Genomic DNA, 144179 nt, shown 5'->3' with positions numbered 1-144179 from the left:
TATATCAACTTACTGTATTCTTAAGTTGTTGATCTATGAACTTTTTATCACAGTTCTGTAATGATTAATAGATTAAACTTCCAAGTAATTCATCTGAATTGTTACATATATTATATAACTGTTAATGGCATGAGTATGTAAAAATCTATCTATATGATTCTGTAATTTGTAGACATGATGCATGCATTGTGAATTATTTTTTTAATTATACCTAGCTAACGCATTCACCGATGTACAATTACCAAAAAAAAAACAAATAGTGTTTATAAGATAAACTTTGATCATCATGACATATAAGTCTCAGTATGTTAGAAAATAAACATAGTAGCAGCTTATAAAGATTAAAAACGATTTCTACAGGTCAACGTCCCATCGATTCGTCAATACCCTTCCTGAACAAGTGTTAACGCCACATGCCTCAACAAGTTATTTGCTCGTGCAGAAAACAATTATTACAAAATAAGATTGATTAAGCACAAAGAATGCAATTCATCAATACATTTACATCTTGTATACATATCAATGTATTATTTCTGTAAAAAAGTAACGTATCGGAAATGTAACATATTCTACGTATGTGTCGATTTAGTGATGCAGAGATGTACATGTAACTGATTTCAATCTTCTAGCTCAATGTTGGCTGCGTAATTTTTTTTTCTCCCTGCTAAATACAATAGAATGTATGTAAACAGTACAAAATCACTTTAACAAGGTGAAGACGACATCATTTAAAACAACATTTTTTAAACACAAATAATAATACTAATAATAATAATACTAATAATAATAATAACTATAATTATAATAAAAGGGCGAAATGGTGATTTCTATTAAAACCATCTTTGTTTTTAAATGTACTGCATCCTGGTTCTTTGTAGCTTCAAAGCAACATAACTCTGTGTGGCATTACATCAACAATGATTGTCTCTATTAGAACGCCATCTTTATTTCCTTGCTCTTACCCTTAAATTCTATATCGTTCATGTATCGTTCATGTACAAAGTGACATCCAGTACAAAGATTTCATTTAAGTTAAGATGTATTAATTAAAACAAGAATTTAAAGAGCACATGTTTCTTATATACCGGAAGGATCTAACGAACAAGAAGTTTAAATGCATGTACGAGCCTTAAAATATCCTTAAAGAAACTGAAAACGATTAAGTTATTGATATGCAACAAAAGTTCAAAAATAGAAAATGGTATCTAATTTCAAATGATTTTCGTTCACAATGTGTTAAAAATTAATGTCTAAAAACGAGATATTAGCGATGCTTTTAAAAAGGCATACAAACATCCTCAAAGGATTTTCATATACTTGCATATTGATTTTTAGAACAATTAAACTACATTGTATATATTACCGGTGAGTTTGCTGAAGATAAAGCGTGGTTCTATATATCAAGATTATGTTTCAGTGAAGTTTATATTTGTCGGTTCAGGTGTAATATGAAGAAATCTCCGAGAGATCATGTTTACTAGTTGCTCCATGTGCACGTGTCTGTTCTTCATTGTTTCATCTGTTTAACAAACAAAAAGTAAAATTATTAAAGACTCTGATTTTCTCTTAAACATTGCTAATAATGCTTGTAATGTACTCTTAATGTATCCAACACACTATAACTATTTTGTTTTGTCTTATTTTTTTATATTTATATTGACTGTTTTTTAAAAAACAGACAAAAGGTTTTGTCATGTTGCTCGATTATGTTGCTTGTAACACAAACGTTTTTGCATTGATGCAACAGAGTGCACTGGTACTTCTAACAATTATGTTTAAAGTGTGACTTGTTTACAGGTGTTATTACCTACTGTGGTAAAGAATATAGACCAATAAACAAATCTATATTAAACACCAAGGCTACGTGATGAAATAAACATAATCTTTTGAAGATAAGTCATGTCTAAATTTAATATTGGAAGAAAACATAATCTTTATGTTTTCAATTAGGATACTCACTGGTAAGTCTGATAAAAATAGAAAACATATCTTGAAAAAGAACAGAGCACTTTTCTTTACTGAGTAACTCTATGTGGGGGCATACTTTTTGCAATCATAAGAGTTAATATAGTTATGCTTTATTCTAAATATCAACTTTGAAATGATATCGAAACACTAAAACTTAGATTAACGAGTGATAAAGCTACACGCTTGAATATAGTAACAATTAGATTACATGTATATCGCTTAAAACAAACTTAAAACAATTATATTTATATATAAAAAAAATGCGTGTAGTAAACAGTTCTTGTCATATAATTATACCTACAAATTTCGTTTGAACAATACAGTGTATCCAAAGACAAACGTATATAATGTTTGGAATGAACGCATTAATATTATGTCTAATTAAAAACATACGATCATGATTTATTTTACTATTGTGTGTCGTAAACAGTTGGATTTTGTTGTCATAGCATCGATGTTTGTACAGTCTGGCGACTAACAAAGATTTCTTTGTACATCAAATCTCAAACGTTATATTTCCAAAACTTTAAATCGTATATTATTTCGTAGTTTCTTTTATTATCATTCTTTTCTCTACAGGAGATTCCAGTTTTTTGTACTCGAAACCATGAGTCTGAACAACCCTTACATGAAAACATACTATACCACTTCGAAATATGTCTATTTCATGGCTAACTACGGCATGCTTCATAAATATCGGTAAATAATATATGCCCAATTCAACGCCTTAACGAACCAAAAAAAGCAAAAATACTTTGAACATTAATATAATACACCACCATCTGTATGCCACAAAGCAACCACTTTTTGAATGACGTCCTATGCTGTTTTAAATCTAGCGTATATAACATACGATACCGGTAATCTGTTTTAATCTATTTCATATACATATCATGTGTTAAGGGATTAATATAATACCATAAAAAGAGCAATGTTAAGTGTTTCCTCAGAATGATTTCTCAAAATAATGAAGGGATTTATTAAGGGATTTATAACATACCTCGTAGAAATAATACATTGTATTAGTTTCTTGCTTTTTTGTCCTCCTGTGAAATAATCCAAACCTCTTATAAGTGAAAACCATATATATAACATAGCGTGTTCGATTTGACTATCATATGCGTTCTTTTTTCCCCATCTTAATTTTGTTTCAACAATAAGAGTCTGGCGTTGGTAGTTTATAACAATTTTTCAAGCTTAATAAAAACACCGACTTCCAAGTGAAATATACTGGATCACAATATGTGTCAAAATTATAACGCACAAAGTAGAGGGCATTGTAAAAGTTGATACCTAAATTTAAGGTAACAGATAATAAGATGTTGCCTTATGGTACGTCTGATTCTTTGGGTATCTCTCGTTTCGTATTCCAATGCAGTTAAAACCTCCGTCACACTAGGGTAGCATTCTCACAACGGTTAAAGATTTAAAAAAAAACAAACTCTGAGGTGAGCGCATTACGGAGCATCCTTAAAACAAACGGCACCGGCTTTCTCATACGAGCATATAATCGAATTAGTGACGCAGTATTTCAACGCAATATGAGCTTCGAAAATGCGCCAAAAGATCGTATGGCCGCTGTTCTTATCCGTGGCTCTTGAGCGTGATTTCACGGCGTTCACGGAGATATCGCTTTGTGTTAGCCCTGAAATTTTTGAAAGCCAGTGGATACGCCGTGCGAGTGCTGACACAACCATTCAAATCAACAAAATAATACGACATGGACGATCTGTAACATTGGACTCCTTGACGACACAGTGAAATTTATATGTTCATGAAAAATGCCAGATTATTCTTACGATATAATTGTGCTATTTAAAACAGAACACAATCATTCTAATACATTTGAAACGCGGTTTCGTGTGAGGTGGGCAAATAAAAAAACAGAAAGTATAATGATGTACAAATTGACTTGCAACATTCCATATCACTCGATGACAACGTGTGTGGTAGCTAAAACAACTCATGTATTTTCGAAAAACTTTCAACTAAATGAAAATTGCTTTGAATAATTTGAAAAGACTTCTTTACTTGTTCTATAATCATTATTTAGTCTAGTATAAGTATGATTATTATATACAATACTTAAAAACACTTTCGCTGGTAAAACAGAAAAGAATTAATGCGACAGTTGTAAAATGCTTGAACAATTAAAAAACAACAACAACAACAACAACAAACATGAATTGCCTAAACTGAGATTAGAACTCTCGCTTCTTAAACGAGCGTGTAACCCCTCGACCACGAGAAGTAAACAAATAATCAGAAGTCTTAAAAAGTCTTAAAATTCCTGTGAGTATACGTTGCTAGGGTAGTTTTAACCATGTCTTCTATTTGGTTCTCGTGCATAAAAGCCTTCATTATAAATTAAGTGCCATAAAAATAAGGTTATAGTTACATTTATTACGCGTATGAGGTCAAATAATGCATTTTGATTTGAAATGATAGATGCGACAAAAACAGAATCATCATGCATGCCGTTTGCATCATAATCTTCAATTTCACAAGAACAAATGTTCAATAAAAAGCCATAACATAGTTCATACATTGTTAATGGTTCAAGAGTGATGTTAAATCATGTTTTGCCTCAACCCGAAAATAGAAAAAACATGCCACACTAATTTGTATGTTATAGTAAATATCAAATCGTATCCAAGAGAAATATTTGTCTTGACAATGCCTGAACGTTCTCTAAATTTTAATCAACAAATTAAGGAAATTAAATTAAATTTAATTAATGAAAGTTTGCTCCAAATTTGTTTTACACTTAAATGACAATAATTTGATATTCACCACAAATAATAATTACATATCCTTTAATCTATTTTTTTTTAAATTTAATTACATTTTTACTTTTATTGGCAAAAAAAATGTTTCACTTGAACCCAGCATTTCCTTAACTTTCTTGCATATTCTTTTCTTCAGCTGGTGCTAGCATGTTTTACATGGCGAATGCGTGATTACGTCATTCTACCATCGATGACCAAGCTCAATCAAGAATGGCTTATACCATTTTATGGATAAAATTTATTCTGCTTCAGCTGGTGCTATCTTTTTTACCACTATCGTCCAAACCAGGTTGCCGTTTTTTTATGGACATTCTTTTTTTTTTTCTTTATTTTGTATGTAATACGCATAAAAAAGAATCAAACAATGCCTGTCGTCACGGACCGGAATATTTAGTACTCGGGTTAAGCAGAAATTTGAAAGAGGTTAATCTTGAGTTAGATATTCTGGTCTGTTCTGACAGCCAGTAAAAAATTCGTTTAAACTTGATTCAAATAGCTAGTATACATAATCCTGTGAAAATCATTTTTAGTATGTTAAGTGTAGAACAATTTCAAAAATTCCTTGGGTAAGCAATAACGTTTAACTTAACTTTTATAGGAAATCAAATATAAAATGCATTTAAAATCAAAAGTGCTTGAAAGAGAAAAAACTACTTCTTTACACCCGATAACCTGTAAAGTTTCTGCTTCTAGAAGTTCTTTTGATAATATAAATCAAACCATTAGATTTGTATTAAATAAAAAATGTCTGTACTATTATATAATCTATGTTGTTATCAATCGCCAAAAGGACTATATTCAAAAAAGTTCTGAATTAAAACGTTGAACAATTTTGTTTCAGATGAAAATGATTAAAACTTTAACATCTATGTTTAATATCTACGAATGTTCTTACATAAATCTGCTGACAGTCAATGCCAAAAATTGGTCACTTGTCAATAGCAGGCACATTCTAATATAAAACGGCCGGGAACAAGAGTAACATGTTGTTTTTCTACGTTCATGGACTACAGAGGCTACTCTGTAATGCGCCCTTTCGGAAAAATTGTCAAATATTGGAAATATTGAAGAACGCCGATAACGGAAATATTTATTTATTTACTTATTTATTTATTCATTCATTCAATTTTTCAATTTAATAATTGAAATCGTTCATTTGTGATTAATATTACTTTTGGGCCGAATCTCTCTGCTCAAAAGCAAACATTATAAATAAATTGCATCATATACATGTATTGGTCAGCTGATAATTGAGATCAAGTGAAACCTTTTATATTAGATGTAAGCTATTTTTCGTCTTGCGTACGTGCTAATGATTTCTCTTTACGTTGCATTTAATTTTTACTTTGCAAGGAAAATTCAAGCTTTACATTGCTATTAACTGCAACGTAATTATACATGACTTATACATATAATTATACATGAACAGGCTCAATCAAACCGAGCTGCAACATTTTCAATTATGTTGTGTTGAACTCTCTTCAGGGATTCTTATTTTCTCTATTTACTCAATTTCCATTATCAACAACATGGTAGATACTTCCATCATTACATCATTACAAGTTATTGAAGGATTTTCAAGAAGCTGTGACGAATGCCAAGCATTAAACGTTTTCAATATTTTACTCACAGCAATTCTCGTAAAAGGGAAAAACAATTTTGTCAATGCGCCTTGGAAACCAATCTAAAAATTATTAAAAAGGGAATGAAAATACAATGTTTTGTTACAAATAAAGCACTTAACAATAACGGTTTACAAAGGAAAGACTTGAAACGACAATAGAGTACGTATACTACCCGTGCCCGGGGGTAGGTTATTTTCCTTTTAATTTATTGCCTTTGTATCCTCAACAATCTCTGTTAAAGACCTGTTTCGCGATAATACAATTTATTCTTTAATGTAAATTTAATACTAAGGACGACGAAAATTGATTCAAAATAATTATGTTACTTGCAAAAAACGTGACTACAAAGTTTGGTTATAATAATGAAAACATAAATCATTTTTATTTTTCACTTAGATTTTCATTTGTAATATTTTAGGATTGTTTTTATATGAGAGTTTATTTAAGTAAATTCTAGAGTGTATTTGACACACAAGGACAATATGTATACAAAAAGCAATATATATACAATAAAAGCATACATTTATTAAGATATAAAGAGATCAGAAATTTTGTACACAATAAATATCTTTAACACTATTATCCGTCATAATTCATCCGAAGTCCTATTTTTGTATAATTTAAAGAGCAATAAAACAAGAGGCTATCTGATTTGTACGAGAGTAACTCCTAGGTTTTGTTTATTATACTGAACTGTTGTCAAACATTAAGTAAACATTTAAAGTTGACAGAGGTCTGCTCTAAAGATTAACCATTAATGCTGAATAAATTTTGGTATTCGTATATATTATATTATATATATTATATAAATTATATATTATCTAGCAGTACAAGAATTATTGTACCGTGGTTTGTTTATGTGTCTGTTAGGTTTTACGGCGCACCAACGCAGTAAAGGTCATATGGCGTCGAAAGGCGAACTATGATTTTGGCTAACTGCCGGTGTTACAAACTTCAAAGCAACACCAAGATTCAAAACCACCTCACATACTGCAGCTTAGAGATGCGTAGACTCCAGTTTTGATCACGCAAAATACTCGGTTGCAGCAATCGTTATGCCTTAACCAGTAACGAAAACTCTTACACATTCAGCAAATAATAAAACACATACAATTTGTATTAAACTCTCGTTCGAACCATCCATAAACGTTATTTTGCATCCAATATACATGTATCTCGTGTCAATATTCAATATCCATCAACTACTACTTGTATTACTTGTCTTTGAATATGCAAATACGTTTCATGAAAGCATCAGTTAGGATGAATAAAAATACATTACAAATATCATTACGAGACATAAATCTTTTCTTTTAGACTACTGAAACATATATTTTTCTGGTATGATTTGTATTATGTCAGTTTATTGGCATTTGAATACAATATATATTATAATTCTCTGTTATGTAATAAACGTTTGAGTTATGTACGACCTTTATGTGGTGTAAAATAGTCCAGATTGTTGTCTTTTTCGACAGATTATATACACTAAGTGTAGAATGCAGAGAAAATAAATAACATTTACTAATAATTAATGCCTTCAACCTTTAATAAAACACGTGATGTAATAATTGTGCTAAACACTGTCGCTTGTACGTACTATATCATTCGATCTATCAAACCAGTTGTATTATCATAAAGCTGGATTTATCTATAGTTTAGTGTTAATATGTAAGCATTTACAAAATTAAATTGGTTAAGAACTGCGCGGTATGTGAGATTATTTTATAAACGAGAATGATTAATTGTTAGTCGATTTATAAAAGTAAATATGCTACGATAAATGTGAAATACTGCGATCCTTTTTTTTAAAAAATCTAAAGTTGGTTAAATTATATGAACTATAAATAAATTGGTTTATCTTAGATTTTTTTCTTAATGAATTACTTGAATAAAAATGTATTTGTATATTATGTTCATACACAAAGAGCGACCGATCAACAATTTAGTAAATTGATAAAATAAGTTATTTACTTCTACTTCCCGTGGATAATTATCACGAAATCCTTATAATATGTTAAAGACACCTTTTATTAGGTTATAAATTTGTGTGAATATCATTCTCGTGGACTTTTGGACTGTATTATAAAGAAATTACAAATATCAATCACATTCTTTCTTGACAAAGATGCATTGAAATTATATGACCTATTTTACTCTTATCAAAATAATATCACAAAATATGTTTGTCAAAATGTTTTTTTTTTTAATTATTATCCTTAAACAAAAACTGTAGGAAATTTTAAAGAAGTTTAAAAGGTAGCGTCCATTTACCGCTACCGTTCAAGAACTGGCTTTGTCAAACGAAGCCTGCAATATTTTCAAATTTAGATTTTTTAAATTCATTTAACTTTTTACGTTTTTGTATTTCAAGATTGTTTATAGTTTATCACTTAATTTAGCACGTGTCGAACATTTCTAACATTTCTAAAGTTCAAAAGAAAAACGTACCCCATGAAAAGGTTCTATTATAATTTTTGCTTTAAAAAATCAATCCATTTACTTTTATTTCAAACAAGCTGTTTAAATGTCAGATGATTTTTAAGTTGTACGAGATAAGACATATTTTGTATTGGCAAACGTCCAATATTTAATTCGTTATGAATTGATTAAGATATTTTATCAGTACGATGTAAGATATGTAATCATTTCAGCATAAATATCTGATAAATCTATGTCAGGGTCCTACTCTCATGTCTCAACTAATGAAATACATTTCAAACAAATCATTTGGATGCATGCAGAAATATTTGTGACCAACTTAATAGCCGACAGATACTCTATTTAGCACAATAGGTTAATACGTTAATATAGAGTAATAGTTTGTGAATGCCGAGTGAATACCATGTAAAGAAGGCATATACGTATATTGTATAATTTTAATTTTAATAATTTTAAGAAGGGATGTTAATAAGTTTTTTTTATGTTACTCACTGTAAAACAGGTGAGTATTTAAAATTCCAATATTTATATTTCTTGTATCAACTCCAGCATATCTGCTTTACAATATCAATATCCATTTCATTATTTTCAAACAAAGTATAGAAAAGAAAGATAAAAATAAATAAGTTCGGCAATTATGATAAGATCAGGTTGAGAACACCTGTTTCCACTATTAAAGTAAATCTGTACATAGCTTAATTTATGTAATATAACTCCCGTTAATGTTATATTCTAAAAAAATCAGCCTTATCTCTTATCTCCGCTTTTGAAGATTTCACAATTGAAGATAAAGATGGGATTGAGCGTTTGTATATTTAAAAAAGGGGATTAGGACAGGTTTCATCATTTTTAGAATATTTGTATTTTGTCTTTACTTGGTGAGAAGGGAAAACACAAAGAGTATTTATTTGTAACTGTATTTATGTTAAGATAATAATTGTATATAAATGTTAGAAGGGTATTGAACTTGAGTCCATGTGAATAGTGTAAATCTGTTACACATAAAGAAGTGTTCGAAGTAGCTGTACCAGTGTCTTTCTCAAACAAATAGTCTTGCCAGTTGTCCGGTATTCTCTATGATTTCATTTTGGAATGATTTTGCATCTGAATGATTATCTCTTTAATATAATATATATTATATATCACTACTTACTTGATTTACATATGTGTACAGTTCCGATTACAAGAAACTTTTTTTTGACAGTTATAAATCATTTCATATAGTAAGGGTAACACAAAATGCGGCCTTTACTCATCTGTAAGGTATCAGAGTTCTATAGTATGTACTATGTAAAGCATGTAAACGAGTTTCAGTCTCATGTGAATGAAAACAATTTGAGTTAGAATTTTGGAAGGTCGGACACATTACCGTCAGACTTGAATTAATCTTTAATAGAAACTAGCAATGAAATAAAGATATAGCTTCAAATCTATGACAAGAACTGTTACAGAGATTAAGAACTACTACACGTAATGTTTATATCATATGCTCTTATGTTTGTATAATAATATAAAATATCTGCATGCATTTGCGAATCACCTCGTGATCATGATACACTCAGGCCAACTACTAATGATTTATGTAAAACAGGCCCTGCATGTATCTATGGCTATTACATGGGATGAAAAGAACCAATGGGGCTATTCAAATTAAATGAGGACTGGTTCCCGATTCCTGTTATCTAAAGCTTGCTAAAATTTACAGAAACCTGGCGAACATCTCGAAGAGGGTGTGGCAGTACCAGATATTAGATAGAAGACCTGATATTGCTCCTTTATAATATATAAATATAATATATGATATAACATATATAATGAGATAATACCACACGTCCCCATATATTATAATATAGGTAATGAGTTTGAAATATAATCCATTATCTATATAAATTCTTCTATACACTAGACTCGTGATATTGAAAAAAATATAAATGTATAGATCCATAATAACTTATCACACTATGATATGCTACTCATATCTACACAAGCTCTGATATTGTGTCTCCAATTTATATCTTTGTATTGAAAGGATGTCCCGTAGTAACTCTAGAGTTTCTGTTTCGTATACATAATCTCCCCCTATATATGAGCTGATATATACATAATCTACACACAGTGTAATATCCTATAACAGAGACAAGCAAGAAAAAAATTAACAAAGAATATTTTAACATTGCAATGCTGCAGTAATAAAATGTTTTCAGTGTTGATTAACGTCGGATGTAATTTCTCTAGGATGTTCTCTGTTTAGATATAACAAAGACATAAAAGGTAAAGAATGAATATCAGCCAGGAAAAAATCATTTCCCTCTTCGAAAAAGGAAAACATGCGTACAATTTATATACAGAAACAAAATATAAAATACATCACTTGAAATTATAGCACTCAGGTTACATTTCAATGAATTACCGTATTATAACTATAAATTTGCGACAGAAAGTCATATTTACTGATCCCCGTGAATAATCATTTGATCATTGTACGTCTGTGGACATGTTTTCAATTGTATGATTAATAAATGATTTCAAATAATTAATTTTCAGCAGTCTACATGTACAAAATTATGTACTGAAACTCTGTACAATTAACTCTGTCCATTGTTCAGCAGTAAAACTGCTTCAAAGTGGATTTGAAATTATTTACCTTAAAATACAATGATTTAAACGAGCAATATTCCGAATCACAACATTGGTGTCATATCTTGTGTGCGTTTGAATGACTAAAATAGCTCACCAGTCTATGTAAGATTACATTGAGCAACATTCCGGAAAAATCCCTTGAGAGCAATGAAGATAGAAATCGCTTTTACCTGTATTATTAAATTTGGACGTTTTGTGAGATTAATTAAATGTACAAATCCCTCTTATCCACAAGCAACGGTTTAAATGGTTTAAACAGTTTGCAATTGTCACCAATAGAAAAATATAAAGGACACTATTAACAGCTAAAACACATCACTGACACCATGTCGGGGTAAGGTAAAACTTAGTAAAAAGAAAAGGTTCCAGGACAGTACTTAACCATATATGATCTGATTTAGATTTATAATAGAGCTTACTCCGTTTGCATCCTTTCAAAATGTAATTGTTTTAGAATAAACAGAAGAAGAGAAATCGTAAATTAGGTATGCTTTATAGACCTTAAGTTGATAGTATATTTGACAACTTTGTACAATTTTGTATCTTTACAGCCTGTAAGATCTCGTTTAAAGAAACATCCTGTTTATATACGCTCAATGATATGGAGAAGCTGCAAAACCAAAATAAATAATACAGTAATACGATAACTGCATCTTCAGCTATTTTATCATATAAAATAGAAAAAAGAACGCCTGGAGATGTTCAGTTGAGCAAGTCATGATCGGTACTGGAAAGTGCAAGTTACCGTCCACGCCTCATGGCACCAGTCAATTCAACATTTTAACATAAAAATAAAATATATTTAAAAGGAGTAACGGGAGTAAATTTAAAACCGTTACATGCACGAGTCCAATTAAACAGGAGTTAACGCCCATGGGCTGGTTCCTGAGGGACGAATATTCAAATCTAAACAGATATATTTACTTGTATATTCTACCATATTGCATTATATTTTAAATGTTGTACCTTAATAAAACAATTTTCCAAGAAAATATATGTCATAACACCTGTAACGATTTTCTTACACGACTTAATTCATAACGGTAAAATTACGTCATCTTAAGCAGCACGCGACTCATCTGGCATATACATAGCATATACATAGCTTAAGTATCAATTTGTAAATATTTATTCTTTCGTACAATGTATATCGCAAAAACACATAAATATAAAATGATTTCATTATATTAAGATTCAATTTTCTTTATCGTTTTTTTTTTAAATTTTAACTAACTTTTTTTTACCAATTGCGTGTTGTAAATTCAACACATAGAAAAACTTACTACTAACCTTTTTCCGAATTTATGTTACATAGTACAAAATGTTTATTTAACCAAATTATTTTGATTTTTAACAAGATTTAACGTTTCTGAAGAGATAACATAAATCAGATTAACTCAACCTTATTTCCAATAACTAACATAACTAACAACTATCAGCAAATGCAATATAACTGTCAGTTTGATAACACAGGTTAGCTGTAAAATGTTTTATTACAATTTTACAGGTAACAAACTCAAAAAGGAGGCAATAAATTTCAAAGCCTTCAGAAATGTTGACCGAGTTTTGAAAAATTATTCGTCAGAAGGTTATACAGTACAACAATGAACTGTAAATCAAAGCAGATGATTCCTTAAAAGATTGAATGATAAATTTTTGCGGGTTTTTTTTATGAAATTTGTTATAGTTTTAATGATGCTTTCAATTTTTAAAAACATTCTGAAAATTTAAGAATATAGTTATCAAAACGCACTTATGAAAGGCAATTTATTTCTCATTGCTATCGGATCATATAATCCGTTGAGAATTGGTTTGAGTTTTCATCGTAATTTAGATGATGGGAAGCTTTGTCTGATCAAAGATAATGTTATCCCTTTATTGTCCATAAAAGCTCTATATTCGAAAATACGAATAAGTTACTTTTGTTTTCTTGTGTTGATACGGCCTAAAAATTCTGTGTTTTGACTATCCCGAAGCTACTTATCGTAACACCTAAAATCTTTAGTGATATTCTTGTAAAAAATATATATATATGGTGACATTTTTCGCGGTTGTGAAAGAAAATATGATTTACTTTTCATATCGTCTATGATATTGCTTTCAATTAAATATCTGGGATTTTTTTCTTTTCATATACGTAAGTTCTATGTTTCGCAAATGGATAATAAAAATAGAGTTTTACCCATAACCTGCTGAATGTCGTAAATGGACATATTCCGCTTCCATTGATGGAACTGTTCATAATCATTTTGGGTAAATTAAGATTAAAATCTAGATTAAATTATGATAAACAAGATCAACAAGGAAAGGCAGCGTTCAATGAAAATATGGATGCTGATCAGACTGTACAAACTTGCTTTTCTGACTATAATTGTTGCATTACGTATCAGAAGGGTAAAAGTTAAAAACAACATAATATGTAACAGATATATCTTTATCACATTCCCGTGCCGATTTTGCGACTCCGTAAAAATGGTATTGCTCGGCTGTGCATATATTTTGACGTGACGTCATTTGCGTTATAAAAACAAAGCGTTAAGACGCGTTAAGACGCGCTAAATGTTAGCGTTATACTAAAGGCGCGTCAATGAAAAATGTTTCTTTATCACTTTAGAATAATATTATGGTCGCCAGAGGATCGCTTAATGTAATTTTATTCAACTCGTTCAATTAATTAAGTATTAAACTTACACTCATTCAATATCCCCTATGTCATAAATAGTCTCAGTCAAACTGAATACAATTTTGTAGTTTTCATTGCTATCGAGTGACCTTCCCTTTTCAAGATTTTTATACATTATTTTAAAGCGGTGCTCTAAGTTCATTGTTTACAACGGTAATTGGAATTGTTGTAATTTTCCAATATGAGGACAATAGTAATTTTCTGTAATAAAAACTGCAGTCATTTTCTGTTATATAAACTGTAGAAAGTTTAAGTGATAAGAACTTTCCAGACAGTTGTCCATGTTTGGGTAGGTTTCACACTTTTAAACTCCTAATTTAAACTAAATAAACTTCGTGTAACTTGAAACTAAAATTTGGTAGTAGAAGCTTTATTCATTGGTCTGTTTATAGGTCAAAACTTCGAAACTGCTTAATTTCCCCCTGGAAATGGCGTTGAATTTTCAAAGAAGGCAATTGCAGAACAATAAGACGTTCTTAATCAGTATATATCACAAATATCTGAAAATGATAATACCCATCCCTTAGGGATCGCACTCCAATCTAAATGACAATAATAAATAGCCTTCATAAGGATTTGATAGTATATTGGTAAATTGGATGAATGGTACGTTTGGAGATTACTAATTTGGCACATCTTGAATATTGTTTCCTGTCCAATATCAAATTAATGGGAACTCAAAACCGTATGACCGACAAATCTACTGTTATTGTTGCTCTATACATTTTTATACAGTGTGTATATGTAATAAAACATGAAAAACGAAGTACCAAGTAACTAAAGAACACGATAAACAAAGTCATAGTTTAAATTAAAATTTTGCATTTCATTGAAACCTTTTAAACAAAAATACAAATTTTGATAATTTTAACATTAAAGATAGACAATTTTTAAACTGCTATTATTTTTGTGTGCAATAAATTCATTCTAAAAACATTAAAAGATAAAAAGAACTCTTCACTGGGAACGACATGTTAACATACTTTCCTGTTTGAGTTCTATTGTAAAAGAGCTTTTGCCCGTATTAGAGTTATGTCGTATAGCTGCTGAGGTCACCTGAAATATAAAGAAATGTTTTGATATAAAACCGATAAAAGTAATCCGATTACAGTAATTCTACTTTCATTTGTATAACAGAATTTTACAATTATTCTATCATTCTTGATTTCCTATAATAACTACTACAATCATCGGATGTGAAAAACATGCTTATCATACAATATCTTTTTGACTCTTACTGTATCAATTGTAATCCCTTCTGGTTTATGATAATAGTACGGAAGAGCATTAGTGCCAAGTGTGTGCTTTTTTTTACTCGAAATTTCGAGTAAGTATGTCGAAATTTCGATATACTTACTCGAAATTTCGAGTAACCTATCTCGAAATTTCGACTTACTAACTCGAAATTTCGACATATTAACTCGAAATTTCGAGTTACTTATCTCGAAATTTCTACTAAGTAACTCGAAATTTCGACTTAGTTACTCGAAATGTCGACTTATGTACTCGAAATTTTGACTTAGTTACATTACAAGAATGACCAAAGTTATGAGTGACCAAAAGTTTAGATGATATAAGATATAGTAGGGAGTGCGGTTGAATAAATATACAAACATATTTCTAAATACACTGACCAAATGTAAATGCAATGGATTGTAAGTTATCATATTCGCTAAATAATGGGGGTTTTTAAAATTGGGTTAACAAGATATTAAATTGACTATATGCAGGAAAATCTACAAGACATGAATAACTCAATTATATAATTTTAAAGTGGAATATAAGACGACAGTGTCATTGAAAGGACAAATAAATACACAAACAACCATTAGTATTTGCTGACCTAAGATACTGCCAGTTTTTTGCGAGGTTGAGTTTTTTTTCTTTCATAGTGTCATAAAATAATATGTTTCGTGATTAATCAACAGTCCATTTAAGCATAAATATTCAAAAACAAAATGGTAGAATTATGTTAGTGCTAATGGTATGGCATTATAAATAAACTTGATCTTTGTATATTTAAAATTTTTCATTAAAGTATATCACTCACAAGAGCGCTCACATATTTTCAAACAAACCAATCCCAGCATTCAATCGCTAATGAGGTCAGAAAAGTACGTTAGATTCAGGTCAAGATAAGACGGAATAAATAGATTTGTAGGGCATGTTTTTTTTTCTTTTTTTTTTTTTTTTTTTGCCAAAGTGACACATACTACAGTCTTTTCAGTACAACTTTTCCTTTTCAAGTTAGTAATTTGTTGCTCATATTTAATTGCATCTTTATCTATAATATCAATTCAAAGAGACATTACGTTCAATGTGTCTGATTAATTTGATTTATTTTTGCATAAGGTATATACATGTATGATGAGATAATTAGATTTTGATAATTTTTTTTAATAGATGTGTTGCTTTCTTCCATTTTTAGTAATATTGTTTCAGCTGTAATTTTACCAGTATTAAACTAAAACTAATATTTTTTTAATGAATAATTTTGTAAATTTGTATAACAGTGTCTATTCTAGGAGGAGGGATGGGGGATTCATTCATATTTTTGAAAAATATCCTCTATTTTTCAGAGACGGGGGATTTTTACATAGAGAAAGAAGGAAAAAAATAACTACATTTATAAATTCTTACTTTTCAATAAAGATCTCCCCATTTTCGAATCCTAGAATAGACACTGTATAATTTTTTTGTATTTCTTTGTAATGAATTTTTACATTGACTAAAGTGGTCATTAATTTTTTTTTTACAGACAAAACAGCGAAAACAACCAATACATATTGTCTTATAGCCATAACACAGAGGTAAAGGCGTGAATACGGTTGGATGGGAGCACCATTGTTTCTTTTTCTTTCTTTTTCTTTTTTTTAATCATAGCACCAGCAGCACCAGCAGTATATAACAGTTCCAATATCAGAAATATCACCATCTACAACGATAATATCCCATAAACCCCTTGTTATCGACTTTACAGAAGATAAACTCTTTGACGATTCTATAAAGGAAAACTTTCTTATAGTTTAAAAGATTTTGCCAAAGTATAAATGTTATAAAGGTGACGTGGGGTTTGTGGCCTGAAGGGCATAGTCAATATAACTTTTTATAACAGGTCTGCTAAACAAGGAATTGTGTGCTATAACAGACTAAGTTTTGAGTTTTGCTGTATAGTTCATTATGTTTACTCCTAACACGTGTCTTTTTTGTTCTGAAGTTTACTTATTTCGGAACCGTTGTAAATATAACATCGATCAGTGCACTTCATAAAAGGTAAATCATGTGTATATGGATAGTATAGTAATACTTACTGGCCGTAGTCTTTGAACTGAGACGTTGTAGTGTAGTGGTTGAACGCTGGTCTTTCAAAAATATTTGTGGGCTCAAATCCCAGCAGTTTGGTTGCATGTTTGGTTGCATTGTGTGTTATGGCGCTGTAACAAGGACGTCGTTACATTGTTGTACTTGAATTCGTAGGAAATATCATAGCAAATGGTGTTTTGAGGTGCGTTATCTATCGCCACGACACTGTGTGCTGGAAGACTGGGGATTAGCTTTTGATCAAGCCACTTGGTGTAAATCTCGCAATTAATTGCTCCGTGATAATCGCCTATTGAGGTACTCGCTCGGCACCAGGGACGAATTCGCCAGCGCGACTGAATTTGCTACAGATGTTGAAGACATTGTTGAATTGAATTGAATTGAATTGTAACTTATCATATATGCTATAGCATTCTCGTAAATAAAATACATGGAAAAAATATCAATAATAAGAATAATAAAGAATGAATGAATGAATGAATGAATGAATGAATGAATGAATGAATGAATGAATGAATGAATGAATGTTAATTATGTTTGGCACAAGGAAGCCTTATGATAACCTCGTTAAATCATTATCGTAAAGGGTAGTAAGTCTTTTTATGTGCATGTTCAAGAATAAAGTTTAAAAGTGACAAATATACTTATAAAATCTATTAAATAACATTCTAAAGATTCATTAGTTTGAATTATAAAGAATTATGTAACAGCAATAGTATTTGTTTCAGCTTGTTTATTTTCTTTTGTATCTTTGAAAAGAAATGAATAAGGTCATTATCGTAAATATCAGTATATCAGTATAACTTTATTTATTCTTAATATCATTACAAATAGAAAAATAGACATTTTTTTAATTGTGGATTTGGAAATTGCAAGAACCTAAACAAAATGTACTGTTGTCCGTTGTAAACATTGCTTTTTTGAAATTTAAGACAGTTATAAAAATATTTAGATATATCAATTATATCACAACACATTGTTAATGTCTATTTGCAGTACACACCAAACGAGTATCTATATTAACAGTTTTAATAGTAAGAAATCACATTATTTTACAATTTATCGTTAGGCTAACCTTTTGTTAAGTGGAAGTGAATTTTAATTACAACTGTTCGAAAATATGAACTAAATATGATAAATACGTTTTGTGCAAGTCAAATGTGAATGTAACAACCATCTGCAAGATATATTAACAGTGTAAAACACGAACATTTTATTGACTTATGTTAGTTGTAATAAAACATTTCATGGCATAATAATTGACATACAGCTGTTGTTAAATGTGAATTTCATATTAATAAATATCCCATCTGCATTTACATGTTAAACATAAATGAAATGAAGTAATTGGTAATGAATAAGCTAAAGTAATTAAGTGACATGATTGAAAAATGATTAGAAACTTGGCTAGGGATCTTTTAAAGTCAACAACATATCAAAAATGACTAATCAGAAAATAATTGTGTTTATGTTACTATTTCTGGATTATTTTATTAGTCTGTCCCCTTGCCCTACGTTCGAGGCATGGAGCGATGGCATCCGGCAATGTTAAGGTGCACTTTATAACATATAAAAAACAATATCATCAAAGAAGGGCGGCGTTCAATAAACACAAGCACCGCACAACCCAGCAACATCGACAAGGAGTCAAGCACGACACCAAAGAAAAGCAAAACAGGGCACAAGGCAAAGCAACGAACGGGGCGATTACCCCGTCCCGCCTTAAGAGTGTATTAAATGGAGCACACTGACGAGGGCAAGGATTTATTAGCCGCCTTTTTGACTATGATGGACTTAGGGTTTGATTTTTTCGTGTTTAAATGTTGAATTCTGCTGAAACCGGTGCTAGGGGGCGTGGACGGTAACTTACACATTCCAGTAACGTCCATGAACAGGCTCAATCAAACCGAGTCGGCAACATTTCAATTTTGTCGTGTCGGGCTTTCTTTAGGGATTCTGTATTTCTCTATTTTATTGTCACATCCGTGTTATTTGTACCGTGTGGCGGCTGTTAAAAGTCTCCCCGTACATTTAATCAATTATGTAATATTTTCGATCCTTGAAGATCGTTCAGCACGACATTATTGTTGCGTATACATGTTATGTGGTACTTATAGTTTCTAATGTTTGGCCTTTTTCAAGTTGGGTGCTTCCAGTATTCCTTATTGAATACTGTATAATCACCCTCAGGATATGTCGTCTGTTTTTTTTTTAATTTGTCTTTTGACATCTTGTCTGTGATACGCAGGCTTCATAACCTCAGATCCCCTTTCTAAAGTCCATTTTATTTAGATGCGCCCATTGTTTTCTCGTTTAGGACACGCGCATTTTTGTACATCTTTTTATGGAATGGCACTGCTGTGTCGCATTGAATGTTCCATGATAGTCGTCGTATGAACACATCTGCGGATGTCTCTCAATTCTAAATTCCACCATATTTCGTGTTAAAATGTTGAATTCTGCTTAAGCCGGTGCTAAGGGGCGTGGACGGTAACTTGCACTTTCCAGTACCGTCCATGAACAAGCTCAATCAAATTGAGCCTGCAACATTTTCAATTTTGTCGTGACGGGCTTTCTTTAGGGATTCTGTATTTCTCTTTTTTGAGACAAAATTGTCTTTAGCTAGACGGCCTGCTTAGGTGCTAAGTCGCAATATGTCCGTTCAGTTTGCTTTGAATGTTTGTTTTTCCATTTTATTTTGTTCCGCCCATTGTTTTCTTGTTAAGAGCACACGCAATCTTTTACTTGGGCGATTTGATAAGGCATTATAGGGACCATACTTGCCTTTATCCCAGTTGCACCAAATTCCTTCTGCTACTCGTACGCTATGCGTGAGGTGTTGCATGGTCTGCCACTCGGGGAAGTGCCATGATGGCCAAGCACAACAAAAGGTGTGTCGCCATTGGAAATTTTGATTTTACATATCAAACAAACGTTAAGGAGCGCTGAGTACTCTGGTTAAGTTAGTGGCAGGTCTATGGGACAAAGGGAACCGGTCTTGTGGTCACTGATGCAACTTGAGACTTGCTGTGCTCAATAACACGAGTGAATTCCTCGACTTCCTTTAAAGTCAAATTGGCAATAGCTCCTACACGAGTTTCGGAATGCAGAACCAGAGAAGCAATCAGATACTGTGTTAAATGGTAATTATGTTGGATGACACCGGCTGCGTTTTGCATTTGTTCACGTTTTTTTTCTGATTGATATATGTTTCCTGAAGTCCGCGATCCTTTGGGAAAACCCCTCCTCTTGTGCTGATGTCACCAAAACACGAGGAAACAAACAAAAATGAGAATGAATATCAACAACGCAAAGGCAAGGTACACAAGACGCAAACCCCTGACACATACCATATCAGGGTGTTTTGCTTCTGTGACTGGAGGAATTAAAAAAGGCAATTTAATTTTATGACACTTTTGCACTGTAAATGGCACGTATTGCATAATATGCTTTTATTCAATTGAGATTTTGATAATGCTTTACGATGCACCACATACTGGAATTTTCAAGGTCTGCCAAGTAAATACGATGGTATAAACATGGAATATATATATATATATATATATATATATATATATATATATATATATATATATATATATATATATATATATATATATATATATATATATATATGCACCTTCCATACAATAAAACTATTTCAATAATAAATGAGCAAATGACTGGTTGTCGGTTAAAGTCCTTCTTATCACTCGTAGGTTGAACAAAATATGATAAACAAGATCAACAAGGGAAGGCGGCGTTCAATGGACGTAGCAACCCCATACGACCCAGCAACAAGTGGCAAGGGACCCAGGCGGACCCTAAACAAAAACAGGACAGAACACAAGACATCTCATCCATCATTCCTAAAAAAGAGAATCAGCAAGGCAAAAGCAACGTTCACAGGACATAGATCCCACAAGAATAATGTGCAGATCAAAGAAGTAAAACGTCATGAACACTTGGCATGAACAAGATGAAAACATTAAGGTAAAATATTGGCAGAGAATCATTGATATGAGAGGCCTCAAAATTGTCCTTGATGGAATATTTTAAACACTTTTTTGTTAGACCTTTGCTTAATTATTCGGATGTCATCTGTGGCATTATATCCGATCACAACGAATATTGGCTTGAGAAGATCCAATTTGAAGTTTTTTTTCCGAATTAATGCCGTCTATTATCAGTTTGTATTATACCCGGTTGTACTCAACTCTTTTCTAACCAATATATATAACACGAAACCTGATTTCCAATCACTAACACCGAAAGAAGATGTACGTACTTTTGATAAAACGCATATTATTTATCTCTCATTTTCTTATTTGATTAGTATCAAATCCGGCCGGATTTAACACAAAATACAATTTTAGAAATTGGGATAATCTAATAACATTCAATGATATACGCGTATTGTATTTTCTTCTCCTTTTGTTCCACAAAAATCTCTTAGATAAATTTACGTTGTTTCGTATTTTCGTAACTGACACAAATAAAAAGCAATATTGCAATAAACAATGTGAACACTGGAAAAGACTTCAATAAGCATTAGGTTGCTTCCAGTCTAATCCTTTTCTTGTTTTGAATGTAAATAGCATGTATGTAAATATGCTTATGTGACGAATAAAATATGTTTAAACCAAAAAGCACAAAGTATCAAAACATGATATATTATCTTTCTTTTGCACCTATTTATGAAAATATGGCAAAAAACTGTTGTCACGAAATTGTATCACAACAGACAAAAATAGAGATTAACATGTGTTTTATCGGTGTTATAGGATACTGGTACTTTAAAAGTATTCGTAATGTTATAAACAAATAAATTAAAATGATTTTGCCAGATAAACAAAACAATGGAAAACCTCACTGTAGGAGATCTTACATTTGTCAATTTTTGTAAAGATATTTACTCTTATAGTTAACTTGCCACATAAAACCTGCTAAAAGTCATGTCTGCAAACTTAGAATTGGTCATGAATAGATATATACTTTTATTTTCTCCATATACGGAGAGCAAAACATATTTACAATCACATACATTTTCACATCAACTATACATACATATGTATAAACAACATACATTTAACTTTTATAAATAATGCATAAACAAACATAACTATATAAACTATTCGATTATTAAGCCTTAATTAGGTATTTTAGCATGTAAATAATTCGATCCATATTAATGATAAGTAAAACTATCGTTCACTGTTATAATGACCAGTGGTACAGACTGATCTCCAGTTGAATGATCTTGTCGAAAACGAAATTAAGACTTGTTTATAAGATTTGGTTAACAAAAGCGAGTCTATTATTCGAATCAATTACCTGAATACGTTTCTACAATTACCACATTACACAGTAAGTCATTTTGAAAAGATAGTGAGTTTAATTCACTAGCCGACACACCTACCTATTAAGAAATTTTATCTTTATTAAGAACTTTCAATACCAGTTATACATGTCTTTTTCATTGAATGAAATTACTTTGAAGGATGGTTTTAATATTAATGTTTATAATGAAATCATTACATTTTCTGCAGAAATTGAACATTAAGAAGAAATTAAGCAATTAAAAAATTAAGATTTTTTAAAGATTTATAGAGACATAACAATTGTGTGTAAAATAAAGTAATTCATGGCTTAGAAAAGTATTTATAGCATACGCATATTGATAGTATATACTAGACGAAATATTTAGTACATGTATACCAAATAAAATGATTGCTAATGAGCTCTCTTTACAGTAAATATTCAACTATCTTTATTTGACAATCTTAAATAAGGTTTATCCAAAGTCTTTAGAAACTTAGTTTGCTGAAAATCTATCAATTTGGCACCGTATGAATAGTGATTGTTATGTTATTTACCTTGATAAGTAATCACCCAACCATGTGTTCATGGAAAGAAGCTGTAAAACTGTTTTTCTGCCATTTGATCTGTTACATTCTAAATATGCTTGTATTAGATATCAAAATTGTTCGTGTATAGTTGAAATATTTGTTAGCGAATATTGTACAGCAAAAACAAAACCTAGTCTTCATTACTGTAGAATGGGTAAAGGAAGGGGACAAACTTCCGTTGCAAAGCCAAGACGTAAAACTAAATACGATTTACCGGAACTACTACAATATCCCTCACAATCTAATTTTACAAAACAATCTTTACAGAACTTTCTGCATTAACACTTTAACACATTAAAATTTTGTAAAATCCATATATCTAATTTTTTGTCCGTTCAAGTTCTTCAGAAAGTTACATTGGGAAGTTAGAGATAGAATATCACTTCAGCAAAAAGGTTTCTTATGAAAAGCTAATATTTAAACTGTAGATTAAGTAAGGTGCTAGGATTAATTCTGAACGAATAAACAGAGAAATGGCGTATAATTTGTTTAATTTAAAATCCAAATATAGAAAATCAATGTCTTGAAACTCACGTTGTGTCAGGAAATAAAACCGGATTAAAATTTACAGAATGAATAACGGATTCTTGCAAGATATGTTTGCGACAATTATACAAATGTCCTTATAAAGCAGGTGATGCTAGGGTACAAATTAAGGAGGGATAATTTGATATTTGATAAAACTGACTTGACAGGTTTCTTCTCGCTTATTGGTTATTGCTTCATATGTCGCAGGAAAATCTAAAACATCATGATATCAATAAAAGCTTTAATATTTAAGCATAGAACTATTTCAATTATGCGTTTTATCTACTTTACGTATTATCTACTCTTGCATGGATTACAAGTCAATACATGTATGGCTAAATTAAAACATAATGAGAATACACCATTAATTGAAATACGCCTTCACATCTGTATATATTATGTGTAATGATAAGGAACTGTTATGTTCAAGTCATATTGTATAATAAATGGTGTTCTGCTCAATTGTGTGAATATTTTTGAATCAACATTTAGATATATTGACATGTCTAAGTTCATGTTCCGACACAAGTTTATGATAAGCAGTCTCTCTCTGTTTCTTTCATAATATTCCAACATAATGCAAAGTTTGAAAAACTGTCTCTCAAACAGTTTTGTCAGGCCAAAAGCCGGTGAAAATCAGTTTGACTTCCTGTAAAATGATTAGGAAAAAACTGAATATAAGAAGAGGTTTCATTGGTCATTTCAAAATTACTCAATAAAATATGGAAATAAAATACTATGCGTACCATACGTATGAAAAAGGTCTCATGTCTAACACAAGATGAGTCACTGTGTACTTATAACAGAACAAGTGATGACAGTGTTATTCTCTTTGTTGTTGAGTATAACCCAACTTTACTTAATATTTGTAATATCATTAAAACGTCTTTGAATTTACTTCAACTTTCAACTATATGTTCAGTGCAAAAGCTTCATGACAGTAAACCTTTGGTTGCATTTAAATGACCAAAAAGTCTTAAAGACATTCTTATTTATTATAATGTTAGGCTTAATAATAGAAATGGAAATGTTCATCCAGATGTTATAGAAGTAGATGTACCCATTGCAGCTCCATTAATGAAAGAAATATATATAGTAGTTCTTATATTCCTGGTAAGAATTATCATGTTTATAATAATACTGATTGTTCTACGAAAAACTTTATGTATGTTGTCACATGTGACAAATGTAAAGAGTAGTGTGTTGGTCAAACGAAGCAACAAGTGTCTAAACGCATGAATATCCAAAGGTTTGATATCAACAATGTTTCCGATCCGTTATTTTCTACCAGTGTCTCTACACACTTTAATAAAAGCAATCATTGTATTAAGGATTTTAAATTAATGCGTACAGAGATTGTCTCCGATGATATGGAACGCTTATAACAAGTATCACACTGGATTCATACGCTTAACACATCATCTGCTAATGATATGAATGCAACAGATTTGTACAATTTATAACTTTAGAGAATTTTAGTATCACATGTGCAGATCAATATTCTATGTATTATTTATTGTATATTGGCGTATCTATGTTCATGAAAGTTTCTGTATTTATTTGAAAAAGTTTTATTTCCGCGTTAACGTCACGTTCCGTTTAGCGTATAGTTAAACGGACGTTGCGTCATTTGTTATTTCATAAACGTCACTTTTCTGATAAAGGCTAAACGTCGAAAGCTAAAGAAAAACGTTTGCTTTCATTGTACCGAGTATATAAGATAAAATATTGGAATTTCATTGGCCATTCTAAATAAAATGTAAATGATAGTTCTTTTCATTCTAAGATAGTTCTAAACTAAAAGGACAGGGGTAGTTCTTGCCATAATAGAATAAAATGTAATGGATGTTTCTAAAATCAAATATGAAGGATAGTTCTTTAACTTTCTAGTTAAAATGCTCAGATATTTAAGTTTGGTTTAGGTTAACAATAACACTGCATTCAGATTGCATAACATTTTCTGGTAGTTTCTTTAGCAAGATCTTACTGAGTTTATTTTTAACACAAGATCTAAGTTTAAAATTTTGTCCAAAATATTGAGAATAATATCAGAACTTTTAAGATACCCTAAGTGTATGATGTTCAGTAATTGCTAAAATATAGAAATTGAATTAGTTTACTAAACACGACAAGTTCACGAAACACGACATGAAATATGTAGTAAACGTCCATGAACAGCAAATAAGAAACGCATGTCGGTCTTTTTAGAATGTATTGAAATGCCATATACATGTTACATATTAATTTCATATCAAATACACCTGCAGGTGTGACCAGATAAACATTCATCTTCCTTTGTGTCGTATTTGGCGCCTGTCAATATTGCTGGTTTTTCTTGGTGGTAGTAATCTTGGATCATCTCGAATCATTGACACAAAACCTATTTTCCTATTAACTGTGTAATAAAATAGTAATCACACGGTGTCATAATTTCTTGAATTTTATACCATAAGAAATAATTCTAAACTACCTACACAAAATCGTTTGACAAAATATGACACTAAATTAATTGCGATGGCTCACCGCCTTACCAAAACGTCTTTTTAAAGTAATCTGCAACGTTCTATTTTAAAAGCAATATATTAGATGACTTTATTACTTATAGAGCAATCGGATGAAACTTCAACTTTTTTAATTGTATTTATGTCTACAGGATGGTTACCAATATAATTATAAAATTTAACCGCAACCTTGATAAGCAAGAAAAGAAAAAACATTTTCATGAAGGCATATGCATCCACTGCTTTTCAATAAACTTTAGAAATGTTAACAAAGAATGTTTGCATAACAATGCCAATAATTTCTTTTAGCTTACAATAAAAAACATTTTGTAAACATAGAAATTAAATATAAGCATATTGATATTGATGTCTCTTCAAAGTAGGACAACTTTTTCTTACAGAATTGGTGGTATTATTAGAAAAATCTCATATGAAATATTGCAAATAGGAATAAAAGGATAATGAATAGTATAAAATCAACAAATTGCTTACAAACGTTTTGTCTTTCATTAAATGCAAACAGCTATGATGAAAAGGAAAACTATAAAACACTTTAAACAAATTGTTAACTGACCTTGGTTTCAAAAAGGGTTAGACCTAAAATTGGTTCATAACCCCACCTACCACATTAATTATGTGAAAGTTTGGGGGTCTGACGTAAAAATTAACATACAAATAGAACAATTAATTGTTTACTCAATGGTTTCATTACAGTTCATTTTTACTCTCAATGTTTATTGTTTATTTTTATATACTGACTGTCAATTTAGATTTAAAAAGAATTAATTTAACAAAAAAAGTTTAATTGAAAGAAAGTTTATAAATGAGAAAGTTTTGTAGGAATAATTAATCCACGGATTTGAAACACGTACTGAGTACAATATCGAAAAAGGAAAAAATGGTAAGTAACCTTTCTTATGTAATCAATTGAATTGTTTTGTTACCATTATTATCAGAAAAAGTAAAAGTAAGATTATAAATCTTGAAGAAAAAGAAAAACTATAAGATGTGTTTTACGAAATGAACCCGTCGTTTTCAATAGGGGAACTCAATTTCTATCACCAATATCTAGGCAGTCGGTAGGCAAGTATTTATATAAATACTTGGTTAATATGCAAATATATATGAAAATTATAAACATCATATATATATTGAACACATCAATGATCATATAATGAACTGGAAATTTTGGAAAATCATAAACAGAGGGTATCTGAAAGGTCTTGATTTATTGGTGTGTTTTTCTTTTTATATTTTCATTTGCATGAGTAGACTCACGGGATCGTAAACTTTTATGAAGATCTTGTTGTTTTTGGACAAAAATTATAAGTCAGTTAGTTCTTAAGAAAAATAAAATGTTATCTAGGAAATGAAATAAGATTTAAACGCACTGTAAAATGTTTTGTAGGAGAAAGTATGGTCAAACAGAACTTAAATATCTTAGCAATTTAACTAGTGAGTTAAGGTACTACATTATATATTTAATTTAAGGACTAACCTTTACATTTTACCTAAATATGGCAAGGCAAGAGCTATATCTTTTACATTTGATTTTAAAATGGCCACTAAAATTCCCAGATTTCAGTTTGTAATTTTAAATGACCAATGAAAACTCTTCTTATGTTCAAATCTCCCCTGTACATTTTTTCTTAAAACGGGCTTTGGCCGAAAAAAACTGATCTTTTCAAACCTCATTTTTATCAAATATACGAATTAATAATCAGTGGTACGCAATGTCCATATAAATGACTAAGCGTTTTAAGTAAATATGTAAAGCATCTTTTGTTGATTGCAGGTAGATCATTATCTTTCTGGAACTTCTGTAGCATACAAGTACCTGGTATATATCTCCGCCTAAAGACATTTGTATATATTTTGCGATAAAAATGATATTTTATGTTTGAAAGCAAACTTTGGTTAATCATTAACTATCTATAATTATTTTTTCTTGAGAAACGAAGTTAGCAAATGATCTTATATTTTGTGCCCAAATTATTGAAAAGAATATTTCAAATTCTGTGTGTCAAAAGATCAGTTGAGTCCATTTAATGATTAAGACGCATTTATAACAGTTTGACTCATTTAAAAATGACATATAGTTCCATCGTATATCATTGTTTACAAATCAAGCTACATTTCAATAAGTACAGGGGAGAAAAACAAAGGGTTTTGTACGGAACATTCGTGCGATAAATCGTGTTATTTTGTAACCTGTACTTTACGGATTTTATAAACATTGATTTGATGAAAGTCAATTGATATACCATACAACTTTTATACTCCTCAATCAAGGGTACATCACTGATGTAAATATCAGATATATACGGGAATAAACAAAATTTTACAGTTAAAAACAATCAGAAAAATCCGTTTAAAGCACTACCTATAAACGAAATGCACTTTACAACAATCATAAAATTTAGTTTCTATTACCAGAATTTTTTTCAAAATAAAGAAATATAATAGAGCCAAAAAGTACAGATTAGATTTGATTGAGTAAGTTCTTGCAAAACATAAGCTTAAAAGTGTCAGACATCATTTTTGAAACAAACAAAAAATACTTCAAAGTAACATCAGTCAGTAATAATAAAGTATTCGTACAAACATTTTGCACGACAAAGATCTATGTTCTATATTTTTTCAAGAGTTTTAAGTTTCTACGTAAACGATGACTTCTATCATTTATAAGTATTAACCAAGTTATAAATTACAATTAATTATATGTCTAATAAAGATAACAGCACATTACAAACTTGAATCTTCTCAACTCAGTCTACATGAAAAATTCTAAAAAGCATAAATGTACGTCCAAACGAATGTTTACAGTTCATATAATTTACAGCAATATCAATTACCTCTCCTCACTTACAGGGAAGTACAGAACGTCTTTGTCATCCATCACAAAAAAAATACAATTTAATAAAAACATTACTTCTGTACCCTGGAATTCTATTTGTCCCTGTATGATTTAATTAAAAGCCTCTTTGTCAGCCAGTGTCTACGCTATGAGAAATTTGGATGGTCCAAATTGGCAGTAGCTTGGCGAAAGATAAACAATATACATATTTCTTTGCCCCTTTCATCGGGTTGACAAAGTACTCATTGGGTGTGATCAGTGCCTTATTTCACAATTCATTGACAGTAAATTGGGTTTTTTCTTATAACGAGGAATTATCCATTGTGAAGGCGTCTGTGAAATACATTGTATGTGTTGCTACATGATTAACCGACAAAGCATAAACTAGCTCGATTCTCTCTTCACTTAACAAATTACATATGTACAGTTATCTGTTTTGGACCAACGCATGCCTGTTAGATCTAGAAATATATTAAACGCTTGGAAACGATGGACATTTCTTCTGTTAATACTGTTGTAAATTCGCTATGAATGTTAAAACAATTTCTGGCTCACGTTATAATGTAATAGCACTGCATAAACAACGAGTATATATAAAGAGAATTCTTATAGAAACAAACTTTTAAAAAGTAAAACACGTGAAAGTGCTTAAGTTGATTCTAATTTTAATTCATTCCTTTTTTTGTTTTCTTCAGCTGCTTTAATAACGACGAATACCGAACCAAGAGATTAGATCATGAAAACTTTACATGAGCTGGAAATAAGAACGACAATTATAATGGACCCGTCCGTTAAAATGGTATAAATACCACAGACAAACTGAGTCTTGTTGGTCTTTATTTTCGAATTTTTGTCTGTATATAACCATGAAATACACACGTGATAAACTGCTGGTTAGTTAAACGTATTGTGAAAATTGAAACATACGGAAACATAAATATATTCCACTATTAATCTTTGTTTCATCTTATTGAGAGTGTAAGTTATATCAACGAATAAATTAACTTAGAGCAAAATGGACTACATTATTTGCTCCATAAGATATTGCATGTCATAAGTTTAACATAGAGCGGAAAACTTTCTGAAATATACATTTTCATTGGTCATTATAAAATTACAAGCTTAATTCTGAAAACTCATTAGCCATTCTAAAATACATTGTAAAGGATATTTCTTCTTGCCATTTTTAAATAAATAATCTTAGGAATTGTTCTAAAATAAAATTTAAAGGATAGTTCTTTAGGTTTCGAGTTAAATTGCTTAATTATTTAAGTTATGTTTAACCATACTTTTTCCCACAAAACATTTTACACTGCGGTCAAATCTCATTACATTGTCTGGTGAATTTTTAATTCTACATATTAAGAACTTACTGAATTTATTTTACACATGAACTTACTGAGTTGTTAATTAAGTCCAAAATAACGAGAGCTCCAATACAGTTTATGATCCTGTTAGTTTACTCATGGGCATATAATATTAAAAAAGATCATCAAAAAATTTGAACTAATAAGGTACGCTCAGTTTAAGATGTACAATGAATAGAGGATATTTGTTTGTGTTGGTGTCAGATGAAATAAACTAACTTACACAGAAAAGCAACAAATTTTCTTTTTATTTTATGTTTAATTACAAGTTTAAATGAAACTTCCTCTATATCAACTTGAATATCAAATCTGTTTTCCCAACTGGAAGTCCTCAATTTCAGACATATTTTTCATAAACACATGAAGTCTTGAGCAAGAAAATGAGTCAAAAAATGGCTAAATGGTGATGATTTTATCTATTGTATACAAAATAATAAATGAATGATCGCTTGTTTTAATAATAGATACGAACAATTCTAGAAGACGAAAAAGTTACACCAATCTTATTTCCGTTATTTTTCGCGGATATTCATATAAGACTATCCTTTGAAATGTAATAGACCGCCATTTTTAAAGTTGTGTATTTCACGGGAGGGAAAAAATGTGTTTGATTTAGAATAATTTCATATGAATTTTTTTAATTCTACATACATTCATAAGAAAGGAAACTTATTTGAGGATTGCTAACAATACTTTTTTTAAATGCTGGAGTGTTTACTTATGACTGGCATTGCATTACGGTAATGTCATCAAGAGAAGTTTTGCATGTTGAGGAAAGTGTATCTTCAGACTGTTAAAATTATGATAAAAAAATACAGATGATGTTTGGTGATCGGTAAACTGAATGAATTGAAGTAACTCTTTTTTAGTACATTTGAAATTTTAGTTATTTATCAATCTCAGCTTTGGTTTGACTTGACAATGTCTGGACTGCAAGCAAACAATTCTTTTCATTGAAAAGTGTGAAGTCATATTTTGATAATTGTCAATTATCGAATATAATTTTCACGGATAAATCATTAATCAACTCAAAAGCATCAAATAAAAGCCCAATGTATTATATGATCATTAATGTGCACAATTGATAAAGTGTTTATAATTGCCATGTAGTTGTGCCTTACCTACCGACTGCGTAAATGTTGGTGGTAGAAATCTAGTTCCCTTCCAGAAACAAGCCATGTTTAGTTAGGAAGATATACATCTAACAGTGTTCCAAGATAAGTTACCATTGTGAAATCTTACCATTGATTATTCTGTCAATTGTAACAAAAGTATTCTTACATAAGCAAGGCTAATAACGATTTTATTTTCGGATTTTCAGTGTTTTACAGTATTTCGCTCTGTTTGTGTTGCAAATCCGTGGTTTTATAAAGCCAACAAAACGTTCTCATTTATTAACTCAAAAATAAAATAAAATAAACAATTTACTAATATCATTGAAATATTAGCAATATTATTACAAGAAGCACATATGAAATATTGCAAAAAGGATAATGGATAGTATAAAATCAACAAAGTACATTTATGTCAAATTTAATGCAAACATTTGCGATGAAAAGGAAAATATTAAACACTGTTAAAACTTTGTAAACTGGTCTTGGCTTCAAAATCCATAACAATTGGGAGATTGAGATAGACCTAAAATCAATTAAAAACCCCGCCAACCGCATTAATTATGTGAAAGTTCAAGGGCTTGAAGCCAAATTTAAACTCCAATTACAATCTTACATTTTGTATACAAATTATTGTAACTGACCTAAATCAAATGGTACATAAATCTATACAATCCTGTTATGAATAAAGAAATACCTCAGTAGAGTCCCTTTGATAATTAAGACACCTTTATAACATTTAAACATGAATTTAGTTCCATCTTCTACTACAAAGCAAGCTATTTCCTGAATATATAAGAAAAACAAAGTGTTTGAACCGAACATTTGTTCGATCAATCCTTTTTTAACTATACTTAGAGAATTGAATAGATATTTATGTAGTGAAAGTTAATTGGTATACCATAAAAGCTGTATTATCTTCAATCTATGGTACAGCACTGGTGTATAGTTCAGACATATACGGCAATAAACCAACTTTTACTGATTGTAATGTTAAAAATAATTCGTTTAAAGCACTACTTATTAACAAATGCACTTTACAACGAACCTGATTCAACCTATAAAGAAATGACGCAGAGGCATTTACATATCTTCTACAAAACGCATAGTACCTATCCCTTTAATTTTTTCATTAGGATTTAATCCGCTCGGATGTACATTAGATTAATATTTTAGAAATTTGGATAATCTTATTCCCTTCAATGAAATGCACATATATTTTTTAATTTTTCTTTTACCAAACCATAAACTAGGTGCATTATTTATGTTTTTTTGCATTTTCATTCTGTCAAATAAAAAGCAAATAGGATCGAAATACGATGATATATTATCTTTATCTTCTTCTGCATGTATTCATGAAATGTATGGCTATTGAATGTGGGCACGAATTTGTATCACAACATACAAAAATAGAAGTAAAGCATATGTTTAATCGGTGTAATATGATACTGGAAATTTAAAATACATTTGAATTAAAAGTACAAAACTGTAATTTACAAATTCAAATGGTTTTGTCGAATAAACACAACAATAAAAGCTCATTGTACGAAATAATACGTTAGTACACTTGTTTTAAAGATATTTGAACTTATAGCAAACTTGACCAACAAAACATCCTAAATGTCATGTCTGCGAATTTAGAATGGATCATTCATGTGTGGCAGACTTCTCCATTTATTTTGTTTGTTCTTTTTATATCATAACATATTTGTGAAAAAATACAAATTTCGCTTCGTTTGATTTTTTACAAGATAATTATAATAGTTAACAAAAGCGAGACTGTCATTCAAACAAACTTTCATTAAAATACGTTTCTACAAGTAACATTAAACGCAGTAGGTCATTTTGAATAGATCGTGAGTTTAATTAACTAACCGACACACCTACCTATTTAGACACTTTATCCTCATTTAGAACATTCGATACTAGAAATTCATCTCTATTACCTGGAATGTAATAATGTTTTGAAGGATGGTTTTATTTATTATGATTATAATGAAATACTATACGTTACTGCACAAATGGCGGAAAACTTACAACCGCAATTTGATCATTGCATTCAACATATGTTCAGTGCATTTTTGCTATATGTATCATAGACGCATTGATGGTATTTCGTCAAAATATTGAAAAGACCAAATTTGACGAGGTTGATTAATCGTACAGTGTATGAAGTTTTCGATAAGTGTACATCCATATTCTCATGAAAAGCAGCTGTTTAATTGTTTTTATTCTTTTTGATCTGGCACATTATAATTTTGCTTGAAAATTAAAACTTACCTGTTAATTCATTACTGTACGTATAATACATGTTTACTTTACTATATTTTATATTTTACAGCAAAAAAAAAAACAAGCTAGTCTTTATTACTTTATACTTGTTTAATATAAAATACTATATATAGCACTACTAAATTGCATTCCTTGAAATTTTCTTTGATGTCAATATATACAGGATAAACATTGAATTCTTGCATGTTTTTTTGGCAAATAAGCATAAGTGATTCTTTTCAATGGCACACATTCAGGAGAGATAATTTCGTATTTGATATAACTGAAATGACACGTCTTTTTTGCTTACTGGTTTTTGCTTCTACTTTCTCTGGAAAATATAAATACCTAGACACCAATGTTAGATTTAATATTAAATTTAGGCGGTCATGTACGTAATATTTATAAGTTTTATTTTTAAGAATTATCAGTTTATGGCAATATCAAGTATGTGTTGTATCTACTTCACTTATAAACTACTCCTGCATGGCTTGTTCAGATGTAAAAGAAATAGAATGAAAATACAATCCTCAAAGCAACATGCCGTCTCATCTGTAATTGTGAAGATTTTAAAATTGTAGCATACATAAAACTTGCATAGTAAATTTATACATGTTTCGTATTTGACAAATGTCATGTGTGGTACTTAAATTATTTTAGTGTTTGTTTCCATCATTAATCTACATATTGGCGGTTCAAATATTCTTGGATGAATATATTTTAATCACCATTTAGATATGCTGACATTTCTAAGTTCATCTTTCAACGCCAGTTTATTGCATACAGTCTCTGTTTATGTTATAACATTTTGAGATCATGCAGAATTTCATGAAGTTTTCTAAAACGGTTTCCTTTCTGCTATATGTCTTTATGAAATCTTTAGTAAACGTCCAGATTTACGCAAAAAAAGGTTACTTTGCAAAAGAATAACATTGCTCTTACATGTGTACGAGAGCAAGCTTTCGTTTAGTTAACCCAAAGGTCAGTTTTAAGGTTACCAGTTATTACATATGATACATAATAATTAATCAAAAGTTTAAGTTTAAATCATTAAACAAAGTGTTTTACGTAATATTATATTTGTTCGACTAATCCTTACAGTTTTTACATATAAAAGGTTTTGTTAATTATAGTGTCACCCCTACTTAAAGGGCCAGCCAGTTCTGACGTATGAGGCACCTTTTGCTTTGCATACTATATATCTCCCAACTCCTACAACTTTGCCAGGCGCAATGCAGATAGAAATCAGTAACCATTCATTTTCACTATCTCGCGGCTCACGAAGTGGCCATTTCGGAACGAGTCCCACAAGAAACATTCATCCTTCAAGTAACGCTTCCCGTGGGGCTCGAGCCTTCGACCTCCCGATCCGAAGGCGGACGCCTTAACCACTAGGCAAACGGTACATATATCAAAAGTATTTGTTTGTCATTCCTGTAATAAAATTAATTTGTTATAATATAAAACTGTTAAGTCTTCAATATAAAAAGTTAAAGACAAAAATGCACTGTACAACGTTCCTACAATTTATGGTTTAATTACCAGTTTTTCCAGAATAAAGGAATATGATAAAGCCGACCAGTGCAGACAATGATTGACTGACACTGTCCATGCAGAAACGTATACAATTTTAATACGCTTATTTACTTGACATCAGCTTCAAATTAAAATCCTAAATACAACGGACGAGATAAATGCCGATTAAATATATTGTAGAAAAACTAATAAGTTTACATCCAAATTATGTACAACTCTGTACTTAGTTAACATTAACAATTATTTATCAATAAAGATAAAATAGACGTAAATCTTGAATCCAATCAAAACAATCTAGATGAAACATCCTGTACGTGAATGTCTAGAAAGATAGTGAGTGACAGTTAATGTATATAGATGGTTTACAGCAATATCAATTCACTTCTCACTTATTGGGAAGCACAAGACGTCTTTGCTATGTATCATAAAAAAACAATTTAATAAAAACATTACCTCTGTACACTGGAAATGCGATTTGTCCCTGTATGATTTAATAAATTGCCTCTTTGTCAGCCAGTGTCTAGGCTATGAGAAAATTTGGATGGTCCAAATTGGCAGTAGCTTGACAAAAGATAATACAATATACATATTCCTTTGTCCCATTCATCGGGTTGACAAAGTTTTTATCGTATGTTTTCAGTGCCTTACTTTATTATTCAGTGGCATTTACTTGGGTTTGTACTTACAACAGGAAACTATCTCTAAGGTAGATGTCTGTAAAATATAATGTGTTGCAAACAAACAAAGTAAAGTTATTTCAATTCTCTTTCCTAAAACTTTGAACAAAGCGAATTACAGATGCATAATGTTCTGGACGATTGTATGTCGGTTACCTCAGACATTTGATATCATTACACACTGTGACATAATGGAGATGTCTTCTGTCAATGTTGTTATATATTCGTTATGGAAGTCTCTTCTTGAGCTTTATTCCCAGTAGACAGAATATCTGTCTCATATGTACTTTAATAGCACTGTCTAAACAAGGAGTGAATAATAAATCTTTAACCAACAATTACTTCACAAGAATGCCAGTTAAAAGGTTTTTTATCCTTAAAGTTTTTGATGTTTTGACAATAAGTTAATAAATTAAAGACCGTAAGCTAAGGCCCTTTTTACAAATCACGTGTCATATTCACCTGGACTTTATGCCATACACTATAACGTATTAACAATACAAATTTATGCTTTATTTAAACGACTTGTTTTGTCATTTTCATCCCCGTCAATCATTTATTAAGTTATGTCCCCTTAATTAAAAAGTGACAAACTTCTCTTCCCGCTACGCTCAAATCACTGCCATCACAAACTTCACGTTACCATAGAAATTGGCACGTTACTTCTAAACAGAGGTTTCTAAAACTACGGCAAGGAAAACAGTTTAAGTCGAACAAGCTATTTATGTAACAAAAATTAACATTATTTCTTTAAATGAAGAAACAAAGCGAATTATATTAAACTGATGAATAAACTGTATGCAACTTCAGACAAATGTTTAAATTATTATATATACTCAAAGCATCCTACTTTCACTCTGCTTAGAATAACATTTGTTACGTAAAGGACCGAAAAAATCAACATAATGATATACATATTTTTATTTCATTATTCAATTTAAAAAAGTTATCATTCAATAACATATAAAAGAAAATGTATCACATTCAAAATAATTATTCTGTATTACATTTAATCACAATTTTGATAAAACAAAACAAAAAAATGACGGCAGTGGTCTGTGTAGCGAAGCAAAGGGTTCGGGGCACTGTGAAGGAATTTTGAAATATGGTGCTCTTCAACATATTCTTTTTGCAAATATCAAAGAACGAGAAAGGAATACACGAATATTCGTCCTATCAAATAATATAACAATATAAAATGTTACGACCTTGATGCCTGTTGTGACTACCGTAAAATTGTGTAGATTTTGGCGTGATCTAATTACATGTACTTCATATTTTGGAGTCTGTCTCCCAGTTTTCATTAACACCATTAGGAAAGGAACACAATCATGCTTCTTTTCTCTGCTATAACTCAAATCTAAACGACAGGACAATAAAGTGAATGGCTATCATTTTTTCACGAATTTAAGATCACACTTTTGTTGTACATATATATTAAGTTAAATAGAATAATGTTTTCATCCACATAAAAATGCAAAAACAATTTTTGCTCTAATTAATGTAAGTTTATATCTTCAGATTCCTCCTAGATTAGTTTCTTGACATTTCAATAATACTTGCAATAAGCTGCTTTTGTGCATACTCCTTCATTACTGGAATAAATCATATTCTTTTTCCTAGCTTCGCCATTGCGCACATGTTTTTATATTCTTGTGAAACAAAAAGTAGTCGTCAATGTTTATTCATATCAATCATTTCATTATGAGCAAAACCATTACAATAATTGCAAAAGGAGAGAAAGATAAATCATAGTAAAATATATAATTCATACGTTTTTTTTAGATTAACATCCTTACCAAACACTAAATAAAACAATTAATAAAAAAGGGTGATAATAAGTGCAAGGACGCGCAGTCTAACTTGAGTGAACTGACGACTAATATTCCGTACATGTTAAGATATATTTTGTAGACAAATTAGTATTTTATAGCAATTTCATTTTCGTTGCAATGATATCAGAACAATTTTTCATTAAATAAATCGTAATAGAGAAACGTTACAGTGCAATGCAGTCAGGATAAATCATAATATGATATTAGCAATTTAAATTTTAAAGACTCGGGCGTGCTTACTTGAAATTAGAAGTCTTCGATCGACTTTTTTTTAGTGAAACGTAAACTAAACTCTGAACAAGATAATATAATTGTATTACAACTTATTATGCCATAACTAATTCGATTGACTATTCTTTGTATATAATTTTAATTTTAATGATCAAATCACGTCACAGTTAGGCAAAGTGGAATTAATTTTACAGGATGTATTTAAAAAGTATTGAAAGATAAAGTTATGTCATGAAACTCTTTTGTTGACATAAACTGTATACACCGGCCATGTATGTCATGGAATATGTAATAGATTATTTCCGTTGATATGATGAAATAACTTTATAAACATTTCTCTATCTGCAAAATTCATACTATAGTAGTTAAACCAGAGATTTACAGGCGAAACGAAATAAGATGACTATATGCGGTCAAGTCAACGTAAATTAAAATTGAACTTAAACATGGGAAGAATAAAGATTCCGTCTCTCTCCATTTACAATGAAAGCCAAGAAAAAGGAAGGGACTGGTGCTAATTTGTACGTCTCAAATTGGACGGGGAATAGATCGACCTAAGTTTAAAAAAGGATACTCCACACATCGAGCTCACAGCGGCTAAATATAAATGACGCTTTTATAACAGTGTGACTCATTTAAACATGAGATATAATTCCATCATATAGCATTGTTTACATATCAAGCTACATTTCTAGAAATTCTCCGTTTAAAGCAATGCTTATGAACGTAATGAACTTTACAACAATTTTAAAAATTTAAGTTTCTACTTCCAGTATTCTTAAAATAAAGGAATAAGATAGATTCGAAAATTGCACATTAGGTATGATAAAGTTTGTTCTAGCAAAACCATATGCAATTTTATCACGCTTACTTAGCCATTCAGTCTTAAAATCATTTAAATCTACGTTAACAAGAATTTACTGTTAGACATCATTTTTTAAACAAATAAAGGTAGTACTTTAAAGTTAAATCGATCAGTAATATTTAATTTAAAGTATTCGTTTAAACATTTTGCAAAACAGAAATTAGTGATATTTCTAAGAGTTTAACGCTTCATCGGACATTATAACTTCTGTCATGTATAACTATGAACCCAGTAATGAATAATAATTGATAATAAGACTAATAAAGATAACAAACTTGAATCTTCTCAACTCAGTCTACCACCAGTTCTACCCATCACTGATACGTCCAAAAGGATGTTGACAGTTCATATAGTTAACAGCAATATCAATTAATTCTCCTCACTTACCAGTAAGTACAGAACGTCTTTGTCATCCATCACAAAAAAATACAATTTAATAAAAACATTACTTCTGTACACTGGAAATGCTCTTTGTCCCTGTATAATTTAATGAAAAGCCTCTTTGTCAGCCAGTATCTACGCTATGAGAAAAATTGGATGGTCCAAATTGACAGTAGCTTGACGAAAGATAATACAATATACATATTTCTTTGTCCAATTCATCGGGCCGAAAAAGTACTCATTGGGTGTGATCAGTGCCTTATTTCACTATTCAATGACAGTCACTTGGGTTTGTTCTTATAACGAGGAGTTGTCCATTGTGAAGGCGTCTGTGAAATACAATGTATGTGGTGCTATGTGATTTACCGACAAATTCTAAACTAGTTCGATTATCTCTTCACTTAACGAATTACATATACATGTATATAGTGATTCGTTTTGGACTCCCACATGCCTGTAAGAACTTGAAATAGATATGATTAAACACTGTGAAACGATGGAGATGTCTTCTGTTCATATTGTTGTGAAATGGAGAGAAGCAAGAAATGTCGAACGACACATATGCCCTCCTTTCTAGCCCTAGACTCACACTATACAGAAACTTGCCATAAATGGGTACATGGAAGAAAAAAAGAATAATGAAGACTTTGTGATAAATAGTTTTCAAGATAATGAAAACATTATGGTTAAAAGGTGATGATATTATCTATTGTATACAAAATTATAAATGTATGATCGCTTGTTTTAATAATTAATACAAACAATTCTAGAAGAAGAAAAAGTTACACCATGCCAAGTATATTTTCATTATTCTTTTATATTAGACTGTCTTTTGAAATGTAATCAACCGCCGTTTTTAAAGTTGTGTATTTAACGGGAGGAAAAAATGTGTTTGATTCAGAGTAATTTCATATTGATTTTCTACAGTTTTACATACATTGATAAGAAAGAAAACTTATTTAAGGATTGTTAAAAACTATAAATAATTGTTGACAAATGAGTAAACATTCTAGAAGCCACTTTGACTTTGGAAAACAATGCTGTCTTGCGAACGCTGGCGTGTCTACTTATCCTTTGGGCTGGTGACTGTCATTGCTTTTACACATTGCATTACGGTAATGTCATCAAAAGCAGGGAAGTTGTACATGTGGAGGAAAGTGTACTTTTCAGACTGTTTTAAGGAGATAAAAAAATGAGAGGACGATGTTTAAAGATTGGTAAACTGAATGAATTGAAGTAACTTATTTCTTTTTAGTACGTTTGAAATTTAAGTTATTTATCAATCTTAGCTGTGGTTTGCTCTGAATAGCCATGACAATGTCTGAATTGTAAGCAAAAACATTTTTTTCATTGAAATGTGTGAAGTCATATTTTGATAATTTTCAATAATCAAATATACTTTTCACGAATAAATCAGTAATCAACTCAAAATCATAAAAAAGACCAATTCATTACACGATCATTGATGTGATCAATTGACATAATGTTTATAAGTTTCATGTATTTTTGCCTTGCCTTCCGACTGCGTAGATTTTCGTGTTAGAAAGCGAGTTCCCTTCCCGAAACACGGCAGGTTCAGTTAGGAAAATATGCATCTCATTGTGTTCCATGTTCAAGATTAATTTGAAAGCTTACCATTGATTATTCTATCAATTTTAACGAATGTATTCTTACATATGTAATGCTAAATACGATTTTATTTTCGGATTTTCAGTACTTCGCTCTGTATTGGTTTAATAATGCCAACAAAACGTACTCAGTTTTTAACACAAGAAAGCAAATTTCGCTTTGTTTAAACTTTCATTAATTTAGATCTTAAATGACATTCAGTATATATAAAATAAACAATTTTCAAATATCATTGCAACGTTAGCAATATTATTAAAAGAAGCACATTATGAAATATTGCAAAAAGGATAATAGATAGTATAAAATCAACAAAATACTTATAAACATTTATGTTAAATTTAATGCAAACATTTTCGATGTAAAGGAAAAATATTTAACACTGTTAAAAGTTTGTAAACTGGTCTTGGTTTCAAAACCCATAACAATTGGGAGAAAGAGATAGACCTAAATTAATTCAATACCCCACCAACCATATTAACTGTGAAAGTTCAAGGGTTTGAAGCAAAATTTAAATTCCAAGTACAATCTTACATTTCTTACACAAATGTATTGGTCCTGACCTAAATCAAATGATACATAAATCTATACAATCCGGTTATTTTTAAAGAAAAACATTAGTAGAGTCCCTTTGATAATTAAGATGCCTTTATAACATTAAAACATGAATCCATATCTTCTACTACAAATCAAGCTAAATTTCATGAGGTATATAATAGAGAAGAACCTAAACAAAGTCTTTTGTACGGAACATTTGCTCGGTCAATCATTCTATTTTTTAACTATACTTAGAGATCTGATATCTACGACAATAAACCAAATGTTACAGTTTTGAAATGTTTAGAATGATTCGTTTATAGCACTACTTATAAACAATGCACTTACAACAATCATAAAGTTAAGGTTTCCATTACCAGCATTTCACAAAATAAAGGTATATGATAGAGTCGAAAACTGTAGATAAGGTTTGATTGAGTATCTTCTGTGCGTCGTTTGTGATATTACTTGATATTGTTTAGTATAACGTCTCGGTAATACCGACCTATATTCGCCACCGGTATTTGAAAGGCTATACCATCACAGGAGAAGAATATGCCAAAAAGGATATTCTTTGTGTTCGTGGTGCTTTTGGTAACTACAGGCCTTCAATCATGTTTTGAAAGCCATGTTACGTGACTGCTTCGACATTGTGATGAAATGTTTCCTCACTAGTGAGAATGTTTGCAAATTGTCTTTGATTAAGTTTTGGAAAGATTTTGAGCAATTGTATAGCGGTTTGTACTCGTACCAATTTGGCAGAGAGTTAGTGTCATGAGAGGCCTCAAACTTGTCGTCGATCGAATATCTTATACATTTATTTTGTTACACCTTTGCATAAATGTTCGGGTGTTATCTGTTCCAAATTATACAAGTTATCTGTGCCAAATAATACTATTACAACGAATAAGTGCTTGAATTGAAGCTCTTCATATTATTTCAGGTTGCCGATCTAAAATCTATAATACGAAAACTGATTTCAACCTCTAAAGAAACGATGAAGAAAGCATATACATATTTTCTAGAAAAAGCATATTACCTATCCCTTTATTTTTTTATTTGTAATTAATCCGGTCGGATGTACCTTTGATTACAATTTTAGAAATTTGGATAGTCTTATAACCTACAATGAAATACGCGTTTATTGTTTTAATCTATTTTTTACAAACCACCTGCCAGTCGCATTATTTATGTCTTTTGTATTTCCATACCTGTCACAAATAAAAAGCAAACAGTATCGAATACGATGATATTTGCATGTATTCATGAAATATGTAACTATTGAATGTGGGCAGGAATTTGTATCACAACATACAAAAATAGATGTTAGCATATGTTTAGTCGGTGTAATCTGATACAGGTAATTTAAGATATATTTGAATTAAAAGTACAAAACTTTAATTAACAAATTAAAATGTTTTTGCCGAATAAACACAACAAAAAACTCATTGTAAGAAATCTCACGTTAGTACACCTTTTGTAAAGATATTTGTACTTATAGCAAATTTGCCCAATAAAACATGCTAAATATCATGTCTGCGAACTCAGAATGGATCATTCATATGTGGCAGACTTCTCCATTTTTTGTATGTTCTTTATAGATAATTATATATATGTAACAAATACACATTTGCTTCTTTTGAGATTTTTACACGATATAATACTTAACAAAAAGGGAGATTGTCATTCGAACCAAATACCATTAAAAACGTTTTTACAAGTATCCTTTAATACAGTAGTCATTTTGAATAGATCGTGAAGTTTAAATTAAATAAACCCTGAATTACACCTTACCTATTTAGGGAATTTTATCCTTTTTTAGAAACATTTATATTAGTATTTAATTCTTATAACATTGAAATGATTAAATTTGAAGGATGGTTTAACAATTTATATTGATTATAATGAAAATAACCAACCCGTTTCTGCAGAAATGGCGTAAAGCCTTTACAACTGCATTTGATAAATGGTATTCTTACATATGTTTCTGTGGGATAACAAATGCACATTTTGTTGCTATAATTATCTTAGACGCATTTGATGAATTATTTCGTCACCAAAAATTTGATGATGTTTCATCTATAGGTTGAAGAGGGTATTTGGGTGTAATCGTACAGTGTTTTTTAAAAGGGTTTTTATGTTATTTACCATAGTAAGTGTTCATCCATATGAAAAGCAGCTGTTTAATTGTTTTATTCGTTTTGATCTGTCACATTCTAACTATTCTTGAAAATTAAAACTTACCTGTTAATTGTTTACTATAAGTATATTTCACATACTGTAAGAATTAAAAATATACACTAGTCTTCATTACTTTATGTTTATTTATTTTAAAATGCTATATATAGCACTACTAAATTTATTTTTTTAAAATTCACGTTGCCAAGTAATATTTACAGAATAAACATCAGATTTATGCATGATTTGTTTGTGGCAATTACGCATAAATCGTTCTTTGCTAGGGTACACATTCAGGAGAGATAATTTCGTATTTGATGTAACTGAAATGAAACGTTTCTTTTTACTTATTGGTTTTTGCCTCTTCTTTCTCGTGAAAATACAAAATTCTACGACACCAATGATAGATTAAATATTTAAATTTAGAAGGTCAATGTCATATATCAGTTATGCGTTTGTATCTTTTTCACTTATTATCTACTCTTGCATGGCTAGTTAATATGTAAAAGAAAAAGAAACAGAATGACAGTGCAGTCTTCAATGCAATATGCCATCATATCTGTAATTTTGAAGTTTTTAAAACTTTAGCATACATAAAACTTGATCAAGTAAGGTAATAGATGTATTGTATTAGACAAATGTCATGTGTGGTATTTTTGGTATTTTATTTTTTGTTTCCATCATCACAATCTACATATTGGTGGTTCCAATTTTCTTGGATGAATATATTTTAATCACCATTTAGATAAGCTGACACTTCTAAGTTCATCTTTCAACACCAGTTTATGGCATACAGTCTCTGTTTATATTTTAATATTTTGAGATCAAGCAGAGTTCCAAGAAGTTCTCTAAAACGGTTTCTGCTATATGACTTTATGAAATATGTAGTACACGTGCAGAAGGAGCATGAAATATAGCAAGTTAGGCCGACATATCGCTTTTTATGGAATGTCAGGAAATGTCGCATAAAAAAGTGATATATGTTTCTAACACACAAATGCATTTTTTATTACATTGTATATATAAAAGTGTTTTACGTAATATTTGTTCGATTCATCATTACATTTTTACATATATTAAAAGTATATTTTTAGACATTCCTGTACTAAAATTGAAATGTTATAATTTAAAAATGTTAAGTCTTCAATATCTTAATAATAAGGTAAAAAACACTACTTGAAGACAAAAATGCACTGTACAACATTCATACAATTTATGGTTTAATTACCAGTTTTTCCAGAACAAAGGAATATGATAAAGCCGACCAGTGCAGACAATGATTGACTGACACTGTCCATGCAGAAACGTTTACAATTTTAATACGCTTATTTACTTGGCATCGGCTACAAATTAAAATCCTAAATGCAACGGACGAGATAAATGCCGATTAAATATATTGTAGAAAAACTAATAGGTTTACATTCCTTCGAAAATAGTGACTTAAATTATGTACAACTTTATACTTAGTGAAACAATAACAATTATTAATAAGACCAATAAAGATAAAAATAGACTAAAATCTTGAATTCAATCAAAGCATTCTAGATGAAACATAACTTGTACGTTTAAAAGGATGGTGACAGTTAATGTATATAGATGGCTTACAACAATATCAATTCACTACTCACTTATTGGGAAGTACAAGACGTCTTTTGTCATCCATCACAAAAAATACAATTTAAATAAAAACATTACTTCTGTACACTGGAAATGCTATTTGTCCCTGTATAATTTAATGAAAAGCCTCTTTGTCAGCCAGTGTCTAGGCTATGAGAAAATTTGGATGCTCCAAATTGACAGTAGCTTGACAAAAGATAATACAATATACTCGTATACATTTCTCTGTCCCATTCATCGGGTTGACAAAGTACTTATCGTATGTTTTACATTACATATGGGCATTTACTTGGGTTTGTACTTACAACAAGAAACTATCTACAAGGTTGATGACTGTGAAATATAATGTGTTGCAAACAAACAAAGTAAAATTATTTCAATTCTCTTTCCTAAAACTTTGAACAAAGTGAATTACAGATACATAACGTTCTGGACGATTGTTTGTCTGTTACCTCTGGAATTTGATATCATTACACACTGTGACATGATAGAGATGTCTTCTGTCTATATTGTGATAAAGTCGTAATGGGTGTCTATTCTTGAGCCTTTTTTACAGTAGACAGAATATCTGTCTCATATGCACTGTCTAAACAAGGAGTAAATAATAAATTTTTAACCAAACAGAATACTAGTTAAAAGTTCGATTATCCTTAATGATTTTGTTACTGTGACAATAAGTTAATAAATTCAAGACCGTAAGCTACGGCCCTTTTTACAGATCACATGTCATATTCACCAGATCCATTTGCCATACAATGTAACTTATTATTAACGATACAAAATTATGAGTTATTTAAACGCCTTGTTTTGTCACTTTTATCCCATTTGATCATTTATTTAGTTATGTCCCCTAAATCAAAACAATGTAACAAAGTTCTCTTCCTGCTACGCGCAAATTACTGCCTTCACAAACTTCACGTTACCATAGAAATTGGCACGTTACTTCTGAACGGAGGCTTCTAAAACTACGTCAAGGAAAACAGGAAAAAAGTCGAAAGGAGTATTTTTGTGACAAAAATAAACGTCATTTCTTCCCATTGGAAAGAAAGTAATGAAAACAAACTTATTCAGAAACTGAAAAAAAACTTCAGAAAAGGGTCTTGATTATTAAATAGTTCTCAAGCATCGTACTTTCACTTAACTTAGAGTAATTATGTGTTACGTACAGGACCGAAAGTATCCACATAATAATATACATATGTTGTTATTTATTCAATTTCAGCAATCTTTAAGTGAAACGTTAGCATTCAATAACATGTACAAGTAAATATATCATTATCACAATAAATAATCATTGCACATTACATTTTATCAACATTTTGAAAAGAACAACTTTTGATATAGTGGAGCAAAGGGTGGACGATCTGTAGAACTTTTGAAATATCGTGCTCTTCAACATATCACTTTTGCAAATATAAAATAAAAGACAGACGAATAGACGAATGTTATTAAAGAAATAATATAATCATATGAAATGTTACAACCTAGATATCTGTTGGAACAACTCTACTGTAACAAATTGTGTAGATAATTAACGTGATTTAATTACTTCATATTTTGGACGTCTGCCTCCCAGTTTCCATTAACACCAATTAGGAAAGAAAAACAATAATGCCACCTTTCTCTCTCATTCTCAGTACAAAAGAAAATGGATAATAAAGGTAGCATTTTATTTTTGTCACGCCCTTTTGTTGTACATATATACTTATTTGAATAAAACAATGTTTTCATCAACATAAAAAGAGGCAAAAACACTCATTGCTCTAATCAAAGTACAGTTTATACCTTCAGATTACTCCTAGATTAGTTTCTTGTCATTTCAAAATTTGCAATAAGAATGTGCTTTTGTGCATAACACCTACATAACAGAAATAAATCGTATTCATTTTTCTAGCTTCGTCATTGGGCACATGTGTTTATATTCTTGTGAAACAAAAATAATCGTCAATGTTTATTCATATAAATCATTTCATTATGAGCAAAACCATTTAAATAATTGCAAAATGATAGTAAAATAAATCATACTAAGATATATAATTTAAACGTTTTGCTAGATTAACATCCTAACCAAACACTAAATAAAACAATTAATAAAAAGGGTGATAATAAGTGCAAGGACTCGCAGTCTATCTTGAGAGAACTGACGACTAGTATTCCGTGCATGATATATTTTTGTAGACAAATTAGTATTTTATAGCAATTTCATTTTCTTTGCAATGATATCAGAACAATTTTTCATTAAATAAATCGTAAAAGAGAAACCTTACTATGCAATGCAGTCAGAATTAATCATAAAATGATATTAGCAATTTAAATTTTAAAGACTCGGGCGTGCTTACTTGAAATTAGAAGTCTTTGATCGATTTTGTTTTAGTGTAACGTGAACTAAACTCTAAACAAGATAAAATAATTTTATTACAACTTATTATGCCAAAACTGTTTCGATTGTCCATTCCTTGTATATAATGTGAATTCTAATGATCAAATCACCACACAGTTAGGCATAGTGGAATTAATTTTACAGGATGTATTTAAAAAGTATTGAAAGATAAAGTTATGTCATGAAACTGTTTTGTTGACATAAACTGTATACACCAGCCATGTATGTCATGGAATATGTAATAGATTATTTCCGTTGATATGATGAAATAACTTTATAAAAATTCCTTTTTCTGCAAAAGTCATACTATAGTAGCCAGAGATATTTAAAGGCGATACGAAATAAGATGACTATATGCGGTCAAGTCAACGTAAATTTAAATTGAACTTAAACATGGGAAGAATAAAGATTCCGTCTCTCTCCATTTACAATGAAAACCAAGAAAAAGGAAGGGACTGGTGCTTATCTGTACGTCTCAAATTGGACGGGGAATAGATCGACCTAAGTTTAAAAAGGATACTCCACACACCGAGCTCACAGCGGGTTAAATATAAATGACGCTTTCATACAGAGTGACTCATTTAAATATGAGATATAATTCCATCATATAGCATCGTTTACATATCAAGCTACATTTCTAGAAGTTCTACGTTTAAAGCAATACTTATCAACGAAATGAACTTTACAACAATTTTAAAATTTAAGTTTCTATTACCAGTATTTTTAAAATAAAAGAATAAGGTAGATTCGAAAATTGCACATTAGGTATGATAAAGTTTGTTCTAGCAAAACCATATGCAATTTTATCACGCTTACTTAGCCATTCAGTCTTAAAATCATTTAAATCTACGTTAACAAGAATTTGCTGTTAGACATCATTTTTTAAACAAATAAAGGTAATACTTTAAAGTAAAATCGGTCAGTAATATTTAATTTAAAGTATTCGTTCAAACATTTTGCAAAACAGAAATTAGTGATATTTCTAAGAGTTTAACGCTTCAACGGAAATTATAACTTCTGTCATGTATAACTATGAACCCAGTAATAAATAATAATTGGTAATAAGACTAATTAAGATAACAAACTTGAATCTTCTCAACTCAGTCTACCATCAGTTCTAACCATCACTGATACGTCCAAAAGGATGTTGACAGTTCATATAGTTAACAGCAATATCAACTAATTCTCCTCACTTACAAGGAAGTACAGAACCTCTTTGTCACCCATCACAAAAAATACAATTTAATAAAAACATTACTTCTGTACACTGGAAATGCTATTTGTCCCTGTATAATTTAATGAAAAGCCTCTTTGTCAGCCAGTCTCTACGCTATGAGAAAAATTGGATGGTCCAAATTGACAGTAGCTTGACGAAAGATAATACAATATACACATTTCTTTGTCTAATTCATCGGGCCGACAAAGTACTCATTGGGTTTCACTTTTCAATGACAGTCACTTGGGTTTGTTCTTATAACGAGGAATTATCCATTGTGAAGGCGTCTGTGAAATACAATGTTTGTGTTGCTATGTGATTAACCGACAAAGCATAAATTAGTTCGATGCTCTCTTCACTTAACAAATCACATATGTACAGTTATCTGTTTTGGACTACCACATGCCTGTTAGAGCATGAAATAGATATAATTAAACACCGTGAAACGATGGAGATGTCTTCTGTTCATATTGTTGTGAAATAGAGAGAAACTAGAAATGTCGAACGACACGTATGCCCTCCTTTCTAGCCCTTGACTCACACTATATAGAAACTTGCCGATCGGGAAGTTTTTTTGACCTTTTTTACGTAGTTCAAGAAAAATGGCCGGTGCATAACAGTTTTCAACCCGCTTCAATATGAATATCATACTTAAGTTTAGAAAAGATACATCTAAAATCCTACCGAGTCATTTTCTTTTTAAATGTCTATAATTAAAATAATCTGAGAGTGAACTTAAGTAAAGTTTTTAGATTTTACCAAAAACTAGCCACTTCCCGTTTTGGGAACGTTGCTTCCTGATCAGGTACCTAGCAAAATATTCATCATTAAATGTTTAAGATACACTGCTTCCCAATCTGGAAGTACCTTATATTTTTAGTAGTACCTGTTATATCTGTTATATGTTCTTGTTAGGCGTAATGATACCTATCAAAACATTAGCTATACTTGACGGATAGTACAAAAATCATCATTACAATACAAAAACTTCATACTTTTAAGATTGTATAGCACATATTGAACAACATTGCACAAATTGTAATTTCTCAAAACAATTTCCATGCAGCTCAAATAATTAAGTTAAATGTTGACTAGAGCTCACATAATTTTTTGGGGGCTATAGCTCAAGACGTGTTTGCTTACTACATATGTTTGTAGTGACTGTGTCATATTTCTGTTTTCTGAAACTTAAATTGTATAAAGCTATATATCTGATACAAAATATATTGTTTGAATTTTAAAAAAGTATACTTCCAAAATGATTATATGAAATACATATGGTAATTTATTGCCTTAAACGCGAATGGCGCAAGCACAAACTCATTGCTAAACGGATAACACCCTACTTAAAATAGCAAAACGTATTATGTTCCTGTTTACTTACAATATTCATGTGTTTTAACTAACAGAGACATTCTATGTTTCATTACTTTTTCGGGAATCAACCATATAATAATGGAACCAGCATAATTTTGCTGTTCATAATTTTTTTTTAAATTTTTTTTATAAGATATAGAACATACCCTTTAAACCACAATTTAAAAAATGAATAAAATATAAGATGAAATAAATAAATAAATCAAGAAATATCACAATCACATATATTCCCCCCTTTCTAGCTGAAATTGAATGAAATCTATCATTAGTAAGTTAAACAAAATGGAGAGTAGCTGGAATAAAATATATATTATCATATAAATGTAACTATGAGCATCTACTTTGAACATTCAAGGTTATTGTGACCTTGTCCTCTGACCTAGTGACCTCAAAATCAATAGGGGTCATCTACTAGTTGTGAACAATTGGAATGTGAAACACAAAAACTTGATAACGGGTAGTTTTGAAGATAATGAGTAGAAACCATTCTGACATTTAACATCCTTGTGGCCTTTGACCTAAAGACCTGAAAATCGACAGGTGTCATCTACTTATTATAAGCAATCAATAACTGAAATATAAACGATTTAGTCGCAAATAGTTTTCAATAATGAACGGAAACCATTCTGACATTTCAGGACCCTGTTACCTTTAAACTGGTGAACCCCAACATCAATATCTACCACATATGACTAATCAACATTTGTGCGGAAACCATTTTGACATTCAAGCCACTGTAACCTTGACCTTTGACCTAGTGACTCCAAAATAAAAAGGGCCATCTTCTAGTTATGACCAATCAATATGTGAAATATGAAGACTTTCAGATAAATAGTTTTCAAGATAATGAGCGGAAACCATTCCGAAATTTAAAACACCTGTAACTTTGACCTTTAGGCTAGTAACCTCAAAATAAATATAGGTCATATAATAGTTATGACCAATCAATATATGAAATATGAAGACTTTTTGATAGATAGTTTTTTAAGATAACTAGCAGAAACAATGTGGTCTAACGACGGATAAACAAACATACTTGAGGTCGGTGTGACCATGACCATTGACTTAAAGACCACAAAACGATAGGGTCGACCAATCAATATGTGAAAAATAATGACTTAGTGAAAGATAGTTTTCAAGATAATGAGCTTAAATCATTCTGACATTTAAGACCCCTGTGACCTTGACCTTTGAACTATCGACAACAAATTCATAGGAGTGATCTACTACATATGACTAATTAATTTGGAAATATGAAGACTTTGTGGGAAATAGTTTTTAAGATAATGAGCGGAAACCATTCTGACATTTAGGGTCCCTGTGACCTTGACCTCTGACATAATGACCCTGAAATCAATAGGTGTCATTTATTATAGTTATGTCCAATTAGTTTGTATATTATGAAGACTGTGATAAATAGTTTTTAAGATAATAACTGAGGTCTACCGCGATGGACTGACCGACCAACATTAACATACCATATATTATATCATTTGTATCTGAACTGCTAGACACACCAGACTTCAAAACATTCACTCCATGACTCACATGTTGATTTGTTGCACAAATAATTTTATTTGTTGGTGTTGTCCCAAGCAATCTCAATCAACACGAAAAAATTCCAGAATAAAACGCGCTAACTTAAAGAATAAAACTTCTCAAACAGGAAACATTTAATGATGAATATTATGTTAGATGCCTGATCAGGAAACAGTGTTTCCAAAACGGGAAGCAGCTACTTCTTAGTAAAATCGTAAAACTTCACTCAAATTCACTTTCAGATTATTTCAATTTTAGACATTTTAAAAGAAAATGAATCGGTAGGATTTTAGATGTATCTTTTCTGCACTTAAATCAGCTATTTATATTGAAGTGGGTTGAAAACTATTATGCACCGGCCATTTTTCCTGATCTACGTAAAAAAGGCCAAAAAAACTTCCCGATCGGGAAGGATTTTGACATTTGTTTCCTGATCGGGAAGCCTTGAAGGGGAATCCCCTTGTTTCCCGATCAGGAAGTATGCCCGACTGATAAATTGGTACATGGAAGTGTAAAGTTATGGAAAAGAAGCATTATGAAGACTTTGTGATAAATAGTTTTCAAGATAATGAGAAGGAAACCATTCTGACATTTAAGGCCCCTGTGACATTGACCTTTGAACCAGTGACCCAAAATCAATAAGGGTCATCTAATAGTTATGACCAATCAATATTAGAAATATGAAGACTTTGTGATAAATAGCTTTCCAGATAATGAGCGAAACCATACTTACATTTAAGGACCCTGTGACACCTTTGATCTAATGACTTCAAATTCAATAGGGGTCACTTACTAGCTATAACCAATCAGTATGTGAAGTATGAAGACTTTATGATAAATAGTTTTCAAGATAATGAGAAGGAAACCATTCTGACATTTAAGGCCCCTGTGACCTAGACCTTTAAACTAGTGACCCAAAATCAATAAGGGTCATCTAATAGTTATGACCAATCGATATTAGAAATATTAAGACTTTGTGATAAATAGCTTTCAAGATAATGAGCGAAACCATACTTACATTTAAGGACCCTGTGACACCTTTGATCTAATGACTTCAAATTCAATAGGGGTCACTTACTAGCTATAACCAATCAGTATGTGAAGTATGAAGACTTTATGATAAATAGTTTTCAAGATAATAAGCGGATATCATTCTGAAATTTAAGGCCCTGTGACATTGACCTTTGAACTAGTGACACCAAAAGCAATACGAGTCATCTACTGGTTATGACCAATCACTATGTGACATATGAAGACTTTGTGAATATTAGCTTTCAAGATTATAAGCTGAAAACACACCAATATTCAAGGCTCTGTGACCTTGACTTTTGACCTGGTGACCCAAAATCAATAGGGGGTTATCTATTTGTTATGACCAATCAATATGTCAAACATGAAGACTTTGTGATAAATAGTAAGCAAGATAATGAGAAGAAACCAATCTGGCATTAACGCACCTGTGACCTTGACCTTTGACCTAGTGACCCCAAAATCAATGGCGGTCATCTACAACTAATGAACAATCACTATATAAAATATGAAAACTACGTGATCAATACTTTTCAAGAAGGGGGGCATAATCCACTTCTTCGAATGGGGGCATTATAAAGAATCCCTTAAGAACGCACAAAACTATAAACTTGAAAATGTTTCAGACTCGGTTTGATTAAGTATTTTCATGGACGGTACTGGAATTTGCAAGTTACCGTCCACGCACGCTGGCACCGGCTTAAGCAGTATTCAACATTTAACATGACCTGATAAAATTTGAAATTTTGAAACATCCGCAGATGTCTTCATATGGTGGTTATCATGGAACTTTCAATGTGACACGTTAGTGCCATTCCATGAAAAGCGGTATATGGTCCCAAAGTAAACAGTGAGTTTGCCCTAAACGAAAAAGTAATGGGCGGAACTAAATAAAATGTAATTTTGAAAGGGGATCAGAGGTTATGAAGCCTGAATATAACAGATAGAACGTAAAAAGACAAATTTAAAAAAGCAGGCCACATACCCTAAGGGTCATTCAACAGTATTCAAGTGAGAAATACTGTAACCACCCAACAAGAAAATAGCCGAATGGAAATAACTAAAATACCACAAGCACAACAATAATGCCGTGCTGAACTATCTTTAAAGATCGGAAATATAACATCCCTGATTGAATATACGGGCGACTTTTTACAGCCTTCACACGGCACAAAAGCTTTGATAACGACGAATACCAACCAAGAGAGTAGATCATGAAAACTTTACATTAGCTGGAGAAAGAACGACAATTACATTGAATCCGTTAAAATAGTATAAATGCAACAGACAAGCTGAGTCTTGTTGGTCTTTATTTTCATATTTTTGTCTGTATATATACATAAATAACAAATGTGATAAACTGCTGCTTAATAAAACGTATTGTGAAAATTATAACATACGTAAAAATAAATATATACCACAATTAATCTTGGTTTCATCTTATTGAGCATGTAAGTTATATCAACGAATAGATTAACTAAGAGCAAAATGGACTACATTATTTGCTTCATAAGACATTGCATTTCATAAATATGACATTGAGAAGGCATTTTCCGGCGGTAGGCCGTCTAAATTCAGTTTGACTTAATGTAAAATTGTTAGGGGAGGGGAGAACTAAATATAATAAAACTTTTCATTGGTGATTTTAAAATTCTGGGAAACTCATAAGCCATTCAAAAATACATTGTAAAGGATTTTTTTTCTTGCTATTCTTAAATAAAATCTAAAGGATAGTTCTAAAATGAAATGTACAGGATTGTTCTTTAGGTTTCGAGTTTAATTGCTAAAATATTTAGGTTATGTTTAACCATACTTCTTCCCACAAAATATTTTTCACACCGTTTAAATCTCATTACATTTTCTGGTGAAGTTTATTTTACGCGCTGTAAATTTAGTCCAAAATAACGAGACCTTCAATAACGTTCATGATCCTGTAAGTTTACTCATGGGCATGATAATATTGAAAAAAAACACCCCAAAGTTTATGATGTACCATAAATAGAGGATATTTGTTTGTTTTTGTGTCAGACGAAATAAACTAACATCTTACACACAAAAAACAACAAATATTCTTTTTATTTTATGTTTAAATACACTTTGAAATGAAATTTTTTTCTATATCAATTTGAATATCAAATCTGTTGTAGCCCATAATTTCAGACGTATTTGTCATTAATACATGAAGTATTGAGCAAGAAAGTGAGTCAAAATATGGTTAAATGGTGATGATATTATCTATTGTATACAGAATAATAAATGAATGATCGCTTGTTTTAAAGATTAATAAAAACAATTCTAGAAGAAGAGAAAGTTACACCATGCCAAAAAACAGTGATAAAACTTTGTAAACTGGTGTTGTTTCAAAACCCATAGCAATTGGGAGATATAGACCTAAAATTCCCCACCAACCGCATAAATTGTGTGAAAGTTCAAGACCTTAAAGTTAAATTTAAACTCCAATTACAATCTCACATTTTGTACACAAATTATTGTAACTGACCCGCATCAAACGATACATAAATCTATACAATCCTGTTATGAATAAGGAAATGCCTCAGTAGAGACACCTTTATTAGATTTAAACATGAATTTAGTTCCATTCTACTACAAAATAAGCTAAATATCATGATGTATAGAATAGAGAAGAACAAAACATAAGTGTTTTGTACGGAACATTTGTTCGATCAATCATTTTACTTTAACTAAACTTAGAGATCAGATATCTACGACAATAAACCAAATGTTACAGATTTGAAATGTTTAGAATAATTTGTTCATAGCACTACTTATAAAAAATGCACTTACAGCAATCATAAAATTTAGCTTTCCATTACCAGCATTTCACAAAATAAAGGTATATGATAGAGTCGAAAACTGTAGATAAGGTTAGATTGAGTATCTTCTGTGCGTCGTTTGTGATATTACTTGATATTGTTTAGTATAACGTCTCGGTAACACCGACCTGTATTTGCCACCGGTATTTGAAAGGCTATACCATCACAGGAGAAGAATATGCCATAAAGGATATTTTTTGTGCTCGTGGTGCTTTTGGTAACTACAGGCCCTTCAATCATGTTTTGAAAGCCCTGTTACGTTACTGGTTCGACATTGTGATGAAATGTTTCCTCACTAGTGACAATGTTTGCAAATTAAGTTTTGGAAAGATTTTGAGCAATTGTATAGCGGTTTGTACTCATACCAATTTGGTCTAATAATGTTCAAAACTAAATAAATCAATCATGAAGACTTGGCACGATCAAAAGGTAACATCTTGGCAGAAAGTTAGTGTGATGAGAGGCCTCAAACTTGTCGTCGATCGAATATCTTATACATTTATTTTGTTACACCTTTGCATAAATATTCGGGTGTTATCTGTGCCAAATTATTCTAGTTATCTGTGCCAAATAATACTATTACAAAGAATAAGTTCTTGACTTGAAGCTCTTCATATTATTTCAGGTTGCCAATCTAAAATCGGTAATACGAAAACTGATTTCAACCTCTAAAGAAACGACGAAAGAAGCATAAACGTTTTTTTCTTGAAAATGCATATTACCTATCCCTTTAATTTTTTTTCATTGGTAATTAATCCGGTTGGATGTACCTTTGATTACAATTTTAGAAATTCGGATAATCTTATAACCTACAATGAAATACGCGTTTATTGTTTTAATCTTATTTTTACCAAACCATCTGCTAGTCGCATTATTTATGTCTTTTGTATTTCCATACCTGTCACAAATAAAAAGCAAACAGTATCGAATACGATGAATTCATGAAATATGTAACTATTGAATGTGGGTAGGAATTTGTATCACAACATACAAAAATAGATGTTAGCATATGTTTAATCGGTGTAATCTGATACAGATAATTTAAGATATATTAGTAACAAATTAAAATGTTTTTGCCAAATAAACACAACAAACAATCTTTGTAAGAAATCGTTCATTAGTACACCTTTTGTAAAGATATTTGCACTTATAGCAAATGTGCCAAATGTCATGTCTGCAAACTAAGAATGGATCATTCATATGTGGCAGACTTCACCATTTATTGTATGTTCTTTATAGATAATTATCTTTTGTAAAGATATTTGCACTCATAGCAAATTTGCCCAATAAAACATGCTATAATTATATATATGTAACAAATACACATTTGCTTCGTTTGAGATTTTTACACGATATAATACTTAACAAAAGCGAGACTGTCATTCGAACCAAATACCATTAAAATACGTTTTTACAAGTATCCTTTAATACAGTAGTCATTTTGAATAGATCGTGAGTTTAATTAGATAACTGATACACCTACCTATTTAGATTTTTATCCTTATTTAGAACATTATATTAGATTATATTAGTATTTAATTTCTATAACCTTGAATGTAATTAAATTTGAAGGATGGTTTTATTTATATTGATTATAATGAAATACCACCCGTTTCTGCAGAAATGGCGGAAAGCTTACAACTGCATTTTGATAAATGTATTCTACATATGTTCTGTGGATAACAAAGTGCACATTTTTGTTGCTATATGTATCGTAGACGCATTGATGATATTTCGTCACCAAATTTGATGATGGTTCATCTATAGGTTGACGAGGGATATTTGTGTAATCGTACAGTGTTTTTAAAAGGGTTTTTATGTTATTTACCATGATAAGTGTTCATCCATATGAAAAGCAGCTGTTTAATTGTTTTTATTCGTTTTGATCTGTCACATTCTAACTATTCTTGAAAATTAAAACTTACCTGTTAATTGTTTACTATAAGCATATTTCACATACTTTAAGAATTAAAAATATACACTAGTCTTCATGACTTTATGTTTATTTAATTTAAAATGCTATATATAGCACTACTAAATTCAATTTCTTAAAATTCACGTTGCCAACTAATATTTACAGAATAAACATTTGATTTATGCATGATTTGTTTGTGGCAATTACGCATAAATCGTTCTTTTCTAGGGTTCACATTCAGGAGAGATAATTTCGTATTTGATATAACTGAAATGAAACGTTTCTTTTTACTTATTGGTTTTTGCTTCTTCTTTCTCGTGAAAATACAAAATTCTACGACACCAATGATAGATTAAATATTTAAATTTAGAAATCAATGTCATATATCAATTATGCGTTTGTATCTTTTTCACTTATTATCTACTCTTGCATGGCTAGTTAATATGTAAAAGAAAAAGAAACAGAATGACAGTGCAGTCTTCAATGCAATATGCCATCATATCTGTAATTGTGAAGTTTTTAAAACTGTAGCATACATAAAACTTGATCAAGTAAGGTAATAGATGTATTGTATTAGACAAATGTCATGTGTGGTATTTTTGGTATTTTATTTTTTGTTTCCATCATCACAATTTACATATTGGTGGTTCCAATTTTCTTGGATGAATATATTTTAATCACCATTCAGATAAGCTGACACTTCTAAGTTCATCTTTCAACACCAGTTTATGGCATACAGTCTCTGTTTATATTTTAATATTTTGAGATCAAGCAGAGTTCCAAGAAGTTCTCTAAAACGGTTTCTGCTATATGACTTTATGAAATATGTAGTACACGTGCAGAAGGAGCATGAAATATAGCAAGTTAGGCCGACATATCGCTTTTTATGGAATGTCAGGAAATGTCGCATAAAAAGTGATATATGTTTCTAACACACAAATGCATTTTTTATTACATTGTATATATAAAGTGTTTTACGTAATATTTGTTCGATTCATCATTACATTTTTACATATATTAAAAGTATATTTTAGACATTCCTGTACTAAAATTGAAATGTTATAATTTAAAAATGTTAAGTCTTCAATATCTTAATAATAAGGTAAAAACACTACTTGAAGACAAAAATGCACTGTACAACATTCATACAATTTATGGTTTAATTACCAGTTTTTCCAGAACAAAGGAATATGATAAAGCCGACCAGTGCAGACAATGATTGACTGACACTGTCCATGCAGAAACGTTTACAATTTTAATACGCTTATTTACTTGGCATCGGCTACAAATTAAAATCCTAAATGCAACGGACGAGATAAATGCCGATTAAATATATTGTAGAAAAACTAATAGGTTTATATTCCTTCGAAAATATTGACTTAAATTATGTACACCTCTGTACTTAGTGAACACTAACAATTATTAATAAGACCAATAAAGATAAAAATAGACTAAAATCTTGAATTCAATCAAAGCATTCTAGATGAAACATAACTTGTACGTTTAAAAGGATGGTGACAGTTAATGTATATAGATGGCTTACAACAATATCAATTCACTACTCACTTATTGGGAAGTACAAGACGTCTTTGTCATCCATCACAAAAAATACAATTGAATAAAAACATTACTTCTGTACACTGGAAATGCTATTTGTCCCTGTATAATTTAATGAAAAGCCTCTTTGTCAGCCAGTATCTACGCTATGAGAAAAATTGGATGGTCCAAATTGACAGTAGCTTGACGAAAGATAATACAATATATATATTTCTTTGTTCCATTCGTCGGGTTGACAAAGTACTTATCGTATGTTTTACTTTATATATGGACATTTACTTGGGTTTGTACTTACAACAAAAAACTATCTACAAGGTTGATTTCTGTGAAATATAATGTGTTGCAAACAAACAAAGTAAAGTTATTTCAATTTTCTTTCCTAAAACTTTGAACAAAACGAATTACAGATACATAACGTTCTGGACGATTGTTTGTCTGTTACCTCTGGAATTTGATATCATTACACACAGTGACATGATAGAGATGTCTTCTGTTTATATTGTTATTAAGTCGTAATGGGTGTCTATTCTTGAGCTTTATTTACAGTACTGTAGACAGATTATCTGTCTCATATGCACTGTCTAAACAAGGAATAAATAATAATTTTTTTAACCAACCACCACTTCACAAGAATGCTACTTAAAACTTCAATTATTCTTAATGATTTTGATACTGTGACAATAAGTTAACAAGCAATTATCATAGTATTGCAAGCAATCCATAAGTCCCCTACCGGTTAGAACCCCATCAACATTCTGAGGGGCCATTGGCAATTCACTAATGTTTCAATTTTTCTCTATTTTAAGTAAATTTGTTGGAAAAGTTCTTTAAAAGTGATCACAGGAAACAGTTTTTTATGAACAGACAGACAGACAGACAGACAGACTGAGGACACTCTAAAGTTAATATTTGAAACATCCCTGTTACCAAAATATAACATTTTAAAAGCAAAATTCTTAAAGAGGAGATAACTCTTGAATTAAAGATGCAATTTCATAAAAATTTTCAGCTCTTTTTGACTAAACACAAATATTGTTATATTTGCCATGTTTTAAGCCTATTTGTTGCCAAGGCAACTGATATTTTATCAAAATAGGAAGAACAGATAAGACATGCATAATCTCAAGACTGCTATCTACCCATATGTCAAGTTTCATTAAAATATTTCCAGTACTTTTTGAGTTATCACTGGATTCAGTTAATGTGTAAAATTTGCCAACTTTTCAGTATATGTGTTGCCATAGCAACCAGAATTTTCAACATAGGAAGAAAAGAAAAAGACGTGCATTATCTCAAGACTGTCATCTACCCATATGTCAAGATTCATAAAAATATTTCCAGTACTTTTTGCGTTATCACTGGATCCAGTTTATGTGTAAAATTTGCCATATTTTCAGCCTATTTGTTGCCATAGCAACCAGAATTTTCAACATAGGAACAAAAGAAAAAAACGTGCATAATCTCCATACTGCCATCTATCTATATACCAAGTTTCATAAAAATATTTTCAGTACTTTTCAAGTTATCGCGGGATCCAGTTTTGTGGACGGACGGACTGACGGACTGACAGACGGACGGACGGACAGACGGACGGACGGACAGACGGACGGAGGGTAAACCTAAATTCCCCTCCGGTAAACCGGTAGGGGACTAATAAATTCAAGACCGTTATTTAAACGCCTTGTTTTGTCACTTTATCCCCGTTTATCATTTATTTAGTTATAGCCCCTAAATCAAAACAATGTAACAAAGTTCTCTTCCTGCTACGCTCAAATTACTGCCTTCACAAACTTCACGTTACCATAGAAATTGGCACGTTACTTCTAAACGGAGGCTATTAAAACTACGGCAAGGAAAATAGAAAAAAAGTCGAAAAGAGTATTTTTGTGACAAACATAATCGTCATTTCTTCCCATTGTAAAGAAAGTAATGAAAACAAACTTATGATGCCAGCACTACTAAGTGTTGAGAATTGAGTACCGCTCAAGTCGGTGCTAGGGGGGCGTGATGGATGTTGCACGTATTCATTATCCCTCATGTACAGACTCAATCAAACCGAGTCTGCAATTCTCTTGTAATTTTGTTGTGATTAATGCTTCCGAGGGATCACTTTGTTTCCAGATTTTTATTCAGAAACTGAAAAAGAAACTTCAGAAAAAGGTCTTGATTATTATAATATTATAGTTTCCAAACATCCTACTTTCACTTAACTTAGAGTAATAACGTGTTACGTACAGGACCGAAAGTATCCACATAATAATATACATATTTTGTTATTTATTCAATTTCAGCAATCTATAAGTGAAACGAAAGCATTCAATAACATGTACACAAAAAATATCACAATCAAAATTATTATTCTTTATAACATTTTATCAACATTTTGAAAATAACAACTTTTGATATAGTGGAGCAAAGGGTGGACAATCTGTAGAAGTTATCATATAAAAGACAGACGGATAGACGAATGTTTTTTAAAGAAATAATATAATCATATGAAATGTTACAACCTAGATATCTCTTTGGACTACTCTACTGTAACAAACTGTGTAGATATTGACGTGATATAATTACTTCAAATTTTGGACGTCTGTCTCCCAGTTTCCATTAACACCATTAGGAAAGGAACACAATAATGCCACCTTTCTCATATATATCAGTTCAAAGAAAAGGATAATAAAGTGGCTTTTATTTTTTTTTTGTCAAACCATTTGTTGTACATATATATTTAGTTTAATAAAATAAAAAGAAGGAAAAATAATCATTGCACTACTTAAAGTGCAGTTTAAATCTCAAAATTATTCCTGGATTATTTTCTTGTCATTTAAATATTTGCACATGATATAGAGGATATTTGTTTGTTTGTGTGTAAGATGAAATTTTATTTCATCGAGTGGGCTTTTAAAACAGTATTCTCACGAGTGGCGTAGCCACGAGTGAGAATACTGTTTTTAAAGTTCACGAGATGAAATAAAATTAAATCTTACACAACAAACAAACAAATTTTCTTTTTATTTTATGCTAAAAAAACAAGTTAAAACGAGATTTCCATAATATTAACGTAAATATTAAAATCTGTTTTCCCCATTGAGAGCCCCATTTAGTCGGAATTTCTCATTAAAAACAAGAAGTCTTGAGCTGTAAAATAAGTCCGACAATCAACGTTAAATGACAGTGATATTATTTATTTTGTTAAAAAAATATGAATGATCGCTTGTTTTAATAATAAAAACAAACAATTCTTGTAGGAGAAAAATTCCAACCATCCATCCATATTTCTGTCACTTACTGCGTATTTATATTAGACCTGGCTTTGTTAAATGTAAGCGGCAGCCATTTTTTAAAGTTGTGTATTTCACGGGAGGAAAATAATTGTGTTTGATTCAGAGGGATATCATTTAGATTTGTTAGTCATACGCCTTTTTAAAAGAAAGAAAACATATTTGAGGATTGAAACAGACAAAAAATAAGTGTTGACAGATGTGAAAACATGAAAAAAAGCAGCTATGAAAATGGAAAACTTGGAAGTTGGAACTTGCTCGGAACGCTAGGTGGTTTAATTTTTCTACGAGGTGATAGCTGTCATTGCTTTTCAATTTTTCTTAAAGCATACGGCAGTTATTGCTCGTAGGATACTTTAATGTGCCCAAATGTCATCAAGGGCAGTTTGCATGTGGAAGGACTGTAAAAATGAAACAAAAAATTTAGAGATGAAATTTGGTGATTGGAATTTGAATGAATAGAAGTAAGTTTTCTTCTTTTTATTACTTTTGACAATTAAGTTGATTATCAATTTCAGCTTTGCGTTTTCTTTAAACAGCCTGACATTGTCAGAATTGTTACCAAAAATAAAATTGAGGTACCACATGGGAAAAATCTAAAAAAAGTAGTTTCGTCATTGAAAAGTGTGAAATTATATTTTGATAATTTTCACTGTGAAATTATCAAATATAATTTTCACGGATAAATCAGTAATCCACTGAAAAGCATAAAATAAAAGATGTTTTTTGTGTGTGTGTGTTTTTTTTTGTACATATACCTAAATTGCAGAAATAAATCATATTCATTGTTCTGGTTTTGTCAATGGGCACATGTGTTTATATTCTTGTCAAACAAACAAAAATTCATCTATATTTATTCACATAAATCATTTCATTATGAGCAAAAACATTTCAATAATCGCAAAAGGATAGTCAGATATATCATATATAACAAACACTAAATAAAACAATTAATAAAAAAGAGTTGTGCAAGGACGCGCAGTCTAACTTGACGACTAGTATTCCGTGCATGTTAAGATATATTTTTGTAGACAAATTAGTGCAATTTATAGCAATTTCAATTTTCTTTGCAATGATGTTCATTCAATAATTCGTAATAGAGAAACCTAACTGTCAATGCATCACAATAAATCATAACATGAAATTAGCATTTTTAATTTTTAAATTATTTAAAATTTTGAAGACTTCGATTGATTTTGTTATAGTGAAACGTAAACTAAACTCTAAACAAGATGATATAATTTTATTACAACTTATTATACCATAGCTAATTCGTTTGTCCATTACTTGTATATAATTTGAATTCTAATGATCAAATCAGAAAGCAGTTAAGCAAAATGGAATTAATGTTTAGAGGATGTACTAGTATAAAGTTATGTCATGAAACTGCTTTATTGACATAAACTTTATACACTATTTTTATTTGTCATGGTATATGTAATAGATTGGTTCCCTTATTATAGTGAAATAAAGTTTCCTCTTGATGCAAAATTTATACTATAGTAGTCAAACTAGAGATATTCTAAAGGCGAAACGAAATAAGTTGATTGTATGCGGTCAAGTCAACGTAAATTAACAATGAACTTAAACATGGGAAGAATAAAGATTCCGTCTCTCCCCATTAACACTGAAAGCCAAGTAAAGGAAGCGATATGTGCCAGTTTGTACGTCTCAAATTGGACGGGGAATAGATCGACCTAAGTTCTAAAAGCATGCTCACAAACCGAGCTCACCTCACTGTATTTTTCAGTACACAGCAGTTTTTTTCTCCAACACAATAAGCTCTCATTTCATTTTTCATGGATATATACAAATATGGAAGAAGGCCATCAAAAGATTAGGACCAGTGGTAATATCATAAACCCAAGACTGTCTAAATGTAAAGTGACTTGAACGTTCTTTCTCTTGTATAGGTTCATTTGACAGTGTGCTTTGCATTTCATCTGACACGTGCAAAAGTCAGTAAATTAGCTCATTTTAGTGTCAAAGTTAATGTTGATAAATATCAGACAGACATGTTTCACCTATCTGAATTCTGAACTACATGTATATGTCTTTTATACAACATTAGCTGTCGCCTATGTTAAAACCGTTGATATACGGAGCATCATTCATGTTTATCTAAAACAACAGCCGTTAATGAACTCCGCATTCTGTAAGATTATGTCTGGTATTAGAGATTAATTGCAATCCTCTAAAATGAACCAATGCAGCAGCGATTACACACAAGTGGAATATCTGGTGACTGTGAAACTGAAACAAAAATTAAAAACGTTAATATTCCGTACAGATGAATCAAACAGGTAATTAACAGAAAGGTTTTAGATACCAAAATGTTTCTATCGTAAAATATTGACCAAACTTTTGAGTTTAATGTTAGGGCTTCCATGAGAAAGATTAGCAATTACGTATTTCATGTCAATCAAATTAAGGAAGTCAATGTTTATGTATATTAGCCATACAACTGATATTTCTGTTGTTGTTTTGTTGTTGTTGTTGTTGTTTTTGTTGTTTGTTTTTTTTGAGAGTGTTGTTATTTTTTTTTCATTATATTCCTACTGCTATAATTTTATTCAAATGCCTTCTGTCCATATAACATATTGTTTCTTCGTTTCAAAATCAATTTAATCCGTACAAACATAACTATAGTACTTTAAATATGATAGGTTTAAAAATCATATTTTACCTTAATTTATTCAAATTAGTTACAGAATAAAAATTTTCCATTCCAGTGACTTACCCAGATATCAAACTTCCCAGGATAAATACTTTCTGGTACTCTAAATGCGTACATTAAAGCACCTCCTATGTACAAGAAAGCCATTGTTAAAAGGTGCAGTACTCCATATTCATACATTGCTGGATATATTCCCACAATACTGACCAGGTGTATAGTTGGTATAACACCTGTCAGACCGAGGGCAATGAATAAACCTGCATAGGAAAATATAATAAATATAGATACACTGATAATTTACAATCAATAAAACAAAACAATTATCCATAAAAATCATTGATTTAAAACTGACATACGTTCATTGTTATTTAAAACAGATATTAACTTTATTTTTATGTAAAATGGAGGTTTGCAACAAAAATTAAAATAGTTCAGTACATGTTTGAGTTTTCATTTATAAATATTTTTGTCTCATATATACGACCATGAATCGTGAATATAAATGTGTTGGTTTGTGAATGTATTCATCATGATATAAGATAGCAATTTAAATACCCATTGATGTCATTGTTTTACTGGACCAAAATAACATTACCTGCTCGAAGAGGTCTATATGCTGGTGTGGCAAATTTGTCAAACAGTGAAACAACGATGCAGCTCGTTCCCAGAATAATTATAGACACTAGGTAAACCATGTGTGCAACAGGATGACAGAAGAATGAATAGTAAAGGAATGGCACAAAAGATCCAACTGTAAGCAATGCTATACCACAATAATCCAATCTGGAAAAAAACATAAACCATGTTTGCATTTCTTTACAATGTTAGGATAGTATCATTCAGTGTTAAACATAATCATTTAGGGCAAACACATTCTTTTACTTGGGGACCATACGCCGCTTTTCATAGAATGGCACTACTGTGTCACATTGAAGGTTCCATGATAACCGCCGTATGAACACATTTGCGGGTGTTTCTAAATTCAAAATTTCACCATTTTCGTGTTTAAATCATAAATGTTGAATTCTGCTTAAGCCGGTGCTAGGGGGCGTGGACAGTAACTTGCACTTTCCAGTACCGTCCATGAACAGGCTCAATCAAACCGAGCCTGCAACATTTTCAATTTTGTCTTTAGGGATTCTCTTTTTCTCTATTCTTAATAATACTAAAAATTTAAATAAAACAATAAAATACAGAAAAGTAAGCAGGTGTTTGAACGAAACCATTAAAACACCGGTATTAAATGCAACTTTGCTCTTAAACACTAATGTACAACTGCTGAATTATTGCTGTTAAAGACAATTTTTGTGCAAAAAGTCATACAGAAGCCGTAATGTTTTGGTTTACAATATGACATACAAAACCTTAAAAGTTTAGTGGTGTTTGCTACAGAATCGATAAAAGCAAATCTGTTCCAACACTGGCACTGACACTAGTTACTTTGACTATGTCTCAACTTTAAGTAAAACTTCCAAATATCAAGATGGTGCAGCCCATACATTCTTAATGTTTTACACTTCTAGACGTAGTTTATTGTTTCATGTCTTAGTGAGTTTCAACATTGCATAGTTCTTCTTACTCATGAGAAGGAAGAATAACACTTCAATTGACACGACAGGTACTAGAGTACCTGACTTGTTATGAAAAGTTGAATTACCCAAAACAAACATAATATATGTCCAAAAAGAAATCTATTCATTTCACACAGGTCTTATTTGTGTTCTACTCTAATAATAAATTTATATCTAATCAAAATAAGAGTTTGAAACCATTTCAATTCACGATCTTTTTTATTTTAATCAAGATCAAATATCTTTAATAAGATGATTTGAGACTACAAGTAATATTATTGAATCTGAGTGTTCTGATCTTTACTGCAAAGTGTACCATATTGTTAATTAAGATACAGTCAAACTAACTAATGCATGTAAAATCGTTCATGTTATATTTATGAGACTATTACACGAAAATTAATAACATGTCTCTTTGTACTTCATTTCATGTCGTTTTATCCAAATGTTTTCAAAGAACAAATTGTTTCAAGTATTTGCAACTGTAATTCAATTTATGTCTATGAATAACATTACATTCACATTACATCGCCTCATTATTTATAAAAAACAAAATGAATTTGCATCAAGCAGAAATGTTTTGCTTTGCACCAAGAATATGTTTGGTTTATAATATTCCTTATTACCCATTCCAAACATTTTACAAACTTACTTGCTAAACAATCTATTGACATTTTCAGAATGGCAAAACACTGTATGAAAGACCCAGGAGAAGGTAAGGCATAAAATGGCTCCTCCAAAGAATATACTATGAACGGTGATGTCCTGCCACATCCAGTCAATGTATCTACTGCTGAGAGTATAGGCTGCTATACTTATAAACGCTATCATACCTATAATAAATAAAGTAGCTATACATTTACATGGCAAAACATGTACTTTTTATTGAAAAATGATATTAGTTAAATATCGTTATAAGCATTTCTTTCTTGTCTTTCTTGTATAGATATGTCCTATGTGTCACAACATAAATAAATTTGCAATTTGCATATTGTTTTAGTTCTTTAATAGAAGACATAATCATTGTTTTAGGCATTTTTCAGTAACCAACATACATTGTTTTTTAGTCTTGAACCCTTTATCCTTTATATGCACTAGGACAAATCGGTGTTAAACAGTGTTGTCCAAATTATAGCCCAAGCTTTCGTTTTCAACACATTAACTATTTAAATTCTTGTTTAACATGCAATTATATGAGCATGGCTGCGTCTTTCGGTGTTGTGATTCCATATATGAATAAAAATGCAGAATATAAAAATTTGAAATGAATGCTTCATACTCACAAAAGATAAAACAAAATGAAAAAATAAAGAAAAATATTGACATGGTATGATCTTTTGTATTGCTTTTGGTATTAAAGGAATACTTCTACGAAATACGAAAACCATTGTTTATTCAGCATTGAAAAAATGAACATGTAAAGAAATACATGTATGTATTTTGAATATAAACTGTAAACCGAAAAAGTTTATTTTTACTTCAACTATAATGTTTTATGTAGTATACTTCAACAAGTAAATTATATATTTGAAAACCATTTTACCAAGTAGATGTGTCCAAATGTTTCCTGTTTCTGTATGGATCTGGAATACAGATTTAAAACATGCTCGGAACGAATTAAGCGGAAGTCTATGTCCGAACAACAGATATTCATTGTCCTGTAACCAGTCTGGAAGGTGGTGATGATGTACAAGATTCCATCCGGCTTCAATGACATGTTTTACAAAATCTTCAGCACTTGTAACCATGCGACGGGAGCCGGAAAGAATATCCGAAAATGTGCTGTGGTTCTCTGGTGCGGAATTCCGTCTAACCAAAGGCCTCTAAAAGATATAAATTAAATACTCAAAATGTGATTATTTTTCGAACCAAAATAAAACCTTACAATTATCGAAATGATATGATTGTATGTTGGCCTACATGTTGGCAGTAGTAATTTTAACTTTAAATAAACGAATTTATTTTACACCTTATACAATATAATCCATGATTTTTTAAGCGTTTAAACTACGTTTTGTTCTTACAGAAATTATTTTCGGATTCAGTATTATCAATTCGCCTCGTTTCGTGCAATATAGGTTTGACAGCAAAAAAAGTCAACAATGTATAATAACCTCATAATATTAGATAATAAAACAATATTATTTGACTTAAGACTACGTTTTAACAAGGAAAGAAAGTGAAAATAAAATCGAAATACCTTCCGCTTCTTGGCATATTCTGAAAGACTTCTCTTCGGTTTATGTGGTCTGACATCATCAACGCCACTGTCGAACTCGCTAGAAGATGTCGATGAATAACACCTATCACGTGACGGTTCTAATAACAGTCCTTCTGATTTAGATTTATTCGAACTATCATTTTCACAATTTAACTTTTTAACATGTTTTCTTTTCCGCATAACTGTATCCTCCATCATAATTGTCATGTGAAGTATAAAATCCAAACTTATTTCCCTTTAAACAAGGCTATGTTTAATGATTTATACTAATTTTAGGATGACAGCTATTCTATTAATACGCATGTCACATTCTCATAAACAATTTGAAATCTTTTTGATCAACACAATTTAAAATAGATACGAGTTGGACTTTGATACAAGGATAACCCTAACAACTATATATATCTTTTATACAACATATGTTAACCGCATTTTAAGGTGAAATAATGTGACATAAAGTTAGGATGATATAACATCAATAATTATCATTAAACAGTACAAATCACCTGTTTAACAAAATTTACATACCTAAATTATCATGACCTTAGTACTACAAAGTCGGTCTTATTTCTAACCTTGTACGTGTACATGTACATGTATGTAAGTAGCTATAATGTGTACTTCTCTCACGCTTGATTACTAATGAAAGTTTATAAATAGAAAACACGCATCATCGAACTATGAAACGTGATACGTTTAATAGCAAGAATTTCAAAATACATCGTACCAAAACTACATAAAAAAAATTACATATTTACAGTATTATATAATTTTGCAAGTGATGATAAATTTTTAATTCAAATAATCAACCTTGACTTTTCATGTCATTATTACCATTTCATTTATGAATTAATATAAAGGAAGAGATAACTATATAATAAATCCTTTGCTTCGAAAATAAAAATAAACCTGATATATCAACCTTGTAGCTTACATGTTGTGTTCATTTGGAGAAATGCGGACAGAATATAAATTTGGAACAAATTGTGAACACTGTTGTATGCAGAAATCTTGAATGTATACATGACTTTGGGCTTGACTTATACTTAAAAATTATGATTATTTTTGGATGCATAACATGTTAAAGCATTTCAAAGTTATTTGTTATTTTACGTTTATTAGTTACTTTTCAAAACAATCATTATAATCTGCGGTATAATCATGAATAATATCGATCGTTCTACTGTCCTTGTGACGCGTGGATGAATAATTGATTAATATGATGTTTAAGAGAGAAACTTATGTTTAAGTTACTTGTACAAGGCACGATACCAAACAATTTAAAATTGATTTACTTTGGTATACAACGACGTTAATTACCTGTTTGATGGGTAAGTTTTTCCTGTGTATATGTCTTTGTTTTTATCACAAAAAGCAATAAGAATCTGATGCATGCAATGGGTATATAAATTTAGGATGGATTTATACAAGGACAGGGGTAAAAAAGTATGCTTGAAATATCTGGAACTAAATATAAAATACATATTAGACATTCAAACAGAGATGCAACTGAGTACTGTAAGAATAAGAATATGAAAAGGTAGTTTGTTAAAAAAATATAATCAGGCCTATTATTACAGAAAATAATCAGTTCAAAAATATACTAAGTATAAATAAACATTTACAGGCTTTGAAACGGAGTGTTGTCCCAGAACGTGTTGTATTTAACCAAAATATAGGCCTATATAGAAATACAACAAGCTTTATATTACATCTTGGCCAGTACCCTTATCCACGCTAAATCCCAAATGAATTTTGTGTTGCTGCTGCTGTATTCTCACCGTGGATGAACAAGTTTTGTCACGTGACCACAAATGCAAACGTCGATTTGTGATTTTGGCATACACAGACCCGATTTCAGGTAATCATTTGCAGATATCTTTTTTTCCACTGCGAACACAAAAATAAGACATAGACCGTAGGACCCGGCGTAAATTAAGCTTTTATTTTATGTGAGTAGTCATTACTAGACTTAAGTAGTTTTTTAGAACACTTCGACACAAATTTTCTTTTTGCAAGGCAAACGCCGATAGCTTTTATCTTTTCTAATCTTTTTTGTTCACTAAAAACCCATGTAGAGGGAAAATAATAAAAGATATATCTTTTTACAAGAAATTCTCGTCCCTAACTTATTAATAATTCCATTGGCATGGTTATATTCGATATAAACACATGTTTTTTCACTTTGTGTCGATTTTGCAAACGTCGTTTGATCATGAGAAATATGCAAACGTCGGTTGGTCATTTGAAATATATACAATAATAAAGTAAACAGACTGTAATAGAAGGTGTGTTAAAGAATGAATGTTGACAGTATTTCGTATCAGACAATGCAGATTCTAGGACATTTGCCCCGGACAGTTGCCCTCCGGATGTTTGCCCCCTCTTTTCCCTTGTGATTTGTCACTTGTCATTTGTGCATAGATTTTTTAGTATTATTTGTTTATGGATGCTATTTTGACTTTCACAAATTTGCGCGAGTTTTTGTGTATTTAAGCACCATGAAATTTCCACAATAGGCGATGAATTATGGTAGCAAACAATTCAACAATAAAATATATTTTTGAACAGGGAGGGGGGGGCAAATGTCCGCCCCTTCCAAAGATAAGAGGGGGCAAATGACCGCCACTGCAAAAAGGGGGCACACTTTCGAGGGGGGCAACTGTCCGAAGGGCAATGTGTGGATACCTAGCAGACACGAAAGACTTACATATGTATATTGTTGGCAAGTGTAAGATACATGAACCGAAACTATATCTTATGTAGCAGATTATAAAGTGTTCTGGAATAAATATGATCGTTCATCATAAAATGTTTTTAAACTAAATCAATTATAACTTTATAAACATTTTAAATCGTAATGAGTATGCTGTGATTTCTGCTATATAGTTTCATAGATATGAACTTGAAGCGTCCATTTTGTTATATTATGAACTTAATTACAGAATAACTATTACTTTAAAAATGACGCGATTAAATAAATGTTAAATGTGTCCTAACTTTGATATGCTACCCATTTTTTTATTCAAAGATTGAATATAGGGATGCTAGAATAATTTCTTAGTTAAAAGAGTTTTAATATTTGATTGCATTTCATGTTTTCTTTGTCTGCGCATAGGCAGGTCTATTTTTTCACGTGTATTTCATGACCGGGTTTGTCTGACTAGAACAGACCTGTGCACGTGCAAAAGATAGACATCATAACGGACTTTCTTTTGTTTAAACAGGTCTATCCGAAAAATATAGACCTGTAACAAACAATAGAGGAGGTGTGTAAGCAAGGATAAAGTGTAGCTGTCGTAAAAAATTAACATAAATGATATTTTGATGCAACTATGTATAAAACTCTGGTGCCGTGCAAAATTGATTATAATACATAAAAATAAACTTAGACAGGAAAATACATACAGATATACAGTACGATTTAGATTGCAAAGATCAGAAAATACCACAGAACTTGCAGCCCTTTGATTCATTATAAATATACATGCTTATAGTAAGCTCCAGGACTATTTACATTTGTGTTAAACAACAGTTCAAGTCGTTAAGTATACAAGCCCTAATTTAGAATAATATGGTTTTCTTCAGGCCGTTCACATATAAATTCACCGTGGCTGAAGGGTTTTCGGCAATATAAAGTGGAGACCTCAATGATGGCTGCAGTGGTGAAAGTTTACGTTCTATTTGAATTTGGTGTTGGCTTTGGCGTGAGTTTTCGTCCGAGGCGTTTACTTTTATATAAAGGTGAACGGTATGTTTGTGCGAACGGTGATTTTCTTGGTGAAAATTTACGCTTTTTCAGTGATGATGGCTTGGGGGAAAAATCTTCGCCGGTGTGAAAATGTCCAACTTGATAAGATTTATGTTTGCGTTTTGGGCGATGCAACGCAAGTTTTGACTTCCTCTTCGCCATCTGAAATAAAAAACAAACTAAATTTAATTAAGCAAACACAATATAGTCCAGCGTTCAAAAAGACATCAACGGGCGCTTGTATATATTTCAAATGACCAACCGACGTTTGCATATTTCTCATGATCAAACGACGTTTGCAAAATCGACACTAAGTGAAAAAACATGTGTTTATATCGAATATAACCATGCCAATGGAATTATTAATAAGTTAGGGACGAGAATTTCTTGTAAAAAATATATCTTCTATTATTTTCCCTCTACATGGGTTTTTAGTGAACAAAAAATATCAGAAAAGATAAAAAGCTATCGGCGTTTGCCTTGCAAAAAAGAAAATTTGTGTCGAAGTGTTCTAAAAAACTACTTAAGTCTAGTAATGACTACTCACATAAAATAAAAGCTTAATTTACGCCGGGTCCTACGGTCTATGTCTTATTTTTGTGTTCGCAGTGGAAAAAAAGATATCTGCAAATGATTACCTGAAATCGGGTCCGTGTATGCCAAAATCACAAATCGACGTTTGCATTTGTGGTCACGTGACAAAACTTGTTCATCCACGGTGATTCTGCTGTACATCATTTTATAAAAGGTACATAATAACTGAATATTTGTAAAATCTTATTGTTGTAGTTGTCTCTCTTGCAATGTTTGTCGTTCAAACAAAAATAACGAGACAATTTTGTACTTATCTATATTTGTATCTTATATATTGTTTGATTTAAGTTTTTATCGACATTATTTATTGACACCATCGTTTCATCTTTTTATTTCTTTTCCCGAAAATGCTCATTTCGTGGAGTCATACAAATACAAGAATAGTTACTCCCCTTTGAATAGAAAGGCCATTTGTAACACTTTTTTGTTTGGAAAATATTTTCTGATACATGATGTTTTAAATCTTAGATCTTGGACAAGTAAAATCGTTTTCTGGTAAAAGGTTTCATATAAGGTGAAAATATCTTAATTTCATAGAAGAAAACACAGTTACGATACCACATTTTAAATTCTTACGTGAAGAGGTAAGTGATCCATAAATTTATATTTTTGAACATAGTTTTCGTTAGTACTACGACGCAACAAATGCTGAAGTTTTGGATATTCTATTATTCACTCTGCAAATGATAATAGCTGGTATATGAGGTCAGGCATTGCTTTCTTGACCCCCAAATTTCAACGTCAACATTCTTGGAATAGACATTAAAATATTACCATTTACGGAGATTGAAATAAATTTATTTACTTAATTTTAAAAGAAACATGCATTTATTGTTGATAAATAAGTGACTGACAACCACTGAACAGAGAAAATACTTAATTAAGCATCTTTGGGCTGTCCGGGTTTGGTGGTTGTCCTGTTTTGGTGGTCCCCAACCAGTAAAGCCTGGTGTTGAATTCTTGGCGAAGATTCTTTTTGTTTTTTTTCTTTTTTTTGTTGCTGTGTAGTTGAGACACAGATATATATACAACGGATAGGAAGCTCTGAAAACAGATGATAGTCAGTTTCAGACCCACAATCCTTTGCGCACTTCCGTGATAATCGGGTTTTCCCACTAGTCTCCGATTTTCGCGCTCTCGTTAAACTTTGGCGATATCCTTGAATTAATGTTTACATTGCCAACATGGATTTTCATCGGAGAAATATTTGTATGGAAAAGTGTGTATTGTATGTTTAAGAATAAATAACTATTGCTTCTTATAAAAGTAGAAAATGATTCGTCTTTTTTGTCAATGTACCTCCGGGAATTCAATATGGCTGTATATTAGCTCCATGTTTGAGAATATGCTTAAAACATACATGCCATAATTTTTAGGCTCATTTCCGGGACACTTTTCATTTGGAGGTGGGGCATTGATCAGCAACCGTATTGTTTATAGAATTTACATAGTGGCATACAACCTATATTACCGGTATTTACAACTTGCAAATTTTCTGACAACATAAACAAGACAAAATGTCAATAATTATTAACAGTGTTTCTATCTTTTTTAAAGTATTATGGCATCATAAATTCTATCAGTCATAGAATAGAATAAAGCTATTTTAAGTAAGAACAATTAGTCATGTCGTTTACCTGAAACATTAGCTGAATCCTGTAGATTTCATCACCTCATATTTAGCAGCAATTTTCATGGTGTTTGACCACTAATAACTGCCTGCAGGCGGATTAAATTTATGATGGCTAGTTGTTAATTACAGTGTAAGACACCTGTGCTCAAGAAGCCACAGGGGGTTAACAATTAATCTTTTAATTGATCAAAATTATTGCCAATAATTGTTTGTTGGAAGGGGCACATAAATTTATCAATTAAAGGATTAGTGTCACCAGTTACTGTATATTGCAATGCTGTATGGGGATAATTGTTCGTTATAAGCATTCTAGAATAGTAAATAAAAACTTGACAATAAGATTTTTTAAAAATGTAAAATTTCTGGCTACAAAGTATATCATTTTAGATTTTTTTTTTATTAGGACATAAATTATCTCCTGGACAGACACCTTATTTCCTGGACTTTCCCGGATGTCTGGAAAGTTATGGCATGACTTATTATTATAATATTATTATTATTGAGGAATATTAACTTTGTTTATTATTTTTTTCAAGATAGGAGGAATAGTTTCCAAGAATAATAAAGTGTAAATAAGCATACACTGCCTAGCAATCAGGTAGTAAAATTCTTAATAGAAAAAACATCTGTTAGATGCTCTTAATTGAATTTTAATTTAACATAAATTAATATGTTGCGACAAACTTTTGTTGTGCATTATACAAAACAAAGTGCTTACTGCAATGGAACTTGCAAGGTCAACAACTGTGGCAGATATAGGACTGGAAAATTCGACACAATAATTTTTGTCTGTTATTTGTATTTCTGGGAAAATATTGCAAATTTACAATATTAGAAAAACCTTGTTATGAATGTTTATCTCCAGTTATGTGTTTTATATGTTTAGAACACATTCTAATGATAGTAATTAGTAGAAACAAGTGTCAGCGATAACTTGACTGCTTTTTGGATAGTCGAATCATTCGCATGACCTGTCATTTGCAAGCGGAATTGACACCCGAAAATATGGGAACAAGATATACATTGCAACGTCTTATTTACAGACCCCTTCATAAGTTCCTTTAGCAAAACATGCAGCGATTTTGAAGCGCAGCATAAACTGTCGTAATTTACTAAAAAAAACAATATTTTGAGTCAAAGAGTATGCAGACAATAAATTTAAAGTAACATGCCTCCAGATGAGTCAAAATATTTCATTAAAATCAAACACTAAGATGTAAGGAAAATTAATAAGTTGCAAGATTCAAGTAATATTTTACATATTATGTGCGATTAATGACTGATTTTTTCAGTATTTACAACTACAATTTATATTTCTACTGCATTACTAATGCAGTAAAGGCTATTTATGCATATTTTGACCACTTTTTGGTAATTTACATGGTTTGTAAGTGCCATTGATAATGTGTAAATTGCTTCCTTTTGGTTACTTCACAATATAACACATTCAAATACATTTTCAAAAGTTTCATGAAAATTAGCATGAATATGGAGGTGTGTTGCTTTAAACATTTCTGCATAAATGTGCTACAAAAAAAAAAAGAAAGGGAAATTAATTTTGTTTACAGTATATCAGGATTTGTATTACACCACATGTAATTATATACAGGTAACATGGCCGAATGTATATATTGGTAAAAGTGGAATAGATTGTATTGGATTGGATATACTTGCATTCGTAGATGAGCCATTTATTTCTTTTATTGCACATTTATGCAAAAAGGTTTATATTTAATATTTTTTGTGTATTTTTAGTAAAAATAAAGTATAATTATTGAGTTATAATAGTTTATGTAGTGGTTCAAAATCGCTGCACGTTTTGCTTAAGGAACTTATAAAGGAGTCAATATAACGTTGGTGGAGTGTACGTAGTACTAACCGAACGTCTTCTGTTATAGGACTATTTGAACTGTTGATATATTTTTTTGTCTTTAAAAAAGATTCCAATTTGAAAGACCCTGAATTTGTACTACATATACTGTAAACATGTATCGCCAATTCTACCATTAACAAGTGGTACTAAACATGAAGATTTGCATAGATCATTAGATCAAGGAGTTTAATACCTTGACTGTTACTAATTTTGTCTACTGAGGCCAGGAAAAGGTTAAAGGTTGTTAATAAAAAATGTTCTTGGTTACAAATTTTGATGGTTCTCATTATTTAAGCTGGCAGCAGATGTTACAATTTATAATTTTCATTATATGGTCCACAGTAACTGTGTCAGCAGGTAGTGCTATATGACAAAATGATTATGTACTCACAAGTATCAGTCTGTCAGTGAAAAATTGATTAAACAATAACATGTAAACTATCTATTTCTTAGGTTTTAAGACAGCTGACAGGACAAATCCTCTGCAATGGGAAAGGAGAAGGGCGGGTTTTTGCCCCCAAAGGGAAATTTTGCCACAAATTTAAAGGAAAAAGGGAAACCTTAAAAGTTAAGGGTGGTTTTGTAGAGTGTCAGAAGCAATTTTCGAGATGAATTTAAGTATAAAATTTTAAATTTGGGGCCTACAACCGGGAATAGTTTAAATTGTGATCTCCCCAAAAGGGTTTTATGTTTTTTCGTTTTGAAGAAATAGAATTTTAAAGGGGTTTGGGAGCTAGTCCAAATTTTTAGGGAGGTGACTTCTCCTCCAGCTGATTGTTAGGTAAGGGAGGAGAATTTTAACTTTAATATGTTTTAACAAAAAAAAACCCAAGCCGGAAATTTCAATAATAATATTTAATTAAAATAAATCCAATCAGAAGTCTAAAACCAATGAGATAAGTTGATATGACCAGAGGTCAACTTGATACAAATAAAAACTTTATAACTCACAAGAATTAATCGATTTTAACAGGTGTATTAAAATACACTAACTGAGTTCAAAGTCTTAATAAAATAATAGATACAAATCTTCATATAATTTCTACAGATTTGTGCTACGATGCTTTTTAACAATTGAGTTTTCGCTTATATTATCGGATCAAAAAAATTGCTTAAAATGAAAACTTTATAACAACATCATCTTTACATTTGGCTTGTAATGATTAAAACTTTTTGAATTCTGAAATTTTTAGTTAAATTATGTTTTATAATTTATATATTTTAATTTAAATTATCTTCTTATAAAAGGTAAACTTTATAAGGATGGCAGACAGAATTACTCATTCAGTGACTTATAATTGACTCAGTTTTGCCATAAATTGTTGGGTAAAGAGATAATAAACTGTTTCAAATGTTTTAAAGATAAGAATTTTTTGCAAGATTTGAACTTCATATTTAGCAATTATTTTATATGCCCTTAAGATAACAATTCAGTGATAGAATAGCTAAAAGAATTATCTTTGTCATGTGTATTTGCGGTTTATTTTTACTCGCCACCGGTTGCCCATATGGGCGAGTCCCCAGAAGAGTATTAGTCCATTTTAGATTTTTGGAGGATAGTGCAATTACAGATACAGAAAGATTGCCCCAATTTCCAGAAGCTTCTCCTGGTTCTTTAGCGTGCCAAGTGTTTAAGCACCCATACACGGGACCTCGATTTAAAGTCTCATCCAAAAGACTGATTAGTAATTTTAGTTGGCCAGCCCGGGAATCGAACCCACAATGTCGAGATTACAAGTCTCGCGCTCTAACCGATTGAGCTATGCGGGCTGGCTAGAGAATTATCTTGATTACAAGTGTGAGAATGTTTTAATTGTTTACTTATTTGCATATTTAAATTGTTTGCTTATTTGCATATTTAAATTGTTAACTTATTTGCATATTTCAGAATGGTTTCAAATGTCACATGATGTCAGAATCCCACCAGCGACAGTTGTTGCTGTTTGCTGAAAATCCTGATGAATATGTAGACACATTTTCTAAGTAAGTGTATTACATAAAGCTATTGTTTTTAATTAAATAAAGAATTGAAGTTATTTTATATGAAATGACGAAATGGTGTAATTTCTATATTTTTATACCCTAATTGGTTTTTATCAGAAGATTTTAAATTAATAAAATATTCCATTGTTCATTTTGTGACTTTTTTGCAAGCATATTTTTTTGTTGCAATTCCTATATAACTTTATACCCTTTAAAGCAAACATTAGTTTCAACAAATCTAAATACTTAGTACAAAATGTGTCAAAGAAGACCCAAGTCTCAAGAGCATTTTTTTGTTTGTTAACTTTTAGTACACCACTGTTGATTTTCCTTTTCTTTTTAGTATAGTTATCTTCATTTCTTCCATTTATTTCAGTATATAATATCTTAAAAAGATCTATTAGCTATTTATTTTTAACAAATTTCTGACAACACATTTATTTTATTTCTTTATTTATAGAGATTTTAGAGATGGTTACGTGGAGTTATTGAGGCGAAGGTTTGGTACTAAGAGAGTACAGTGTAATATTGTATATCAGGAATATATAGCTGAACGAGACCACACTCACATGAACTCTACACAATGGGAAACATTGACAGATTTTGTAAAGTGGCTCGGAAAAGAAGGTACATGTACAATTATGTCAAATCCATCATCATACTTTTCTGTAATTATTATGTATGTTTTGTACATGTATTTATTCACAAAATTAATGAATGTACTTGTATATACAAATGTTTATGTTAAATTATAAACCGCCTATCATAAAACTTGGCGATGAACATGTTTATAAAATGTTTATGTCAATAAACTATTTGACTTGACATAATCTAGTTTAGCTTGAGGAAAATTTGTGATACATGTTGTTTCAGAAACAATGCACGAAGGTGTATGCCATGTCTATCTGAAGATGCTGAAAAGTAATAAGTACAGTAATGGTGCATCTTTAATCCAGGCAAAAAAAAACCTTAACATGTGACATATATTGTACAGGAATGAATTTATGCTTTTATTCAAAATTCTGGTCATCTTGAAAATGTTGTTGTTAAATACAGCAAATATTAAATATATTCTTTTTGTTTAGCACCACTTCACAGGCCCGTCGTCACGATTTTGTGATTGGTGCGGCCAATTTGATTGGTTAAAGGTAGAATGTAGGGGGGTACGGGGGCATGCTCCCCCGGAAATTTTTTTATTCTAGGATGCTCTCAGGGGCGTTTTCCAGTATATTTGGCACAGTTTACAGCATGCCGCTAGTACATGTTATAGTAATATTTCAACGATTTTTTACAGATTCAAGTGCGTCGTAAGTTTTAAGGGTGAAATTTAAGGTTCGCATGACGGACGGACAGGTGTACATAAAAGATGAATACATGTAATTGATATTTGGCAAATGAAAAATAAACAATAACTGATGTTATTATAATTCTTTAGATGCATTTTTATCTGATGATTAAAAAGAAATATTACAGTAAGTGGATTATTGTTTAGCATAAATCACACAATGGTATAAGCTTAAATAACAATCGATGACATAATGGAAGAATAGTACATAACGAGTCAACAATAACCACTTTTTGTTTAGCAGTAGCTTGTTTTTTGTTACCAATAATCTTACACAACAAAGAGTCTCATTTTATGTAAATTTTCCAAAAACACATCGCCGTCGTTCTCTGGTAGTAGTGAACTCATCGGCAATTACATGTACGTTGAGTGGATCTGTCCAGTTAACACCATTAGATTGTTCACAGGAACTTGAAATTCTATCAATATTAATGATAATATCCAAAATGTACCCCCTATACAGTATAAATAAACGGTTATATTTTGGATATTATCATTAACAGATTAGTATTGATAGAATTTCAAGTTCCTGTGGATTGTTCAAACGTACTTGAGACAGTGTCGATCTCAGGTATGTCTTAATTCTTCTGAACGCCGAGAATGTCCTTTCGTAGCAGGCATTACTAACAAAATCTTAAACAACACAACAACCTCAGAGAACAGTGCTCGTTCTAGCACCGACTGTTCTGACGCAACTTTCAAAATGTCGGGTAGAGTAACAGTACTATTTTCTGATTTGTCAAAATGTGAACGTAGCAGCTGAAGCTGCTCATCTAAGATGTTAATATCGTTAACACCGACGCGATCACTCTCACTTTGAAGTTTAATCCATAAAGAATCAAAACTGTCGTCTGACCTCATGTCTATCAAGCTATATAGAGTCCACTTTGCTAGCCGCTGGCCCTCGGATGCTGACAGTGAAACTGTTGAGGAGATTTGCTGAGGTTGTCTGTCAATGCTAGGATGTCGTGTGCGAGCATTACACCGAAAAAGTTCTCGAACTTGACTTCGTAGGACTCCTACATATACCTGGTCAATTAATTGTGTGCAGTTGTTTCTTCGCATCATGTTTGTATATTACCGCGCATTGCATAAGGGGCCAGTTAAGTGCCAAATTGCTAATCAGCGATGCGTTTTTGTTTTTTTTTTGTTTTTTTTTTTTTTACTCATTTTTGGCCAAAATATTGGTCCGGCCAAGGCCGGACCCATTGACGATGGCCTTGCTTCATGGATCACTTGATTGACATCAAAACAATTTTTTTTTAAATAGATTTAACTTCCCTTTGTCAGTATCAACACAAGCACTTTGATGCCACAGTGAAATGTAGCATAGATATTCAATTTTTAAATCATTATGTGTCATTCAGTCAGCATTTATATGACCATTTGGCTTGAGTTACGGATAAACTTAAAATTTCCGGTTAATGAATTTTAGTTTCAGCTGGATTTTGTTCCTTAAAATTTAATACTTCCATTTTATGAATTTTAGTTTTCAGCTGGATTTTGTTCCTTAAGATTTAATACTTCCATTTTATGAATTTTAGTTTTCAGCTGGATTTTGTTCTTTGTACACCATTGAAGTTGTTTACATAAATATAACCTTGAATACTTGTTTGTTACCTGTATACCTGACAATAAAACTATAAATATATTTCAGGATTATGTGAGGTAGATTATACAGAGAAAGGATGGTTTGTCAAATACATAGATAGAGATCCAGAAACTATACGTAAAATGGAGCAAAGTAAGTTTATGTGATAACATGTCACACTATGTGTTGTTTCCCTTTGAATGTCATCTGTCTATAGTTTGTATCAATAACATGTTTATTTTCATCAAATTATTGGTAGTTATTAATCATTATTTTAAGTGGGGAACAGAATCTTGATCTTGAAATGTTTATAACTTTGTTAAAGATTTTCTGGCTCAATTCATGATAATCAAAATAAAACAGAAAACAAAAAAAGCAATGTCTCATATAAGCAATAGCAGTTTTCTGACAGCATTTACATATGTTTTAATGCAGCACTACAACTTCTAACACTGATTGAGAGGGGTACTTAAGTCGGCTGCCTCTCAATCTGCATCATGAAACCTTTTGGGTTTTTTTGCTACATATATTTTGTATGTTTTACTGTTGTATGTAGATAAAGTAAAAGAACGGATGGACATGGATGATAACGAGAGAATGGCCAAGTTAATACAGGAACAGGTAGAAAGAGGAGCAAAAACTGAGAAAAATGTGAAGGAGTCAGAATATACAGAACTTAAAAGAGAAAGTGAAGATGAAAAAGGTTTGTTATTTGATATTGCTGTCATGCTGCCTGTGTGTTGACTGACAAAACAGTGAAATATGGGGCATCCATGTCCTATGCGCATATTTCTTCTTGTTTATTCAAATAAATAGACAGTATTGTAATTTCATTAAGTGTGTAAGATGAATGAGGCTAGATTTCCAAAAAATATATCTTCATTTTGCAGCAAAAACATTTGGGTTTGAACTCATAGTTGCTGATTTTTAGCCACACGTTCTTTCTTTCTTTTATTATGAGTTAAATTCTAGGACAGTGTAAATTCTTATGTAGTGTTAGACCTTTGATAACTTTTCCACTTTTCATGTGACCATTCAGGGCCATCTAACTGTAAATAGATTAAAAATTGAACAATAGAATTCATTCTGTAACAATAGAATAAGGGGCCAATGATCCTTCATTAAACGAAAGAAAATAACAAAAGAAATGGCCTATTATCGTAATTTGGTCATATATCTGCACTTCTTCACCAAAACTACCAAAAATTTTAATTAGACTTGACTGTAGTATTTAATGACATGCCTACTTGGGCATACTGTATAAGTATTTTTTTCTGGGAGAAACTTATTTTTGCGGTTCATAACGAAACTGCAGTTTAAAAAACACAGAAATTTAAGCCTTTCCCTTGTTTATGTTGGAATATATGGACTACTGGTATTGTATTATTACATTACCATGTATGTTATTGTCTTTTGTAGAGATTAACAATATTGGGATTTTCTTTATGTATCCGTCTTGAATAAAAGATTAGAAAAAATTGTTACTTGGCTTGTTCCACTGTTTTAATTTTCTCATTTTAAAATATATTTAAGGATACCTTTGTTTGTTATTATAATAGCCCATTTCACTACGATTTCTCACGTAAATTAGCGAAGTGCTACGATCAGATTCCAAGCATATAATCAACTGACCAATCAAATGCTGATGGATGCATGTACAATCTATTACTAATAATAGTAACATAAAAATAAACAAAGGAAATTTACATGGCGGATTCTTATCACAAAGTTGAAATATTTCGAGAAATATGCGTTATACTGCATAGTTAACTCATTGACGATAATGCATCAGTTTAAACTTCTCTCCTATACCTAACGCCACGATAACGAGTCGATATCGACTTTACACCTGTCCTGCATGCCACATATATGCGGCTAGATAAGACTTGCTTTACTTCCCGGTCGCCACGTTGTAGTGTCGTAAATCATTGGTTGTTTTCAAGGTATTCCCCGAGAATATTTAAATATTAGCCAATCAGAAATCGTCAGCATTTGAGCTTACATTTGAGACTGATGCGGAGGATAATCCATTGGATTCTGATAATGAAATGTTTAAATTTGACATCAGAAAGTAGTTTAAAAAATGAAAGTAGGGATTTTGACTGAAGGGGATTATGTCCGTACACCAAAATGAAAGTGTTTGTGGGAGTTTTCCAGAAGAATAAGCATTTTTTAATTCAATAGACACTCGCTCATCAGCCGCTGAATCACCCGCCATTATCGTAAATATAAACAATACATGTACACTCGAGAACCAGTATTTCATTGGTCAAACATATTAGCACTTTACCTCCCACGTGATGCGTGTCTACGAATGTTTCCGATAAATTACGAAAGGCTGGTGAAATGGGCTATAAAACCTGCAATAATAAACTGTTTTTTGGCTTATTTTGTACAAATATTTTAATCAAAATGCAGGAATAATACGAGAATGATGACACCAAAGAAATAAGATAAGCAGAAATTAAAAACCCCTTATTTAAACAAAAATCACAGAATATTAAGCCTGCTGAAATAAGTACTTTAACAGTATTTTTAGTAAGCAGCTGAATTATAGTACATGTATTATCAATGTTATTGTGTTATTTTCTGTACTTCAGTGGTAGTCTCGCTTGGAGCAGCAAAAAAAGTAGATGTTCCAAAGTAAGTCTATGTGATTTTTAATTTGCTTACAAAAACTACTTGTATTATTTTTAGCTCACCTGAGCATGCTCAGGGTGAGCTTTTAGGATCGATGATTGTCTGTCGTCCGTCGTCTGTTCACATTTTGTTGTTAACACTCTAGCGGTCGCATTTTTGCCTCAATCATCATCAAACTTGGTCAGGATGCTTATCTAGTTGATAGCTCGGATGAGTTTGAACATGGGTCATCTCGGATGAAAAACTAGGTCACAAGAGCTAAAAATAGAAAAACCTTGTTAACACTCTAGAGGTCACATTTTTGCCTCAATCATCATCAAACTTGGTCAGGATGTTAGTCTAGGTGATAGCTCGGATGAGTTCGAACATGGGTCATCTCGGATGAAAAAGTAGGTCACCGGAGCTAAAAATAGAAAAACCTTGTTAACACTCTAGCGGTCACATTTTTGCCTCAATCATCATCAAACTTGGTCAGGATGCTTGTCTAGGTGATAGCTCGAATGAGTTCGAACATGGGTCATCTCGGATGAAAAACTAGGTCACTGGAGCTAAAAATAGAAAAACCTTGTTAACACTCCAGCGGTCACATTTTCAACTCAATCATCATCAAACTTGGTCGGGATGCTTATCTAGTTGATAGCTCGGATGAGTTCGAACATGGGTCATCTCGGATGAAAGCTAGGTCACAAGAGCTAAAAATAGAAAAACCTTGTTAACACTCTAGCGGTCACAATTTTGCCTCAATCATCGTCAAACTTGGTCAGGATGTTTGTCTAGGTGATAGCTTGGATGAGTTCGAACATGGGTCATCTCGGATGAAAAACTAGGTCACCGGAGCTAAAAATAGAAAAACCTTGTTAACACTCTAGAGGTCACATTTTTGCCTCAATCATCATCAAACTTGGTCAGGATGTTTGTCTAGGTGATAGCTTGGATGATTTCGAACATGGGTCAACTCGGATGAAAAAGTAGGTCACCAGAGCTAAAAATAGAAAAACCTTGTTAACACTCTAGCGGTCACATTTTTGCCTCAATCATCATCAAACTTTGCCAGGAAGCTTGTCTAAGTGATAGCTTGGATGAGTTCGAACATGGGTCATCTCGGATGAAAAAGTAGGTCAGTGGAGCTAAAAGTAGAAAAACCTTGTTAACACTCTAGCGGTCACATTTTTGCCTCAATCATCATCAAACTTGGTCAGGAGGCTTATCTAGGTGATAGCTTGGATGAGTTAGAACATAGGTAATCCTGGATGAAAAACTAGGTCACCTGAGCTTAAAATAGAAAAACCTTGTTAACACTCTAGAGGTCACTATTTTGCCTCAATCATCATCAAACTTGGTAAGGATGTTTGTCTAGGTGATAGCTTGGATGAGTTCGATTATTGGTCATCTCGGATGAAAAACTAGGTCACAGTAGCTAAAAATAGAAAAATCTTGTTAACACTCTAGTTTCTACTGTTTTGATCCAAATATCCTGTAAATTGGTCTGAAAGTTTGTTTTGATGATTTCTAAGTCAAGTTCGAACATGGGTCATCTTGGATGAAAAACTAGGTCAAACCGCCCAAATTTGGAAAAACATTGTTAACATTCTAGTGGTCACATTTTCTACTCAATTATCATCAAACTTGGTCAGGATGCTTGTCTAGGTAATTGCTCGGATGAGTTCGAAATAGCATGTGAAACTAGTCACGGGAGCTAGAAATAGAAAAATCTTGTTAACACTCTAGTTGCTACTGTTTTGATCCAAGTATCCTGGAAATTGGTCTGAAAGTTTGTTTTGATGATTTCTAGGTCAAGTTTGAATATGGGTCACCTGGGTAAAAAACTAGGTCACACTGCTCAAATATGGATAATCCTTGTTAACACTGTAGTGGTCACATTCTTGTCCGTCCGTCGTCCATCTGTCCGTCCGTTGTCCGTCCGTAAACTTTTGCTTTAAATGACATCTCCTCATAAACCACTGAGCCAATTTCATCCAAACTTCATAGGAATGTTCCTTTGGTGGTCACCTTTAAAAATTGTCCAAAGAATTTAATTCCATGCAGAACTCTGGTTGCCATGGCAACCGAAAGAAAAATCTTTAAATATCTTCTTTTAAACAACCCTAAGAGCTAGAGCTTAGATATTTGGCATGAAACATCTTCTAGTGAGTGTCTACCAAGTTTGTTCAAATAAAAGCCCTGGGGTCAAAATTGGCCCCGCCCCAGGGGGTCATAGATTTTCCCTATATGCATATAGTAAAAACTTAAAAAATCTTCTTTTAAAGAACCCAAAGAGCTAGAGCTAAGATATTTGGCATGAAACATCTTCTAGTGAGTGTCTAACAAGTTTGTTCAAATTAAAGCCCTGGGGTCAAAATTGGCCCCGCCCCGGGGGTCATTGATTTTCCCTATATGCATATAGTAAAAACTTAAAAAATCTTCTTTTAAAGAACCGTAAGAGCTACAGCTTAGATATTAGGCATGAAACATCTTCTAGTGAATGTCTACCAAGTTTGTTCAAATAAAAGCCCTAGGGTCAAAATTGGCCCCGCCCCAGGGGGTCATTGATTTTCCCTATATGCATATAGTAAAAACTTAAAAATCTTCTTTTAAAGAACCCAAAGAGCTAGAGCTAAGATATTAAGCATGAAACATCTTCTAGTGAGTGTCTACCAAGTTTGTTCAAATTAAAACCCTGGGGTCAAAATTGGCCCCGCCCCGGGGGGTCATTGATTTTCCCAAAATGCATATAGTAAAAACATAAAAAATCTTCTTTTAAAGAACCATAAGAGCTAGAGCTTAGATATTTGGCATGAAACTTCTTCTAGTGAATGTCTACCAAGTTTGTTCAAATAAAAGCCCTGGGGTCAAAATTGACCCGGCCCCAGGGAGTCATAGATTTTCCCTATATGCATATAGTAAAAACTTAAAAAATCTTCTTTTAAAGAACCCAAAGAGCTAGAGCTAAGATATTTAGCATGAAACATCTTCTAATGAGTGTCTACCAAGTTTGTTGAAATAAAAGCCCTGGGGTCAAAATTGGCCCGCCCCAAAAACTTAAAAAATCTTCTTTTAAAGAACTCAAAGAACTAGAGCTAAGATATTTAGCATGAAACATGTTCTAATGGGTGTCTACCAAGTATGTTCAAATAAAAGCCCTGGGGTCAAAACTGGCCCCGCCCGGGGGGGGGGGTGTCATTGATTTTCCTTATATGTGTATAGCAAAAACTTAAAAATCTTCTTTGAAAAAAACCCAAATAGCTAGAGTTTAGATATTAAGCATGAAACATCTTTAAGTAAATATCTACAAAGTTTGTTCAAATAAAAGCCCGGGGGTCAAAACTGGCCCTGCCCCAGGGATGTCATTGTTTTTAACTATATGTGTATAGTAAAAACTTTAAAATCTTCTTTTAAAAAAACCAATGAGCTAGAACTTAGATGTTTAGCATGAAACTTCTTCTTATGGGTGTCTACCAAGTCTGTTCAAATAAACAAATAAAAGCCCTTGGGTAAAAATTGGGGTGGGGGGGGGCCTATATACAGGTGAGCGACCTCAGGGCCATCATGGCCCTCTTGTTTCTAACTTGAGCCATATTCACCTGGGCTACTAGAATCTAGTTCCTTTTGGCACTGTGATTTAAAAAAAATTAAACCTTAAAGTTCTTCATGAGTATGGTCAAATTTTGATGGCTTGAAATCAAGTGATCTGTTGAAATAATTATCCATCATTGAGTTATATTGTGTTGTGTTCTGAATATGCTGTATGAAAGAAAAAGTAGTGAACAATGTATCATATATATTCTAAGTTGTGCTTCTAATTGCAGGCCCCTTGCCGTAGAAAATCCTTTCAAAATGCCATCTTCAAAAGATAAACATTCTGATAAGCCTGGAACAAGCCAAAAAGATAAAATGCCCAAGTCTGGTGGAAAAAGGAAGTCAGCTCTTGATGAAATAATGGAGTTTGAAGAGCAGAAAAAAGAAAAAGTGAATAGAAAAGACTATTGGTTACATGAGGATATAGTAGTGAAAGTGATTTCCAAAAAACTTGGTGATAAATATTACAAGCAGAAAGCTTATGTAAAGGTTTGTATATTAGACCGGATTTCTTTGCATGATAGTACAGGAAGACTTATACTTGAAGAAAGTAAAATTTATGAGCTTTTTAATACAGTTCTGAGGTCCTTTAGTTAAGCCCTTATTTGTGAAGTAGTCTGTCATATTTGTTCATTTAAATTTTGACCAAATATTTGTTTACCTAAAATAATGAGTTTTAATTTAATATTTAATTTAGGACTTAGTGTTGCTTCTTTGGTTTTGTTATTAACAAGTTCTGGCCCTTGATTTAGTCAAAAAGTATGCATTAAAAGAGACGTAACAACACAGTTTATACAGGTAGTGAAACTGTACATTTCAAGCATTATGTTTTATTTTTTCAAATATTTCTAACTTATCTGTATCAGTAGAGAAAGCGTAAGCTCTTCAGCACAGAATATATTTAGTTAAGTGTATCAAATAATATGGTATAGGACAGTTTGTTTAACACCCTTAGCCTGTGTGTGCTGTTTCAATTGACATGTCCAGATGATAAAAAAATGTACTGCAAGAACAAGGTACAAAAACAAAGGAGATTTCTCAGGTAGTTTCCATCAAGTATATATATATGAAGGACATTGTACCCTGAATAATCTCATTACGTATGATACTAAATATATTATATTTTCTCTGTAGAGAGTTGAGGACTTATATGGAGCTATCATAAAAATGTTGGACTCTGGGGACAAAGTCAAGGTAGATCAATCACATCTAGAGACAGTCATACCTGCTACAGGTAATATATCACTTACTCCAATCTGGCCCGAGGTTATAAAACCTTTTCCTGATATCAAGCTAGAATCTCAGGATTTTCATTGGTCAATTCACATTTTATGCCTGTTTCGGACCAATCAAATACCTGAGATCACAGTTTGAGATTAGAATATTTCTTTATAACCTTCGCCCCTGGTCATCTTATAACCAGTTTCATAAATACATAAAGAAAAGCATAATGTGGTGTTTAAAAATTTCTTAAAAAATCTATCAAGAAACCTGATGATGGTTGAATTGTGTGAACCTTTAGGTATCACTACATTCCATACCAGAATTCCTTTGAATTGATTGTTTAATATAGGTAATTTCTCTGAGACAAGTGAGTGTTTTCACAAAGTTTTATGTTGGTATGTATACATATTGACTCAAACAAACAGCTTTTTGCAGATAGGTGTCTTCTTGATCCTCAAATTAGACTGCATGGTGTTTTATCATGTAGGTAGTGTAAGATAAATTAAGGTAGTAATGTTTCTGTTACAAAATTATAACACAGGATAAGGATCATAATGATTTTCTTTGTGTATTCTTACTGTCAGTTTACATTCTGATATTATACCTCATTTGCATATGCTCTTCTATATTTAATATGACGTCACCCGGTCCATAAACCGCATACAGACCGGGGGCGGTCCATAATTCTTATGAAGACCGTTTAAACGTAACTTTCACGACGTGCGAATTTCACGACGACACAAACAGAATGGCCAGGCGATTTGCCTTTTTATCAGAGACATAAATTTATTACATGTTGATCAAAAGTTAATTTAATTATAAATTTTATTTATACAGTTTTTGAAATTCTTAAAGTTCGGGTTTTTGGCCTAGTAACATTAAAAATTTAATTTGATTAACAAAAATGGAATATTAAAAGAAGGGCATGATTTTTTGCTGCATCGCTTGAAAATAATAAAACAAAATCCGACTAGGGTTTTGGATATTTCACACACTGAACAAATAAAATTATTATTTGAAAGAGAATAATAGTAAAATGACAGCACAAAACAAATGGATAAAAGATTTGGTTTCGGTATAATATAACAAATAAAACATGGGCTTGAGGGCAAAATGCAAGTTTACGGACTGGTTGGTCAGACCTCGAAAGGAATATGGCCCTCAGCTGTGCTTCTGGCCATATACCTTCCTCAGTCTGACCAACCAGTCCGTAAACTTGCATATTGCCCTCAAGCCCATGTTTTATTTGTTAATTATTTATTTCTAGGTAAAACAGTGATGATAGTAAATGGTGCATACAGAGGACAAACAGCTAGACTAGAGAAGATTAATGAGAAAAAATTTAGTTGTACTTTAACACTCAGTTCAGTAAGGATACTTTATGTTTTTATATCTTAATAAGTGTTATGTTTTTCAATGAGATACTAAAAATTGTCAGTTTGATATAAGTCACACTGTTTAAGATGTAGAATAGGGTCCCCTTTCTAAGTTTCTATTTGTTCACAAATACGGTACAAATGAACACATATTTGGTATTTGGTATATTTTCATGACACACTGTAAAAAGCCATAAAAATGAAGACAATTTTTGTAATAACTGGCAAGTTTAATGATCAAGCAATATGTGATGTAAGATATAATGAAAATTGTTCTTTTTAGTGAATATTGACAATGCCTAATTTCTATATATCACTCCTGTGAAAGGCTCCCTGTTATTTTTTAACACTTTCTTGAAACAAAAATAAGTTGTCAGTAGGTGTTTCATACCAATGTATGAAATAGGTATGAAGTAACTTCATTATAAAGATTTTTTTGAGTGAATTTTATCACTTATAGACTGTATTAGTTTTGTAAACATGAGATATCAGATTAAACTGAAAACAGCCAAGTGATATAATAGCTTTGGTGCAGGAAAGAAATGATCATCACCTTAGTGCAGTAACGGGTTAACTCCTATTTATTTATATAAGGAGTTAGCCTGTTACTGCACTTAGGTAATGTGATATAGATGTTCATTGCTTCAGGACATTTACGGATGACTTTGTTGACTGGTCAAACAATTCTTACATGTACTCTGATTTTTAACAAGTCATAGAAATCAGACATGTTTCAATTTTTTTTCAGGGTCCATTAAAAGGGAGGCAGTTGGAGAATATACCATATGAAGATATATGTAAAATTTACCAGCCATCTTGAAAGAACACAACATATCATCTATGAAACAATGTACTTCAGTAACCTTACAAAGTTGATCTGACTCATTCAGTAGAATGGGAAAACTCTGCTGCTATAGAACACAACGTTTGTCAGTTGTTTATAACATCATCTTCAGTGTAAATGATAGCTTTAACTATGTTCTCACATGACAAGTATGTTTTATTTATGTCATGTTGGCAGAAGCAAATTTTATTTCAAATTATCTTGATCATAGAATTTCTCTTATGAAATTTGGATGAAATCAAAATCTAATATTTCAAACTTATTAAATCATTATTGTATTAAAATACATGTAAATGTTAAAAAAAAGTTGACTTAAAAAAAGGAAGAGCTTTTTAAGAATACTCTTTAGTTTTAAGATACTATGTATATTTGTATATTCTCTGTTTTTAAACCATTGCAGTTATATATTCTTCTTATTTATCAGGAAAATATGTGATTATCATTTGATAGTTTTATTTTGTTTCCATGTGTATCATAGCGAGCTCGACGAGCTGGCCCGAAGGGCCTGCTCGCAAAGCGAGCTTTACGGTAACGCGAGTACCTGCTAAGTGGTGGTTTTGAAAACTTTCGTCCAAAGTACCGAATTGGACACATCGCAACCTTTCGAATTTAAAGATAACGATAAAAACTGAGGAATTCTGACTGAAAACGGATGTGTAGACTGGTCACCCGCGCACGTTTATGGGAACCACAATTGGGCAGGGAACCAGAATAACGGAAGCTGTGTATAAAAAATGAAAATCGAAGGCGCCATTTTGTTTGAAATCTGATAAAAACAATTTTTGTCGAATTTTGTTGTGAAAACTATCTAGAATGAAAGAAAGTGGTCTAACTAAGAAAATGAATCCGAACACCAATATCTTTTATTCAGTCGTTAACGCTGTACAGACGTTTAAAATATTGTTTACGTGACGTCACAATGTAGCGCCAAACAGCACGTGCAAAACAAACAAATCAAGTACGCTATTTGAATGTCGTAAACGTTTTAAGTTTTACATTTATTTTACTTTAAATAATCTTTATTTCGCTTGAAAAAAATATACAGTAGAGTGAAATAAAATAAACAAAGTTTTATCAACGTTTTCAAAACTCGTTATTCATTTCACGACAGGGGCGGAGCCATATTTAACACAGTACGTATGACGTTACACGCACTCGTTACTGCATTTGAATTAAAAATGAGCGATTATTTCATACTATTTCACGTAAAAAGTACATCGAGCTCGCTTTGAGGCTTTGCCTTTTTCATATTATAATGTAATTATAGGTAATATACCAATAGTTGCAGATAGGGATTAAACGATGATCGAGTATAATCGAAAATTGATCAGTTATAGAACCGATCGGCGATGATATATTACAAAGTTTAATAATCGATCATCGGCAATTTATTTTCTTGCTGTTACTTAAGTGACTAACTGTATTATAACAACACTCTAAATTAAAGCCAGTTTTGTTTGAAACAATAATTTTCATTCAATTGAATATGAAAGCATACTGGTGACCATTGAGTTAATAGTTGACAATCAGGCATGCTATTATAAAGGTATACTATGCTCAAATTTGACATTAGAAAATATTTAAAATTGTTATACCTTCTATTTGTAAATATAAAATAAACATGTTTTGACTTCACACAAAAAGATATGTTATGTATAAAATTATTCTACTCACTATAGGTGGTTGCAATATCAATATATAATGTCGTTAAAAAATACCGGCAGTTTTGTTAAGAACAGGTCGACCAACTTAACTTGTTCCCATACATACAGTAGTTTATTCATTCCTTTTTAGAAAGTGAGACATAATAATTTCATAGATTTTAATGAATTTATTTGATTAAAATATTTTACTCAAGGATGATCATAGTATATCTTAAAATTAATTTATTTCAGTTGATAAAGTGGTGGTTACATGGAAATGGAATTCTTATAAATATTAAAGCATGATAATTATGTACATTATACTTTTTTACTTTGTTATCATAAATATTTCGATTATATAATCGATGATTGATCGAAAAGGGTTGTTCGATTATTTTCAATGATCGATTATGATTTTTGCCCGATTAAGAAACCCTAGTTGCAGACATTTTATGCTTGAGAGGTCTCGGATCTCTTACGTAATGGATATTGTTTGAAATTACATCTTTTACATCTCCATCCAAATAGTGTATAATAAAGTTGAATACAATATTATACTAATTTCCTTTTCAATTATGGATATCAAGTTTTAATGTTTCAGGATTATCTAACATTTGGAATTCACTTTTGTTACATTCACCTGTAAAGGAAATTAAGTTTGAAAAATCACCTAAGAAACTGTAATGTCAGAAGCTAAGATTTTGTGTAGTATAACCTTGTAGCTATATAAATCATGGAAATGAGCTCTTCTTCAAACACTTCTAAATAATTCATCTTTATACCTGTGTTGTCAAAATTACGTCTTCCTGTGTGATAATAGCAATACTAATGTACATTGTTACTTTTAAATATTCATTGATATGTTGATATGTCAATTATTGTCCCATTTTTTTTAAACATAACTTTTCTGCCTTTAAACTATATTTACAATGTTAACCTGATTTTACCAGCTACAGTACCACTATAGTGGTATATAATTATGAATGGTAAATGACCTGGTCACCTCAGTCTAAGCGAAAAAGGCAATTAGATCTTATTCTTTTAGATTTGAGTAAATGTTTTGATAAGGTCAGTCCTGAGAAAATACTGCTGAATCTACAAGACTTTGGAAACAGAGGTCAAACATTAAGATGGATCAAAAGTTGTCTAGATAACAGACTGAAGTCAGTTGTGCTGAATGACGGCAGCTCCAATCTGATCCCTGTATCATAAGGTGTCCCCAAGGCTCAGTTCATGGACCTCTTCTGTTTCTCGCTTATATGAATAACCTCCTACAAAACATAAATACCAGGTCCGCTTGTTTTTTCAGACGATACTGCAATATGCAATGCTCTCTGCAAACCAATCAGTAGCCTTCCAAAATGACCTTAATCAGTTAGAAAAGTGGAAGTTGGAGTGGGATATGGATTTTTACCCATCCAAGAGTCAAGTTAAGGAAAGTTCCAACCCTAACACAATACTACCTTCATGGAGTTCAATAAGAATCAGTTACATAAGCTAAATACCTAGGCATGGATTTTTCAGAAAACCTTACATGAGTCATACCCACATAAACAGGACATCCATGAAAACAAACCAAACCTTAGTCCTGATTCTTATGCAGAAACATAAACGGTTAAATCCCAATCCATTAAATCCGTTGCTTACCAGACGTTAGTCAAGCTTACCAGACGTTAGTCAGGGAAAGTCCCCGGCGTGAATATGGTTACGAAGTATGGTATCCCCATACCAAAATATAATAGATCAAATAGAAAATGCTCAAAGAGCAGTCCCATGGATCAAGCTACATTAGTTTGACGGCAGACCTCTATTGTCATGGACATGTTTCACTCCCTTAAGCTTCGAAAACTTGAACTTACACATGTAGATGCTAAGTTATTCTTTTTCTACAAGATTCACCATGGTCTGGTTGCTTTACCCAAAGAAGAAGAATTATGTGACACCTCCCCCGAATATCACGCAATCTCCTGTGTTACTAGTAAATCACAGCAACTTCAGATTACTATAAATTCTCTTCCCTAGGTGTGTTACCACCTGACCCTTGCAATTGCTCTCCCTACCCCAGAGCAGTTCAGTGCAGTGATAGCTAGCATTGAACATGTCTCACCCTAGTTTTCCAGCCCCCGTTTTTAATATTTCGCTTTTATCCTCTTTTTAAAAAAAACTCTTTTTAACTATCTTCGATTTCGACGGGCAGACATGTCTACGACCCCGCGAGGGTTTGACATTAATAGTAGATAATGTACTTAAATGATTGTCACGGATCGATTTATTTGTTACGTAAAGTGTTCATTTTACCGTGCACTGTTTATCAATTGGACGCGGGAAAATTATATTTAAATGTCCGCGCAAGCGTCGTTTGTTTCCGTGGCGTCTGTTATCGTCTGCTATTGTATCGAATGGTTCCGTAACGTACGAAAATTCACGGATACGTCCGAGACGATTAAACTTTGTTCATATTTCGTGCAATTTTGTGAACTGTTTTTGTATGTCCAATCGTGTTGTACGTTGTGTGAAAGGGATTTGAGAGAATAAAGCTTTATGTACATTGCTTTTAATATTTGCTTGCGAACTATCATGCTCCAGATCACTTCTTTATTCTCTCACGAGTGTAGATATACCGATTCTATTAATATATAAATTCTATTTGTCATTTTTGATAAGAAATATCTTATTATTAAGTTATTTTCAATCTAACTTTAGACGCTGTGGTAAGATTTATTTCATTAAATGAGGATTTCACTCATTTCCTTGAAATAGTTCTTATTTCAACGCTCACTTGTTGTATTTTATGTATTGTATTATAATTATATATTTATGTTTTCATATAAATTTCATTAAATTTGACGAAGCTACGCCAGGTGTTGTTTATTATTCTACCCAGTAATATGATAGTATCCTGTTTTCTCCTATTAGCGTGGGGCTAAAGCCTAAACTGGCACATATGATGTGGTACACGGGGATTTGTGTTATGTACTCTTCAATGTACATGTATAGGGAAATGTATGTGGTTCGAATGCCCTTCTAGGCAATGCGCCGTAATCGTATAGTGGACTTTTTCCACTTCAGTATTGTTATATTTTCTGGTCCTTCGGGATCATTTATGCCAACATTATAAAGTGTTGAGAATTGAGTACCGCTCAAGCCAGTGCTATGGGGCGTGAGGGATGTTGCACTTATACATTATCCCTCATGTACAGACCCAATCAAACCGAGTCTGCAATTCTTATGTCATTTTGTTGTGATTGATGCTTCCGAGGGATAACTTTGTTTCCAGAATTTTGTACTTCACAACAGCAGGTGTCAAGTGCCGTGTGGCAGCCGTAAAAAGTTGCCCCGTACTTCACTTCAGTGTTGTTATATTTTCTGGTCCTTCGGGATCATTGATGCCAACACTATAAAGTGTTGAGAATTGAGTACCGCTCAATCCGGTGCTAGGGGGCGTGAGGGATGTTGCACTTATACATTATCCCTCATGTACAGACTCAATCAAACCGAGTCTGCAATTCTTATGTTATTTTGTTGTGATTGATGCTTCCGAGGGAACACTGTTTTCAGAATTTTTCTTTTTCTTGAATTTTTTAATGTTTGGAAAAATAAATCGAACAACTGTACATAGCGAGTTTATATACAAATGTAAATTTATTTGTCAATCTAATAACTTTAAACATTTATGTGTTATAAAGTGAATTTCTTAAATTTATCCGAAGGTCGAATGTTCGCGGTTAAATAGAATCGCAGTAATTCCTCCTCCGTGCCTTAGTGTGCACGGGTCAGAGCATGACGATGCCAATAGTCTTCTTGTATTGAAGGTAACTAGGGTTATCCGATCGGGAGTATCCGATTTAATTACGGAAGTCTCCGTACAAAATCGGTACCCAACGGCATCATGCAGACGACAAATGGACAAGGACTTTTGGCGGGAAAAACGTCGGCTACTACAATCATATCAGAGATGTAGATAACACCAATCTATGTCTCTGTACATATGAACTTTACATAACATTTATAGATAGTTTTTTATTTTGCAATTAACACAAAAATATACCTTTTAGACATAATAACAAAGAAAACATCATTTACGAAAAAGGCACGAATACAGTAGATTCCTTTACTGACCCTCAACCTCATTTACAAGATACTTTCTCGTATTATCTGGTAATTTTTTTTTATTTTTTTTTTTTGCCAGAGGCTGGTCGCTATGTAATGATTTATTCTACAAATCACCTCAAATCATTAGTGCCCCTCTTAATTAAGTGTTTAAGATACATTATCATAGAAAATGTTTGTGTTTATGATTAAAATTAAAGTTGGAATCTTAAAACACATTTTTTTCCTGGATTTACTGATATTTTCATAAAACGATATTTTTACATGCTTGTCTCACATTTTTATCTTAATGTTGACTTGATTTATATCAGCGCTACAAAGAAGACACATTTTCGGATTCCAAAATGCCAATTTCATCTGTTTTGAATGTCCCCATTATACGAGAAACACTGATAGTACGAGAAACAGGGGCCAAATATTGCTGAGATTATCCCCGTGGTATATATTATGTGCACGGTGTTCGTGTTCTTTGGATGGAACACCAACATTGAGTGGAGTGTTACATTATAGTTCGTGTACGTAAATCAAGACATATATTACTTTTGCACATACCCTATACGGGATTTATCTTCCGGGAATAATTTATGTCATCACCGAATGTCATGTGACTAACAACACACCAAGATGGCGAACAAGGAAGGAAAGTTAACTTCAAAATATTTTCTTTTCTCTTTTCTAACAATTGTGACTGTTTGCAGTATTGTTGAAGGAAATATAAGACAACTATCATTCCATACGTCCAAATCTGTCGTTCAATTCAATGCAAATGATCTGCCAGTGTTCGTAGAACAGAAAATCGAAAATGATCACAAACTATACAAAAGAGAACTGACCGAAGATCAAGATCCAGTCTGTCTAGCACAAAATTCAAAATTTGTGAAGAGTTTGGAAGGGAAAACAATAACCAGAAATGTAAGTATATTTTCTTACATGTTTCAATATTAGAGTGCTGTAATTGGGATAAGGAGTGAAATGTTATGAATAAAATAGTTCTATCTTGTCTATGTTTTTAAAATTTATATCAGCGCTAAAAATAGCTCTAACCTCTTGTGGTTAGGTATGGTAGTGTAACCGTAATTTGAGACATACCGTTTTTAAAAGGTACAAAATTTAGTTCGGGCTAAACAAAAACAATTCCTAGCAGTGTTGCATCTAGAATTTCAAAATTATGGGGGATTGTCCCCCACTCAATTGAAAAATGTGGGGGATTTAAAAAAAAATGTGGGGGGCATAAATTTACCTTACAATATGACTTACCAAATTCATTTATTTTACATTCAGGCATTTTTGACAGCTATCGTCCGCTCAAAAACAGAAGTAGAAAAAATAAAATATTGACAAATACTACAAAACACACGCGAGATGACTTAGTCGGCGGCTACATGCGATTTAGTACGTATTTTAGGCATAACCACGAGTGAAAACAAACATGGCTGAAGCGTTTAAGATACGATGAAGATAAACTGAATTAAGTTGAAAAGATAGTCAGATGCGCGACTTGGCGCGCACTGACTTCATTAAAATGCGTGATCTGCATAAAAAATGCGCAAATCGCGCAATTGCGTGGCCTAGATGCAACACTGCCTAGCCGCCATCTTGTAAAAAGTTAATTTAAAACGGCAAAATAAATCCAATTCCAAAAAATCTAAAAAAAATTTAAATAGTCATCCATACAAAAAAATTTTTTTAAGGTAAGCAAAACACTTTAATGGTGGCAGCCAAATACTACCTCAAGTACCATCTTCGTAAAAAAAAATTCTATTAAAAAAAAAAAGTCGAGCAATTTTAAACAGCTTATTATTAAAAGTTAAAAAAAGTAAACTTCAATAAAATGCTAAGAAGCCCAACAATATTCCTTCAAAAAATAATTGGCAAAAGGAAAAGGTACAAAAAGTCTTAAAAGTAGCCAAAAATATCATTCGCGCCAAAAATGAAAGTAGTATGGTTAATCCCCTGTCCTCAAAGGCCAAGTCCTTGAGAGGTGGGGCACGTCCCAAGCTAAACGCAGCTGCTAGGTATAATAATCCTTCAAGTAATAAATTATCTTAACTAAGTCAACAATCTTCTCCACAACCTAGTGTTAAGCACAGCGCAAAAAAGTCCAAAACTGCAGCATTTATTCAAAGTTTGCCAACAAGGTTGCAGTATAAACTGTATAATAATAAAAACAAACTGGCTGGCATATAAGGAAAAGTTCTTTCGTTATGCCAAAGCATGCAATTAAACGTCAAAAAAATGTCTTAATGGTTTATGCTGGTGTCTAAGTAAAAAATCCGCTAACTATCATGCAATCATTATATAAAAAAACAATATTTCTTATCAAAAGCTCTTGCAAAAACTGAAAATAAAATTTGGTTCCAAAAAACTTGCTAAAACAGCCCAAGTGTCTTTCCAGCAATCTTCACAGCTGCAGGGAGAGTCTCTTGATGATTGGGCAAATAGGGTCATAACCCTGGCTCCAAATGCGTTTAAATACCTGCCTAAATACTACTCAAATAGGCAAACAGTAATGCAACTTTTGTGAGGGTCTGGTAAACAAAGTTTACAGTAGCCGTAGCCATAAATAAACCTTCAACCATAAAAAAGGCAATAAACAAAATCCAATGGTATCAGCACCTGCATCAGTCAGTTTATGGCAGCTCTAAAAAAAGGGCTAGTAAAAAATTTGTTAACAATGGCGCTAATGTGTTTGCCCTAAAAAAAGCTCCTAAAGTTGCGCAAGCCAATGCTGCTCCATCTCAGTTAAGTTCTTTAAAAGTGGCAATTAAAAAGCTTCAAAAATGTTTTAACAGCATTGTCCTAAACCTAAATAAAAAAAAACTTCTTAAAAAAGAAGCTAATGGCCTAAAAAAAACTTGTTTCGGTTGCAAAAAAAAAGGTCATTTCGAGTCTAATTGCCCCTCACTGCAATAAAAAAAATCAAATAAGAAGGGGAGGAGGTAGTATGTGTTATTCTGGTTAGCGCCAAAGTCGCAAACCAGCATCATTTCATGCTAAGCATGGAGTGAGACCAGGTTTAAAAAAACCAAGTTCCATGCTAAATGTATTCTCATTGTAAACAGCATGTAAAAAACATTAGCAAATGTTTTGTATAACAGTTCAATTCAAGGCTCATTTGGTTTAATATTGCTAAAAAAAAAGCAACACATTATTTTGTGATTTTGCGCCAATAAGAAATGAAAATGGAACAATTAATAATATGAATATTCAGGAGCAAAGGGAGTGTACCACATACCATTAGTGTCTGTAGTTGACTAGTATGTGTCAGATCATATTGATGGTTTCCATTGATTACTACATGTTTTGTTTGTTGGCATAGAAATAACTTGTATAATTTTCACATCTTTGCAGATAATAGATCTATAACCCAAAATCGGATAACCTGCTGTTCCAACCATTAAACAAAGTTAAGTTTATAGTTCTTTATAGAGGGAGCTAGTAAATGATTATGCAATAAATAAAGACAACAGAAAAATAAATGTCAAGTTCTAGTCTTGCTGTATTATAAGAAAAAAATAATTTCAAAAACACTAAGCGGGTTAAAATTTATTAGTACGTATTTACAAAATTAAATTGTTTGTGCGGCTGTGCCACGTCTGACCAATTTTATGTTGTAAATACATGTACATACTAATAAACTTTAACCTAAAATTAGTACGTATTTACAAAATTAAATTGGTCAGGTGCGAAAAAGCTGCGTGACCAATTTAATTTTGTAAATATGTACTAATAAACTTAAACCAGCTTTGTGTGTGTTTTAACCAATATTATAAAGAGTGGATTTACTAGACTGATTACAGGTTTGCTGATTTACCAAAGTATTAAATGTGATACGATTTATTTGAAATACTGTAATCCTATTGGACAAAAAATAATAAACACTAGAATAGGTTAGTGCTGGCATTGATTCAAGTACAGCTTTTAAAGATCTTCACAATCAAACAAACAAATGATATGTTATAATAACAAAGCTTGACATACCAGTAATTATTGAGAACTGACAAGAATATTTTAAGATAAAAAAATTTAGTAAGCGAAGAAAAACAATATCTATATATTATAATACCACTGGTCTTTAGAAAATGGAAACAGAGAAGATTCATGTGTATGGAACAAGTAAAATTGATAAAACAAACGAAAGTCATAAATATTGTTAATTACAATTTAACCAAAATTCAATAATTTGGCATTGACATTCAAGGTTTTTTAAAGCTGAAGGTCAAGCAAGTTTAACTTTTTAGAAGGTCTTGTCCAAATTAAAGGGTTTTTTTTGGTCCAAGAATGAAGATAATCAATTTATTAATTACCAGGTTACTGTCGATTATAATAACTGATAATAATATTATAAATAATTTGTATGTCTAAGTATCACAAGTATCCTGTTCAAGTGATATCATCATTGTCCCACATATTTATATATCCTAGACGAGTACTTTACAAGGATATGAATAATTATAATGTATTATATATTTTAAGAGCTCACACTTGTATTGATATTATTGTGTATCAAGTGTCTATTGGTATACATTTCAAAACTTGCCTTGTGACAAATATTGTTATTTCAAATGAACAAAGCAAATATAATTGTCATGTGAAATGAATTTTAACAAGTAACTTAAGAAATAATCTATAGTTTTGTTGTCTGAAAAATATTTTTTGTATGGTATATCAGAAAGACTTAAATTAAAATGATTTAAAGTCAATCTGTTGTCATGAAATTTGCATTAGGTTTTAAAAATAATAATGACATACATATTCAGACATATTTTGCCCCTTTATGTGTCCCGAATTCTTTATTAATTTTGGTTTGTAATTTTGCCAAACTTTATTACACATCTTTATTTCTATAATTATATGCATGTATATTCATATCTGTTTAATTTAGCATTAACATAAATATTTAAACAAAGCTTGTTCAGGTTATATTTCAATATTTAGAATATTGTCTTATCTACTACATGTGCATATAAATAATTATTTATTTTGTTAAATTTCCACAGCATTTCCTGCTGACCATAAAGAAGCTATTTTCAGATTGTTTTACTCAGTTCATGCGCTGAGGTATATTGAAACACCTGCAAGCAGTTTAACCATTAGCAGACATTCACTAGTGTCAACAGATGCTACAAGTGTAGACCAAAATCAGCCAGCTGACCATGGGGGGTGTCCATTGCCGAGTGGTTACGGAGGTTGACTTCAAACCACTTGCCCCTCACCGCTGTGGGTTCAAATCCCGACAGGGACTTTGGATTCTTTTCATGTGAGGAAGCTATCCAGCTAGTTTATGGAACGTCTGTTGTTCTACTCAGGTGCCCGTTCATGCCTGAAAAAATGCATGGAGGGGCACATGAGGTCTTCCTCCACCAGTAAAGCTGGAACGTCGCCAAATGACCTATACTGTGTCGGTGTGATGTAAAACCCAAGTAAAAAAAAAGAAGAAAAAAGCTGACCTGATGGACTGAACTGTTTACTTCTCACTGAACCATTTTAAAAAATCATGGATGATTTTGTCCATATTGAAAGATGGACAAGTCCATTTAAGATATTTTAGGTGCTAAGGGTTTAGAAATAAGATAGAAAGTAATGTCTGTATTTCAGTATTAAAAGAGATACTAATTATTTGATTTTTGTCGACCCCCCTTGCAGTGAGCTCAACTTAAACACCACTATTTGGTGTATATACGTCAGTGCATCAGGATTTGTCCTGTCTGTATCTTGCTCATTTTTTTGAAGGATTACAAAATAATTTGGTACAAATATTCACCATGATCTGGTGGTGTGTTGTACACAATTAAACCCATTTCTGCTGCTTAAAGGTCAAGGTCACACTTGGGGATCAGTACAAAACCCGTGTCTGGAGTGTAATTTCCATATGCATGGAGGGATGTTAAATACCACTTGGAACAAATATTGTTTTCCATAGTGAGGCGGGGTTACACCAGAAAAATTCAGGTGTCTGTGGTAAAGGTCAAGGTCACACTTAGGGGTCAAAGGTCAAATTACATAATAAAACATTCATTTTCTAGTTTTTACTTCTACATTCATGGAAGGATTTTAATATATTACTTAGCACAAAATTGTTCACCATGTTGAGTTGAGTTCTGTTGTGGAAAATGCAGGTCAAGGTCAGAAGAGGTCAAAGGTTAAATAAAAATATTACAATTTGTTTGTTGGCACTGTTTCTTGCTTGTTCTCTGAAGGATAACAAAATAATTTGGTACTTAGCACAAATGTTCTCCATGTTGACTTGAGTTGTCTCGTGCAAAATTAAGGTCAAGGTAACAAGAGGTCAAAGGTCAAATAAAAGTATTAAAATTTGTTTGTTGGCGCTGTGTCTTGCTAATGCTTTGAAGTATTATCCTGAGTGATTATGTTGAGCCCACTTGTGGTAAGGTCAACTTAGTCCCAGTGGTTTGGTATATGTGCGTGCATCAGTCTATTTGTTCGTCTAAATTTATCTGGTCTATATGATTATCTTACTCATTCTTTGAAGGATTACATAAATAGTTTGATACAAATGTTCACCATGATGGAGTGGTGTGTGACACAAGCAAAATCCAGGTCTGCTACTCAAAAGTCAAGGTCAGACTTTGGGGGTTGGTGCAAAACCTGTGTCCGGAACGTAACTTCCACATGCATGGAGGGATTTGATATAACTTGGGACAAATGTTCCCCATAGTGAGACCGAGTGTCTCGTGCAAAATTCAGATGTCTGTGGCAAAGGTCAAGGTCATACTTTAGGGTCAAATAAAAAATTACAAAATTCATTTATGTGTATAACTTTTATATGCATGGATGGATTTTAATATAACTAAACTAGAACACATGTTCTACATGGTGAGTTGAGTTGACTTGAGCAAAATAAAGGTCAAGGTCAAAAGAGGTCAAAGGTCAAATAAAAATATAAAAATTTGTTTGTCCACACTGTATTAAGCTTATGCTGAGTGGTCAGAGGATTTTTGTAGGGCAGCTCAACATAGCTGTCAAAATGGCTGTTTAGAATTTGTCTGTGTCAGTGTCCATGCCATAACTTCTTCATGCATAGAGGTTTCAAATAAAATGAATTGAGTTAATTAGGCTCATATGTTAATCATTAGACTTTGTGTCATTCACAGAAACCAGGTCACCGGGCAGTCAGAGGTTAAGGTCAACTTAGATGATGGATTGCCAAGATTTTGCCTTGGGGTATATGAGGATGTGTTGTGCACATACATCTTTCTCTATAATCTGAAGCTTATTGGTTCAGGTTTGTATTAAGACGAGAAGGTTCAACATTCTGCCCGTCAGTAGTCATGTCTTGTTATATTATTGACTAATTATCATCTAATCTTTTTATATATATTTTCAGCTAACATTTACAAATGAGACAAAACCAGCCATGGCACTTGCATGGGCAGGAGAAAATGATGGGGTAAGAATGAAATTTTCATGGTTATACGTTTACAATTTAGATATTTTAAACTTTTGCTAGGCATACTAAATTAACTTAAACAGACTGATCCTTTGGTTCTTACTTAATACAATTCCAATATTAAAGTTCTGTGTATTTAAATCAGATACCTTTCTCAGATAATGAGAGATAATTCTGAAGTCTGAAAATATACAATATAAAAATAAGTTTTTTTAAAAATTCTCATTTTGAGGAAAACATATTTTTTGGCCCGAGAATACCTGTATCTGGTTTTACAGTTTTGAACTTCATGTAGATAAATGAGTTCAGACCAACCTTGACTGCTATAAATACAACCTCTGAGTTTAACAGTCTATTGCAGGGAAGGATTTTTTCAGATGTATTTGTATCTTTCAGTTACCAATCAAAATGTTTGTTAGAGGCCTATCATCCTTGCCTCTTGTTATTAATATAAACAGTTTAATATTCTTCTCAATGAAATAAAAGTTCTAAAAATACATTTTGTCAAGGATGTTGTCCTAATTTAATTTAATACCGTTATTTTATTATATGCTTATAAATGAAATATTGAGAAATATTGATGAAATAAAATGCGTATTTTCATTTTCCGTATTTTCACTGTAAAAATTTATTTTTCACTGCAGTGAAACATATTTTCCGTATTTTCACTGGTGTCTTGCCGGACTACTTTCTTTTAAATTCTACCAGTACACAAAATTTAAGGGAAAGTTTTTCAAATTTCATCACAAAAAAGAGAAAAATGTACATAATAAAATTCAAGTTTTTTCTATAAATACATGATTTATTTTCATCTTGTGGCATGAAAATTACCATATTTCACTCGTGGCTACCGCCACTCATGAAATATTTATTTTCATACCACTCGATGAAAATAAATCATGTATTTATAGAAAAAACTTGAATATCCTCTATATCATTTTCTGTTTTCTTTTCCTGATACAGTATATTTTTCATTCTTTTCATCTGAAAACTTCAGTTGTCATATAAATATGTCATCATTATAAAATTAAAAAGTCAAGATCCCAACATTAAAATACAATGCATCAGTTATGATAAGATATGATAGGTGACAGTAATGTGATTGATTTCTTATATGATAAATACTGTTGACATAAACAAGTATATGATTTATGAATCATTAAATGATTATTAAAAATACTTTAAATTTTAAACCCTTGTTTGAAAAAAATATTTGCGTGTACAGGGTGTTTATAAAGTTTTTACTGCAAGTATTTCTGCTACTTTTGGTATCAGAATTTTTAGTTGTTAAAGTTTGTTTCATTATCCTCTTTTATAAAGGCTATATACCATCCTATGTAACACCCCTCTCTAATTAGCATCCCCATCACTTTTTGTTGAAGAAAAAAACTTACCTTATAGATTTATAAATGACATAATGAAAGAGCAATCAAACATATCTAAAAACAATATTATTGAAAAAGTAACAATTTATGTCATTCCAAAAATGTAAAAACATTAAAAAATAATCCTGTGTTAAATATTATATCATAATAATGAATAATGGTTATAATAATTGATTTGTGTCTTTAATAAACATATTTAAAGCACATTTTTATAGTTTTTATTTAGGGCCCCCCTTTTCAAAAATGCAAGCCCCTAAGGGCATTAAACTGAAACAATACGGTATATTCTTGTAGCAAATTGACTGGATTCACAATCAGTTTATATTTAATTTGTACATATCAAGATATACCAGAGGCTTTTTGGTCATTGTCAAACAGGATTATAGTTCATTAGAAAGTTTTCCACTTGACTTAATTTTCATCATTTCCTTTTTATTTGAATGTAAAACTTAACATACAAAAGTTTCACAGTTTTTTGTGTACATGTACAGTTTATATAGATGACTCTCAGTCACGTGTAATTTTCTTCATTGTATAATACATTTTTATAAAATCTAGGACATATTATATATTTTTGATATATAGTATATAAAAACACATTTTATTTATAATAAATTCAGAAATATTATACATTATGTAGGGTGTTTTTTATATTTTTATGCCCCCGGGCATATACTAATTGAACCTTCCGTCTGTCTGTCCATCCGCACTCACAGGAGAGTAATTATGTGGCTAGAGGGACAATAGGTAACTGTTCTTTCTCTTTGATGTCATTCATTCCCTAATGCTTTTATGTGGCTATTTTCTTATGTGTGGCTAAAAAGAACAATAGAGAGAACAATAGAGTAGCCACATAATTACTGTCCTGTGAGAACTTCCGTCCGTCTGTCCGTACGAGGTTAACCTAGAACGGCAAGTTGGATTTTTCTTAAGTTCTACCTGTACCAATGGTTTCTAAGTTTACACACTTACTAATCAATACAAAGTACATGATCTGGGCAAGTTACATAACTCTGGCTTTCATATTTACTAAGTTATTGCCCTTTTCAGCACTTAGAAAATGAATAATGGTTAACCTAAAACAGCAAGTTGGAAATATCTTAAGTTCTATCTATACTAATGGCTTTATAATTTCCACACTTACTTATCAATACAAAGTACATGATATTGCCAAGTTATATAACTGTGTCATCCATATTTCCCAGTTATTTCCCTTTTTTCACTTTGAAAATAGGGCCTTGTCTGGTTAACCTATTTCGGCAAGTTGGATTTATCTTAAATTTCTCCTAATTGCTTAATTTCTGTAATGATATCTTTCATATTTAGTAGGTGGATACCTTTGATGGTCCTCTAAATTTTTGTGGAGTAAGTGGTCTCTAGGGTCAAGGTCACTGGTTTAAAAAATAAATATAAACATTTTTGCTCATACAGCCTTTATTTTTAGCTCACCTGTCACAAAGTGACAGGGTGAGCTTTTGTGATCACTTTTTGTCCGGCGTCCGTCCGTCCGTAAACTTTTACTTTAAATGACATCTCCTCATAAACCACTAAGCCAATTTCATCCAAACTTCACAGGAATGTTCCTTTGGTGGTCACCTTTAAAAATTGTTCAAAGAATTTAATTCCATGCAGAACTCTGGTGCAGCCATGGCAACCGAAAGAAAAAACTTTAAATATCTTCTTTAAAAAAATCCTAAGAGCTAGAGCTTAGATATTTGGCATAAAACATCTTCTAGTGAGTGTCTACCAATTTGTTCAAATTAAATTCCTGGGGTCAAAATTGGCCCCGCCCCAGGGGGTCATTGTTTTTCCTTATATGTATATAGTAAAAGCTCAAAAAATCTTCTTTTAAAGAACCCAAAGAGCTAGAGCTAAGATATTTAGCATGAAACATTTTCTAATGGATGTCTACCAAGTTTGTTCAAATAAAAGCCCTAGGGTCAAAATTGGCCCCGCCCCGGGGGGTCATTGATTTTCCCTATATGCATACAGTAAAAACTTAAAAAAATCTTCTTTTAAAGAACCCAAAGAGCTAGAGCTAAGATATTCAGCATGAAACATGTTCTTATGAATGTCTACCAAGTTTGTTCAAATAAAAGCCCAGGGGTCAAAATTGGCCCCGCCCCAGGGGGTCATTGATTTTCTCTATATGCATATAGTAAAAACTTAAAAAATCTTCTTGTAAAGAACTCAAAGAGCCAGAGCTAAGATATTTAGCATGAAACATGTTCTAATGGGTGTCTACTAAGTTTGTTCAAATTAAAGCCCTGGGGTCAAAATTAGCCCCGCCCCAGGGGGTCATTGATTTTCCTTATATGTGTATGCAAAACTTATAAAAGCTTCTTTGAAAAAACCCAAATAGCTAGAGTTTAGATATGAGGCATGAAACAACTTCTAGTGAGTGTCTACAAAGTTTGTTCAAATAAAAGCCTTTGGGTCAAATTGGCCCCGCCCTGGGGGGGGGGGGTCATTGATATTCCCTATTTGCATATAGTAAAAATTTAAAAAATCTTCTTTGAAAAAACCCAAATAGCTAGAGTTTAGATATTAAGCATGAAACATCTTCTAGTAAGTGTCTTCAAAGTTTGTTCGAATAAAAGCCCTGGGGTCAAAACTGGCCCCGCCCCAGGGGTGTCATTGTTTTTAACTATATGTGTATAGTAAAAACTTAAAAATCTTTTTTAAAAAACCCAATGAGCTAGAGCTTAGATGATTAGCATGAAATATCTTCTTATGGATGTCTACCAAGTTTGTTCAAATAAAAGCCCTCAGGTGAAAATTGGCCCTGCCAGGGGGGGGGGGGGGGGGAGAGGAGAGATCATTGTTTTTCATTATATGTGTGTAGTAAAAACTTAACATTGTGAAATAAAAACTTAACATTGTGAAACATCTTCTAATGAGTGTCTTCCAAGGTTGTTTAAATAAAAGCCCTGGGGTTTAAACTGGCCTTGCTCCGGGGGCCCTATATACAGGTGAGCGACCTCAGGGCCATCATGGCCCTCTTGTTTAGTTAATGTCTTAGTTTAATACAAACATGCCAAGGGAGGTCCTCCTTCTTTGGGTGTAGTAAGGGGTCATTTGGGTCAAGGTCAATGTTACCAATGTCAAGGTCACCAATGTTATAAATAGATTTTTATATTTTTACAGGTGTATTGACCTTTTTCTATAGACAGATGTTATTTATAATTGATAGAAACAAACTTTGATGGAGTTAGTGGTCAGTTGGGTCAAGGTCACCAGTGCTAAAAATAGAATTTTACACATTTGCTCATACAGCCTTTATTAAGTGACAGATATATTTTATATTTGGTAGGAAGATAACTTGCATGGTATTCATCCTTTTGATTGGGGTAGGGATCAGTGGGTCAAGGTCACTTGTGCTAAAAATAGATTTTTACACTTTTGCCCATATATATACAGCCTTTATTTATTGACATGTATTTCATATTTGGTAGGAAGATAACTTACATGGTATTCTTCTTTTGGATAGAGTTAGGGGTCAGTTTAGTCAAGGTCACCAGTGCTCAAAATAGATTTTTACACTTTTGCCCATACAGCCTTTATTTAATGACACATGTATTTCATATTTGGTAGGAAGAAAACTTGCATGAAGTTGAATATTTTTCAACTTCACAAGTCAGAGCAATGACTTGGCAACTTATATTTTTCACAATTACAAAATGCCATGACTTTGTCAAGCTATATAGCTTGTGTTTACAATTTTTTGGCAAATTTTTCTGTCCATAACTGAGTGAATGGGTAAACATTTTTTGAAATATTGCTACTTACAAGAATCTGAGCCGGGGGGGGGGGGGGGGGGGGGGAAGGGGGCGCATTTGTGTTTAACAAACATGTTCTTGTTTAAGATATCACCTTCCTTTTAAGTTCTTTTAACACATTGATTTAACTGACTTGGATGTTTTGAAATTTTTTTGCTTGAATGTAATGAATACTTTTAAAATGTTTGAATTTCCTTATTGTTGTATTTAATTATCATTCAAATAGGTTATGATATATAAACTTTGATAGTTAGGTAATTATATTGTACGTATTATCATGGTGCGATTTAATTTGTTGTTAAGACATCTGAGTTTTCATTAACTACTGAAGGTATTGGTTTGGAGAATGATAATTGTAGTTCACTTTTCAAGACCTGTTTAACTCTGGCATGAATTTTGATTAAACTACTAGTATAGCGCTTTGAGAACTAAAACAAAATGTGTACACGGTTATAATTCTCCTCTGTAACTGAAGAAATTCACCTGATGTCACACACAATTGTCCTGAGTATCTTAAATGTAGGTCACTGACCAAGGCCCATGACTCAAACATAGACTTGTACTTATTATTAGGTTATGCTTTTGCCCCTACTTTAAATATGATAACATGTTTAATTTATGGTTAAAGTTTTAGAATCCCCATAACAAGACAGAAGGTATTACGGTACATGTAATTTGGAAATTCTCACATAACATCTGTACCATAATTGTAGGTCATTTCAAAGACACGTAACTCGGACATATATTTTAACTAAATCATAATCCTTTATGATTTTAGAAATTTCTGGTGGATTTATTTTGCTTGCCAGATTCACATCCCAACTATTAAACATATTTTTTGAAATGTTTGTCATGTGATCAGGTTCATAAATGATAATTGTAGGTAAAATTTAATATATTTTAAACGAAATCTTCCCCTTTGTTAATTCCTATTAAATAATATACTTTATCCAGGCTCTTATTAAAAAAAATATAATATTAATCAAAAATATTTTCAATGTATAATTATGATTTGCTAAATATTCAGAACTGGCCAGATTGTGGATATGTAAGCATGGACAATGGTATAATTAGTGCTTGCATAGATATGTTTGAAAGGTTCAAAATGAAGTTTATTTAGGCCACCAATGTAAAAAAGAGCATCATAATTAAAAAAAAAAACAAAAACAAAAAAAACATTGCTTCAAAAAAGACCAAGGATAAAACAGATTTTTTTCATTTCTTACACAGAGACCTGGACAGTTTTTGTTTGTTTCAATGATTTCATTTAACTGAGAAACTATTTTTCTCTCTTTATTTAGGTACTGATTATTGTGACAACTGATTCAATTCTGGGAACCACAACAGAATCATCAGTGTTCAGAAGGTATATATAATATAATGTAGAATGTTCACTGTCATTTCTTGGAAATAAATCAAAAATTAATCTAGATCCAAGATTAGAATAACTGTTATATTAGATGTTTTTTTGGAAAAGATTGATGAATGAGTAAAACAGGTTAATTAGTTAATCCTTATAGTGAGAGGCCTTTACCACCAGTATAACAAAATTTACTACATGTTACTAACACCTTAATAATCCACCTTGTTTAAGTAATGCAGTAAGAGAAATAATGTTTAATTTAATTATTGTGGAAAATAAAAGTCTTAGACTATAATGTTTAAAAAGAAAACTTTACTTTATGTCAGAAAGCATTGTTATGCATTAAGAAAAATTGTATGATTTCATTTTATTTGAAAAATAAAAGAAATAAAAAAAAATTTGGCTGCAAACTGCTTTGAAAAAAAAGCTGCACTAGATCTTTAGAAATCAGTTTATTTATGAAAATAATATAATTTCTAGCTGATGGAAATATTTAGCTGTCCAGCTTTGACACAAGCCAAATGTAACTGTCTGGTCAGCTCAATAGATAGTGTTGGAGTGTGAATTGAACAACCTGGGTTCGATTCCCGGATGGCTCAGGTCACTTTAGTTGTGTTTGATCATGAAATCATTCCTTTGGTCAATCACACTGTACCTGACTGCTTTTGCATGTACAGAAGTTATCAGTTCCTTGTGAAAGTGAAGGCAACTAGTACTGGTAAACTGCTTGACAGTCTGTTCAGGGGTGGCTGAACTGTGCAGAACGTGGCTTACTGCCATGATCCAGAGGTTAAACTACCATCACCACTAGCTAAATGTGCTGTTTTGATGACAGCTCTTCTTTTTTTCTTTCATTCCCAGAATTATTAAGGCTGACATGCTATTATTGTATTGGAAAAGAATATAGCACATTGTTTTCATATTTTATTGACTTTCTTCATTTTAATGTTATACCAGTTGCTAACTGAAGATGGCAGATGTCAGAAAACTGGCTTATACCGGTATATAAGCTGAAATTGTTTGGGTGAAGATGGTTATATTTTTGAAGATATTTTGATGTTTTCAGTGAAGACTATGGTGTAACCTTAACAAATTTGACAGATAAACTAGGTTTAAAACCAGGGAAATATGTTATAAAGAAACATAATGGTGTACAAAGACACCCTTATAATTCTAAGAAGGTAAGGTTTTGAAATCAAATAATACATTTCTAGGCCATTTAAAAGTAAAGCTTTTAGTAAATTAGTTTAAATCCTGGTCCCTACTATCTTAGAAATCTCCACCAAAATTATTTTACACACTAAATGAGTCATGTCACGACAAAACCAACATAATGCGTTTGCGACCAGCATGGAACCAAACCAGCCTGCGCATCTGCGCAGTCTGATCAGGATCCATGCTGTTCACTTACTAAATTTATTACAAGTAGAGAAACTGATAGCGAACAGCATGGATCCTGATCAGACTGCGCAGATGCTCAGGCTGGTCTGGATCCATTCTGGTCGCAAACGCACTGTCACATGTTGGTTATGTCTTGACACGGCTCAGATGTTTTTTGAGTTTGTATGATATTGTTAAATTGTATCTAATACTGTGATCCACATCAATCATGGTGATGTATTGCTTCTATAATCTTCTGTATACTATTTGCCAAGCTGTATTTGGTCAAACTTACCTCGTAATGTTTAATTGAATTGTTTTATAGATATACTACAAAATAGGGAAAACAATAAAAAATGTAATATGTTTATAAAAGACTATTCTTTATACATGTACAGTGCCTTAAAGATGCTTATGTTTTTCAGATATATCTCATTGGGGAAGGGAATTACATGTATACATCTATTGATGGTGGGCTAAATTTTGCCCAGAATACCCTATCATTTCCCTTTGATGGAGAATTAGTGTTTAACCCCTTTAATGAGGACTATTTGATTGCTCTGAATGCCAAGAAGGTAAATATAAAACTTAGCCATGATTCTTGTTTCTTTGATAGTTAATACCACAGTAGTGATGACCAGTATCTTATATAGTGCTCATGTACATGTAACTTGAAGCAAACCTAGTGATATAGCCAGCTAGCCTAAGGCCAGTGATTTTACCGATGTGCCAGCAATGTGCCTGAAATAAGGCTCGGAGGAGCATTTGAAGATTTTGTTTACAAGTATATTTAGAACTTTAACACTGTCAGTGTAACACCCTTCAAAAAAGATATATTAAACTGAAAAGTATTTCTTTGAAACACAAGGACACATCATTTGCTTATTGTGCATTGTTTTAATGGTCAATCAAAAGAAGAATTAGAATTAAGATAACATGTGTACAAGTGTTTTCCATTTATTTAATTGTATCAAAGGAATGAATCATATACGTTGTGCAATATGTTACTTATTGAAACATGTATTGTCACGTGTAAAATGAAATATTGATGGAACAATAGCCTTAACATCAACTATTACTCTTCTACTGTACAATTGTAAGTCATAACTTGATGTTCACAAAAAAAAAATCAAAATTATAAATTTTAAATTATTAAGTTTTTTTTTCCATCTCTGCATTTTAACCTTTAACCTTTTTATGAAGGATTAGCCCTGATTTGAACTTGGCACAGCCCATTCAATGTTTCATTGATTTCAATATCAAAAAATAGAATTTGAGCTACTATAGAAGAGAGCCTTGACAGACTGTAGGGATTAGCAGACTTGCTAGCCTCTATAGTTGCAGCATAGGCTAACACACTTCAAGTTCAGTAAGAGCAATGAAAAATAAAATAAAATGAAAAATGAAAACAAATAAATATAGATGAGAATTGCATTGTGGGTGTTTATGGAGTCTATTTGTAGGAGAGAATGGAAAGTGCAACATCTGTCATACATAACCCCAGTACTAGCTCTAGTAATGATACATCAAAATAACAATTTGGGGTCATGGTTGTATGTATCCTACAGTATATGTTAGATATTTAATTTAAGTGTGAAACTTAGGTGAAATACTGAAATGTTGATATTGCTCTTGATTCTGATCATTGATTCATTCTTTGTAAAAACTTGGCAATATGTATAGTTGTTGATCAATTTTTTTTTAATCAATTTTTGTCCCATGAAATTTCAAATTTGAATGAAGATAATGTTATGGCTCTCATTTTGCCTTAGAAATTATTTTACAAGGAACGTTTTTTTTGTAAGTACTGGTATTGTTCCGTATATTAACTAGAATTTTTTTTTTAACTTATGAAATCATTTTTATTTCATCAAAGCTTTAAAATGTCTTCAAATGCTATAAAAGTTCTGAAATTGTTCAATTGAAATACATTGATGAGTTTTTCCAATTTTGTACTGTTTTTTTCTTGTAGAACATGTTTATATCTAAAAATAATGGTAATAGTTGGCAACAACTAGAAATAAAAGATAAGGCGACACATGTGGAGCAAGCTGTTGACAAGGTGATCTGGGGTGTTAAATTGGATGAAGATGTAGATGGTGGATCCAACCCGGATACCAATGAAACAATCTACTTTACATATGGAGCTCAACCAATGGCTGACTCTTTTTTAAAGCAATGTAAGTCCCAAATTCTGTTTGTTCTATTCTGTTTCTTACAGGATTATTCTTTCATTAATAAACTAGCTTTGTTTGCATTTAAAGACAATTTTTTTTAGCTCTACTATTCAAAGAATAGGGAGAGCTGTTGTACTCACCCCATCATTGGCATCACACAGTGGTATGAGTGATGTCAGATTGAGTATTGTGATGTCTTTTGCTGCAGTTATTTGGAAGAAAAAACCAACAAAAAACATTTAAGATTCTATTTCTTTGATTTTAAGTAAAACAAATGTATTTTGTTCAAAATAAGTACTCTTGTAATGGAGCTCATCAAGTTTTAAGATTCTGAACACAGTCTGAATCAAATTAATTTACAGGTATCTTGTAAAAATTTAACATATTTCATCATTTTCCTTTCTCTGTAAGAAAGAACAAAACAAAAATAATGCTTCCTGAATTATTATAAGATAAGGTTGCAATAAATCTATGTAAGCAAATGATTAGTAAAAATCTTAAGTGAATAAAAATTGTGAGAACTTTAGTAAAATTCTTCTTTACTATATGATTTTTTAAAAATGTTTCATTTCAGTTATTGACTTCAGTTTCACAACAGATTATACTCTGGCTAAGTCAACAGATGGTGGCGCTACCTATATTGATATTCTAAGGAATGTTGTTTCATTCGACCGTCAGGGGAAATTTCTTTATGCCTCTCAAATAAAAAGCAAAACAGATGCTGTAAGTTTATTTCTTGTATTTTTAAATCTACATTACAATTTTGTATATATTACAGAAGAATGTTTGTCCAACCATGACATTGAAACAATAGCCTATGTGTTAAAAGTTTACAATTTTACACCTCAACAAGGCAATTTGTCTAACATTAGATATAACACAAGATGTCAGAAGTCTTTGGAACACCTGAGAAGAACTGAACATGAGTAAAAAAATGAATATAAAAATTAAAAAAAAACAACAACAAAAACAAAACATATAATATATCTAGGCTTTTGGTTTTGAGGAGAAGTAACCAATATTATACCCCTAACAAATAATGCAGAAGTGGCTATATTGGAAACACATTGTCACATCTGTAAATCTGTCCATCTCCATTGTGTCTGCATGATATCTCTTGTACCCCTTGAAGGATTTTCTTCAAACTTGGCTCATATTATCACATTAGTGCAGTGTGCAGGATCCATGCTGCTTGACTTTACCAGTTTCAGTTTAAGGTCAAAAGTAAGAAATTTTCATGTCAGTCATTTAAATCCTAAACCTTTTGAAGTGGTTTAGCTTGCTGTGTTTAAATGATATACCCTGTTGAGTTTGAATTCTGTTTGGGAAATTTGAATCTTATAATGTCATGAAGTGACCCTGGTGGCTTACATCACTGCTTATTCTCCTCATCAAGACCTACAGTGTATGTTATTGTATCTTAAAAACTAGTTAATTAAAAGTGTATATCATATAAAACAGATTTCTGCTTTATAACCTCTATTAAAACTTCTTGAATCAATAAGAGTTTTATTGTAGTGTTGTATACATGTATGTATTTATATTATAGTATGGCTGGAGACATCTACTGTATACATGTATGTATTTATATTTTAGTATGGCTGGAGACATCTACTGTATACATGTATGTATTTATATTATTGTATGGCTGGAGACATCTACTGTATACATGTATGTATTTATATTATAGTATGGCTGGAGACATCTACTGTATATGTATGTATTTATATTATAGTATGGCTGGAGACATCTACTGTATACATGTATGTATTTATATTATAGTATGGCTGGAGACATCTACTGTATACATGTATGTATTTATATTATAGTATGGCTGGAGACATCTACTGTATACATGTATGTATTTATATTATTGTATGGCTGGAGACATCTACTGTATACATGTATGTATTTATATTATTGTATGGCTGGAGACATCTACTGTATATATGTATGTATTTATATTATAGTATGGCTGGAGACATCTACTGTATATGTATGTATTTATATTATAGTATGGCTGGAGACATCTACTGTATATGTATGTATTTATATTATTGTATGGCCGGAGACATCTACTGTACATGTATGTATTTATATTATAGTATGGCTGGAGACATCTACTGTATATATGTATGTATTTATATTATAGTATGGCTGGAGACATCTACTGTACATGTATGTATTTATATTATAGTATGGCCGGAGACATCTACTGTATATGTATGTATTTATATTATAGTATGACTGGAGACATCTACTGTATACATGTATGTATTTATATTATAGTATGGCTGGAGACATCTACTGTACATGTATGTATTTATATTATAGTAAGGCTGGAGACATCTACTGTATACATGTATGTATTTATATTATTGTATGGCTGGAGACATCTACTGTATATGTGTATGTATTTATATTATAGTATGGCTGGAGACATCTACTGATATCTACTGATGGTGGGACAGTTTTCAAGGAAGTCCAGTTACCAACTATAGAGCCTGACAGAGTAAGATCTGAAATGATTGCTCAATTCAATACTAATTTATAGCTTGACTATTTAAAGAATAGACGGGCTATTGTACTCACCCAGTTGTTGGCAGTGTGACTAAAGTATTTTATCAACCACTTATGATATTTGCTTTTAACTTCATACACTTATTTGAAGAATAATAGGAGGTCACTGTAACTTTAGTATTTACTTTGTGAACTAAACAAAATTCTTTAGTCATTGTCCAAGACTCATAACTATGTTATGAAAAGGCAAAAATGAGAAGTTTATTGTGATGAAAAACAAAAAATACCATTCAAGCATGTTGAAAGATAAAGATCTCTGCCAAGCCCCAGGCAGGAGATTAACAACTGGGTGATAGCAATAACTGTTTTGATAAGGGAGTACACTAGAGCCAATAAAGTTTGAAAACTGATAAAAATATATTCCAGCCCAGCTGGTAAACATATCTTGGCGAAGCTGGGGGCTGCAGCCCTAAAGTCCGGGCCTGAATTTGCCACTGAATACAGGTTATTATACCCCCGCACACAAAGTTGTAAGGGGGGTATATTGGAATCAGCTTGTTCAACCGTCCAGACGTCTCCCCATCCGTCCGTCGGATTTTCTTTGTCTGCCCAATTACTTGAGATTCCTTTGGCCCACAGTCTTCACATTTGGCATGGAGGTTAGTCATGATTAGTAGATTTTGAGGTCACTGGGTCAAAGGTCAAGGTCAAAGGGGCCTTGACTAAAAATAAATTGTCCGCCCAATAACTTGAGATTCCTTTGACCCACAGTCTTCATATTTGGCATGGAGGTTAGTCATGATTAGTAGATGACCCCTATTGATTTTGAGGTCACTGGGTCAAAGGTCAAGGTCACAGGTGCCTTGACTAAAAAAAACCTTGTCTGCCAATAACTTGAGATTCCTTTGACCCACTGTCTTCATATTTGGCATAGAGGTTAGTCATGATTAGTAGATGACCCCTTTTGATTTTGAGGTCACTGGGTCAAAGGTCAAGGTCAAAGGGGCCTTGACTAACAAAACATTGTCCGCCCAATAACTTGAGATTCCTTTGACCCACAGTCTTCATATTTGGAATGGAGGTTAGTCATGATTAGTAGATGACCCCTATTGATTTTGGGGTCACTGGGTCAAAGGTTAAGGTCACAGGGGCCTTGACTTTAAAAAGCTTGTCCACCAAATAACTTGAGATTCCTTTGACCGACAGTCTTCATATTTGGCTTGGAGGTTAGTCATGATAAGTAGATGGCTCCTATTGATTTTGAGGTCACTGGGTCATAGGTCAAGGTCACAGGGTCCTTGACTAAAAAAAAGCTTGTCCGCCAATAACTTGAGATTCCTTTGACCCACTGTCTTCATATTTGGCATAGAGGTTAGTCATGATTAGTAGATGACCCCTTTTGATTTTGAGGTCACTGGGTCAAAGGTCAAGGTCAAAGGGGCCTTGACTAACAAAACATTGTCCGCCCAATAACTTGAGATTCCTTTGACCCACAGTCTTCATATTTGGAATGGAGGTTAGTCATGATTAGTAGATGACCCCTATTGATTTTGAGGTCACTGGGTCAAAGGTCAAGGTCACAGGTGCCTTGACTAAAAAAAACCTTGTCCTCCAATAACTTGAGATTCCTTTGACCCACTGTCTTCATATTTGGCATAGAGGTTAGTCATGATTAGTAGATGACCCCTTTTGATTTTGAGGTCACTGGGTCAAAGGTCAAGGTCACAGGGGCCTTGACTAAAAAAACATTGTCCGCCCAATAACTTGAGATTCCTTTGACCCACAGTCTTCATATTTGGCATGGAGGTTAGTCATGATTAGTAGATGACCCCTATTGATTTTGGGGTCACTGGGTCAAAGGTCAAGGTCACAGGGGCCTTGACTTTAAAAAGCTTGTCCACCAAATAACTTGAGATTCCTTTGACCCACAGTCTTCATATTTGGCTTGGAGGTTAGTCATGATTAGTAGATGACTCCTATTGATTTTGAGGTCACTGGGTCAAAGGTCAAGGTCACAGGGTCCTTGACTAAAAAAAAGCTTGTCCGCCCAATAACTTGAGATTCCTTTGACCCACAGTCTTCATATTTGGCATGGAGGTTAGTCATGATTAGTAGATGACCCCTATTGATTTTGAGGTCACTGGGTCAAAGTTCAAGGTCACAGGGGCCTTGACTTAAAAAAAGCTTCTGACAAAGTGGTATGTGGGGGTATTCATGCATGACAGTTGCAGCTGCTACAACATAAAATTATGCTTTTGTATCAACACATTCAGGTATATAGGTGATAATGAACGTTAATGTAGAATGTAATTATAACTTTTTTAAAGTTCTATAATGTTGTCATTTTATGAATTTAATAAGCTTCCTATCTTTTTCACCATGTCTTAAACAATTGGTGTTCAATGTTAACCTAATGTTTCTACTTGTTCAGATAATTCCGAACTTCTGAATTCCAGAAACTTCCAAATTCTGAATTTTTGGCTAGTCCCACAGGTGTTCGATTTTCAGAAGTTACACTGTACTTCAAAATTCAAATACATGTATATGTTTCTTGTCATCACCCACATCATAACTATTTGGCAAGGTTCATAATTCTAGCAGTGATGTTATCAGAATTGTCATCCTTGAACTTTGATTTTTTAAAAAAAAAATAATGTTTGTGTTTTTAGAACTCTTAACTTGTCTATTTCAAGAATTACAATGTATGTCAATACACTCGATAGGGAGAGCTTTTGGGGTGTTTTTAACTAAGAGTCACTGGTTGGACCTTGGGAGATGCAAATTTCTCTGTGACAGTCTTTGACATTGACTCGATTGGGAATTTATCTCTCATCACTGATTCAGAAATCATAAGAGATAAGTTGTCTCTCACTTGTAGAGAAGTTGGATTATTATGTGTTTGATTACCAGAAATGCTGATGAGGTAGATCATTCTCTAAGATATGATGAAAAATGTGACCAACCTAACTTATATCTATGCATTGACTTAACTTTTTGATAGACATGAAGATTTCTGATATTTATAAGAGTTCAAAAGTTAAGAAAAGAAAACAATCATTGTAAGCTTAAGAATATTTTGTTTGAATTTTCATTATATGTATCTATTGACTATATTTACAGTACATATGTATATCTTTTTCTGTTTCAGTTTTTCAGTGTGATGGATATAGAAGAAAATATGATTTTTATGCATGTTGATAATAAAGAAGGTATGTTTTTATTATCCCCCGCCGAAAATTTTCGGCGGAGGATATAGAAATAGTCTCTGTCCGTCCGTCCGACATTTTTGTCCGGAGCATATCTCTAAAAGTATTTGAGTTATCAACTTGAAACTTCATAGGTGGATAGACCTCATTGAGGAGGAGTGCAGTGCACAAGAATGATAACTCTACCTTGCATGATTTTTGAGTTATTGCCCTTTGTTATTTTTCAAAATTGATTTTTGTCCAGAGCATAACTCCAAAAGCCTATGAGATATTAACATGAAACTTCATAGGTGCATAGATCTCACTCAGGAGGTGTGCAGTGCACAAGAATGATAACTCTACCTTTCATAATTTTTGAGTTATTGCCCTTTGTTATTTTTCATACCTAATTTTTCACCTGAGTGGAGCATAACTCAAAAAGTGTTTGAGATATCAACATGAAATGTCATAGGTGGATAGATCTTATTGAGGAGGAATGTTGTGCGCAAGAATGATAACTCTTTCCTATACAATTTTGAGTTATTGCCTTTGTTTTTTTTCATGCTATTTTGTCCAGAGCTTATCTCAAAAAGTATTTGAGGTATCAACTTGAAACTTCAAAGGTAGATGGATCTCATTGAGGAGGAGTGCAGTGCTTAAGAATGATAACTCTACCCTGCATTATTTTTGAGTTATTGCCCTTTGTTATTTTTCAAAATTTATTTTTGTCCAGAGCATAAATCAAAAAGCCTTTGAGATATCAAAATGAAACTTCATAGGTGCATAGATCTCACTCAGGAGGTGTGCACTGCACAAGAATGATAACTCTACCTTTTATAATTTTTGAGTTATTGCCCTTTGTTATTTTTCATACTTAATTTTTCAATTCAATTTTTTTCTCAAAAAGTATTTGAGGTATCAACTTGAAACTTCATAGGTGGATAGATTTTACTGAGGAGGAATGCAGCACACAAGAATGATAACCTACTCTGCATTATTTTTCAGTTATTGCCCTTTGTTATTTTCAGCCATCAGTATTCACATAGGTTTCAAATCTGTAATCACTATAGCCATCAGTTTTCATTACCAAAAAACCTCTTAAGATGGAGTTATTCTGCTCTACTACATATACATTCTTGCAATGAGCAAACACATTTGGCGGGGGATGGCCATGTTGACATGGCTCTTGTTTTGAACCAGGTTTTCAAAAGGTATAAAATAGTATTTTTTAAAGATTGAAGTGATACAGGAGGTGGCTGGATAGACAGGCAAAAACAATTTCTTCTCTTAATTTCACAAGACATTATAGACCCTCACAGTACTATCATTGATATGCGTTTTGGTGCATATTTATGTTACTCTTTATTTGATTATTTTTTGTCGTCACATTGTTTTCTTCTCACTTATGTCATGCTGGCAGAATTTTTTTTTTTTGACAATATCCTTGCACTGGTTTAATATTTTATTGAGGTTACAACTTTGATGTATATATCCTTTATTCTGGCATTAACTTAGCAATAGTTAAGGGACTTTTTAACAGCTGGAACCTAGAGTTTCTGTACTTTTATATTAAGGTAAATATAAACAAAAAAATGGTGTGGAAGATCTTACTTGCAGCATTTACAAACTTGTTCTTACAATGTGTTTACAGATACCGGGCATGGTACACTTTACACATCAGCCAACCAAGGTATTGTTTACTCTATATCACTTACAAGGCATCTGTTTCCGAACTATGGGGAGATCCATGACTTCTACAAGGTGAAGTCAATGCGTGGCGTGTATATCACAAGTCAGATGAGCGATGATGATTCTATACATACAATGATTACATATGATCAAGGTGGTAAATGGCAAAAAATTCCTCGTCCAGTTGGTGTACCATGTAAAGATGAATCTAAGGTAGCTTTTATGGAAATGTTAATTCTAGATTATGACCTTTAGATTGTTTGTGGGACTATAATCTAAATGAAAAATGTACTCAACATTTAACTGTAATAGATGAGCTTACTACTTTAAGTTTTGTCAAGTAAACTATAAAGTGGCATTATGTCCATTTTTTCATTGTCAAGTTGAGATACATTGACTATATATTTCAAAAGATTGACCATTTAGTCTGTTTATATATAGACATACCCTATAATGAATGTAATTTTTTTTCAGGGCTGTTACCTTCAGATTCATGGCATGTACAGTTTAAAGCGTGGTATCAATGCTAACTTACCTATCAGTGAAAAAACTGCTACAGGACTTATCCTTGTTCATGGTAATCTATTACATCGTTTACTGTTTTATACTACATCAATTCAGATCTTTGGGGAAAATATTTGTAATTCAAATGATGGGTGGAAGAAGTTAAGTCTCTGATAATGTTCTTCAAGCCCCCAGCAAAGTGACGTAGTCAGTCTTTGTAAAAGATCACAAAGAGTTGAATCCTTGTATTCTATTATCATAGTGTACTTTGTTTATGTTAAAAACTTGGATTAGTAAGGACTTATGTATTTATTTAAGATGTACATAATGCAAGGAATCATTCATGTATTTTAAGGTGTAAATGATCAAGTTTGATTTAAAATCATGTATACATGTATATTCAAGTTATATATGATCAGATTAACAAGGAACCATCTATGTATTTAAGTTGCAAATGGTCAGGTTTGATTAGATGTTGTAGGGAACAAATACATGTTCCCCTGATTCACAGCCAGTGTATTTCTTGGTCATGTTTCAGTTCAGTGATTTATAAATATCAAACATATTATAACATGTATTTATCAGCTCATGTGGCAGAATCACTTCAGAAGACAGAACCAGATGTGTTTATATCTAGAGATGGGGGATATACGTGGAATCTGGTATAATATTACTTCTTTTATCACTTAATTTCAGATATTTAAAACACCTGCCATTATCAGTTGTAGATTCAATCTGGCCTGGAATGTAAATTGTTTTATACAATAAAGTTATCCATTAAGCTTAATGTATGTCAGTGGTTCTATCTAGGGATCAGAAATAATGCACAGAGAGGCATATAGAATGATTCACCAGTGTTGACCTTGGGAATGATTCCAGAGCAGTTTCACAACCTTTTTAAAATGTACACGAAAAAAAAGAGAGAAAAAGAATGGAAGAGGACAATTCAAGATGCCTCTCTTCATTATTTCAAATACAAGTGTGCCACTCAAAATAGAAGTAGCAACTTTCAGTTATCTCCTTCTGTTGAATAGACTAGTTATAAGCCAGCTGCTTTCACTTAAACTTTACTGTTATCAGAGGTGATAAGTTTTTGAGGCCATTATAGAGTCAAGCCTGCACATCCATTCTGTCAGACCAGGCTATATACTGTTGATAACTCATGATTTTATCCTTATTTTCTTAATTTATGTTGTAATAATTTCAGTCATTACCGGGTGCACACCATTACCAGATATTAGATCATGGAGGGTTACTTGTTGCTGTGTCTAAGTCAGATCCCAGTCCAAAGGTTTTACGATTTTCATTGGATGAAGGTCGTTGCTGGCATGACTATAAATTTACAGATCAAGTTCTCAACTTCACAGGTAAAGTAAATAAAATATAAGAATTTTTTTTTTCATAGTTCTTCTTCTTTTACTGCATCCAGTATTTTATTACTCGAACATGCTATCTCCTTTGTCAGCTGTTGTTTAAAGATCCTGTATGTTGAAATTCAGGTTGTATACCACACTTAAGTGAAATTATATATATGTATATAATTCTGCTTATGATACAATTTTCAAACATCTTAGAATATGTAAAATATGAAATGCTAATATCAGTACACATTAAAAGTAAACATTAAAATCTATGGATTCATTTCTTATTGAAAAATTTGACTTAGATTTTATAGAAAATCAATTTCTAATTACCTCCTTTTATTAACATGAAATGTTAAAAGTCGGTTATACCTTTATAAATAATGCTTTTTGACACTTACAATATTGATAAATCTTAATTTGAGCACCATATTTATGATATAGAACCATTAAAGAAATGTGTTACAGAATCTTTAAAATAAGTTAATATAATGAATATAAGGCTAGAGAGGTAAAGGTTTTTACTGGCAAAGTCCATAAATATGATAACAGATATAAGAGAAGGTTTTAAACTTTAACTTTATACAAATTCAGATAAATTTATCAACAAGCCAGACAAAGTATCTGACCAAATATTTTGCTGATAAGTCCCTTGACTTAACATAATTCAGTGGAAACTACACAACCTACGTCCCATACCAACTAACGCAATATTAGTTACCATAGATGTTGCTGCACTTTATACGTCTATCCCACATAAAGACGGCATTATAGCATTAAAAGAAGCACTTAATAAACGCCACATACAAGAACAAAAAACTTGGATCATTTTACGACTCATGTTATTTGTGTTAAAAAAAACTTGTTTCAAATTCAACGAAGAATTTTACGAACAAATATCAGGCACTACCATGGGAACCAAATGCGCACCCAGCTATGCAATCATCTTTATGGCACATTTTGAATCAAGATTTCTACTAACCCAGAAAGTCAAACCTTTGATATGGTGGGGATATATAGACGATATTTTTATGATTTGGCCGCACATCAGACAGGAATTGTATTCCTTCATGGCCTCTTTAAACAGTTTCAGCCCGGCAATCAAATTTACACATGATGAAGACCTCAGGTCAGCACATTTTCTAGATGTACACATAACAAAAGACGAGGTAGGAAGACTACATACCAGTTTGTATACAAAACCCACCGATGCACACATGTATCTACATTATACTTCCTTCCATCCTGAACACCAAAAGAGAAGCATTCCGTACAGTCAAGCCGTAAGAATATGCCGTATATGTAGCAATGACCAATCTTATAAAGAATGCACTAATTGTCTCTACGAAAACCTAAGATCTAGAGGTTACCCTTCCAGTCTCATATGTAACGCAATAAATAAGGCTAAAAACTCAATAGACTTGAACTTCTTTCTGAACAACAAAAGAACACGGAATCAAAAAATGTCAACCCGTTCATAACAACGTATAACCCCTATGTTCCAGATATACAAAAGATCCTCAACAATTGTTTAAAATTATTAACTAATAACACATCTACGCGTTTCATAAATAATTCTAAAATCATTGCTGTTCACCAAAAAACTAGAAATATTAAGAATAATCTTGTCAAAACAGACTTAAATCCACAACATGAAGTAAATGGAAGTTATCCCTGCAAACAGAACTGTATAACATGCAGATACGTCTCAGACGAAACACACATAACGAGTACAACTACAAAACAAACCTATAAGATTTATGGACACCATAATTGCAGAACAATAAGCGTGATATATTTGATAACCTGCAAAAAATGCGGACTACAATATGTAGGTCAAACAGGTAACTCCCTAAGAGAACGATTTTATGGACATATAGCGGACATTAAATCAAATAATTATGTTAAGCCGGTTTCCCGCCATTTCAATAGTGCGGGACATAACGTAAAGAACATTGACGTCAGAGTAATACAGCACACAGAACGTAATCAAAACATACATTTACTAACTGAAGAAGCGTGGATCAAACGATTACAAACAAAAATGCCGTTTGGACTCAATTTAATATAATGACAGCAGAATTTATGGCAAGAAAACTAGATGATTATACTAAACATGAACTCGATCAACTCAACTTTATTGAAGCTCGTCCAATTCATCATTTATGTGGAATATGCGGCCAGGCAACATATAACAGATGGCAAAAACAAAGACACAATAAAACACACAAGGATACCATTACCAAATACGAATGCTGGTGGTGTAAAAAACTGTATGCCAGAAAAGACAATCTTATAACACATTTCCGTAAAATACATGGATTTTAAGAACTCACATTTAATACAACTGAAATACAACGACAAAACAAACTGGATACAATCAAACAACTGAATGGCAACACTAACATGAAAATTCTTCTAGAAAAACCCAAATTTAGAATCGTCATTAACAAAACTGGAAGACCAACCATTAAGAAAAAAAAACTTAGGAACAACACATAGTCATAAGAACGAGAACATCACCGCTAAACAGAATCCAGAAACAATGGTCTTCAACATACCGAACCCTATATCACCAATACCGGCAAGCCCTAGCACAAGCTCTGAAACCATCTGTCAGGATGAGTACCTTTGTTTTAACTCGGACAATGAACTTATAATCAATGTAAATAGAATATATGGACTTCTCTCTAACAATTAAGAACTCTATAAATAAAACAGACCAGCATTTAAATAATTAATTGGCATTTTGCCAATATTGACTCTATTTTAAGTAACAATTTATCTATATTTAGTAATATACGTCATATAACGTAGCCGTTTTTTTACCACCTTAAGAGACAAAATTTTTATTAAAATTGTCCTGATGAAGGTCGTATAGACCAAAACTAGTAGACCCAAATTAATATTGTAAACTTGCTCTGGTGTTGACGTGTATTACTCGTTAATTCATATTTCCTTGGTTGATAATTCAAAATTATGCATTTTGTTTTCAAGTATATGAGTTTGTTTGTTTTCCTTACATTATGTTGATATAATGAAGTTTATGTTGATATAGTAATGTTTATATTGATATAGTATACAGTTGAGACTGTCATATGTGACTTTCCAAGGGACCCTCAGAAAAATGTCACATATGACAGGGAGTCTCTTAATACAGTCTCAATGAATATTGAAATTTAAATACCATCTATCTGTCTATATACCATTGTGACTTAACATATATATAACTGTGTGAAGGAATAAAAACAAACATTTGGAAATTAAAAATAGATACTTTAAATATTTGATGAAAATAAAAAAGAATCCCTGTAAAGCAAATATAAGTGCATGTTTATCATATAAATTTTATATTATTTTTTAGTCCCCTACCGGTTTAACCGGAGAGGACTTTAGGTTTACCCTCCGTCCGTCTGTCCGTCCGTCTGTCTGTCAGTCCATCAGTCCACAAAACTGGATCCCGCGATAACGCAAAAAGTACTAAAAATATTTCTATGAAACTTGATATATGGATAGATGGCAGTATGGAGATTATGCATGTCTTTTTCTTTTGTTCCTATGTTGAAAATTCTGGTTGCTATGGCAACAAATAGTCTGAAAATATGGCACATTTGACACATAAACTGGATCCAGTGATAACTCAAAAAGTACTGAAAATATTTTTTTATGAAACTTGAAATATGGGTAGATGGCAGTCTGAAGATTATGCACATCTTTTTCTTTTCTTCCTATGTTGAAAATTCTGGTTGCTATGGCAACAAATAGCCTGAATTTCAAGGTTTCTGATTTAAATTTTTCAGTTTTTTCTCTATACGTTCTTTATTTCTTAAGGTGTTTACTTCAAACTTTAAATATAAGTTTCTGGTCATCAACCACATCATAATTATGTGACAAGGTTTACAACTCTAGCACAAAAATTATCAGTATTACCTCCCTTGAACTTAGAATTTTTATGAAAAAAAAAATGTTGTCTTTTTAAATAACTTTTTTATTTCCTAATGTATCTACTTCAAACTTCATATATATGTTTCTTATTATCACTCAACATTTTTGAGAAGGTTAAATACTCTTGCAAGACTATTTCCAGAATTATGTCCCCCTTGAACTTTTTTTCGAGAAATTGGTATTTTTTACTCCAACTTCTTCATTCCTTATAGGATTTACTTTAAAATCCCACATCGTAATAATATGACAAGGTTGTATAAACATAATTTCCTTACTAGGCAGGGAAACTTAACACATTACTGTGATATAGACAAACTTAGAACTCAAAAGATTTAAGTTCATTCATGTCATTCATTCACTGTTAAAATTGAATGGCCAATGGCCCATCAGAATGTTGCTGGGGTTCTAACCGGTAGGGGACTTATGGATTGCTTGCAATACTTTGATAATTGCTTGTTTGTATTAGATTTATATTGAATCATTATGGTACAAAATAAACTTGAATTTGATGCATTCAATCCTTAAAATAAATGTCATACTTTTAAAAACATATTAACATTTTTCTGTTCTATTCATGCAGCCATAGAAAGGTAATCTTAAAAAAATATGCTGCCTAAAAAATCTTCCGTTAGCACTCCACAATTGTTGTTTAAAAAATCTGACACAAGTCTTAATCCAGTTTACTCAGGTCATTATGTTCATTACACCTCAATTTATTAACACACCGATAGCATCATGCTTACCATATTTGGCAGTAGGGAGTAGACACTATGTCACTTGTTAGTATACATGTAAACCAGTAATTGAGGCAGAGACTACTGGATTATAATTGGACTTAATTATTTTGCCCCTCTGGGTGTTAAAACAGGTATTATTTATCTGATTAACGGACAATTAAAAGGTGTAAAGGTCATTTTAATCAGACAAAGCAATACATTGGGACCAGAAAATATGGGTCGCTTGTCACATATGACAGGGAGACATATAATTCAGACCATTTATGTAGGAAAATATGTTGGGAGGACTGAAACAAGGTCGGATAAGACAGGGAGTCGTTGAAGTCAGGGGGTCGCTAAGGCAGTCTTGACTGTAGTTTATGTTGTTTTGTTTCACCAAAACACAATGTTTTAAGGTGATCATTTAAGGACAAATAGTTGTCTGTTGTCCATCATTTCTCATCCCACTTTTGTTTTGATAACACTATAGTAATGTATGATAATGATATTTAGTCAAATCTGTGTGTAAACTTTAAATAAAGGCAGGTTGTTTTTCTAAATAGTTAGTTCAAATGTAAAAATGAATACTGAGCTGAAGTGACAATGGTCTTTATATATAACAGTTGTTCAGGAACATCCATTGCTTTGCTGAGGTGCACATTCGGATGAATAGATGAGACTTTTGGGTATTTACACTGCAATAAAGGTTGAATATTGGTTATCTATGTCCAGAACCGTAAGGTTGTGACTTAAAACCTAAACCCCATAATTACTGTGAGAGTATTTCATTTAACAGTTATAAATAATTAATAGAACATATAATAGTAAGAAGTTGACTATATAATTTTGTATCTACAGGTTTAGTGACAGAACCAGAGGGGAAAAGTGCTGTGGTTATGCTATGGGGATATGTGCAGGAAACAAAGAAATGGGTTGTAAATGTGGTTGATTTTGAGAAAGTCATTGACAGAAAATGTGAAGGTATGTATTTCATTATGTTCAAGTTTAAAAAATTAGATAAAACATGAAGATGTCATTCCATTGAGGAAATTTAGATAACTTGAATGTCTTGTACTGAGGTAATGTGTCATACCTATGACCAAGGCAGGATCATTTATCACTCTTAGTGGTCAAATTGCTATAGTTAAAGATAACTCTATAGAAATGTAAACCCTTTTATGCCCCCACTCTGGGAGGCCGTGGGCTTTTAGATTGAATCTTGTCTGTCCAGCAATGAGTTCCATGTTGTGTCGCATGAAACTCTTGAAGTGCTTGAACTAGAGTCAAAACATTTTATTGGATTTTCGATCATCATGTGGAGTTGTGAACCTGGCGGTTTGCTTGAACATTTATTCATTATTTGTAGAGCAAATGCCCTTGACGTAGTAAAAAATTTGCAATTTTTAGCGTGTGTCTCGAGTAACTCAAAAAATATTTGACCAATATTAATCAAGTTTTACAGGAATGTTGGTCAGCATGTGTAGTTGTGCACCTGTGGGTTTGCTTGTTTTTATTTTCTTTTAAGCATACAATGTACTTAGAATATAAAATTGAGATCAGAAATTCTTGCAGGTCAATATCTTGAAAAATCAAGATGTCATCATTGTAAAATTGGATGTCATTTTTATGCCCCAGCCACTTAGGGGTAGGGGGAGTTATGTAGAATTTCCTTAACCTGTTCATATTTCATAATGTCCTGCTGTATATCACTGACAAAACAGTGGAATGTGGGGGCATCTGTGTCTTAGGGACCGTTTCTAGTTAGACAATGTATTTTGCAATAACTAGGACTGTATTCACTATGTTTTAGGTTAGATTTAAATGTCAACATTTGATCTGTTGTGGTCTTCCTGTTTATTGTTAGGAGAGAAGTGATTTATACGTAAATATTGCATGATAACAGTATATAATATTTTTTGTTACTTCATCAGATAATGATTATGAACCGTGGAAGGCTCACTCTGCCTTGAGAGTTAAAGGGATACCTGAAGATCAGGGATGCCTGCTTGGTATAAAAGAGACTTTCCTTCGGTTAAAGAAAGATTCATGGTAAGTAGTTTTGTAAAATTATTTTTATTTGGATCTGGAATTGCTTGCTTAGTTCAGTAATGATAGTGTAAGATCAATCATCCAAGCATTCTGTTTCAACATGGTAATGACGTTGATGGCTCAAGGTCACCCTTGAAGGTGAAATTTCAGACAGTTATGTATGCCTTCATAAATACATTACCACTTGAAGGATTTTCTCAGTCATTGGTCAGTCATCAGCAAGGTGATGTGTAAACGCCAAGATCAAGGTCACACTAGAAAGTCAAATGTCAGACAACTTTTTGGATGCTCACTGCATCCTATATCCCTTAAAGGATTTTCTTCAAACTTGGCTCAAATGCTCACCTCGATAAGATTATATGCAGAACCCATGCCACTGCTTTGCTGGCTTAAGGTCACCAGTAAAAGTCAATTGCCTGCCAATTTTAATTTTTGTGTCAGCTCTATGAATTCGAAACTCCTTGATTGACATTTTGAAAACTTGCTTAAATGGTTTATTTCAAAAATAAGGATAAAATGGACCTATATAAAATCCTGTGACAGTTCTGTCAAATTTCAATGAAATCTAGATAAAGTTGACAGTGATGCTGCAGTACATTAGGTCAGTACTGGAAAGCTTTAAAAGTTATATTATTTTTCTTTTGAAAGTGGTGGTATAAGATATTTTGATAAGAATAATATGAATAAGACTGTCAGTTTATTCATCTATTTGTTTACAGGTGTTTGAATGGTTATTATTTACCTATTTGTTTACAGGTGTTTAAATGGTTATTATTTATCTATTTGTTTACAGGTGTTTGAATGGTTATTATTTATCTATTTGTTTACAGGTGTTTGAATGGTTATTATTTATCTATTTGTTTACAGGTGTTTGAATGGTTATTATTTATCTATTTGTTTACAGGTGTTTGAATGGTTATTATTTACCTATTTGTTTACAGGTGTTTGAATGGTTATTATTTATCTATTTGTTTACAGGTGTTTGAATGGTTATTATTTATCTATTTGTTTACAGGTGTTTGAATGGTTATTATTTACCTACTTGTTTACAGGTGTTTGAATGGTTATTATTTACCTATTTGTTTACAGGTGTTTGAATGGTTATTATTTATCTATTTGTTTACAGGTGTTTGAATGGTTATTATTTATCTATTTGTTTACAGGTGTTTGAATGGTTATTATTTATCTATTTGTTTACAGGTGTTTGAATGGTTATATCCATGAACAGAAAAGTAAGAGAGAATTTTGTACATGCACAAGAGAAGATTATGAATGGTAAGTGCATACTTCAGTAATACATTGAACATGGCATAATCTGAACTGATTCACATGATTTATGTCAGCCTTTGATGAGAGCAATAGCCAGATATGATACACATGTACTTAATGAGGGCTTTTATTACTGAGTATTTAAATTTCCATAAGAAAAGAAATTAACAAATACAATGATTATTTTCAAGAAGTTTTCATGTGGATATGACACAGTTATGTATAGTTATTAATTCCCTTCTCAATGTAATTACCTCTTTATTTATTTAAGTACTATATAAATTTGATATATCGAAGTTGAAGGGACTTCAGTAAAAACTTGGAGATGTTGGGACTTCAAAACCTGTATTGGTCTCAATATAATGACAAAGTTCCGAGCTGTTGAGGGTGTTAACGCAACCAGTGCATATTAAAGATATCATGTGCGATCATCTCACAACGCTGGATCTCTGAAAATCCAAAACCAAACTTATTTGTAGTGTTATTTTCATATACAACTGTGGCAATTAGAATGTCTACAATGTAAGCATATTCACACACATAGGAAAGTAACGAAGGCTGTTTGGACACACTTTTGTGTAAATAGCACCTGTAAAGGGCAAATGCCAGACAATTTAGCACCATATAAGTTGATCTGCAATCATCATTGCATAGGTGTAAAAATATCTTGTGATCTAAAGTGTTGTTATGGTTGTTAGTCTTCACTGGAAAGTGGCAAAATTATAAAAAAAAATTTATCTCAGTCCTGTATTACTTAATTATTTATTTCAGTGACTACGGCTACTTTAGACCAGGTAGCTCTGACAACTGTGTTAAAGAACCAGATTTCCAAGGACCTGAGATTGATATATGCATGCATGGGCATGATGAAAAACTTGTGTCAGAAGGGTAAAACATAATTATCATTATCCTTTGTTAATTATTTCAATTCTGGTGCTGTCAATATTTTTATTATACATACACGAATGAAATATGAAATAATTTAAATGTATTCAGGCCACTCATGGCCTAGACACTTAGTTTTGTTTAAGGTGAGAAAGTTTTAGCACATGTATACAAAAAACAAACAAAAATATTATTTTCCTGATTGTTTGATTTCAGTATATTTTCCATAAAATAAGTTTAAATTGTATACAGTTCTCAAATTAAAATTCATGACAATTAAAATAAATCTATATTAAATAAATGTTTTTATTTTTAAACTTTTTTTGTCTATTTTAAAATGTACAAATGTTGGGATATGCTTACTAAAGGTATTCGCTCATTGACTGGATGATTTACTGGTTCAATTACTTATAACAATCGTCTACCAATGGGGTACAAATGGTAGCATTTTAAAACCTCTGTAAATCATAGTGTCTGTAAATCATAGTGTCTGTAAATCATAGTGTCTGTAAATCATAGTGTTAGTTTTAATTAACTATGAGATGTTAAAATTGATGCAACTTCCAAGCTTTTATATACATGGGCATGTACAAAATGTAACTCACTTAAAAACGTCTGAGACAGTTGTTTATTTGATTTGATCTGATTTGATTTAAAATATTTACGGTATATTTTTTTGGCATTTAATATAATTGTTACCATGACACACTGGGATATGTCTTGTATATTTATAGGTACAGGAAAATACCTGGTGATAAGTGTAAGAATGGTTTCAAGCCAACATCTAAGATTATTGACCTGAATAAAGTTTGTGATGAGTATGGAAATAGCATTGTACAATTTGATGAACAACAAGAACAAGTGGTAAGTTAGATTTTGATGAGAAATACTCTAATCATACAGATATATTACAATCACTGAAATATTTCCTTTATTAGGCACTAGCCACTCTTTTATCATTGATTTTTTCATGCAAGGAAGCTGTCCAGCTAGAATAAGAAATGTTAGGGAATTCGTTTAGGTGCCTACCCATGTATGAAATCTATCTATTACAATGATGTAAATATTTCACCATAAAGGTGTCAGTCTGCACTAAAAACACATCTGTTATTAACTTGGGGACAATTTATGAAATTGCTTCAAATGTAAAAAAAAAAATTGTCACTCTTGTTTGATGAAATTGTCAACAATATTGAAAATAGTTTATTTTTGCAATGTTTACCGCAACCCTTGTACATGCATGAATGTTTTTAACAACTGATTCTTCTGTGAAAACATACTGATTTAAAAAAAAAACTGTATACTGTAATGAATATATTACCTGTACTTATAATCTAAATACCTAATATGATTGCAGGCTAGTCAAAATGGATTTGGTCGTGGCATAAAGATTCTAGCCATTATAATAGTGTCTGCAGTGTTGTTGCTAGCAGCAACCATGGGGGTATACTTTGTCAGAAAATTCATTCTTCTTAGAAGACAGTAAGTATTGTTTTATGCAGTATGAATTTGTGATTATACTAGTACACAAGATTTATATTTAGCCATTACCTTGCTAGCAGCAACAGATTTTACCCGTGCAACCAGTCTAGACCAGATTAGTCAGCACTTCTGATGGTCTGCACTATTCACTGTTCTGTCAGTACATATTTTGAAATTTTCCCTAAATAAGATAAATGGTTTCATCCAGCTTGAAAGATGAAAAAGTCTATTTAAGATATTTAGAATGGTAACGGTTGAACAGGGATAGTTACCTTCATGAGGTTGTTTATGGAAGCATAAGGTGCTAAGAATAAAGGGCGCGTAGGAGAGCTGGGTTTTACTTTCTATAAACATGTTTGATAACATACTGTTTGTCCCACCTGACACAAATTGTTTGATACAAGATGAAGGAAGTAATTTGTGTTATTACATAAAAGTATAGGTGAAAACCTGTATAGAATTCAGTATACAGTTATTTCATATGTGATTTGGGAACAGTCAAAATGTTGGCCCGAGGTGGAGGGGGTAGTGTTTTGAACTGATGCCCAAGGCCGTAGGCTGAGGGAAACAGTTCAAAACACTATCCCCGACACCGAGGGACAACTGTTTAACTGTTCCAAAATCACATATGAAATAACTGTTTTATTACCTGATCAATTAGCTGTTTTAACAGTACTTGCAGAAGAAAAAAAGAACAAGAAATAGTTTTGGAAAATTAGTCACAATAATTTAATAATACAAAACTTAATACTTTAACAGTTTATGTTTGCAAGTAACGTTTAAACTACTTAGCAAAGATTTCATGCAAGTGTCATTTGCTTTTAAGGCAATCATACTACCATATTTTTTGTTACACAAGCATTTTGAAAGTATACTTCTTTTTTTTAAATCAAACAATAATTTGCAGCAGATATATAGTATCATACACTTTTAAGTTCACTATATTTTAAAGTTTGATATATTATTAATATACAGTAAAACAGAGTACAGATATTCACTGCTGAACCAAGGAGAACAACAGAACCTGATGGATGATGATGATGAAGAGGAGGAAAATAAAGCTGTGTCATCTACTGTCAGATATGAAGATTCCGATGATGAGGTATAATCAATTAATGTTTCTCTGTCTTAAAAAAATCAGTTGGAATAATGCTGTATTGTTAAATTGTATTTGTGTGTTTTTGGGCGTTGTCGTTCTTTTAATACTCAGTTTCCATACCTTCTTATTACCTTCTTATTGAATGTACATGGCAGTCATGTCTGTTGGTTTAAATTTTCTTGACTTCCAGTCATTTGAATTTATTCACACAAAGTTACCTAGCTAGCTTACAGAACATTAGTGTTTTTACTAAGTTGCCACCTTGTGCCTGACATGAATAAACAAAGGGGCATTTAGGGTTACCCTGCACCACTGAAGATTGTACGGTGCAATATATTTGTTTGTCAAAGATCCCTAATGGTGTGACTGAATGAATTCTTAAAAAAAAAAATTGGTGTTTTAATCTTTTCTTATTGTTTTGTTCTTAAATGATAGAGAAAAGGCTTCTTTTATCTGTGATAACCTTGACTCTTGTGATCTCAAACTCCAGTCAAATGTAAAACTGTAAATTGTTTATATCAGCATTGACTTACCATAATTATCAAATTTAGCAGATGCCAGTTTTATTTAAACTAAAAATGAAATCAATGACCTATGACAAAACGATATTTATTCAAATAAAATTGATATCAGTTATATATCTAAATATTTGTTGATATTTTGACTTTAGGAGTTGAATACAACAGTGCGCCCAGCTAAACAAAATGGTGTAGTGAAAAAGACGTCTAAACCAAAGGACACCAATCCATTTGGATCTTACCATGATGACTCTGATGATGTAAGAACTTTTGATGTCTTTACTGCTATTATTTTCTCTACCTGTATATATATATATAGGGCATTAGATAGAAAGTTAATCTTTGTTGTATTTTGTTAGAAAAAAAAAGATGGAAAAGCCCCTGCAGTATTTGCATAGTATTACATTGACATATGCCTTTTTCATTTTACAATGATTTCTTTTAGCTTCATGTAGTTTATTTTTAATAATGCATTCTTTAAGTATCAAGGGTCACTTTGGAGTCTGTTTCCTGGTTGAACCAGTTCTAATGTTACATAGAAAAACATAACATATCTCCCCAGTAGAGGATGTAACCATAAATACTGGGTGCACAGATGGGCCAATTAACATGGAGACTATACTTATAATGTACAATATGACCTCTACAAGGTGTCAAGGGTTAAATAAAAGTAGATATGAATCTTGTCTCATTTTAATTTATTCAAAGTCATTTAAACAAGTGACTTCTTGAAGATTAAGGAAGTGAAGTATCTAGAAGAAAATTTAGATAAAAATGATTTTAGAATATTAAAATATTCAACATATTTTATCTATTTACAGGATATGCTGAGTTAATGTTGATAAAAGATGGTGTTTTTTGTAAAGAGACTTCATTACATTACCAGACGTTACACTGTATATACATGTATATACTAAATGTAACTGAACAGAAATCCTACTATAAGAGATGAACAGACATAGACACTGTGATACACTCTAACATTCAACTTCAAATCTACACCGTATTCTCATATTATAATATGATCTAGGGATCTGACTTCATCTTACTATTATTACCGTGTCACGACAAAACCAACATAATGTGTTTGCAACCAGCATGGATCCAGACCAGCCTGCACATCTGCGCAGTCTTATCAGGATCCATGCTGTTCACTATCAGTTTCTCTACTTGTAATAGAGTTGGTAAGCGAACAGTATGGATCCTGATCAGACTGGGCGGATGTGCAGGCTGGTCTGGATCCATGCTGGTCGCAAACACATGTTGGTTGTGTCATGGTGTGGCTCAAATTTAATTTTGTAGATGATATGTACATCATTCATTCAGTCACTGTAGGGGGAAGGCATCATTCAGTATATACACATATTATCAACTGTATGTTTTTTTCTCCTTTAAAATTATTGCTATAAAATAAGATCTGTAAAGAATACTATGAATTGATTACATCAACATGTTATAATATTATATTACATTAAAATTGCTAATACTTTGACCTTAACTATATATTTCTTGAAAAAATATGTTCCTGTTTATTTAGCATTATTTTCCCTAAATTAAAAATTCAATCTGATTTTTTTTCATGGCAACATGTTGAGTTAGATTAAACTTAAAATGGCATAGTATTTAAATGTTTTAACAACATTTTGCTTTGTTTTGTCAAATCTGCAATTTTTGCAAAAATGTTGAACATTTTATGTTATATATAACATGTACTTGAGTTGTAGAAAACATTGACATTTGGTTCTTATGCTTTCATAGCTTTTTTGTTTGTTGCTTTTTTGGTTTCATTTTTATTTTACACTAACAACATATCATTATGTACATGTATGTTTCCTGAATATTTATTTGGAATTTTGTTATGTATATAAATTTATTAATAATACACCACATTATGATACTTTACTTGTCTGCAAGTGTTATTTAAGTACTTATTTATTCTGATAAAACTGTTCTGATCTGCAGTCAGTGGGGATAAAGACAGGTGTTTTAAAGACAATATAATATAATAATGAGGGAAGTTGTATTATTATATATTAGCTACACCTATAATGGATTAAATAAAACAGAAGTAGACTGTCAACTTAGGGCAAAAAATGTAGTATTGACTAGAAAACTTTATCATATAAGTTCAAGCTGAGATGTGTATAAATTTTAGCATAATATTACAACTGTAATGTGTAACTCACATCACCAAAGATAACCAGCTTTAGGTAAACTTTATTCCTTTATTTTTCTTATGAGATGATACAAAATTGTAAGGAATGGTCAAAAATAAGACGGAGTTTTCTTATTAAATGATAATTTTGTTGTTTTGTAAGCATTTACTGCTAATTGTATATGAAATAGATAGTATGATGTATTTAGTGGAATAAAACCAGACTTACTGAAATGCCCAAGCTATGAACTATAGGCTTACAATATTTGTGTTGGAATTGCTGTACTGTTGAAATTTTCTGTGTTACAGTTGTATCAGAATAAACTGTTTGCTGTCTTAATTTATCGTGTACATGCAATGTATGCTTATATTTGCCTACAATGTAATTTACTAACCTACATATTCAAAATGTTTATTGTTTGTGTTGATATTATTTTAATTTCCTTATTTTTGTGCTGTAAATGAAACATTCTTTTTTCTGCTGTTGCTTTAGTCTTTTTTCCCTGTGATATATTGCTGCTCATTTTGGATTTTGGTATAAGCAAATTTGTTTCTTATTCATATAAATACTTTCTCTTCGGTTGGATGTAAAGTTTTGGATGAAATTTTGTTAGCAAAAGCTTGACAAAGTCTCCTCTGCAGCTAATTTCCACAGTGAAAATCTTCATCTAGTGTCCTTATGTTCCAAGTATTAAACATTCCTTTACTACTGAATCCAATCATAAACAGGCATTTCTTACAGCAGGATGTTAGATTGGATTACATTTACATGTATATTTGTCTAGATATTGTTTTAGTCTGAACATTGTTTTTACAGCTATCTTATAGATATATATCAATATCATTAACTCATTTAAACTTTACCATTCCCTAAAAAGGAGTTTTCTTTGTTGTAATTGAAGTTGGTAAACAAGTGTGTAAATGATTGTCAAGTTGGTTATGTGACAATTTTATCATTGAATTTCCTATCTTCTACAATTTCTGTCTATTTGATAATCTTCTAAGACATCTTTGTTTGGAAACATCTTTAATTGTTGTATTTTGTTTAAGATTCCCTACAGCTATAGCTTGATTGTATGCTTGTATAGATAGATACCTGACTTTACCTGCATTTCATTCATGCTGGTTTAAGTCCCTCTGGGGTTAGCAAGTTCTATCACACTGAGCTTAAGGTTTGTGATTACAAATATCTTCATTTGTCGGGATAAATCATATAGCTGCAGAGCTTAAAACCAGAATATTGTCTTCACAAAGTTTAACCTTTACTCTGTTATTCTCACCTTTATGACCTTGTAAAGACATTCATAGACATGTTTTATGTATATAGATTATTCATATAATTATATTTTCTTTTTATACATATATATATAACTTGCACACCATGGGTTATTCACATTTGAAATGTTGTCATTCATGTATTTTGTGTATTTAGTTCTATGCAACAAAAAAAAAAATGTTATTTTTTGTGTAAAATCTTTTAACTCTAAGCCAGCTGCACTTTACCCATGTAACCACTGGAAACCAAGATCAGTAGATCTGCACTTAAACTATTCAGACTGTACATATTTTGAAATTTTCCTTAAAAAATGATTAATTCAAGAAGATATTTAGCATTAAAAACTAAATAGACAAACTGAGTTTTATTTTTGGATTAGAAATAATAAAGAAGATACATGTACAAGCTTTTTTATTTGATCAATTGTTGCTATATATCTTTTTGAAGTGAGAGAAAATAATCTTTTGCTTGGTCAACACAAGTAAACAGACTTAAAATATATAATGATGTGAATAAACAAACATTTGTTTGTATTAAAATTTCAAGTCTTTTAAAGATGTATGTCTAATTTTGAAAACAAAAACAACAAAAGCTGTATTTTGTTTCATTGAGATATTTATGTACATTGTGTTTATTCAATACACTAATTTTAATAATATTTCAGTAATAAGGAAAATCTAAAAAAAAAATGTAGTCTTTTGAAATGATAATGATGAAATGAAGTACAACATTTTAATATACACATTACTTACAGTTTATATACTATACTATACAGTCTTACTTTAAATTATGCTGCTAAAAGATCTTTGAAATTGAAATATTTATATTTTATGTATCAGTTGCTTTGATGTTTTACATATCTAAATTACTTTGATTGCAAGGAATATTTTCTTTTCTTTGTCATCTAAAAAGCAATACCAGTAGATTTATTTGTGTTTTTTTTTCAAGTTGAGGGTGAATTTATTTGCTATAAATGTATAAAAGTGGGGTTTATGTTTTATCAAGTTTCTTGAACGTTGTAAGTTATTTTTCTGACATGTAGGATTAATCAGGGTGATGGTCCATGTAACAATTTTAGGTTTTTGGAGAGATTTTCCATGTGTTTATGATACAGTTCTAAAATATCAGTGTAGTTGCCCACCCTGTTTAATATTTACATGTATATTATTATTTGTTACATGTAAACATAGGGTTTAATGCTCATTAAGTGATGACTTATTTTATTTGGTTTTCTTGTTTGTTTTTTTGTTACTATGATTTGTTTTTATATTTTTTTGCCAATTTTGTTTTGGTATTGCTCTTTTTTGTAGAAGTGTGGTTAAAACATAACATTATATATTTAAAGTCAAATATTTCTGTTAACAGCTCATCTGGTAAAAGTGAAAAACAAGTGAGGGAAGAAATTACAAATTAAGTAAATTTCCATCGATGATCTTGAGAAATGGCTATGTCCTCTCAATAAAAGATTGAAAGTGATAATTCAGAAATTGGATCTGATTAAAATTCTTGGAAAAGGTTTTAGTAGTGAATGATGTCACTTACAAACAACTTACCAAGATGAGCTATTTAAGTATAGGTTAATGTTTATTAGTAAGCATTTACAAAATTAATTTGATGAAGATTCGACTGATTTAATTTTGTAAATGCTTACCAGTGAACACTCGCCAATTTAGTGATTGAAATTATTTTTGTAAACAGTTGATTTATTAAACAGATTAATAGTTTGCAGTTTAACATACCAAACACAGCTTTTGCTATTTTCTAACATTTTCTGCTAATTGAACAAGAATTTTATGCAACATTGGTTTTTGTAGCTAAATTTAATTTCTTCTGAAGTTTTTGAAACAGGTCAATGTGGTTTATCATCTTCTGAAGTTTTTAAAACAGATCAATGTGGTTTATCATCTTCTGAAGTTTTTGAAACAGATCAATGTGGTTTATCATCTTCTGAAGTTTTTAAAACAGATCAATGTGGTTTATCATCTTCTGAAGTTTTTGAAACAGATCAATGTGGTTTATCATCTTCTGAAGTTTTTGAAACAGATCAATGTGGTTTATCATCTTCTGAAGTTTTTGAAACAGATCAATGTGGTTTATCAGCATATTGTTAAGTGTGTTATATCTTGTTGGATTAGTTGTACCAGTAAAATACTTCAACTTTGTAACAGATGATCAGTAAAGAATCTGTATATTTTTATCTACATAAGTATGATTGATTCATGTATTTTACTGTTAATTTTTGTCTCTTGACAAACTTGAATCCTTATCAGAGCGTAGTCTCTTGTACTGTTGAAGGCCTATATTTAGAAATGATATAAAATAAAGTTACTGTTTTACTTTTGTAACTAAGTATATGAATCAAACAAAAAGTTTCTTTGTTATTTGTAATCTTTGAGCAGCCATTAATAAAAACTGTAAAACTAAATCTTTTGTTGATTTTTAATATTATGTAGACAATTTGTTACCACACAATTACTTTTGAAAAAGTACATCCATTAGAATCATATTTGACCTGTAAGTATATAATTATGATTTAAAGTATAGGTAAGTTTTAATTTTGGTTACAATCCACCAATATACAATGGTATATTGCCCCTTGCATGGTTGCCTCAACATATGGTTAATTAAAGAGACATTGTTCTCAATATCAACTTTTTTGTTTTGTTGGGTTTCAAGTTGCACCAACATACTTTCCAGCTTTACTGTTGGTGGACGACCTAGGGTGCCCCCTCGGTGTTATTTTAGGAACAAGCATCTGATGTCTGAATAAAACCAACAACATTCTGTTTTAACAGGTGGTCAACAAGTTAGATATTACAATCAGAAATATTTGAACTAATCTATTTAGTACACAGACATGAGCTTATACAATCAGTTACTTGTTCTAATTTAGTCATTGTAAATATTTCTGGAATATGGCTGTATTTTCTTATCTGTTAACAACAAGATTTTGCAGGCATGAGTATTCCTGTTTCAGTTATATGCAGACAGTTGGATAAAACCTGTAACATTTGCAGAGTGACAGTGTCATAACAAGCAACAGTTCAAACACAACTGCTGAAATTAACCGACACTGGTAAAGGACAATGTATCAGGAATCCATTACTGTAACAACTCTAAACATGGGAAGTTTGTCTTAAATTGGACTTTGTGAGAGAAAAGAATAACAAACAAGTTTAAACAGAACACAAAAATCTATAATTGACTAAAACATCAACAAAATAGTTCCCAATCATTTGACATATCAAAATTTTCAGAGTTGTAATGAACAGTGGAAGTACAATAAGTATATTACCATTTTACATTATTCTTCATACAATTAGTGACTTACACATCTTGACTACCATACAAAGACATTAAACTTCGTGTTTTTAAGGTATATGCACCTACAATATTTCCATACTATAATGATAATCTGCTGACACCTTCATAGTATAGTTTTATCATTAAACATGATTTATGAAGATGGCCACGAAACAGTATATAAATCCTATTCTAAGGTAAAAATTTGAAGCTCTCAAATTAAATTAATTGTATATTAAATTATGTGCATATACCTTAGTTTATAGCTTCACAGTTGTTGTCACTGTTCTTAGGTTAAAAAATAATAAACAAAATAAATGCATGATTGAAAGCAAAAACATGAATAAAATAAGCAAAAAAATACTTTTAAAATAGCTAAATCTAGAAAGTGAATTATGACAAAATGACTTCAATTTCTGTCTGCAAACACATTTTTAGTAATTAAATATTGAGATCCCCAGGAATGTTGTTAACACAGGAAAAATCTTGCTTTTGCTAAAATAAAATCAGTATTTACTTAATATATTTAACCAAGTGCTGTTGCACCAAGCCCAACTATTGTCGGTGCTTAATCTTAAAACAAGAATCATGCTAAGTCTAGAAAGGGAAAAAACTGTACTGAAGTTATGGTTAAATTTTGAATTTGATATTTCAAGGAAACAGAGTGCTGGAAAGTTTATGTGATTTAAAGGGATATTTTTTGTAAAAATCTTATTCTATTACATTGTGTTATTCTCTAGGATTGTATCCGTCCAATAATCAAATAGGGAAAAATTTGAGAGAAACTAGAAATGTGTCATCATGCCACGGATGCCCCCGCATGCAGCCAAAATTTCAGATGGTGCTTTAATTATTTTTTAGCTCACCTGTCACAAAGTGACAGGGTGAGCTTTTGTGATCGCTTTTCGTCCGGCGTCCGTCCGTCCGTCGTCCGTCCGTCGTCCGTCCGTAAACTTTTGCTTTAAATGACATCTCCTCATAAACCACTGAGCCAATTTCATCCAAACTTCACAGGAATGTTCCTTTGGTGATCACCTTTAAAAATTGTTCAAAGAATTTAATTCCATGCAGAACTCTGGTTGCCATGGCAACCGAAAGAAAAATCTTTAAATATCTTCTTTTAAACAACCCTAAGAGCTAGAGCTTAGATATTTGGCATGAAACATCTTCTAGTGAGTGTCTACCAAGTTTGTTCAAATAAAAGCCCTGGGGTCAAAATTGGCCCCGCCCCGGGGGGTCATTGATTTTCCCTATATGCATATAGTAAAAACTTGAAAAATCTTCTTTTAAAGAACCCAAAGAGCTAGAGCTAAGATATTTGGCATGAAACATCTTCTAGTGAGTGTCTACCAAGTTTGTTCAAATAAAAGCCCTGGGGTCAAAATTGGCCCCGCCCCGGGGGTCATTGATTTTCCCTATATGCTTATAGTAAAAACTTAAAAAATCTTCTTT

The 144179-nt window shown here is 31.7% G+C and overlaps 3 protein-coding genes across 3 annotated transcripts; 2 read left to right on the top strand and 1 right to left on the bottom strand.

Annotated features, from left to right (window-relative positions):
- Positions 1-63462: 63462 nt before the first annotated feature.
- Positions 63463-69547, bottom strand: LOC132742060 (adiponectin receptor protein 1-like). The gene is made up of 6 exons (XM_060730346.1): positions 69073-69547; positions 68416-68695; positions 67525-67705; positions 65897-66084; positions 65365-65558; positions 63463-64877 (listed from the first exon to the last, which is right to left on the bottom strand). The coding sequence occupies exons 1-6, from the start codon at positions 69298-69300 to the stop codon at positions 64761-64763; spliced, it is 1188 nt and encodes a 395-aa protein (XP_060586329.1). The 5' UTR covers positions 69301-69547; the 3' UTR covers positions 63463-64760.
- Positions 69548-78780: 9233 nt separating this feature from the next.
- Positions 78781-91987, top strand: LOC132742059 (DNA/RNA-binding protein KIN17-like). The gene is made up of 9 exons (XM_060730345.1): positions 78781-78927; positions 79388-79554; positions 81930-82016; positions 82420-82566; positions 84464-84506; positions 88310-88568; positions 89214-89313; positions 90571-90671; positions 91428-91987. The coding sequence occupies exons 1-9, from the start codon at positions 78851-78853 to the stop codon at positions 91497-91499; spliced, it is 1053 nt and encodes a 350-aa protein (XP_060586328.1). The 5' UTR covers positions 78781-78850; the 3' UTR covers positions 91500-91987.
- A 5878-nt stretch (positions 91988-97865) lies between these two features.
- LOC132742058 (sortilin-like) lies at positions 97866-141849 on the top strand. The gene is made up of 23 exons (XM_060730344.1): positions 97866-98188; positions 104625-104687; positions 111153-111217; positions 112281-112395; positions 113020-113169; positions 114567-114774; positions 115346-115494; positions 117200-117283; positions 120440-120500; positions 122128-122378; positions 122640-122742; positions 123255-123331; positions 123877-124036; positions 129550-129672; positions 130623-130740; positions 131941-132015; positions 132781-132897; positions 133629-133758; positions 134252-134376; positions 135352-135478; positions 136146-136253; positions 136815-141272; positions 141507-141849. The coding sequence occupies exons 1-22, from the start codon at positions 97901-97903 to the stop codon at positions 136827-136829; spliced, it is 2712 nt and encodes a 903-aa protein (XP_060586327.1). The 5' UTR covers positions 97866-97900; the 3' UTR covers positions 136830-141272; positions 141507-141849.
- The last annotated feature ends 2330 nt before the right edge of the window (positions 141850-144179 follow it).

Source organism: Ruditapes philippinarum, unplaced genomic scaffold (genome assembly GCF_026571515.1).
Source record: "Ruditapes philippinarum isolate M1 unplaced genomic scaffold, ASM2657151v2 ctg4925_1_1_1_1, whole genome shotgun sequence".
NCBI classification, from domain to species: domain Eukaryota; kingdom Metazoa; phylum Mollusca; class Bivalvia; order Venerida; family Veneridae; genus Ruditapes; species Ruditapes philippinarum.
The sequence above is the reverse complement of the archived record's forward strand: the minus strand, read 5'-3'. Positions and strand labels throughout refer to the sequence as shown.

Bases quoted from the DNA above. Each gene is read 5' to 3' on its own strand.
- LOC132742060 (XM_060730346.1), bottom strand. From the start codon at position 69,300: ATGACAATTATGATGGAGGATACAGTTATGCGGAAAAGAAAACATGTT. The intron at 65,559-65,896 runs GTAATGTTATTT...TTTCCTATGCAG, and splicing joins ATATAGACCTCTTCGAGCAG to GTTTATTCATTGCCCTCGGT. The intron at 64,878-65,364 runs GTAAGTCACTGG...TTTTTGTTTCAG, and splicing joins CTGGGAAGTTTGATATCTGG to TTTCACAGTCACCAGATATT.
- LOC132742059 (XM_060730345.1), top strand. From the start codon at position 78,851: ATGATGTCAGAATCCCACCAGCGACAGTTGTTGCTGTTTGCTGAAAAT. The intron at 84,507-88,309 runs GTAAGTCTATGT...TTCTAATTGCAG, and splicing joins AAAAAAGTAGATGTTCCAAA to GCCCCTTGCCGTAGAAAATC. The intron at 90,672-91,427 runs GTAAGGATACTT...ATTTTTTTTCAG, and splicing joins GTACTTTAACACTCAGTTCA to GGTCCATTAAAAGGGAGGCA.
- LOC132742058 (XM_060730344.1), top strand. From the start codon at position 97,901: ATGGCGAACAAGGAAGGAAAGTTAACTTCAAAATATTTTCTTTTCTCT. The intron at 111,218-112,280 runs GTATATATAATA...TGATGTTTTCAG, and splicing joins GAATCATCAGTGTTCAGAAG to TGAAGACTATGGTGTAACCT. The intron at 122,379-122,639 runs GTAGCTTTTATG...ATTTTTTTTCAG, and splicing joins CATGTAAAGATGAATCTAAG to GGCTGTTACCTTCAGATTCA.